Source organism: Hyla sarda, chromosome 11 (assembly GCF_029499605.1).
Source record: "Hyla sarda isolate aHylSar1 chromosome 11, aHylSar1.hap1, whole genome shotgun sequence".
NCBI classification, from domain to species: Eukaryota; Metazoa; Chordata; class Amphibia; order Anura; family Hylidae; genus Hyla; species Hyla sarda.
The window spans coordinates 6,500,341-6,644,519 of record NC_079199.1 but is presented as its reverse complement, the minus strand read 5'-3'; the positions used below and the strand labels follow the sequence as shown (position 1 = coordinate 6,644,519).

The 144,179-nt window shown below is 44.1% G+C and overlaps 3 protein-coding genes across 7 annotated transcripts; 1 reads left to right on the top strand and 2 right to left on the bottom strand.

The window, feature by feature from the left end:
* Positions 1 to 1,211: 1,211 nt before the first annotated feature.
* Positions 1,212 to 18,494, bottom strand: LOC130295722 (coiled-coil domain-containing protein 42 like-2-like). Its single transcript, XM_056546757.1, has 7 exons — positions 18,329 to 18,494; positions 14,450 to 14,495; positions 11,514 to 11,690; positions 11,284 to 11,441; positions 10,974 to 11,056; positions 9,086 to 9,258; positions 1,212 to 1,268 (listed from the first exon to the last, which is right to left on the bottom strand). The coding sequence occupies exons 1-7, from the start codon at positions 18,433 to 18,435 to the stop codon at positions 1,212 to 1,214; spliced, it is 801 nt and encodes a 266-aa protein (XP_056402732.1). The 5' UTR covers positions 18,436 to 18,494.
* A 25,581-nt stretch (positions 18,495 to 44,075) lies between these two features.
* ASB2 (ankyrin repeat and SOCS box containing 2) lies at positions 44,076 to 88,067 on the top strand. Of its 5 annotated transcripts, XM_056545367.1 has the most exons (10): positions 44,076 to 44,367; positions 51,976 to 52,204; positions 63,537 to 63,641; positions 76,841 to 77,007; positions 78,622 to 78,777; positions 79,885 to 80,130; positions 81,804 to 81,978; positions 83,922 to 84,483; positions 85,769 to 85,922; positions 86,952 to 88,066. In XM_056545367.1, the coding sequence occupies exons 2-10, from the start codon at positions 51,978 to 51,980 to the stop codon at positions 87,086 to 87,088; spliced, it is 1,929 nt and encodes a 642-aa protein (XP_056401342.1). In that variant the 5' UTR covers positions 44,076 to 44,367; positions 51,976 to 51,977; the 3' UTR covers positions 87,089 to 88,066. The 5 variants fall into 5 exon arrangements, with proteins under 5 accessions (XP_056401342.1, XP_056401346.1, XP_056401345.1 ...); XM_056545371.1 differs by lacking the exon at positions 79,885 to 80,130 and having other exon boundaries at positions 86,952 to 88,067; XM_056545370.1 differs by lacking the exon at positions 63,537 to 63,641 and having other exon boundaries at positions 86,952 to 88,065.
* Positions 88,068 to 94,700: 6,633 nt separating this feature from the next.
* Positions 94,701 to 130,073, bottom strand: FAM181A (family with sequence similarity 181 member A). The gene is given in 3 exon segments (XM_056546306.1): positions 94,701 to 96,420; positions 96,422 to 96,725; positions 129,961 to 130,073. Coding segments are annotated over 2 exon segments (828 nt in total). The 5' UTR covers positions 96,641 to 96,725; positions 129,961 to 130,073; the 3' UTR covers positions 94,701 to 95,811.
* Positions 130,074 to 144,179: the final 14,106 nt, after the last annotated feature.

Sequence of the window (144,179 nt, the reverse complement as noted above, 5' to 3'; positions counted from 1 at the left end):
CTTCTAGTGTGTAGATCTACAGTGTAGGCAAATGGCCACTAGATGGAGCTGTTCCAATATGAACACATAATAATACACTGAATACAAAGCATAATAAACCCACACATTATCATCAAGTAACACAACTGCTGGGGGCAAGACAAGGACGTTCTAAAATGTTACATGCATTGGATACTTCCTTCTAGGAAGTGTATCTAACATATACTTAGATACACAACTGAGGACATGTAACAGAGGTGAGACTCTATGTGCATAAGAATGGGGGTCAGGGGTAAAGCCAGGACTGTATATCACAACTCCCCAATAATAAGGGAGTGCTACAATGTTGGATACACCCTTCCAGAAGGTGCATCTAACACATACTTAGATACACAACTGAGGATTTGTTATTGAGTAGAGGGTCTATACGAATGGCTGTATGAGACAGAGAATACATACGCATAAGGAATGTGTATCACAGTCCTCCATTGATAAGGATGTTCTTCAAAGTCGGATACGCTCTACTAGAAAGTGTATCCAACATGTATCTAGACATAGAATTGAGAAACCTATCTGTGCACAAGGATATTCATACGACGTAAAAACGAGACTAGATCACTATAATAAAGGAATTTCTATGTGCGATACCCTTTTTCAGGAAGTGGATCTGACACAGGCTTAGATACACAATGGAGAGAACATAGTAGAGAAGTGGCTCTAAGGATGGAGGTGTGATAGGATGGTATATAGGACTGAATATAGGACTGTATATAGGACTGTATATAGGACTGTATCACAGGCTCTCAGCACTAAGCAAACAATGTTAGGTTGGATACACCCTGGTGTATCTAAGTAATAGTAATCAATATAACTGGAGTTGTATTTATAATTAATAATTCAACCATAACACTAACCCTGTCTAGTAAATGCTTCGAATCGGCGCCCCCTGCTATCGCAGGGGGCGCCAATTCAAAGCATTTACCGGACAGCTCGTTTTGCGTAATTTTGTCGTATCAGGTCTGCGTCGCAGGTTATTCCCGACATTTATATTGTTTACTTTGTTACTATGTTTCATAAATCGGTTATTTTAGTTCACAATCGTCTATTGTAGAGCGAGCGGCTGAGTGTGAGCGAGCGGCTTATAATCCTCTCATTATGGCCGCGATCGTATAAAACACAAGATTGCTCAATACTCCTGGCAGAAAGAGAGCGCAACACGAAACCAACAACATCTATTCTGTCACAGCAGGTGCTTGGCTGCGGAGCTTACAGTCTAATTCCTGACGTCTCTATTAAATGAGAAACCCCATTATATAGAATATGTGTCCCCTGTACTGATCCTGAGTTATATCCTGTAATATACTCCAGAGCTACACTCACTATTCTGCTGGTGAGGTCACTGTGTACATACATTACATTACTTATCCTGTACTGATCCTGAGTTATATCCTGTATTATATTCCAGAGCTGTACTCACTATTCTGCTGGTGAGGTCACTGTGTACATACATTACATTACTTATCCTGTACTGATCCTGAGTTATATCCTGTATTATATTCCAGAGCTGTACTCACTATTCTGCTGGTGAGGTCACTGTGTACATACGTTACATTACTTATCCCGTACTGATCCTGAGTTATATCCTGTATTATACCCCAGAGCTGTACTCACTATTCTGCTGGTGAGGTCACTGTGTATATACATTACATTACTTATCCTGTACTGATCCTGAGTTATATCCTGTATTATACTGCAGAGCTGTACTCACTATTCTGCTGGTGAGGTCACTGTGTACATACATTACATTACTTATCCTGTACTGATCCTGAGTTATATCCTGTATTATACCCCAGAGCTGTACTCACTATTCTGCTGGTGAGATCACTGTGTACATACATTACATAACTTATCCTGTACTGATCCTGAGTTATATCCTGTATTATATTCCAGAGCTGTACTCACTATTCTGCTGGTGAGGTCACTGTGTACATACGTTACATTACTTATCCCGTACTGATCCTGAGTTATATCCTGTATTATACCCCAGAGCTGTACTCACTATTCTGCTGGTGAGGTCACTGTGTACATACATTACATTACTTATCCTGTACTGATCCTGAGTTATATCCTGTATTGTACTCCAGAGCTGTACTCACTATTCTGCTGGTGAGGTCACTGTGTACATACATTACATTACTTATCCTGTACTGATCCTGAGTTATATCCTGTATAATACTCCAGAGCTGTACTCACTATTCTGCTGGTGGGGTCACTGTGTATATACATTACATTACTTATCCTGTACTGATCCTGAGTTATATCCTGTATAATACTCCAGAGCTGCACTCACTATTCTGCTGGTGAGATCACTGTGTACATACATTACATTACTTATCCTGTACTGATCCTGAATTATATCCTGTATTATACTCCAGAGCTGTACTCACTATTCTGCTGGTGGGGTCACTGTGTACATACATTACATTACTTATCCTGTACTGATCCTGAGTTATATCTGTCACGATGCCGGCTGGCAGGTAGTGGATCCTCTGTGCCAGAGAGGGATTGGCGTGGACCGTGCTAGTGGATCGGTTCTAAGTCACTACTGGTTTTCACCAGAGCCCGCCGCAAAGCGGGATGGTCTTGCTGCGGCGGTAGTGACCAGGTCGTATCCACTAGCAACGGCTCAACCTCTCTGACGGCTGAAGATAGGCGCGGTACAAGGGAGTAGACAGAAGCAAGGTCGGACGTAGCAGAAGGTCGGGGCAGGCAGCAAGGATCGTAGTCAGGGGCAACGGCAGGAGGTCTGGAACACAGGCTAGGAACACACAAGGAAACGCTTTCACTGGCACAATGGCAACAAGATCCGGCGAGGGAGTGCAGGGGAAGTGAGGTGATATAGGGAAGTGCACAGGTGAACACACTAATTGGAATCACTGCGCCAATCAGCGGCGCAGTGGCCCTTTAAATCGCAAAGACCCGGCGCGCGCGCCCTAGGGAGCGGGGCCGCGCGCGCCGGGACAGGACCGAGGGAGAGCGAGTCAGGTACGGGAGCCGGGGTGCGCATCGCGAGCGGGCGCTACCCGCATCGCGAATCGCATCCCGGCTGGAAGCGGAATCGCAGCGCCCCGGGTCAGTGGATCTGACCGGAGCGCTGCAGTGGGGAGAGTGTAGCGAGCGCTCCGGGGAGGAGCGGGGACCCGGAGCGCTCGGCGTAACAGTACCCCCCCCCTTGGGTCTCCCCCTCTTCTTAGAGCCTGAGAACCTGAGGAGCAGACTTTTGTCTAGGATGTTGTCCTCAGGTTCCCAGGATCTCTCTTCTGGACCACAACCCTCCCAATCCACTAAAAAAAAGGTTTTCCCTCTGACCTTTTTAGATGCTAGGATCTCTTTGACGGAGAAGATGTCCGAGGAGCCGGAAACAGGAGTGGGAGGAACAGATTTGGGAGAGAAACGGTTGATGATGAGTGGTTTAAGAAGAGAAACGTGAAAGGCATTAGGAATACGAAGAGAAGGAGGAAGAAGAAGTTTGTAAGAGACAGGATTAATCTGACACAAAATTTTGAAAGGACCAAGATAGCGTGGTCCCAATTTGTAGCTAGGGACACGGAAGCGGACATATTTAGCGGAGAGCCATACCTTGTCTCCAGGGGAAAAAATGGGAGGAGCTCTTCTTTTCTTATCCGCGAACTTCTTCATGCGTGATGAAGCCTGTAAGAGAGAATTTTGGGTCTCTCTCCATATGATGGAAAGGTCACGAGAAATTTCATCCACAGCGGGCAGACCAGAGGGCAAGGGGGTAGGGAGGGGGGGAAGAGGGTGACGGCCGTACACCACGAAAAATGGGGATTTGGAGGAAGATTCAGAGACTCTGAAGTTATACGAGAATTCGGCCCATGGAAGGAGATCTGCCCAGTCATCCTGGCGGGAGGAAACAAAATGTCGTAAATAATCACCCAAGACCTGGTTAATTCTTTCTACTTGTCCATTGGATTGGGGATGATATGCAGAAGAAAAATTTAATTTAATCTTGAGTTGTTTACAGAGAGCCCTCCAGAATTTAGACACGAATTGGACGCCTCTATCCGAGACGATCTGCGTAGGCAACCCGTGAAGACGAAAAATGTGTACAAAAAATTGTTTAGCCAACTGAGGCACTGAAGGAAGACCAGGAAGAGGGATGAAATGTGCCATTTTGGAGAATCGATCAACGACCACCCAAATAACAGTGTTGCCACGGGAAGAGGGTAAATCAGTAATAAAATCCATACCAATCAGAGACCAAGGCTGTTCGGGGACAGGCAGAGGATGAAGAAGACCAGCGGGCTTCTGGCGAGGAGTCTTATCCCGGGCACAGATAGTGCAGGCTCGCACAAAGTCCACAACATCCGTCTCCAGAGTCGGCCACCAATAGAAGCGGGAGATGAGTTGCACAGATTTCTTGATGCCCACATGACCTGCGAGATGGGAGGAGTGACCCCATTTGAGGATTCCGAGGCGTTGGCGTGGAGAAACAAAGGTCTTCCCTGGAGGAGTTTGCCTGATGGAGGCTGGAGAAGTGGAGATCAGGCAGTCAGGAGGAATGATGTGTTGCGGAGAGAGTTCAACTTCTGAGGCATCCGAGGAACGAGAGAGAGCATCGGCCCTAATGTTCTTATCGGCAGGCCGAAAGTGAATTTCAAAATTAAATCGGGCAAAGAACAGAGACCACCTGGCCTGGCGAGGATTCAGCCGTTGGGCAGACTGGAGGTAGGAGAGGTTCTTGTGATCGGTGTAAATAATAACTGGAAATCTTGATCCCTCCAGCAGATGCCTCCATTCCTCAAGTGCTAATTTGATGGCTAGAAGCTCTCGATCCCCGATGGAGTAGTTCCTCTCCGCCGGAGAGAAGGTCCTAGAAAAAAAACCACAAGTGACAGCATGCCCGGAAGAATTTTTTTGTAGAAGAACAGCTCCAGCTCCCACTGAGGAGGCATCAACCTCCAATAGGAAGGGTTTAGAAGGGTCAGGTCTGGAGAGCACGGGAGCCGAAGAAAAGGCAGACTTGAGTCGTTTAAAGGAGTTTTCCGCTTGAGGAGGCCAAGACTTGGGATCGGCATTTTTTTTGGTTAAAGCCACGATAGGAGCCACAACGGTAGAAAAATGTGGAATAAATTGCCTGTAATAATTGGCGAACCCCAAAAAGCGTTGGATAGCACGGAGTCCGGAGGGGCGTGGCCAATCTAAGACGGCAGAGAGTTTGTCTGGATCCATTTGTAGTCCCTGGCCAGAGACCAAGTATCCTAGAAAAGGAAGAGATTGGCATTCAAACAGACATTTCTCAATTTTGGCATAGAGTTGATTGTCACGAAGTCTCTGAAGAACCATACGGACATGCTGGCGGTGTTCTTCTAGATTGGCAGAAAAAATTAGGATATCGTCCAGATATACAACAACACAGGAGTATAAAAGATCACGAAAAATTTCATTAACAAAGTCTTGGAAGACGGCAGGGGCGTTGCACAGGCCAAAGGGCATGACCAGATACTCAAAGTGTCCATCTCTAGTGTTAAATGCCGTTTTCCATTCATCCCCCTCTCTTATGCGGATGAGATTATAAGCACCTCTTAAGTCCAGTTTGGTAAAGATGTGGGCACCTTGGAGGCGATCAAAGAGTTCAGAGATGAGGGGTAGGGGGTAGCGGTTCTTAACCGTGATTTTATTAAGACCGCGGTAGTCAATGCAAGGACGTAGGGAGCCATCTTTTTTGGACACAAAGAAAAATCCGGCTCCGGCAGGAGAGGAGGATTTACGGATAAAGCCCTTTTTTAAATTTTCCTGGACGTATTCAGACATGGCAAGAGTCTCTGGGGCGGACAGAGGATAAATTCTGCCCCGGGGTGGAGTAGTGCCCGGGAGGAGGTCGATAGGACAATCATAAGGCCTGTGAGGAGGTAGAGTCTCAGCTTGTTTTTTGCAGAAAACATCCGCAAAGTCCATATAGGCCTTAGGGAGACCGGTTACTGGAGGAACCACAGAGTCACGGCAAGGGTTACTGGGAACCGGTTTTAGACAGTCCTTGGAACAAGAGGGCCCCCAACTCTTGATCTCCCCAGTGGACCAATCCAGGGTTGGGGAATGAAGTTGAAGCCAGGGAAGTCCAAGGAGAATTTCAGAAGTGCAATTGGGGAGGACCAAAAGTTCAATCCTCTCGTGATGAGATCCGATGCTCATTAGAAGGGGCTCCGTGCGGAAACGTATGGTACAGTCCAATCTTTCATTGTTTACACAATTGATGTAAAGGGGTCTGGCGAGACTGGTCACTGGGATGTTGAACCTGTTGACGAGAGAGGCCAAAATAAAATTTCCTGCAGATCCAGAGTCCAAGAAGGCCATAGTAGAGAAGGAGAAGGCAGAGGCAGACATCCGCACAGGCACAGTAAGACGTGGAGAAGCAGAGTAGACATCAAGGACTGTCTCACCTTTGTGCGGAGTCAGCGTACGTCTTTCCAGGCGGGGAGTACGGATAGGACAATCCTTCAGGAAGTGTTCGGTACTAGCACAGTACAGGCAGAGATTCTCCATGCGGCGTCGTGTCCTCTCTTGAGGTGTCAGGCGAGACCGGTCGACCTGCATAGCCTCCACGGCGGGAGGCACAGGAACGGATTGCAGGGGACCAGAGGAGAGAGGAGCCGAGGAGAAGAAACGCCTCGTGCGAACAGAGTCCATATCTTGGCGGAGCTCCTGACGCCTTTCGGAAAAACGCATGTCAATGCGAGTGGCTAGGTGAATGAGTTCATGTAGATTAGCAGGGATTTCTCGTGCGGCCAGAACATCTTTAATGTTGCTGGATAGGCCTTTTTTAAAGGTCGCGCAGAGGGCCTCATTATTCCAGGATAATTCTGAAGCAAGAGTACGGAATTGTACGGCATACTCGCCAACGGAAGAATTACCCTGGACCAGGTTCAACAGGGCAGTCTCAGCAGAAGAGGCTCGGGCAGGTTCCTCAAAGACACTTCGGATTTCCGAGAAGAAGGAGTGTACAGAGGCAGTGACGGGGTCATTGCGGTCCCAGAGCGGTGTGGCCCAAGACAGGGCTTTTCCAGACAGAAGGCTGACTACGAAAGCCACCTTAGACCTTTCAGTGGGAAACTGGTCCGACATCATCTCCAGGTGCAGGGAACATTGGGAAAGAAAGCCACGGCAAAACTTAGAGTCCCCATCAAATTTATCCGGTAAGGATAGGCGTAGACCAGGAGCGGCCACTCGCTGCGGAGGAGGTGCAGGAGCTGGCGGAGGAGATGACTGCTGAAGCTGTGGTAGTAACTGCTGTAGCATAACGGTCAGTTGAGACAGCTGGTGGCCTTGTTGCGCTATCTGTTGTGACTGCTGGGCGACCACCGTGGTGAGGTCAGCGACAACTGGCAGAGGAACTTCAGCGGGATCCATGGCCGGATCTACTGTCACGATGCCGGCCGGCAGGTAGTGGATCCTCTGTGCCAGAGAGGGATTGGCGTGGACCGTGCTAGTGGATAGGTTCTAAGTCACTACTGGTTTTCACCAGAGCCCGCCGCAAAGCGGGATGGACTTGCTGCGGCGGTAGTGACCAGGTCGTATCCACTAGCAACGGCTCAACCTCTCTGACGGCTGAAGATAGGCGCGGTACAAGGGAGTAGACAGAAGCAAGGTCGGACGTAGCAGAAGGTCGGGGCAGGCAGCAAGGATCGTAGTCAGGGGCAACGGCAGGAGGTCTGGAACACAGGCTAGGAACACACAAGGAAACGCTTTCACTGGCACGATGGCAACAAGATCCGGCAAGGGAGTGCAGGGGAAGTGAGGTGATATAGGGAAGTGCACAGGTGAACACACTAATTGGAATCACTGCGCCAATCAGCGGCGCAGTGGCCCTTTAAATCGCAAAGACCCGGCGCGCGCGCGCCCTAGGGAGCGGGGCCGCGCGCGCCGGGACAGGACCGAGGGAGAGCGAGTCAGGTACGGGAGCCGGGGTGCGCATCGCGAGCGGGCGCTACCCGCATCGCGAATCGCATCCCGGCTGGAAGCGGAATCGCAGCGCCCCGGGTCAGTGGATCTGACCGGAGCGCTGCAGTGGGGAGAGTGTAGCGAGCGCTCCGGGGAGGAGCGGGGACCCGGAGCGCTCGGCGTAACAATATCCTGTATTATACCCCAGAGCTGTATTCACTATTCTGCTGGTGAGGTCACTGTGTACATATATTACATTACTTATCCTGTACTGATTCTGAGTTATATCCTGTACTCCAGAGCTGTACTCACTATTCTGCTGGTGAGGTCACTGTGTACATACATTACATTACTTATCCTGTACTGATCCTGAGTTATATCCTGTATTATACTCTAGAACTGTACTCACTATTCTGCTGGTGGGGTCACTGTGTACATACATTACATTACTTATCCTGTACTGATCCTGAGTTATATCCTGTATTAAATTCCAGAGCTGCACTCACTATTCTGCTGGTGAGGTCACTGTGTACATACATTACATTACTTATCCTGTACTGATCCTGAGTTATATCCTGTATTATACCCCAGAGCTGTACTCACTATTCTGCTGGTGAGGTCACTGTGTACATACATTACATTACTTATCCTGTACTGATCCTGAGTTATATCCTGTATTATACCCCAGAGCTGTACTCACTATTCTGCTGGTGAGGTCACTGTGTACATACATTACATTACTTATCCTGTACTGATCCTGAGTTATATCCTGTATTATACCCCAGAGCTGTACTCACTATTCTGCTGGTGAGATCACTGTGTACATACATTACATTACTTATCCTGTATTATACCCCAGAGCTGTACTCACTATTCTGCTGGTGAGGTCACTGTGTACATATATTACATTACTTATCCTGTACTGATCCTGAGTTATATCCTGTATTATACTCCAGAGCTGTACTCACTATTCTGCTGGTGAGGTCACTGTGTACATACATTACATTACTTATCCTGTACTGATCCTGAGTTATATCCTGTATTATACTCCAGAGCTGTACTCACTATTCTGCTGGTGAGGTCACTGTGTACATACATTACATTACTTATCCTGTACTGATCCTGAGTTATATCCTGTATTATTTACCAGCTTCCTGGTGTCGTATTGCCTCTTTAGCGCCTCCAGTCTGATCTGTGATCTCTCCTGTTCATCTGCCAGATCCGTCAGGTTATTCACCAAATTCTCATTGGTCAGAGAGAGGGTCTCGTGACGTCTGATAATGGCCTTTACCGGGGAATCCACACCGTATTCTAAATAATCTACGAACAGTAAGAGAAGCAGCTTGGATTACACTAGAATATGCATACAGTATATATATATAGTCGGTGTATATCGTGGGTAGAACCCTTAATGGTTGGTATATATTGGGTCTACAGTATATACACTTGACAAATCACTATATGTTTGTTTTGCACTAAACTGGTATATGTAGGATAAGCCATGTACAAAAGTGTATCCCTTGGGTGATGTACATTGTGGGGGGTCACTCTTGGATACATTGGGTGATGTACATTATAGGGGTCACTCTTGGTTACATTGGGTGATGTACATTGTAGGGGGACACTCTTGGATACATTGGGTGGGGGTCACTCTTGGATACATTGGGTGATGTCTATTGTAGGGGGTCACTCTTGGATACATTGGGTGATGTACATTGTTGGCGTCACTCTTGGATACATTGGGTGATGTACATTGTTGGGGTCACTCTTGGATACAATGGGTGATGTACATTATAGGGGGTCACTCTTGGATAGATTGGATGATGTACATTGTAGGAGGTCACTCTTGGATACATTGGGTGGGGGTGACTCTTGGATACATTGGGTGATATACATTGTTGGGGTCACTCTTGGATACATTGGGTGATGTACATTATAGGGGGTCACTCTTGGATACATTGGGTGATGTACATTATAGGGGGTCACTCTTGGATACATTGGGTGATGTACATTATAGGGGGTCACTCTTGGATACATTGGGTGATGTACATTATAGGGGTCACTCTTGGATACATTGGGTGATGTACATTATAGGGGTCACTCTTGGTTACATTGGGTGATGTACATTGTAGGGGGACACTCTTGGATACATTTTGTGGGGGTCACTCTTGGATACATTGGGTGATGTCTATTGTAGGGGGTCACTCTTGGATACATTGGGTGATGTACATTGTTGGCGTCACTCTTGGATACATTGGGTGATGTACATTGTTGGGGTCACTCTTGGATACAATGGGTGATGTACATTATAGGGGGTCACTCTTGGATAGATTGGATGATGTACATTGTAGGAGGTCACTCTTGGATACATTGGGTGGGGGTGACTCTTGGATACATTGGGTGATATACATTGTTGGGGTCACTCTTGGATACATTGGGTGATGTACATTATAGGGGGTCACTCTTGGATACATTGGGTGATGTACATTGTGGGGGGTCACTCTTGGATACATTGGGTGATGTACATTGTTGGGGTCACTCTTGGATACATTGGGTGATGTACATTGTAGGGGGTCACTCTTGGACACATTGGGTGATGTACATTGTAGGGGACACTCTTGGATACATTGGGTGGGGGTGACTCTTGGATACATTGGGTGATGTACATTGTAGGGGGTCACTCTTGGATACATTGGGTGATGTACATTGTAGGGGACACTCTTGGATACATTGGGTGGGGGTGACTCGGATACATTGGGTGATGTACATTGTAGGGGGTCACTCTTGGATACATTGGATGATGTACATTGTAGGGGACACTCTTGGATACATTGGGTGGGGGTGACTCGGATACATTGGGTGATGTACATTGTAGGGGGTCACTCTTGGATAGATTGGATGATGTACATTGTAGAGGGTCACTCTTGGATACATTGGGTACATCTACTCTAAGGTCACTATATATTGCAGAATCAGCCTCCAGAGATCCAACCAGTCCAATATGGTTCCCAGTACAGAAGACCCCATTTACTTACTATCCGGAACCTTCTCCACCATTTTCAGCAGGAAATCCTCGTAGACCTTATGCGTCTTGACCTTCTCATGCAGCTTAATCTGTCTGTGAATGGAAATGTTGGAAAGAGTCAGCAAAGTTTTTAATGATTTTGTCATTGTCTCCACCATGGAGCAGGTGCAGTACTACAACTCCTATCGGAAGAGGATACCAAAGCTACAAAAATGGTGAGAATGGCTGCGACCAGACAAGTCCCATGGACTCTAGTTAACATAGGGGGATGCAGGTCAACGGTCCAAGGGCATGGAGCAGACCCCATTGTAGCCCTTTACCTCCTCCTCTTGTCCTCCAGCTGTGCGGCCAGCTCCACAATCTCCATCTGCCGGAGCTCGTTTTGTCGCGACTCCGTCTGGAATTTTGCGATCGCCCGTCTTCTCTTGGCTTCACTGTCCTTCAGGAACCACTCAAACTTCTCAGCTTTCTCCGAGTACTGGGGACAATGGAGACAATGTATCAGTATCTGGAGGGAATACATGGGGGTCTCCTCCTCCGTCCTTCTCACCTCCTTCTGTCTCAGCGCATGCTCCTCCTTCCGCTCCTCCAGCAGGTGCATGCGTTCCCCATACTCCTCCCGCTTGAGAACCAGCTCCTGGCTGACGCGGTCATACTCCACCTCCTTCTTCAGCACCAATGTCTTCTGTAAAGTGTTCTTACTGGTGTCCAATATCTTACCGGCCGCCTGAAGATGAAGCAGAGACTCTGCGCTATATTTGAAATCTTTAAGCTGTGTTCACATTATCAGCGTGTCTAGGGGGAGACATCATCAGCGTGTCAAGGGAGACACATCATCAGCGTGTCTAGGGGGAGACATCATCAGCGTGTCTAGGGGGAGACATCATCAGCGTGTCTAGAGGGACACATCATCAGTGTGTCAAGGGAGAGATATCATCAGCGTGTCTAGGGGGAGACATCATCAGCGTGTCTAGGGGCAGACATCATCAGCGTGTCTAGGGGGAGACATCATCAGCGTGTCTAGGGGGAGACATCATCAGCGTGTCTAGGGGGAGACATCATCAGCGTGTCTAGGGGCAGACATTATCAGCATGTCTAGGGGCAGACATTATCAGCATGTCTAGGGGCAGACATTATCAGCGTGTCTAGGGGGAGACATTATCAGCGTGTCTAGGGGGAGACATCATCAGCGTGTCTAGGGGGAGACATCATCAGCGTGTCTAGGGGGAGACATCAGCGTGTCTAGGGGCAGACATTATCAGCGTGTCTAGGGGGAGACATCATCAGCGTGTCTAGGGGCAGACATTATCAGCGTGTCTAGGGGCAGACATTATCAGCGTGTCTAGGGGGAGACATCATCAGCGTGTCTAGGGGGAGACATCATCAGCGTGTCTAGGGGGAGACAGAATCAGCGTGTCTAGGGGGAGACAGAATCAGCGTGTCTAGGGGGAGACATCATCAGCGTGTCTAGGGGGAGACATCATCAGCGTGTCTAGGGGGAGACATCATCAGCGTGTCAAGGGGGACACATCATCAGCGTGTCTAGGGGGAGACATCATCAGCGTGTCTAGGGGGAGACATCATCAGCGTGTCTAGGGGGAGACATCATCGTGTCTAGGGGCAGACATTATCAGCGTGTCTAGGGGGAGACATCATCAGCGTGTCTAGGGGGAGACATCACCAGTGTGTCTAGGGGGAGACATTATCAGCGTGTCTAGGGGGAGACATCATCAGCGTGTCTAGGGGGAGGCATCATCAGCGTGTCTAGGGGGACACATCATCAGCGTGTCTAGGGGGAGACATCATCAGCGTGTCTAGGGGGGAGACATCATCAGCGTGTCTAGGGGGAGACATCATCAGCGTGTCTAGGGGGAGACAACATCAGCGTGTCTAGGGGGAGACATCACCAGCGTGTCTAGGGGGAGACATCATCAGCGTGTCTAGGGGGAGACATCATCAGCGTGTCTAGGGGGAGACATCACCAGCGTGTCTAGGGGGAGACATCATCAGCGTGTCTAGGGGGAGACATCATCAGCGTGTCTAGGGGGAGACATTATCAGCGTGTCTAGGGGAGACATTATCAGCGTGTCTAGGGGGAGACATTATCAGCGTGTCTAGGGGGAGACATTATCAGCGTGTCTAGGGGGAGACATCATCAGCGTGTCTAGGGGGACACATCATCAGCGTGTCTAGGGGGACACATCATCAGCGTGTCTAGGGGGAGACATCATCAGCGTGTCTAGGGGGAGACATCATCAGCGTGTCTAGGGGGAGACATTATCAGCGTGTCTAGGGGGAGACATCATCAGCGTGTCTAGGGGGAGACAACATCAGCGTGTCTAGGGGCAGACATCATCAGCGTGTCTAGGGGGAGACATTATCAGCGTGTCTAGGGGGACACATTATCAGCGTGTCTAGGGGGAGACATTATCAGCGTGTCTAGGGGCAGACATTATCGGCGTGTCTAGGGGGAGACATCATCGGCGTGTCTAGGGGGAGACATTATCGGCGTGTCTAGGGGGAGACATCATCAGCGTGTCTAGGGGGAGACATCATCAGCGTGTCTAGGGGGAGACATCATCAGCGTGTCTAGGGGGAGACATCATCAGCGTGTCTAGGGGGAGACATCATCAGCGTGTCTAGGGGGAGACATTATCAGTGTGTCTAGGGGCAGACATTATCAGCGTGTCTAGGGGGAGACATCATCAGCGTGTCTAGGGGGAGACATCATCAGCGTGTCTAGGGGGAGACATCATCAGCGTGTCTAGGGGGAGACATTATCAGCGTGTCCAGGGGGAGACATTATCAGTGTGTCTAGGGGCAGACATTATCAGCGTGTCTAGGGGGAGACATCATCAGCGTGTCTAGGGGGAGACATCATCAGCGTGTCTAGGGGGAGACATTATCAGCGTGTCTAGGGGGAGACATTATCAGTGTGTCTAGGGGCAGACATTATCAGCGTGTCTAGGGGGAGACATCATCAGCGTGTCTAGGGGGAGACATCACCAGCGTGTCTAGGGGGAGACATCACCAGCGTGTCTAGGGGGAGACATCATCAGCGTGTCTAGGGGGAGACATCATCAGCGTGTCTAGGGGGAGACATCACCAGCGTGTCTAGGGGGAGACATCACCAGCGTGTCTAGGGGGACACATCATCAGCGTGTCTAGGGACAGACATCACCAGCGTGTCTAGGGGGAGACATTATCAGCGTGTCTAGGGGGAGACATCACCAGCGTGTCTAGGGGGAGACATTATCAGCGTGTCTAGGGACAGATATTATCAGCGTGTCTAGGGACAGATATTATCAGCGTGTCTAGGGGCAGACATCATCAGCGTGTCTAGGGGGAGACATAATCAGCGTGTCTAGGGGGAGACATTATCAGCGTGTCTAGGGGGAGAGATTATCAGCGTGTCTAGGGGAGATGGTCTTCCCCAAACCACACCGGCCCTTAAATGCAGATACATGGACACTTCGCCGGCCTCACCTCCTTTATGACTGGGATCTGAGTGACATCTTCTTCCTCCTCATCCCTGGAAAACAAAGTTACAGCTTTATAGCAAAGAGGATTTACTGCCCCCCGAGATCTCACACTGGGGCATTACTGGTTTCTATTCTTCACACTGACAGGGCACAATGCCAACCGAGCCCATGAAAACAACTCAGAGTTATTTATGGCAAAGAGCAAACTCCTCCCGAACCATCTCCAACCCAGACAACCGCACAGATATATAACTTATACCAGCTGTACATATATATAGTATATACAGTATATACCAGGTTATACCAGCATGGTCCATATCACTATATACAGGAGATATATAACTTATACCAGCTGTACATATATATAGTATATACAGTATATACCAGGTTATACCAGCATGGTCCATATCACTATATACAAGAGATATATAACTTATACCAGCTGTACATATATATTATATACAGTATATACCAGGTTATACCAGCATGGTCCATATCACTATATACAGGAGATATATAACTTATACCAGCTGTACATATATATAGTATATACAGTATATACCAGGTTATACCAGCATGGTCCATATCACTATATACAGGAGATATATAACTTATACCAGCTGTACATATATATTATATACAGTATATACCAGGTTATACCAGCATGGTCCATATCACTATATACAGGAGATTTATAACTTATACCAGCTGTACATATATAATTCTATACAGTATATACCAGGTTATACATGGTCCATATCACTATATACAGGAGATATATAACTTATACCAGCTGTACATATATAATTATATACAGTATATACCAGGCTATAGCAGCATGGTCCATATTACTATATACAGGAGATATATAACTTATACCAGCTGTACATATATATTATATACAGTATATACCAGGTTATACCAGCATGGTCCATATCACTATATACAGGAGATATATAACTTATACCAGCTGTACATATATATTATATACAGTATATACCCAGGTTATACCAGCATGGTCCATATCACTATATACAGGAGATATATAACTTATATCAGCTGTACATATATATTATATACAGTATATACCAGGTTATACCAGCATGGTCAATATCACTATATACAGGAGATATATAACTTATACCAGCTGTACATATATATTATATACAGTATATACCCAGGTTATACCAGCATGGTCCATATCACTATATACAGGAGATATATAACTTATACCAGCTGTACATATATAATTATATACAGTATATACCAGGTTATACCAGCATGGTCCATATCACTATATACAGGAGATATATAACTTATACCAGCTGTACATATATATATTATATACAGTATATACCAGGTTATACCAGCATGGTCCATATCACTATATACAGGAGATATATAACTTATACCAGCTGTACATATATATTATATACAGTATATATAACTTATACCAGCTGTACATATATATTATATACAGTATATACCAGGTTATACCAGCATGGTCCATATCACTATATACAGGATATATATAACTTATACCAGCTGTACATATATATATTATATACAGTATATACCCAGGTTATACCAGCATGGTCCATATCACTATATACAGGAGATATATAACTTATACCAGCTGTACATATATATTATATACAGTATATACCCAGGTTATACCAGAATGGTCCATATCACTATATACAGGAGATATATAACTTATACCAGCTGTACATATATATTATATACAGTATATACCAGGTTATACCAGCATGGTCCATATCACTATATACAGGAGATATATATAACTTATACCAGCTGTACATATATAATTATATACAGTATAAAGTATATACCCAGGTTATACCAGCATGGTCCATATCACTATATACAGGATATATATAACTTATACCAGCTGTAGATATATATTATATACAGTATATACCCAGGTTATACCAGCATGGTCCATATCACTATATACAGGAGATATATAACTTATACCAGCTGTACATATATATTATATACAGTATATACCCCGGTTATACCAGCATGGTCCATATCACTATATACAGGATATATATAACTTATACCAGCTGTACATATATATTATATACAGTATATACCCAGGTTATACCAGTATGGTCCATATCACTATATACAGGTGATATATAACTTATACCAGCTGTACATATATATTATATACAGTATATACCCAGGTTATACCAGTATGGTCCATATCACTATATACAGGTGATATATAACTTATACCAGCTGTACATATATATTATATACAGTATATACCCAGGTTATACCAGTATGGTCCATATCACTATATACAGGTGATATATAACTTATACCAGCTGTACATATATATTATATACAGTATATACCAGGTTATACCAGTATGGTCCATATCACTATATACAGGTGATATATAACTTATACCAGCTGTACATATATATTATATACAGTATATACCCAGGTTATACAGCATGGTCCATATCACTATATACAGGAGATATATAACTTATACCAGCTGTACATATATAATTATATACAGTATATACCAGGTTATACCAGCATGGTCCATATCACTATATACAGGAGATATATAATTTATACCAGCTGTACATATATATTATATACAGTATATACCAGGTTATACCAGTATGGTCCATATCACTATATACAGGTGATATATAACTTATACCAGCTGTACATATATATTATATACAGTATATACCAGGTTATACCAGTATGGTCCATATCACTATATACAGGTGATATATAACTTATACCAGCTGTACATATATATTATATACAGTATATACCCAGGTTATACCAGCATGGTCCATATCACTATATACAGGAGATATATAACTTATACCAGCTGTACATATATAATTATATACAGTATATACCAGGTTATACCAGCATGGTCCATATCACTATATACAGGAGATATATAATTTATACCAGCTGTACATATATATTATATACAGTATATACCAGGTTATACCAGCATGGTCCATATCACTATATACAGGAGATATATAACTTATACCAGCTGTACATATATATATTATATACAGTATATACCAGGTTATACATGGTCCATATCACTATATACAGGAGATATATAACTTATACCAGCTGTGCATATATATTATATACAGTATATACCCGGTTATACCAGCATGGTCCATATCACTATATACAGGAGATAAATAACTTATACCAGCTGTACATATATATTATATACAGTATATACCAGGTTATACCAGCATAGTTCATATCACTATATACAGGAGATATATAACTTATACCAGCTGTACATATATATTATATACAGTATATACCCAGGTTATACCAGCATGGTTCATATCACTATATACAGGAGATATATAACTTATACCAGCTGTACATATATATTATATACAGTATATACCAGGTTATACCAGCGTGGTCCATATCACTATATACAGGAGATATATAACTTATACCAGCTGTACATATATATTATATACAGTATATACCAGGTTATACCAGCGTGGTCCATATCACTATATACAGGAGATATATAACTTATACCAGCTGTACATATATATTATATACAGTATATACCAGGTTATACATGGTCCAAATCACTATATACAGGAGATATATAACTTATACCAGCTGTGCATATATATTATATACAGTATATACCCAGGTTATACCAGCATGGTCCATATCACTATATACAGGAGATATATAACTTATACCAGCTGTGCATATATATTATATACAGTATATACCCGGTTATACCAGCATGGTCCATATCACTATATACATATATAATATGACTGGTCACGTGACTCCTCACACAGTAAGGGGTTAATCATACCTGCCCTCCTCCAGTTGGGTGACAAACACGTTCCTCTTCCTTATATCCAGGTTGAGCTGATACTTCGGGGGGTCCCCGGGGGGCTGCAGCTGCTCCCAGTCCGTCATTGTGGAGGATACAAGTTGCAGGAAGCTGAGAAGTTACATTGTATCCTGCGCGATCTGGGTCAGTGTTCTATCTCCATAGCAACCGCCTATCAATCTCCCAGGCCCCGCCCCCTCCTCTATGGTGTTTACTTACCTGGGAGGGGGGAACAGTTGTGTAGTAACCAGGAGCCTCGTACACAGAGAAGACCCCAGACTGCAGAATGGAGGGGCCCCTGACTGCAGAATGGAGGGGCCCCTGACTGCAGGAGTATGGAGGGGCCCCAGACTGCAGAATGGAGGGGCCCCTGACTGCAGGAGAATGGAGGGACCCCTGACTGCAGGAGAATGGAGGGGCCCCTGACTGCAGGAGAATGGAGGGGCCCCAGACTGCAGAATGGAGGGGCCCCTGACTGCAGGAGAATGGAGGGGCCCCTGACTGCAGGAGAATGGAGGGGCCCCTGACTGCGGGAGAATGGAGGGGCCCCAGACTGCAGGAGAATGGAGGGGCCCCTGACTGCAGAATGGAGGGGCCCCAGACTGCAGAATGGAGGGGCCCCAGACTGCGGGAGAATGGAGGGGCCCCAGACTGCGGGAGAATGGAGGGGCCCCAGACTGCAGGAGAATGGAGGGGCCCCTGACTGCAGGAGAATGGAGGGGCCCCAGACTGCAGGAGAATGGAGGGGCCCCTGACTGCAGGAGAATGGAGGGGCCCCAGACTGCAGGAGAATGGAGGGGCCCCAGACTGCAGGAGAATGGAGGGGCCCCTGACTGCAGGAGAATGGAGGGGCCCCTGACTGCAGAATGGAGGGGCCCCTGACTGCAGGAGAATGGAGGGGCCCCTGACTGCAGAATGGAGGGGCCCCTGACTGCAGGAGTATGGAGGGGCCCCAGACTGCAGAATGGAGGGGCCCCAGACTGCAGGAGAATGGAGGGGCCCCTGACTGCAGAATGGAGGGGCCCCTGACTGCAGGAGAATGGAGGGGCCCCAGACTGCAGGAGAATGGAGGGGCCCCTGACTGCAGGAGAATGGAGGGGCCCCTGACTACAGGAGAATGGAGGGGCCCCAGACTGCAGGAGAATGGAGGGGCCCCTGACTGCAGGAGAATGGAGGGGCCCCTGACTGCAGGAGAATGGAGGGGCCCCTGACTGCAGAATGGAGGGGCCCCTGACTGCAGAATGGAGGGGCCCCTGACTGCAGGAGAATGGAGGGGCCCCTGACTGCAGGAGAATGGAGGGGCCCCTGACTGCAGAATGGAGGGGCCCCAGACTGCAGGAGAATGGAGGGGCCCCTGACTGCAGGAGAATGGAGGGGCCCCTGACTGCAGGAGAATGGAGGGGCCCCAGACTGCAGGAGAATGGAGGGACCCCAGACTGCAGGAGAATGGAGGGGCCCCAGACTGCAGGAGAATGGAGGGACCCCAGACTGCAGGAGAATGGAGGGGCACCAGACTGCAGGAGAATGGAGGGGCCCCAGACTGCAGGAGAATGGAGGGGCCCCTGACTGCAGGAGACTGGAGGGGCCCCTGACTGCAGGAGAATGGAGGGGCCCCTGACTGCAGGAGAATGGAGGGGCCCCTGACTGCAGGAGAATGGAGGGGCCCCTAACTGCAGGAGAATGGAGGGGCCCCAGACTGCAGGAGAATGGAGGGACCCCAGACTGCAGGAGAATGGAGGGGCCCCAGACTGCAGGAGAATGGAGGGGCCCCAGACTGCAGGAGAATGGAGGGGCCCCAGACTGCAGGAGAATGGAGGGGCCCCTGAGTGCAGGAGAATGGAGGGGCCCCAGACTGCAGGAGAATGGAGGGGCCCCTAACTGCAGGAGAATGGAGGGGCCCCAGACTGCAGGAGAATGGAGGGGCCCCTGACTGCAGGAGAATGGAGGGGCCCCAGACTGCAGGAGAATGGAGGGGCCCCAGACTGCAGGAGAATGGAGGGGCCCCTGACTGCAGGAGAATGGAGGGGCCCCTGACTGCAGGAGAATGGAGGGGCCCCTGACTGCAGGAGAATGGAGGGGCCCCTGACTGCAGGAGACTGGAGGGGCCCCTGACTGCAGGAGAATGGAGGGGCCCCTGACTGCAGGAGAAAGGAGGGGCCCCTGACTGCAGGAGAACGGAGGGGCCCCTGACTGCAGGAGAACGGAGGGGCCCCTGACTGCAGGAGAACGGAGGGGCCCCTGACTGCAGGAGAACGGAGGGGCCCCAGAATGCAGGAGAATGGAGGGGCCCCTGAATGCATGAGAATGGAGGGGCCCCTGACTGCGGGAGAATGGAGGGGCCCCTCACTGCGGGAGAATGGAGGGGCCGCAGACTGCGGGAGAATGGAGGGGCCCCAGACTGCGGGAGAATGGAGGGGCCCCAGACTGCAGGAGAATGAAGGGGCCCCTGACTGCAGGAGAATGGAGGGGCCCCTGACTGCAGGAGAATGGAGGGGCCCCAGACTGCAGGAGAATGGAGGGGCCCCTGACTGCAGGAGAATGGAGGGGCCCCTGACTGCAGGAGAATGGAGGGGCCCCAGAATGCAGGAGAATGGAGGGTCCCCAGACTGCAGTAGAATGGAGGGGCCCCTGACTGCAGGAGAATGGAGGGGCCCCTGACTGCAGGAGAATGGAGGGGCCCCAGACTGCAGGAGAACGGAGGGGCCCCTGACTGCAGGAGAATGGAGGGGCCCCTGACTGCAGGAGAATGGAGGGGCCCCTGACTGCAGGAGAATGGAGGGGCCCCAGACTGCAGGAGAACGGAGGGACCCCTGACTGCAGGAGACTGGAGGGGCCCCTGACTGCAGGAGACTGGAGGGGCCCCTGACTGCAGGAGAATGGAGGGACCCCTGACTGGCAATATTGTTTTTTAAGTGTTAATAATAGTAGTCGTCATGGCAACTGATGTCTTCAAAACCTTCAGACCTCAGCTTCCCATATGCAGGAAATATATATATATATATATAGGGGGAGACAGTAGATTGTGACTTTGGGCCCTGTTCACATTTGTGCTGAAGATTACAAATGCCATAGTGAGGTGGTCTGCAAATTGTGGACCTGCAGCTGTTGCAAAACTACAACTCTCAGCATGCCCGTACAGCCAACGACTGTCCGGGCATGCTGGGAGTTGTAGTTTTGCAACAGCTGGAGGTCCACAGTTTGGAGACCACTGCCACAATGGAACCTCAGTGGACCCCAATAAAGTCAATAGAGAAGCCCTTATTAAATATCGTGTTTCTTTATTAAAAGTTGCCTAAGGATAGGGGATACGTTTTTCACCACTGGAGTACCCCTTTAACACCATATGAGCTTAGAACCCTATAAAAACTGTATGGAATTGTATACACAATAGGGGAGATTTTTCAAAACCTGTCCAGAGGAAAGGTTGCCCAGTTGCCCGTAGCAACCAATCAGATCGCTTCTTTCATTTTTCACAGGCCTTTTCAAAAATGAAAGAAGCCATCTGATTGGTTGCTATGCCCCCAAAGTGTTTAGTATGGTTACCGCAACTATGCCAAACCGTACAAGACCAGATTTATATTATCAGTAAGATTTCTATGGTCTATGGATACAGCAGTGCAACAGCTGGAGGCACCCTGGTTTGGAAACACTGACTTAAATGGGCACTGTCAGATACAAAAACTTTTGCTATGTATAACCAATAGGTTTTGCAATTGCTTTCTTTAGAAATATGTCAGTATTTCATACTGATAAATCCAGTCAAACAACTGCCCTCCTGCTTGGACACATACTAGTCCTGCTGTGTCCATGAGTCATCACCTATGTCATGGACACACTTCCTTGATTGACAGCTGTGAGCACAGGGCTCCTCCCACTGTCAGCTTGTGTCCCGCTACTGTCAGTGAGGACAAGCTGGGAGTTGTAGTTTTGCTAATGCTAGGGGAGATGTAAGCAGACAGCATACTGAGGGAGGGGGCGGAGACCTGTACAGTGAGGCCACGCCCCCTCCCTTTGAGAGGAATTCAGACTAGTGAGCTAAATTACAAGTGCAATAAAAAAATAAATAAAGGCGCTAGACACATAAAAATTAGATGTACATGGTCAGGATTAGGTACTGAGTGATGTATTAAAAAAGATGTTTTTTGTTGGATCTGATGGGTACACTTTAAGTTTCCAAACTGTGAACTTCCAGATGCTGTAAAACTACAACTCCCAGCATGCCCGGACAGCCGTTGGCTGTCCGGGCATGCTGGGAATTGTAGTTTTGTAACAGCTGGAGGCACCCTGGATAGGAAACACTACAATGGACCTTCGCATCGCTGCTGCCAACCACTAAAATCCAACACATATACAGTGCAACAAAACATGAATACATTAATATACAGTATACACATTTATATACAGTATACCTAGATACATATATATACATTAATATACAGTATACCTAGATACATATATACATATTAATATACAGTATACCTAGATACATATATACATATTAATATACAGTATACCTAGATACATATATATACATTAATATACAGTATACCTAGATACATATATACATATTAATATACAGTATACCTAGATACATATATACACATTTATATACAGTATACCTAGATACATATATACACATTAATATACAGTATACCTAGATACATATATACATATTAATATACAGTATACCTAGATACATATATATACATTAATATACAGTATACCTAGATACATATATACACATTAATATACAGTATACCTAGATACATATATATATATATACACATTAATATACAGTATACCTAGATACATATATATACATTAATATACAGTATACCTAGATACATATATATACATTAATATACAGTATACCTAGATACATATATACACATTAATATACAGTATACCTAGATACATATATATACATTAATATACAGTATACCTAGATACATATATACACATTAATATACAGTATACCTAGATACATATATACACATTAATATACAGTATACCTAGATACATATATACACATTAATATACAGTATACCTAGATACATATATACACATTAATATACAGTATACCTAGATACATATATACACATTAATATACAGTATACCTAGATACATATATATACATTAATATACAGTATACCTAGATACATATATACACATTAATATACAGTATACCTAGATACATATATATACATTAATATACAGTATACCTAGATACATATATACACATTAATATACAGTATACCTAGATACATATATACACATTAATATACAGTATACCTAGATACATATATATACATTAATATACAGTATACCTAGATACATATATACACATTAATATACAGTATACCTAGATACATATATACACATTAATATACAGTATACCTAGATACATATATACACATTAATATACAGTATACCTAGATACATATATATACATTAATATACAGTATACCTAGATACATATATACACATTAATATACAGTATACCTAGATACATATATATACATTAATATACAGTATACCTAGATACATATATACACATTAATATACAGTATACCTAGATACATATATATACATTAATATACAGTATACCTAGATACATATATACACATTAATATACAGTATACCTAGATACATATATACACATTAATATACAGTATACCTAGATACATATATATACATTAATATACAGTATACCTAGATACATATATACACATTAATATACAGTATACCTAGATACATATATATACATTAATATACATTATACCTAGATACATATATAAACATTAATATACATTATACCTAGATACATATATATACATTAATATACATTATACCTAGATACATATATATATACATTAATATACATTATACCTAGATACATATATATACATTAATATACAGTATACCTAGATACATATATATATATACATTAATATACAGTATACCTAGATACATATATATATATATACATTAATATACATTATACCTAGATACATATATATACATTAATATACAGTATACCTAGATACATATATATACATTAATATACATTATACCTAGATACATATATACACATTAATATACAGTATACCTAGATACATATATATATACATTAATATACATTATACCTAGATACATATATATACACATTAATATACAGTATACCTAGATACATATATATACAATAATATACAGTATACCTAGATACATATATATATACATTAATATACAGTATACCTAGATACATATATATATATATATATATATATATATATATGTATACACATTAATATACAGTATATCTAGATACATATATATACACATTAATATACAGTATATCTAGATACATATATATATACATTAATATACAGTATACCTAGATACATATATATATATATATATATATATATATATATATGTATACACATTAATATACAGTATATCTAGATACATATATATAGACATTAATATACAGTATACCTAGATACATATATATACATTAATATACAGTATACCCTGATACATATATATACATTAATATACAGTATACCCTGATACACATATATATATATATATATATATATATATATACACACATTAATATACAGTATACCTAGATACATATATATACATTAATATACAGTATACCTAGATACATATATATATATATATATATATACATTAATATACAGTATACCTAGATACATATATATACACACATTAATATACAGTATACCTAGATACATATATATACATTAATATACAGTATACCTAGATACATATATATACATTAATATACATTATACCTAGATACATATATATACATTAATATACATTATACCTAGATACATATATATACACTATTATACATTATATCTAGATACATATATATACATTAATATACATTATACCTAGATACATATATATATACATTAATATACAGTACACCTAGATACATATATATATATATATATATATATATATATATACATTAATATACAGTATACCTAGATACATATATATATATACATTAATATACAGTATACCTAGATACATATATACACATTAATATACAGTATACCTAGATACATATATACACATTAATATACAGTATACCTAGATACATATATACACATTAATATACAGTATACCTAGATACATATATACATATTAATATACAGTATACCTAGATACATATATATACATTAATATACATTATACCTAGATACATATATATACATTAATATACAGTATACCTAGATACATATATATATATATATATATACATTAATATACAGTATACCTAGATACATATATATATACATTAATATACTGTATACCTAGATACATATATACACATTAATATACAGTATACCTAGATACATATATACATATTAATATACAGTATACCTAGATACATATATATACATTAATATACAGTACAGTATACCTAGATACATATATATATATATACATTAATATACAGTATACCTAGATACATATATATATATATATATATATATACATTAATATACAGTATACCCTGATACATATATATATACATTAATATACAGTATACCCTGATACATACATATATATATATATATATATATACACATTAATATACAGTATACCTAGATACATATATATATATATATATATATATACATTAATATACAGTATACCTAGATACATATATATACATATTAATATACAGTATACCTAGATACATATATATATACATTAATATACAGTAAACCTAGATACATATATATACACATTAATATACAGTATACCCTGATACATATATATACATTAATATACAGTACAGTATACCTAGATACATATATATACATTAATATACAGTATACCTAGATACATATATATATATATATATATTAATATACATTATACCTAGATACATATATATATATATACATTAATATACAGTATACCCTGATACATATATATACATTAATATACAGTATACCTAGATACATATATATATATATACATTAATATACATTATACCTAGATACATATATATATATACATTAATATACAGTATACCTAGATACATATATATATCTACATTAATATACAGTATACCTAGATACATATATATATACATTAATATACAGTATACCCTGATACATATACATACATTATTATAAAGTATACCTAGATACATATATATACATTATTATACAGTATACCTAGATACATATATATATACACTATTATACATTATACCTAGATACATATTTATATATATATATATATATACATTAATATACAGTATACCTAGATACATATATATACATTAATATACAGTATACCTAGATACATATATATACATTAATATACAGTATTCCTCGATACAATATATATACATTAATATACAGTATACCTAGATACATATATATACATTATTATACAGTATACCTAGATACATATATATATATACACTATTTTACATTATACCTATATACATATTTATATATATATATATATATATATATATATACATTAATATACAGTATACCTAGATACGTATATACACATTAATATACAGTATACCTAGATACATATATATACATTAATATACAGTATACCTAGATACATATATATATACATTAATATACAGTATACCTCGATACAATATATATACACATTAAAATACAGCATACCTAGATACATATATATATATATATATATATATATATATACACACACACACACACATTAATATACAGTATACCTAGATACATATATATATACAGTGGTCCCTCAACATATGATATTAATTGGTTCCAGGAGAACCATCATATGTTGAAACCATCATATGTCGAGTACATATGTCTATGTAAAAATGGTAATTGGTTCTGGGGCCTCGGAACCATTGTATGTTGAATACATATCTCTATGGGAAACTGCTAATTGGTTCTGGGATGACCATTGTATGTGGAGTGTATGGGGAGTGTTTAACAAACCAGGGTGCCTCCAGCTGTTGCACAACTACAACTCCCAGCATGCATGTACAGCCATTGACTGTCTGGGCATGCTGGGAGTTATAGTTTTGCAACAGCAGGAGGCACACTGATAGGGAAACATTGATGTATGGGGTGTATAGTGTGCATATGTATTGTATGTGATGTGTGACATCGCATACAGTACTGTACAGTTCTTTAACCCCTTAACGACGCAGGACGTATATTTACGTCCTGCGCCGGCTCCCGCGATATGAAGCGGGATCGCGCCGCGATCCCGCATCATATCGCGTCGGTCCCGGCGCTAATCAACGGCCGGGACCCGCGGCTAATACCACACATCGCCGATCGCGGCGATGTGCGGTATTAACCCTTTAGAAGCGGCGGTCAAAGCTGACCGCCGCTTCTAAAGTGAAAGTGAAAGTGACCCGGCTGCTCAGTCGGGCTGTTCGGGACCGCCGCGGTGAAATCGCGGCGTCCCGAACAGCTGATCGGACACCGGGAGGGCTCTTACCTGCCTCCCCGGTGTCCGATCGACGAATGACTGCTCCGTGCCTAAGATCCAGGCAGGAGCAGTCAAGCGCCGATAATGCTGATCACAGGCGTGTTAATGCACGCCAGTGATCAGCATTAGAGATCAGTGTGTGCAGTGTTATAGGTCCCTATGGGACCTATAACACTGCAAAAAAAATGTAAAAAAAAAGTGTTAATAAAGGTCATTTAACCCCTTCCCTAATAAAAGTTTGAATCACCCCCCTTTTCCCATAAAAAAAATAAAACAGTGTAAAAAAAATAAAAAATAAACATATGTGGTATCACCGCGTGCGTAAATGTCCGAACTATAAAAATATATCATTAATTAAGCCGTACGGTCAATGGCGTACGCGCAAAAAAATTCCAAAGTACAAAAAAAGCGTATTTTGGTCACTTTTTATATCATTAAAAAATGAATAAAAAGTGATCAAAAAGTCCGATCAAAACAAAAATCATACCGATAAAAACTTCAGATCACGGCGCAAAAAATGAGTCCTCATACCACCCCATACGTGGAAAAATAAAAAAGTTATAGGGGTCGGAAGATGACATTTTTAAACGTATAAATTTTCCTGCATGTAGTTATGATTTTTTCCAGAAGTGCGACAAAATCAAACCTATATAAGTAGGGTATCATTTTAACCGTATTGACCTACAGAATAATGATAAGGTGTAATTTTTACCGAAATATGCACTGCATAGAAACGGAAGCCCCCAAAAGTTACAAAATGGCGTTTTTTTTTCGATTTTGTCGCACAATGATTTTTTTTTCCGTTTCGCCGTGCATTTTTGGGTAAAATGACTAATGTCACTGCAAAGTAGAATTGGTGACGCAAAAAATAAGCCATAATATGGATTTTTAGGTGGAAAATTGAAAGGGTTATGATTTTTAAAAGGTAAGGAGGAAAAAACGAAAGTGCAAAAACGGAAAAACCCTGAGTCCTTAAGGGGTTAAATACCTTCAGGGGGGACAGAATGTCCTCCATTACGATCCTGCCGACTACAGCTCTATAGGAAAGGAAAGGGAGAGCAGCTCATTGGATGCCTGCAGCAAGATGCTGCAGACTATTGGCTATGGCTGCACTGGGGGGGTGGGGCTTACATGGAGCTCACAGTGGAATCCTGTATGAGTTAGCAGGACAGCATGTGAGTAACAGGAGGCAGAACGGGGCACACGGGGCACATTAAACAACTATCTGTCTTGCTGAAGTTGTCAGCGCTGTCAGATAGCTGTTTGTACGATGGCCCCGACACACAGCAGCATCATATGTCGAGGCTGCCTTCAACATACGATGGGCTCTGAGAGGCCATCATATGTTGAAATGATCATATGTCGGGGCCATCGTAAGTCGAGGGGTCACTGTATATATATATATATATATATATATATACACACATTAATATACAGTATACCTAGATACATATATATATATATATATACATATACACACACATTAATATAAGGTATACCTAGATACATATATATATATATATATATATATATATATATATTAAACAAGTAACGCCCACACAGCAAGTGCAAAAATCAGGATTTAAAGTGACAGGCCACAAAAAAGGGTCCAGATGTCCCCCCGAGCCTTGTATCAATGTCATGAAGGTCAGATCCAAGGTCACGGCAGGTTGAAGGCTTCTGTTTCATATAATTTTTCTCCCAGACATAAGTTTGGCTCTGTGATATCTGACATTCCCTCAGCTAATCTTACAGGCGGCTGCTGACATGGAGGCATCTGAAATGTCAGGTCTGTGGAGCAGAGCCCTGGAGCTGGGCACCATACCCATCACCCTACCCATCACCATACCCATGACCCTACCCATCACAATACCGATCACAATACCCATCACCATACCCATCACCATACCCATCACAATACCGATCACAATACCCATCACCATACCCATCACCCTACCGATCACAATACCCATCATAATACCGATCACAATACCCATCACAATACCCATCACCATACCCATCACCATACCTATGACTTTACCCATCACTATACCCATCACCCTACCCATCACCATATCCATAACAATACCGATCACAATACCCATCACCATACCCATCACCATACCTATGACTTTACCCATCACCCTACCCATTACCATACCCATCACTTTACCTATCACCATACCCATCACCTTACCCATCACCATACCCATCACTTTACCTATCACCATACCCATAACTTTACACATCACCTTACCCATCACCATAAGCACTTTATCCATCACCATACCATCTCCATACCCACCACCATACCCACCACCATACCCATCACCATATCCATCACCATACCCATCACTATACCGATCACCATACCCATCACCATACCCATCACCATACCCATCACTATACTGATCACTTTATCCATCACCATACCCATCACTTCACCCATCACCATACCCATCACTTTAGCCATCACCATACCCATAACCATCACCATAACCATCACTTTATCCATACCCATCACCATACCCACCACCACACCCACCACCATACCCATCACTATACCGATCACTTTATCCATCACCATACCCATCACCATACCCATCACTATACCGATCACTTTATCCATCACCATACCCATCACCATACCCATCACTATACCGATCACTTTATCCATCACCATACCCATCATCATACTCATCACCATACCCATCACTTTACCCATCACCTTACCCATCACTTAACCCATGACCATACCCATGACCATACCCATCACCATACCCATCACCATCACCATACCCATCACTTTATCCATCACCATACCTGTTCCCATAACCATCACCATACCCATCACCATATCCATCACTATACCGATCACTTTAACCATCACCATACCTATCACCATACCCATCACTATACCGATCACTTTATCCATCACCATACCCATCATCGTACTCATCACCATACCCATCACTATACCTATGACCATACCCATCATTTTACCCATCACCATACCCATCACCATACCCATCACTATACCCATCACCATACCCATCACCATACCCATCACCATACCCATCACTTTACCCATCACCATACCCATCACCATACCAATCAGGTCAACATTGTAACGGAAAAAGGGAAACAAAAAGCAGGTGGACGGATGAGACGGTCTATGTATGTAGGTGGTCCTGCCTCAGGGGTCAGTGACTCTGAACAATGTCTCCTCTGATGGATGTACTAAGTGTCCGTGGAGTTTGGCGCGGGTGTTGGCAACGCCTGACAAAGTCTCCTTCTCACCGTCACTATTCTAGGGATCATGTAAACCTGACATTATGTATCTTGGTCACCAAACGTACTGTCGGAGGTCACATAGTGGAGCCAGCACCCGAAAATCTGCTTATAGAGCAGAGAAAATGTGGGTGTCCCCCTGGCCTATTACCCCATCCTATATTGGCTCATGCATTCCTGCTCCCCATTCTTCATACATATTCTACATACATATATATATATATATACATATCTATAGACACACACATATATACACACACACATATATATACACATATTTTACATGCTTTGTAACACCCTATACCTCTAACCAGGTCCTACAGTTACCAAATAACAAATATATCAAAGGAGAAAATATTATTACCGTACATATTACCGCCATATTGTTACTGACCAAATCCAGTCTAGAAAAGATCAATAATACCAATTTAGAAGGACCCCTCTATGTCCCTGTATAGTGTTAGGCCCCTCTGTGCCTCCATATAGTGTACCCCCTGTGCCCCCATATACTGTTAGGGCCCTCTGTGACCCTTATACTATTAGGCCCCTTTGTACCCCTATATAGTGATTGGCTCCCCTGTGCCCCCATATACTGTTAGGCCCCTCTGAACCCCTATATAGTGATTGGCTCCCCTGTGCCCCCATATACTGTTAGGCCCCTCTGTGACCCATATACTATCAGGCCCCTCTGTACCCCTATATAGTGGTTGGCTCCCCTATGCTCCCATATACTGTTAGGCCTCTCTGTACCCCTATATAGGGATTGGCTCCCCTGTGCCCCCATATACTGTTAGGCCCCTCTGTGACCCATATACTATCAGGCCCCGCTGAACCCCTATATAGTGGTTGGCTCCCCTGTGCCCCCATATACTGTTAGGTCCCTCTGTACCCCTATATAGTGATTGGCTCCCCTGTGCCCCCATATACTGTTAGGCCCCTATGTGACCCATATACTATCAGGCCCCTCTGTACCCCTATATAGTGGTTGGCTCCCCTGTGCCCCCATATACTGTTAGGCCTCTCTGTACCCCTATATAGTGATTGGCTCCCCTGTGCCCCCATATACTGTTAGGTCCCTCTGAACCCCTATATAGTGGTTGGCTCCCCTGTGTCCCCATATACTGTTAGGCCCCTCTGTGACCCATATACTATCAGGCCCCTCTGTACCCCTATATAGTGATTGGCTCCCCTGTGCCCCCATATACTGTTAGGCCCCTCTGTGACCCATATACTATCAGGCCCCTCTGTACCCCTATATAGTGGTTGGCTCCCCTGTGCCCCCATATACTGTTAGGTCCCTCTGAACCCCTATATAGTGATTGGCTCCCCTGTGCCCCCATATACTGTTAGGTCCCTCTGAACCCCTATATAGTGATTGGCTCCCCTGTGCCCCCATATACTGTTAGGCCCCTCTGTGACCCATATACTATCAGGCCCCTCTGTACCCCTATATAGTGGTTGGCTCCCCTGTGCCCCCATATACTGTTACCGATCCCCGCAGGAGGCAGCATGGTACAGAGACACCGTCTGCACCAGAAGTCACCTGCAGTTTCTGTTCCACGTAGCATCAACTGTGTGTGCGTCTTAGAGATGCAGACACAATTATAAAGCTACACCTGCCCAGTAGTCCAGGACAGATTAATTGCTATCCTAATTATCTTCTAGGGGACCAGCCTGGGGCACATATGCCCCCCTGCCCCTCAGACCAGCCCACCCTGGATATCAGCAGGTGAGTTGTCTATTCTACAGGTAAAACCAGTCTTATATGTCATGCAATTCTCCCTGGGAATAAAAAGTGTGCAATGTAGCTCTCCTCCAGCAGGGAAAGAGCTTGTCCAAATACAGAAGTAGACTAGTACGACCCTGCAATGGGTCAGCGGGGTTAGGGATGACCTACCCTCTGTTCTCCATGGGATCCATTGGCATGGGCTGGATCATGGTCTGTATTTCCCAACCAGTGTGCCTCCAGCTGTTGCCAAACTACAACTCCCAGCATGCCCGGACAGCCATTGGCAACAGCTGGAGGTGCCCTGGTTGGAAAGCACTGATCTAGGATGACTGCTGAATGTAGGACAGTGTTTCCCAACCAGTGCACCTCCTGCTGTTGCAAAACTGCTGTTTCCCAACCAGTGCACCTCCTGCTGTTGCAAAACTGCTGGGAGTTGTAGTTTGGCAAGAGCTGGAGGTGCCCTGGTTGGAAAGCACTGATTTAGGACGACTGCTGAATGTAGGACAGTGTTTCCCAACCAGTGCACCTCCTGCTGTTGCCAAATGCACCCTGATTGGGAAAAACTGCTGCAATCCTTTGAGCAACCCATAACACAATGCAACCACAATGGGTGCTGTGGGGTTAAAGGGGTTATCCAGGAAAAAACTTTTTTATATATATCAACTGGCTCCAGAAAGTTAAACAGATTTGTAAATTACTTCTATTAAAAAAATCTTAATCCTTTCAGTACTTATGAGCTGCTGAAGTTGAGTTGTTCTTTTCTGTCTAAGTGCCCTCTGATGACATCTGTCTCGGGAACTGTCCAGAGTAGAAGCAAATCCCCATAGCAAACCTCTTCTACTCTGTGCAGTTCACGAGACAGACAGAGAAGTCAGCAGAGAGCACTGTTGCCAGACAGAAAAGAACAACTCAACTTCAGCGGCTGATAATTATTGGAAGGATTAAGATTTTTTAATAGAAGTAATTTACAAATCTGTTTAACTTTCTGGAGCCAGTTGATAGAAAAAAATAAAATAAATAAAAAAAAAAGCTTTTTCCTGGAATACCCCTTTAAGTACGGTATAGGTCTGTGCTTCCCATCCAGTGTACCTCCAGCTGTTGCAAAACTATAACTCCCAGCATGCCCAGAAAGGCAACAGCTGTCCGGGCATGCTGGCAGGGCTGGCTATGCCTATAGGCAAAATAGGCAGCCACCTAGGGCGCCCTCTTTAGGGAGACGCTGCGCTGCCCGCTTAAAGAAACGCAGCCAGCCAGCATCTGAACCACCCGTGCACAGCCAGCACCACTCCCACCGAGCCGACATCCTGACAGCGTGCACCCAATACACCCCCCACCCCTGTACCATAATAATTAGCATGTTTCTGTCTGCAAGAGAAGTGCAGCACCACTGCATGCAGCGCTCCTCTCTGATGTCTGTCCAGCATCCTGACAGCGCTTGCGTCTCATAACATCCGTCTCTCCGACACCCCCCCCCCCCCCCCCAGTGTGTCACCTCAATAGTAGGGAGATGTTACATAAGTAGGAGGTTTGTTACAATGTGTCACACCAATAGTAGGGTGATTACATGAGGAAGAGGTTTGTTACAATGTATCACCCTAAGAGTAAAGAGATTACATTGAGAGGGGGTTTGTGACAGTGGGACGTCAATGGACGGGGTTAAAGGGGTACTCTAGTGGATAACCTTTTTTATTATCAACTGGTGCCAGAAAGTTAAACAGATTTGTAAATGATACAATGAAAAAGAGGTAGCGTGCACTCACCGCGGGTAAACAGCTGCAGGCCCAAGGTCCGGGATCACCACGGCATAGACGGAGACGGTAAGGGGCGCTCAGAGGCTACGCCGGCTGTTTCGGACGTAGGAACGTCCTTCTTCCGGCCTCCAGCGGTATCGTATATCTGCATGTTCAGCTACACGGTGTGCTCTCTCCTCCTCCAGTGGTTTTAGATTTGTAAATGACTTCTATTAAAAATTCCTAATTGTTCCAGTACTTATTAGCGGCTGTATACTACATAGGAAATACTTTTCTTTTGGGATTTCTTTTCTGCTCTCTGCTGACACCTCTGTCCATTTTAGGAACTGCCCAGAGCAGGATAGGTTTGCTATGGGGATTTGCTCCTGCCCTGGACAGTTCCTGACATGGACAGAGGTGTCAGCAGAGAGCATTGTGGTTGTGACAGAAAAGAATTTCCTCTGTAGTATACAGCCGCTAATAAGTACTGGAAGGATTAAGATTTTTTAATAGAAGTCATTTACAAATCTGTTTCACTTTCTGGCATCAGTTGATTAAAAAAAAATAAAAAGTTTTCCACCGGAGAACCCCTTTAAGGGGACGGCAAAATAAGCTTTTGCCCTGGGTGGCAAAAATCCTTGCCCTGCATGCTGGGAGTTGTAGTTTTGCACCAGCTGGAGGCGCACTGGTTGGGAAACCCTGGCATAGGTGCTATGAGCTTAGTATAACACTTTACAACAAATCTATTCATATATACCCTGCCCAGGCTCTGTGGGGCGCTGTAGCTGTTGGGGGTGTCATCTATTCACATTCTCCTTGATACATTCACTTACTCTCAAATAATCTGATCCAGGCATCTGCTCCAGAGCCGCTTTAGGCCTTGTTCACACGGCAGAAATTCTGCTATTCCACTAAAATGCCATCCTGCAAAGCTTGCTGCAGAATTTTTGCAGTTTTCCAAAATTTGAGTGGAATTTCTGTGCGCTCAAAACACAGAATCCTGCCGAAATTCCAAGCCCCATTGAGTTCAATGGGATTCCGCACGGAATTCTGCAAAATGTAAAGACACGTTCAATGTTCTTGCAGAATCCGGAAAGCAGAATTTTGCAGCGGAATTTTGTGAATGGGACCGCAGAATCCCCATTCTATCCAATTTTGCAGAATTTCCTAGCTGAATTTTCTGGCGGAATTCCCAAAGCCATGTTCCCACGTTGGAATGTCCGCCCCAAAAATTTACACTCGGACATTTCACAGACTGTGGGACTTGTAGTAGTGTCAAGTATATAGACCATGATGTACAGTATATAGATATAGGTATATAGTATATAGATAATCCATCATGTGGCTATAAGGGTCCGTATACCTCAGGGTATGCTGGGATTTGTATCACATCTGAACAGCTTCATATTGAAGACAATTGCACCAGATAACCATAACCTTCACCACAAGGACACTGGGTCCCACCATTCCAGACCCCTCCACTCCCAGTCACTTCTCTTTTATATTTGGTTACATGGAGACAATGTGCGGTGTTTCCGGCATCAGCTCTTTGTGTCTGGGAGCAGCTGCCGAAGGATCATCTGTCTGCAGGGGAATCAGGTTCCTCAAACAATTGATATGATCGCCGGTCCTCAATGACTTTCAGCAGCCAAAATCCATTCACATAGTAACAAACCCAAGGTTTAATTAACATGTAACAATTCTGAATGATGTCATAGAGACAGAGAACAATCGTATAATACTGCCACTATGTACAAGAATGTATCTACTATAATACTGCCACTATGTACAAGAATGTATCTACTATAATACTGCCACTATGTACAAGAATGTATCTTCTATAATACTGCCACTATGTACAAGAATGTATCTTCTATAATACTGCCACTATGTACAAGAATGTATCTACTATAATACTGCCACTATGTACAAGAATGTATCTACTATAATACTGCCACTATGTACAAGAATGTATCTACTATAATACTGCTCCGATATACAAGAATATAACTACTATAATACTGCTCCTATATACAAGAATATAACTACTATAATACTGCTCCTATATACAAGAATATAACTACTATAATACTGCTCCTATATACAAGAATATAACTACTATAATACTGCCTCCTATATACAAGAATGTATCTACTATAATACTGCTCCTATATACAAGAATATAACTACTATAATACTGCCCCTATATACAAGAATATAACTACTATAATACTGCTCCAATATACAAGAATATAACTACTATAATACTGCTCCTATATACAAGAATATAACTACTATAATTCTGCCCCTATATACAAGAATATAACTACTATAATTCTGCCCCTGTTACGCCGAGCGCTCCGGGTCCCCGCTCCTCCCCGGAGCGCTCGCTACACTTCCCTCACTGCAGCGCCCCGGTCGGTTCCACGGACCCGGGGCGCTGCGTTACCACCTCCGGCCGGGATGCGATTCGCGATGCGGGTAGCGCCCGCTCGCGATGCGCACCCCGGCTCCCGTACCTTACTCGCTCCCCGTCAGTTCTGTCCCGGCGCGCGCGGCCCCGCTCCCTAGGGCGCGCGCGCGCCGGGTCTTTGCGATTTAAAGGGCCACTGCACCGCTGATTGGTGCAGTGGTTCCAATTAGTGTTTACACCTGTGCACTTCCCTATATCACCTCACTTCCCCTTCACTCCCTCGCCGGATCTTGTTGCCCTAGTGCCAGAGAAAGCGTTCCTTGTGTGTTCCTTGCCTGTGATTCCAGACCTTCTGCCGTTGCCCCTGACTACGATCCTTGCTGCCTGCCCCGACCTTCTGCTACGTCCGACCTTGCTTCTGTCTACTCCCTTGTACCGCGCCTATCTTCAGCAGCCAGAGAGGTTGAGCCGTTGCTAGGGGATACGACCTGGTCACTACCGCCGCAGCAAGACCATCCCGCTTTGCGGCGGGCTCTGGTGAAAACCAGTAGTGACTTAGAACCGATCCTCTAGCACGGTCCACGCCAATCCCTCTCTGGCACAGAGGATCCACTACCTGCCAGCCGGCATCGTGACAGTAGATCCGGCCATGGATCCCGCTGAAGTTCCTCTGCCAGTTGTCGCTGACCTCACCACGGTGGTCGCCCAGCAGTCACAACAGATTGCGCAACAAGGCCAACAGCTGTCTCAACTGACTGTTATGCTACAACAGTTACTACCACAGCTCCAGCAATCATCTCCTCCGCCAGCTCCTGTACCTCCTCCGCAGCGAGTGGCCGCTTCTGGAATACGACTATCCTTGCCGGATAAATTTGATGGGGACTCTAAGTTTTGCCGTGGCTTTCTTTCCCAATGTTCATTACACTTGGAGATGATGTCGGACCAGTTCCCCACTGAAAGGTCTAAGGTGGCTTTCGTAGTCAGCCTGCTGTCTGGAAAAGCCCTGGCTTGGGCCACACCGCTCTGGGACCGCAATGACCCCGTCACTGCCTCTGTACACTCCTTCTTCTCGGAAATTCGAAGTGTCTTTGAGGAACCTGCCCGAGCCTCTTCTGCTGAGACTGCCCTGTTGAACCTGGTCCAGGGTAATTCTTCCGTTGGCGAGTATGCCGTACAGTTCCGTACCCTTGCTTCAGAATTATCCTGGAATAATGAGGCACTCTGCGCGACCTTTAAAAAAGGCCTATCCAGCAACATTAAAGATGTTCTGGCCGCACGAGAAATCCCTGCTAACCTACATGAGCTCATCCATCTTGCCACTCGCATTGACATGCGTTTTTCCGAACGGCGTCAGGAGCTCCGCCAGGATATGGACTCTGTTCGCACGAGGCGTTTCTTCTCCCCGGCTCCTCTCTCCTCTGGTCCCCTGCAATCTGTTCCTGTGCCTCCCGCCGTGGAGGCTATGCAGGTCGACCGGTCTCGCCTGACACCCCAAGAGAGGACACGACGCCGCATGGAGAATCTCTGCCTGTACTGTGCTAGTACCGAACACTTCCTGAAGGATTGTCCTATCCGTCCTCCCCGCCTGGAAAGACGTCCGCTGACTCCGCACAAAGGTGAGACAGTCCTTGATGTCTACTCTGCTTCTCCACGTCTTACTGTGCCTGTGCGGATGTCTGCCTCTGCCTTCTCCTTCTCTGCTGTGGCCTTCTTGGACTCTGGATCTGCAGGAAATTTCATCTTAGCCTCTCTCGTCAACAAGTTCAACATCCCGGTGACCAGTCTCGCCAGACCCCTCTACATCAATTGTGTAAACAATGAAAGATTGGACTGTACTATACGTTTTCGCACGGAGCCCCTTCTAATGTGCATCGGATCTCATCACGAGAGGATTGAACTGTTGGTCCTCCCCAATTGCACTTCTGAAATCCTTCTTGGACTTCCCTGGCTTCAACTCCATTCCCCAATCCTGGATTGGTCCACTGGGGAGATCAAGAGTTGGGGGCCCTCTTGTTCCAAGGACTGCTTAAAACCGGTTCCCAGTAAACCTTGCCGTGTCCCTGTGCTTCCTCATGTAACCGGTCTCCCTAAGGCCTATATGGACTTTGCGGACGTTTTTTGCAAAAAACAAGCTGAGACTCTACCTCCTCACAGGCCTTATGATTGTCCCATTGACCTCCTCCCGGGCACTACTCCACCCCGGGGCAGAATCTATCCTCTGTCCGTCCCAGAGACTCTTGCCATGTCTGAATACGTCCAAGAAAATTTAAAAAAGGGCTTTATCCGTAAATCCTCCTCTCCTGCCGGAGCCGGATTTTTCTTTGTGTCCAAAAAAGATGGCTCTCTACGTCCTTGCATTGACTACCGCGGTCTTAATAAAATCACGGTTAAGAACCGCTACCCCCTACCCCTCATCTCTGAACTCTTTGTTCGTCTCCAAGGTGCCCATATTTTTACCAAACTGGACTTAAGAGGTGCTTATAATCTCATCCGCATCAGAGAGGGGGATGAATGGAAAACGGCATTTAACACCAGAGATGGACACTTTGAGTATCTGGTCATGCCCTTTGGTCTATGCAACGCCCCTGCCGTCTTCCAAGACTTTGTTAATGAAATTTTTCGTGATCTACTATACTCCTGTGTTGTTGTATATCTGGACGATATCCTGATTTTTTCTGCCAATCTAGAAGAACACCGCCAGCATGTCCGTATGGTTCTTCAGAGACTTCGTGATAATCAACTCTATGCCAAAATAGAGAAATGTCTGTTTGAATGCCAATCTCTTCCTTTTCTAGGATACTTGGTCTCTGGCCAGGGACTACAAATGGACCCAGATAAACTCTCTGCCGTCTTGGATTGGCCACGCCCCTCCGGACTCCGTGCCATCCAACGTTTTTTGGGGTTCGCCAATTATTACAGGCAATTTATTCCACATTTTTCTACCATTGTGGCTCCTATTGTGGCTTTAACAAAAAAAAATGCCGATCCCAAGTCCTGGCCTCCTCAAGCGGAAGACGCCTTTAAACGACTCAAGTCTGCCTTTTCTTCGGCTCCCGTGCTCTCCAGACCTGACCCATCTAAACCCTTCCTATTGGAGGTTGATGCCTCCTCGGTGGGAGCTGGAGCTGTCCTTCTACAAAAAAACTCTTCCGGGCATGCTGTTACTTGTGGTTTTTTTTCCAGGACCTTCTCTCCGGCGGAGAGGAACTACTCCATCGGGGATCGAGAGCTTCTAGCCATTAAATTAGCACTTGAGGAATGGAGGCATCTGCTGGAGGGATCAAGATTTCCAGTTATTATTTACACCGATCACAAGAACCTCTCCTACCTCCAGTCTGCCCAACGGCTGAATCCTCGTCAGGCCAGGTGGTCTCTGTTCTTTGCCCGATTTAATTTTGAAATTCACTTTCGGCCTGCTGATAAAAACATTAGGGCCGATGCTCTCTCTCGTTCCTCAGATGCCTCTGAAATTGAACTCTCTCCTCAACACATCATTCCTCCTGACTGCCTGATCTCCACTTCTCCAGCCTCCATCAGGCAAACTCCTCCAGGAAAGACCTTTGTTTCTCCACGCCAACGCCTTGGGATCCTCAAATGGGGTCACTCCTCCCATCTCGCAGGTCATGCGGGCATCAAGAAATCTGTGCAACTCATCTCTCGCTTCTATTGGTGGCCGACTCTAGAGACTGATGTGGTGGACTTTGTGCGAGCCTGCACTATCTGTGCCCGGGATAAGACTCCTCGCCAGAAGCCCGCTGGTTTTCTTCATCCTCTACCTGTCCCCGAACAACCTTGGTCTCTGATTGGTATGGATTTTATTACTGACTTACCCCCATCCCATGGCAACACTGTTATTTGGGTGGTCGTTGATCGATTCTCCAAAATGGCACATTTCATCCCTCTTCCTGGCCTTCCTTCAGCGCCTCAGTTGGCTAAACAATTTTTTGTACACATTTTTCGTCTTCACGGGTTGCCTACACAGATCGTCTCGGATAGAGGCGTCCAATTTGTGTCTAAATTCTGGAGGGCTCTCTGTAAACAACTCAAGATTAAATTAAATTTTTCTTCTGCATACCATCCTCAATCCAATGGACAAGTAGAGAGAATTAACCAGATCTTGGGTGACTATTTACGACATTTTGTTTCCTCCCGCCAGGATGACTGGGCAGATCTTCTACCTTGGGCCGAATTCTCGTATAATTTCAGAATCTCTGAATCTTCCTCCAAATCTCCGTTTTTCGTGGTGTACGGCCGTCACCCTCTTCCCCCCCTCCCTACCCCCTTGCCCTCTGGTCTGCCCGCTGTGGATGAAATTTCTCGTGATCTTTCCACCATATGGAAAGAGACCCAAAATTCTCTCTTACAGGCTTCTTCTCGCATGAAGAGATTCGCAGATAAGAAAAGAAGAGCTCCTCCCATTTTTTCCCCTGGAGACAAGGTATGGCTCTCCGCTAAATATGTCCGTTTCCGTGTCCCGAGCTATAAGTTGGGACCACGCTATCTTGGTCCTTTTAAAGTTTTGTGTCAAATTAATCCTGTCTCTTACAAACTTCTTCTTCCTCCTTCTCTTCGTATCCCTAATGCCTTTCACGTCTCTCTTCTTAAACCTCTCATCCTCAACCGTTTTTCTCCTAAATCTGTTCCTCCCACTCCTGTTTCCGGCTCCTCGGACATCTTCTCTGTCAAAGAGATTTTGGCCTCTAAAAAGGTCAGGGGAAGAACTTTTTTTTTAGTGGATTGGGAGGGTTGTGGTCCAGAAGAGAGGTCCTGGGAACCTGAGGACAATATCCTGGACAAAAGTCTGATCCTCAGGTTCTCAGGCCCCAAGAAGAGGGGGAGACCCAAGGGGGGGGGGTACTGTTACGCCGAGCGCTCCGGGTCCCCGCTCCTCCCCGGAGCGCTCGCTACACTTCCCTCACTGCAGCGCCCCGGTCGGTTCCACGGACCCGGGGCGCTGCGTTACCACCTCCGGCCGGGATGCGATTCGCGATGCGGGTAGCGCCCGCTCGCGATGCGCACCCCGGCTCCCGTACCTTACTCGCTCCCCGTCAGTTCTGTCCCGGCGCGCGCGGCCCCGCTCCCTAGGGCGCGCGCGCGCCGGGTCTTTGCGATTTAAAGGGCCACTGCACCGCTGATTGGTGCAGTGGTTCCAATTAGTGTTTACACCTGTGCACTTCCCTATATCACCTCACTTCCCCTTCACTCCCTCGCCGGATCTTGTTGCCCTAGTGCCAGAGAAAGCGTTCCTTGTGTGTTCCTTGCCTGTGATTCCAGACCTTCTGCCGTTGCCCCTGACTACGATCCTTGCTGCCTGCCCCGACCTTCTGCTACGTCCGACCTTGCTTCTGTCTACTCCCTTGTACCGCGCCTATCTTCAGCAGCCAGAGAGGTTGAGCCGTTGCTAGGGGATACGACCTGGTCACTACCGCCGCAGCAAGACCATCCCGCTTTGCGGCGGGCTCTGGTGAAAACCAGTAGTGACTTAGAACCGATCCTCTAGCACGGTCCACGCCAATCCCTCTCTGGCACAGAGGATCCACTACCTGCCAGCCGGCATCGTGACAGCCCCTATATACAAGAATATAACTACTATAATACTGCCTCCTATATACAAGAATATAACTACTATAATACTGCTCCTATATACAAGAATATAACTACTATAATTCTGCCCCTATATACAAGAATATAACTACTATCATACTGCCCCTATATACAAGAATATAATTACTATAATACTGCTCCTATATACAAGAATATAACTACTATAATACTGCTCCTATATACAAGAATATAACTACTATAATACTGCTCCTATATACAAGAATATAACTACTATAATACTGCCCCTATATACAAGAATATAACTACTATAATTCTGCCCCTATATACAAGAATATAACTACTATAATTCTGCCCCTATATACAAGAATATAACTACTATAATACTGCCTCCTATATACAAGAATATAACTACTATAATACTGCTCCTATATACAAGAATATAACTACTATAATACTGCTCCTATATACAAGAATATAACTACTATAATTCTGCCCCTATATACAAGAATATAACTACTATCATACTGCCCCTATATACAAGAATATAACTACTATAATACTGCTCCTATATACAAGAATATAACTACTATAATACTGCTCCTATGTACAAGAATATAACTACTATAATACTGCCACTATGTACAAGAATGTATCTATTATAATACTGCTCCTATATACAAGAATAATACTACTATAATACTGCCTCCTATATACAAGAATATAACTACTATAATACTGCTCCTATATACAAGAATATAACTACTATAATACTGCTCCTATATACAAGAATATAATTACTATAATACTGCTCCTATATACAGGAATATAACTACTATAATACTGCTCCTATATACAAGAATATAACTACTATAATACTGCCTCCTATATACAAGAATATAACTACTATTATACTGCTCCTATATACAAGAATATAACTACTATAATACTGCTCCTATATACAAGAATATAACTACTATAATACTGCTCCTATATACAAGAATATAACTACTATAATACTGCTCCTATATACAAGAATATAACTACTATTATACTGCTCCTATATACAAGAATATAATTACTATGATACTGCTCCTATATACAAGAATATATCTACTATAATACTGCTCCTATATACAAGAATATAACTACTATTATACTGCTCCTATGTACAAGAATATAACTACTATAATACTGCTCCTATATACAAGAATATAATTACTAATATACTGCCACTATAGAGAGGACTGTTTTATAGGACCTGGTGACGTTTCTCAGATTTGGGTTCTTGTTGATGACGTCACTATACAGGGATCTGGGATCTCGGGGGGGGGGGGGGGGGGGGGGGGGGGGGGAGATGTCATCAACAAAAACCCAAATCTGAGCACAGACTTGTGGGTTCTTCTTCTTTCCCAGTAACTTCTCCATATAAGGCTCCTGCTCGGGGATTATAAACACTGATGCAATGTCAGGTCTGGTCCCTGTGCCAGTCCCTGGATCTGCCTGCCCTGGGGGTCCCCGCTCCGCAGACTGATGTTATGGGGGGAGATGTGTCCTGTAATCTCCATTCTGGAAATCTGAGCTATGTTGCTGAGCAGCCCTTTTGGATGTCACTTCTGATCATGTGCTGCTCCAGAAATACACTGACACTACCAGGCACAGGTTTCTGGGAGCAGCACAGAGGACCTCCTGCTGCAGAGGGACCTGGAGGGACCACCACAGGGAAAGTTTGTGAACCCCAGAACCAGGGCTCCTCCTTGTAGATTTGTGAAAGATTGAGGTAATGTATGGATGATGGTGCAACATTGTAACAGTATAGAAGATGTTTACATAACAAGGCAGTTATTTACTGATACAATGTAACAATACTGTAACCTATAAGAATGCTGGGAGTGGGTCCATGGTAATGAGTCCTGGTTAATTTGCATATATTCCTGATACTAGTAACTATAGTCAGGTCTGTATTTGCACGTGTGAGCCTGTTAAATATAATTAAATAAATATAATAAATAAATAAAAATAAATAAATAAATATATTTGCTGCGTGTTTGCATATTGGTGATAGATTGTAAAAGTAAAAAAAAATTGGAGGTTTGTGGAGTTACCCTAATAGGGTTTATTCGGCACGAGCAGTGAATACGCCCCCCCCCCCCCCCCTTATATTTTCATGCTCTGCAACAATCTCCTGTTTAGGAAGGACCTACAGCTGTGTTAGCCAACCAGTGTGCCTCCTAGGGCTGTCCAGGCATGCTGGGAGTTGTAGTTCTGCAACAGCTGGAGGCACGCTGATTGGAAAACACTGCTCTAATGCCTATGTTTTTAAACTGTGGACCTCCAGCTGTTACAAAACTACAAGTCCCAGCATGCCCGGACAGCCAACGGCTGTCCGGGCATGCTGGGAGTTGTAGTTTAGCAAGACTTTGGCTGTCTGTGCATGCTGGGAGTTGTAGTTTTGCAAGACTTTGGCTGTCCGTGCATGCTGGAAGTTGTAGTTTTGCAAGACTTTGGCTGTCTGAGCATGCTGGGAGTTGTAGTTTTGCAAGACTTTGGCTGTCTGAGCATGCTGGGAGTTGTAGTTTTGCAAGACTTTGGCTGTCCGTGCATGCTGGGAGTTGTAGTTTTGCAAGACTTTGGCTGTCTGTGCATGCTGGGAGTTGTAGGTTTGCAAGACTTTGGCTGTCCGTGCATGCTGGGAGTTGTAGTTTTGCAAGACTTTGGCTGTCTGAGCTTGCTGGGAGTTGTAGTTTTGCAAGACTGGCTGCCCGTGCATGCTGGGAGGTGTAGTTTTGCAACAACTGGAGGTTGTCCATAGTATAAAAACTTATGCCCTAAAGCATTGTTTTCCAGGGTGCCTCCAGCTGTTGCAAAAGTACAACTCCCGGCATGCTTGGACAGCCTTTTGCACTGAGACCCTGCTGATTTAAACTTTTGACATGTCTCTACGACGTTGTTTCCCAACCAGGGTGCCTCCAGCTGTTGCAAAACTACAACTCCCAGCATGCCCAGACAGCTTTTGGCACTGAGACCCCGACCGATCAAAACTTTTGATATATCTCTAGGACAACCTTTTCCCAAACAGGGTGCCTCCATTTGTTGCAATACTACAACTCCCAGCATGCCCGGAAAGTCTTTAAAACTGAGACCCTGACGGATCAAAATCTTTAAAAAAAATAAAAATAAAAAAGGTCCCTAGGGCAGTGCTTCCTAACCAGGTCGTCTTCAGCTGTTGCAATAACTACAACTCCCAGCATGCCCGGACAGCCAACGGCTGTCCGGGCATGTTGGGAGTTGTAGTTTTGCAACAGCTGGAGGCACCGTGGTTGGGAAACACTGTTATAATGCTCTGTTTACGATTCCTCTAGAAGGAGTTGTGCAAAACATAAGCACATGCCAGGGTTGTATGATGGGCATGGCCAGGTCAGGACCAGGAGGCGATGCCAATGTGTATCAGTGAGTTGATATGTGACAAGTGTTTCCCCCATGTGACCGGCTGAGACATGATGGGTCGGGCGCCCGGTGGGACAGATGGGGTATTCTGTGTATGGGGGGAGGGGGTGATGTGGAAAGATCCAGATTCTGTAAGATTGGAAACCATGATGCTGGGTATAAAATTATCTGACCTTTGAGCGGTGCCAGGGCTAACCTGATAATGTCTGGGTGTGGGCACTCCGCATCCTTGGGCCTGTGAGGTGGTAAGTCGCCAGGATTGTCTGGTGGAGGGTGAAATAGCAGAGCTGAACCGGTGCATTAACTGCGCCTTATAACCAGAGTGTCCTAATATATAGTGCAGACTAGAGTGTCCTAATATATAGTGCAGACTAGAGTGTCCTAATATATATAGTGCAGACTAGAGTGTCCTAATATATAGTGCAGACTAGAGTGTCCTAATATATAGTGCAGACTAGAATGTCCTAATATATAGTGCAGACTAGAGTGTCCTAATATATAGTGCAGACTAGAGTGTCCTAATATATAGTGCAGACTAGAGTGTCCTAATATATAGTGCAGACTAGAGTGTCCTAATATATAGTGCAGACTAGAGTGCCCTAATATATATAGTGCAGACTAGAGTGTCCTAATATATAGTGCAGACTAGAGTGTCCTAATATATAGTGCAGACTAGAGTGCCCTAATATATATAGTGCAGACTAGAGTGTCCTAATATATAGTGCAGACTAGAGTGTCCTAATATATATAGTGCAGACTAGAGTGTCCTAATATATAGTGCAGACTAGAGTGTCCTAATATATATAGTGCAGACTAGAGTGTCCTAATATATAGTGCAGACTAGAGTGTCCTAATATATAGTGCAGACTAGAGTGTCCTAATATATATAGTGCAGACTAGAGTGTCCTAATATATAGTGCAGACTAGAGTGTCCTAATATATAGTGCAGACTAGAGTGTCCTAATATATAGTGCAGACTAGAGTGTCCTAATATATAGTGCAGACTAGAGTGTCCTAATATATAGTGCAGACTAGAGTGTCCTAATATATATAGTGCAGACTAGAGTGTCCTAATATATAGTGCAGACTAGAGTGTCCTAATATATAGTGCAGACTAGAATGTCCTAATATATAGTGCAGACTAGAGTGTCCTAATATATAGTGCAGACTAGAGTGTCCTAATATATAGTGCAGACTAGAGTGTCCTAATATATAGTGCAGACTAGAGTGTCCTAATATATAGTGCAGACTAGAGTGTCCTAATATATATAGTGCAGACTAGAGTGTCCTAATATATAGTGCAGACTAGAGTGTCCTAATATATAGTGCAGACTAGAGTGTCCTAATATATAGTGCAGACTAGAGTGTCCTAATATATAGTGCAGACTAGAGTGTCCTAATATATAGTGCAGACTAGAGTGCCCTAATATATATAGTGCAGACTAGAGTGTCCTAATATATAGTGCAGACTAGAGTGTCCTAATATATAGTGCAGACTAGAGTGTCCTAATATATAGTGCAGACTAGAGTGTCCTAATATATAGTGCAGACTAGAGTGTCCTAATATATAGTGCAGACTAGAGTGTCCTAATATATAGTGCAGACTAGAGTGTCCTAATATATAGTGCAGACTAGAGTGTCCTAATATATAGTGCAGACTAGAGTGTCCTAATATATAGTGCAGACTAGAGTGTCCTAATATATAGTGCAGACTAGAGTGTCCTAATATATAGTGCAGACTAGAGTGTCCTAATATATAGTGCAGACTAGAGTGTCCTAATATATAGTGCAGACTAGAGTGTCCTAATATATAGTGCAGACTAGAGTGTCCTAATATATAGTGCAGACTAGAGTGTCCTAATATATATAGTGCAGACTAGAGTGTCCTAATATATATAGTGCAGACTAGAGTGTCCTAATATATAGTGCAGACTAGAGTGTCCTAATATATATTGCAGACTAGAGTGTCCTAATATATAGTGCAGACTAGAGTGTCCTAATATATAGTGCAGACTAGAGTGTCCTAATATATATAGTGCAGACTAGAATGTCCTAATATATAGTGCAGACTAGAGTGTCCTAATATATATTGCAGACTAGAGTGTCCTAATATATATTGCAGACTAGAGTGTCCTAATATATAGTGCAGACTAGAGTGTCCTAATATATAGTGCAGACTAGAGTGTCCTAATATATAGTGCAGACTAGAGTGTCCTAATATATAGTGCAGACTAGAGTGTCCTAATATATATAGTGCAGACTAGAGTGTCCTAATATATAGTGCAGACTAGAGTGTCCTAATATATAGTGCAGACTAGAGTGTCCTAATATTGGTGTTAGCTAGAGTTCACCATGAATAGTGGCAGCTAGAGTGCCTCCATATAAAAAGCACAATATATAGTACAAGCTGGTGCAAGCGAGTGATCCTATAGGTCCTATACATCCATCCCTAGGGCTTCCTCCTCCTCCTCCCATACTCCAAAAATATACCAGGAGGCCATTGGCTTCCTAAAAAAATTGACCCCGATGTGTGACCCGGACTGAGCGTCACCGTACAGCTGCATTTTTGCCTACGTGTACATTTAGGAATATGTCACCGCTATATAAGTAACATGGATGAAGAAGTAAATGTTATATAGTGTATACAGATCCTATACAGGATGATGTCATCGACGCCATGTGACATCACCCAGAGGTATGCCATCATTATCCCAATCCATTTGGCTGTGTTTCCCAGCCAGGGAGCCTCCAGCTGTTGCAAAACGACAACTCCCAGCATGCCCGGACAGCCAAAGGCTGTCCGGGCATGCTGGGAGTTGTCGTTTTGCAACAGCTGGAGGCACCCTGGTTGGGAAACACTGCCCTGTGTTTTTTCTACTGTTAAAATGTCATGCAGCGCCCCCTGGTGATTGGTCTGTCACTATACATCAGGGTTCCTCCAACTGTCATAGGCTGTCCGGGCACACTGGGAGTTATAGTTTTGCAACAGCTGGAGGCACCCTGGCTGGGAAACACAGCCCTGTGTTTTTTCTACTGTTAGAATGTCATACAGCGCCCCCTGGTGACTGGCCTGCTACATTACATCAGGGTTCCTCCAACTGTCATAGGCTGTCCGGGCACACTGGGAGTTATAGCTTTGCAACAGCTGAAGGCACCCTGTTTGGGAAACACAGCCCTGTGTTTTTTCTACTGTTAGAATGTCATGCAGCGCCCCCTGGTGACTGGCCTGTTACTTTATATCAGGGATCCTTAACCTGTCTGGGCATGCTGGGAGTTATAGTTTTGCAACAGCTTCAGGCACCCTGGGTAGGAAACACTGCCGTGTGTTTTTTCTACTGTTAAAATGTCATGTAGTGCCCCCTGGTGACTGGCCTGTTACATTACATCAGACATCCTCAACCTGTCGTAGGCTGTCCGGGCATGCTGGGAGTTATAGTTTTGCAACAGCTGGAGGCACTCTGTTTGGGAAACACAGCCCTGCAGTTTTTCTACTGTTAAAATGTCATGCAGCGCCCCCTGGTGACTGGCCTGTTACTTTACATCAGGGATCCTTAACCTGTCATAGGCTGTCTGGGCATGCTGGGAGTTATAGTTTTGCAACAGCTGGAGGCACCCTGTTTGGGAAACACAGCCCTGCAGTTTTTCCAATGTTAAAATGTCATGTGGCGCCCCCTGGTGACTGGTCTCTCACTATGCATCAGGGTACCTTAACCTGTTAAGGGCTGTCCAGGCATGCTGGGAGTTGTAGTTTTGCAACAGCTGGAGGCATCCTGTTTGGGAAACACAGCCCTGCAGTTTTTCTACTGTTAAAATGTCATACAGCGCCCCCTGGTGACTGGCCTGTTACTATACATCAGGGATCCTCCACCTGTCATAGGCTGTCAGGGCATGCTGGGAGTTGTAGTTCTGCTACAGCTGGAGGCACCCTGGATGGGAAACACTGGCCTCTGGCTTCTTTACTGTTGACATGTCATGCATCGCCCCCTGGTGACTAGCCTATCACTTTACACCAGGGATCCTCAACCTGTCATAGGCATGCTGGGAGTTGTAGTTCTGCCATATGTTAAGTCAATAGGTCCTGACAGCTGTATGTGGATGAGTAACCTCCTGCCATGTGACATCACTTAGGATCGGGTCCTCCGGGGCGCGGGCGCCTAATATCGCTGTTTACAGTATTATAATTCTCCACATTCCACTGACTGCATGGAAAGTCTGATCCTCGCCGTCAGATCCGCGGCGTGCGCGCCTAATGTCAACAATAACAGTAACATAAGCCGGAGGGTCCGATCCCACCCGCTCACCGCTGATTACTATGACTACATCATCACACCACATCTCCTGACAAAGCTCCTCCCACTAGAAAACGTAAATCATCATATTTGCGCAATTTATTTTTGCTGTGTTTTGAGTGAATTTGCGACGTGCAAGGCCGCGAGCCTTATTTATGATTGTTTTTGCGCAAATTTTGTTCAAATGCAATTTTAACATTAAAAAATGTTTGCACTTGGAGGGGGTGTGGCTTAGTGTGAACAGATTCATTGAATTTATCTTTTGCGCAAAAATAACGTACATACTCCACTCCCTAGGTGACGCAGGCTGGGGGGAAGGTCACTATTGGGCATCTTTTCCTCCCATTGCGCATCGCTTTAAAAATCCACACAATTAATTATGCATGCGCGTTTCAGAGGTCGGTTGGGGGGGGGGATTTGTCATTGGCGCAGATTTTTGCGCAATAGGAAACCTGCTGCCCAAGTGCGTGTTTTTTCCCAGTTTTTGCGCAAAAAATATTATGAGAAGCTATGAGTACATAATCATTTTTTGCGCAATTTTTGAGCACAATAAAATAAATGACGAAGGCAAAGTCAACATTTAAAAGCACAAAATTGCGCCAAAATAAAAAATACGCTGCAGGCGCAATGTCGTAGGTGTGCGCTACTTGATAAATTCCCTCCAGAAAAAACTGCCAGAAAAATTTATTAATAGAAAAGGTGCGCAAATTTCCCCACAAATTTTAAATATGTAAACACCCCAACTCCCCCGTCTGTAACTTCCCAGCATGCTGTTCTTCTGAAATCCTCTAAGCAGCTGTGGCACTCTTTAGCCCACACTGGATACATCACTGTTTCCCAACCAGGGTGCCTCCAGTTGTTGTAAAACTACAACTCCCAGCATGCCCGGACAGCCGTTGGCTGTCCGGGCATGCTGGGAGTTGTAGTTTTGCAACAGCTGAAGACACCCTGGTTAGGAAACGCTGCCCTAGAGACATGTCATTAGATTTTTTTCTGTCAGGGACCCAGTGCCAAAGGCTGTCCAGGCATGCTGGGAGTTGTAGTTTTGCAACAGCTGGAGGCACTCTGGTTTGGAAAAGGTTTGCCTAGAGATATACCAAAAGTTTTGATCAATCAGGGTCTCATCTGGGCATGCTGGGAGTTGTAGTTTTGCCAAAAGCTGTCTGGGCATGCTGGGAGTTGTAGTTTTGCCAAAGGCTGTCTGGGCATGCTGGGAGTTGTATTTTTGAAACAGCTGGAGGCACTCTGGTTTGGAAAAGGTTTGCCTAGAGAGATATCAAAAGTTTTGATCGGTCAGGATCTCAGTGCCAAAGGCTGTCTGGGCATGCTGGGAGTTGTAGTTTTGCTAAAGGCTGTCTGGGCATGCTGGGAGTTGTAGTTTTGCCAAAGGCTGTCTGGGCATGCTGGGAGTTGTAGTTTTGCTAAAGGCTGTCTGGGCATGCTGGGAGTTGTAGTTTTGGCAAAGGCTGTCTGGGCATGCTGGGAGTTGTAGTTTTGGCAAAGGCTGTCTGGGCATGCTGGGAGTTGTAGTTTTGGAACATCTGGAAGCACCCTGGTTGGGAAACACTGGGATACGTTGTATATATATATATATATATATATATATATATATATATATTCAATCATTATGTTTCCGTTTTCTCTCCCCTCAGACATGGCGGCCACGCAGGTTTCCACGTCGCGGCCCCCGCAGCCCACTTTAGGCTCGGAGGAGTACAGCCTGTACAGCAGCATGAGCGAAGAAGAACTCATCCAGATGGCCATAGAGCAGAGCCTGTCGGACAGCACTGATAGTCAGCTGACCGCCCACCAGAAGCAACGACAGCGCAGCAACGCTGAGCCCCCCAGACCCTCCCACCGGCCCCCGCAGCCCATCAACAGGTGAGCGACAACACCCCCAGAGGTGCTATTAAAGGGCCGGTGCAGTCACTGGACATCACATCCCTATGAAGAGCATTCTGCTGAGCTCAGTGTCGCCCCCTGCTGAGTGACACCCCGGGGAACTACTACTCCCATCATGGAACAGTGTTTTCCATAATGGGAGTAGTAGTACTACCTAAAAAAATTAAGAAAAAAAAGTTAAAAACACACACACACTACATTTTTATTATTGTTGGCTACATTTTTAGTGCCTTTTTAAAAATTTATAAAAATTTGGTTATAAAAAATATTAATTCCGTCAAATATTTTTTTTCCATCACTACTGCATCCTTTGCTTTTTTTTTTTTTGTTTTTTTTCTTGGTAAAAAGGCCGCGTTTTTTTACACGACTGACTAAAATATAGATACAGCAGGAGATCTATCAAACCTTGGGTAGTGGAGCAGTTGCCCATAGCAACCAATCAGATTCCAGCTTTAAAAATGAAAGCAGGATTCTGGTTGCTATGGGCAACAACTCCACTAATCTAAAGTGTAATAGTGAGGCCGGACCCCGCTCTGTCCCCCCGGAGCTCAGCCGGCGGAGGGTCTCGCCATGTCCTGCCTGCTTTGTCCCCCCTCCCCCGCACTATTATAAGTAGACGGCTTATTACTTATGCACTCAGAACGTACAGACCCCCTCCCCCATCTATCACCTCCGTCCTGATAACAGCGTCTGCTGCGCCATTCCAGGCGGTGGACAATGGACCCATCGCTCTTTGTCCCCCACATCTTCCCAGTGACGTCCTCGGTTACAGACATGGACAGAATTATGGGATAATATCACATTATTATATTATATAATATTATAATAATACAGCTGGTGTATCTAAGCCTATCATGTGTGATAATAACTGGTGTATCTAAGCCTATCATGTGTGATAATAACTGATGTATCTAACAATATCATGTGTGATAATAACAAGTGTATCTAAGAATATCATGTGTGATAATAACTGATGTATCTAACAATATCATGTGTGATAATAACAAGTGTATCTAAGAATATCATGTGTGATAATAACAAGTGTATCTAAGAATATCATGTGTGATAATAACTGGTGTATCTAAGAATATCATGTGTGATAATAACTGATGTATCTAAGCCTATCATGTGTGATAATAACTGGTGTATCTAAGCCTATCATGTGTGATAATAACAAGTGTATCTAAACATATCATGTGCGATAATAACTGATGTATCTAAGAATATCATGTGTGATAATAACTGATGTATCTAAGAATATCAAGTGTGATAATAACTGGTGTATCTAAGCCTATCATGTGTGATAATAACAAGTGTATCTAAGAATATCATGTGTGATAATAACTGGTGTATCTAAGCCTATCATGTGTGATAATAACAAGTGTATCTAAACATATCATGTGTGATAATAACTGATGTATCTAAGCCTATCATGTGTGATAATAAGTGTATCTAAACATATCATGTGTGATAATAACTGGTTTATCTGAAGGCCACACTTTAGATCAATGTTTACCAGCCAGGGTGCCTCCAGCTGTTGAAAAACTACAAATCCACAGCAGTCCGGGCATGCTAGGAGTTGTAGTTTTGCAACAGCTGGAGGCCCCCTGGTTGGTAAACACTGCATAGTGGCCGGTCATAGAAATGTAAAGAATGGAGGTTGTCATTCTGCCGTGTAACCTCACACCTGGGACCTCGTATATGTGTAAATCATATAGGGATATATATATATATATATATATATATATATATATATATACATGAGGGGAGAGTTATCAAAACCTGTCCAGAGGAAAAGATGCCGAGTTGCCCATAGCAACCAATCAGATCGCTCCTTTCGTTTTTGAAAAGGCCTCCGCAAAATGAAAGAAGTGATCTGATTGGTTGCTATGGGCAACTCAGCATCTTTTCCTCTGGACGGGTTTTGATAAATCTCCCCCAATATCCTCAGAAACAAAACCTCCATTCTTTACACTGCAGGCGGAATCCCGAGAACTGGAAAATGCTGCAAAACAATAAGTTTATAAAAGGCTGAGGATACACACAGACATTGACCGTCACGTGACTCCATGTATATGGACTGAGACTGTCACATGACTCTATGTATATGGACTGAGACTGTCACATGACTATGTATATGGACTGAGACTGTCACATGACTATGTATATGGACTGAGACTGTCACATGACTGTATACGGACTGAGACTGTCACATGACTCTATGTATATGGACTGAGACTGTCACGTGACTATGTATATGGACTGAGATTGTCACATGACTCCATGTATATGGATTGAGACTGTCACATGATTCAATGGGGGGAATTATTTAAATGACGTGCACTTGCAAAACTGCCTGCGCATTGTGTTTATATTTTGTGCATTGACACTAAATGATTATGTAATTTTGCACTATTTTTCTGCTGTCTGCGCTGGTGTTGTCATTGTTCTTGTTTTGCGCTTCCAGGGGGCGTGACTAGCAGATGCATCGGCTGGTGCGCCGAATTTATCACCTATATTGACCTCCTGGCGTAAGAATGTGTGTGCGGCTTTTCACCGTGTTTTGCACTATCCAGGGGCTTCCTGTAATTTGCGCAAATTTATGAAGTGACGTTCGCAAAATAATAAATATTGTGATCGTCATTTATCACATGACATGCACCTGCAAAACTGCATTCGCAGTGTCTTTTTATTTTGCGTGTTGAATGTAAAATTTTGCGCCATTCTTATGTTGTCTGCTGCGCTGGCTTCTTCTTTTCGCGTGGTTAGCAGATGCGCTGGTTGGGGCGCTGAATTTAATACTTGCGCAAAAATAATTTCCAAAGTGTAGGAATGTGTGTGCGGCTTTTCCCCCTTTTCTTGCACTATCCCGGGCCTTCCTGTCATTTGCGCAAAAATATGAAAATAAAAGTGAATAATAAATTCTACAAAAGAATAATAAATTCTACAACCGTCACATGACTCAAGGTGGGGAATTTATGAACATTTCTTTCGCTGTGTGTTTTTTATTTTGCGCATTGACTTTAAATTGAAATTATTCTTTCACTTTACGCTATTTCGATGCTGTCTGCTCTGGCTTCAACGTAATTCTTACTAGCACTTTTAGGGGGGGGGGGCTTCCTGTCATTTGCGCAAATTTATCAAAGTGACATGCCAGACATAATACATTTTGCCACGTGACTCACTGTATATGGACTGCGACCGTCACGTGACTCACTGTATATGGACTGCGACCGTCACGTGACTCACTGTATATGGACTGCGACTGTCACATGACTCACTGTATATGGACTGCAACCGTCACAGGACTCACTGTATATGGACTGCGACCGTCACGTGACTCACTGTATATGGACTGCGACCGTCACAGGACTCACTGTATATGGACTGCGACCGTCACAGGACTCACTGTATATGGACTGCGACCGTCACAGGACTCACTGTATATGGACTGCGACCGTCACAGGACTCACTGTATATGGACTGCGACTGTCACATGACTCACTGTATATGGACTGCAACCGTCACGTGACTCACTGTATATGGACTGCAACCGTCACGTGACTCACTGTATATGGACTGCGACCGTCACGGGACTCACTGTATATGGACTGCGACCGTCACGGGACTCACTGTATATGGACTGCGACCGTCACGGGACTCACTGTATATGGACTGCGACCGTCACAGGACTCACTGTATATGGACTGCGACCGTCACAGGACTCACTGTATATGGACTGCGACTGTCACATGACTCACTGTATATGGACTGCAACCGTCACGTGACTCACTGTATATGGACTGCAACCGTCACGTGACTCACTATATATGGACTGCGACCGTCACGTGACTCACTGTATATGGACTGCGACCGTCACGTGACTCACTGTATATGGACTGCGACCGTCACGTGACTCACTATATATGGACTGCGACCGTCACGTGACTCACTGTATATGGACTGCGACCGTCACGTGACTCACTGTATATGGACTGCGACTGTCACATGACTCACTGTATATGGACTGCAACCGTCACAGGACTCACTGTATATGGACTGCGACCGTCACGTGACTCACTGTATATGGACTGCGACCGTCACAGGACTCACTGTATATGGACTGCGACCGTCACAGGACTCACTGTATATGGACTGCGACCGTCACAGGACTCACTGTATATGGACTGCGACTGTCACATGACTCACTGTATATGGACTGCAACCGTCACGTGACTCACTGTATATGGACTGCAACCGTCACGTGACTCACTGTATATGGACTGCGACCGTCACGGGACTCACTGTATATGGACTGCGACCGTCACGGGACTCACTGTATATGGACTGCGACCGTCACGGGACTCACTGTATATGGACTGCGACCGTCACAGGACTCACTGTATATGGACTGCGACCGTCACAGGACTCACTGTATATGGACTGCGACTGTCACATGACTCACTGTATATGGACTGCAACCGTCACGTGACTCACTGTATATGGACTGCAACCGTCACGTGACTCACTGTATATGGACTGCAACCGTCACGGGACTCACTGTATATGGACTCCGACTGTCACGTGACTCACTGTATATGGACTGCGACTGTCACGTGACTCACTGTATATGGACTGCGACTGTCACGTCACTCACTGTATATGGACTGCGACCGTCACGTGACTCACTGTATATGGACTGCGACTGTCACGTGACTCACTATATATGGACTGCGACCGTCACGTGACTCACTGTATATGGACTGCGACTGTCACGTGACTCACTGTATATGGACTGCGACCGTCACGTGACTCACTGTATATGGACTGCGACTGTCACGTGACTCACTATATATGGACTGCGACCGTCACGTGACTCACTGTATATGAACTGCGACTGTCACGTGACTCACTGTATATGGACTGCGACTGTCACGGGACTCACTGTATATGGACTGCGACTGTCACGTGACTCACTGTATATGGACTGCGACTGTCACGTGACTCACTGTATATGGACTGCGACCGTCACGTGACTCACTGTATATGGACTGCGACCGTCACGTGACTCACTGTATATGGACTGCGACTGTCACGTGACTCACTGTATATGGACTGCGACCGTCACGTGACTCACTGTATATGGACTGCGACTGTCACGTGACTCACTGTATATGGACTGCGACTGTCACGTGACTCACTGTATATGGACTGCGACCGTCACGTGACTCACTGTATATGGACTGCGACCGCCACGGGACTCACTATATATGGACTGCGACCGTCACGTGACTCACTGTATATGGACTGCGACCGTCACGGGACTCACTGTATATGGACTGCGACCGTCACGTGACTCTCTATATATGGACTGCGACTGTCACGTGACTCACTGTATATGGACTGCGACCGTCACATGACTCACTATATATGGACTGCGACCGTCACGGGACTCACTATATATGGACTGCGACCGTCACTGGACTCACTGTATATGGACTGCGACCGTCACGGGACTCACTGTATATGGACTGCGACCGTCACAGGACTCACTGTATATGGACTGCGACCGTCACGGGACTCACTGTATATGGACTGCGACCGTCACGGGACTCACTGTATATGGACTGCGACCGTCACGGGACTCAAAGTTGCATGTTCGGTGAGTTGTGCCGACATTATGGTCTAATTTTTGTGTTATTTCTATGCTGTCTGCGCCGGCTTGGTCATAATTCTTCTTATGCGCTTTAAGGGAGGGTGTTTTCCGTCATTTGCGCAAATTTATCACAGTGACATGACAAAATTTTGGGACCCATAGGTGACTTAACATATATGAACGGCGAACAACGCTTTTTATGCCTAACTGGAAACTCATAAAATGCCCCTGATTTACTAACGCTGGGCAGAGTTATGATGGAATTGGCGCCGTTTTGTCTGATTTTATTTAAAGGGGTACTCCAGTGGAAAACAATTTTTTTCTAATCAACTGGTGCCAGAAAGTTAAACAGATTTGTAAATGACTTCTATATAAAAATCTTAACCCTTCCAGTACTTATCCGCTGCTGTATTCTCCACAGGAAGTTATTTTCTTTTTGAATTTCCTTTCTGTCTTGAACACAGTGCTCTCTGCTGATACCTCTGTCCATGTCAGGAACTGTCCAGAGCAGGAGAGGTTTGCTATGGGGATTTGCTCCTACTATGGACAGTTCCTGATATGGACGGAGGTGTTAGCAGAGAGCACTGTGGTCAGACTGGAAAGAACTACACAACTTCCTGTGGAGCATACAGCAGCTGATAAGTACTGGATGGATAAAGATTTTTATATAGAAGTAATTTACAAATTTGTTTAACTTTCTGCCACCAGTTAATAAAAAAATAAATAAAATAAAAAATTCCCCCCTGGAGTACCCCTTTAAGGACAGTAATAATAAATGGTTTACTCCATTGTATATACCAGTGGTCTCCAACCTGTGGACCTCCAGATGTTGCAGAACTACAACTCCCAGCATGCCCGGACAGCCTTTGGCTGTCCGGGCATGCTGGGAGTTGTAGTTTTGCAACATCTGGAGGTCCGCAGGTTGAAGACCACTGGTCTATACAGTGACGGTCAGGGTGTACCCCTTTAAGGACAGTAATAATAAATTGTATATACGGTGACGTCAGTGTGTACCCCTTTAAGGACAGTAATAATAAATTGTATATACGGTGACGTCAGTGTGTACCCCTTTAAGGACAGTAATAATAAATGGTATATACGGTGACGGTCAGTGTGTATCCCTTTAAGGACAGTAATAATAAATTGTATATATGGTGACGCCAGTGTGTACCCCTTTAAGGACAGTAATAATAAATTGTATATACGGTGACGGTCAGTGTGTACCCCTTTAAGGACAATAATAATAAATTGTATATACAGTGGCGGTCAGTGTGTACCCCTTTAAGGACAGTAATAATAAATTGTATATACGGTGACGTCAGTGTGTACCCCTTTAAGGACAGTAATAATAAATGGTATATACGGTGACGGTCAGTGTGTACCCCTTTAAGGACAGTAATAATAAATTGTATATACTGTGACGGTCAGTGTGTACCCCTTTAAGGACAGTAATAATAAATGGTATATACGGTGACGGTCAGTGTGTACCCCTTTAAGGACAGTAATAATAAATTGTATATACGGTGACGGTCAGTGTGTATCCCTTTAAGGACAGTAATAATAAATTGTATATATGGTGACGCCAGTGTGTACCCCTTTAAGGACAGTAATAATAAATGGTATATACGGTGACGGTCAGTGTGTACCCCTTTAAGGACAGTAATAATAAATTGTATATACGGTGACGGTCAGTGTGTACCCCTTTAAGGACAATAATAATAAATTGTATATACAGTGGCGGTCAGTGTGTACCCCTTTAAGGACAGTAATAATAAATTGTATATACGGTGACGTCAGTGTGTACCCCTTTAAGGACAGTAATAATAAATGGTATATACGGTGACGGTCAGTGTGTACCCCTTTAAGGACAGTAATAATAAATTGTATATACTGTGACGGTCAGTGTGTACCCCTTTAAGGACAGTAATAATAAATTGTATATACGGTGATGTCAGTGTGTACCCCTTTAAGGACAGTAATAATAAATGGTATATACGGTGACGGTCAGTGTGTACCCCTTTAAGAACAATAATAATAAATGGTATATACGGTGACGGTCAGTGTGTACCCCTTTAAGGACAGTAATAATAAATTGTATATACGGTGACGGTCAGTGTGTACCCCTTTAAGGACAGTAATAATAAATGGTTTATAGGGTGACGGTCAGTGTGTACCCCTTTAAGGACAGTAATAATATATGGTATATACAGTGATGGTCAGTGTGTACCCCTTTAAGGACAGTAATAATAAATTGTATATACAGTGACGGTCAGTGTGTACCCCTTTAAGGACAGTAATAATAAATTGTATATAGGGTGACGGTCAGTGTGTACCCCTTTAAGGACAGTAATAATAAATGGTATATACGGTGACGGTCAGTGTGTACCCCTTTAAGGACAGTAATAATAAATTGTATATAGGGTGACGGTCAGTGTGTACCCCTTTAAGGACAGTAATAATAAATGGTATATACGGTGACGGTCAGTGTGTACCCCTTTAAGGACAGTAATAATAAATGGTATATACAGTGACGGTCAGTGTGTACCCCTTTAAGGACAGTAATAATAAATGGTATATACAGTGACGGTCAGTGTGTACCCCTTTAAGGACAGTAATAATAAATGGTATATACGGTGACGGTCAGTGTGTACCCCTTTAAGGACAGTAATAATAAATGGTATATACGTTGACGGTCAGTGTGTACCCCTTTAAGGACAGTAATAATAAATTGTATATACGGTGACGATCAGTGTGTACCCCTTTAAGGACAGTAATAATAAATTGTATATACGTTGACGGTCAGTGTGTACCCCTTTAAGGACAATAATAATAAATGGTATATACAGTGACGTTCAGTGTGTACCCCTTTAAGGACAGTAATAATAAACTGTATATACGGTGACGGTCAGTGTGTACCCCTTTAAGGACAGTAATAATAAATGGTATATACGGTGATGGTCAGTGTGTACCCCTTTAAGGACAGTAATAATAAATGGTATATACGGTGACGTCAGTGTGTATCCCTTTAAGGACAGTAATAATAAATTGTATATACGGTGACGTCAGTGTGTACCCCTTTAAGGACAGTAATAATAAATGGTATATACGGTGACGGTCAGTGTGTACCCCTTTAAGGACAGTAATAATAAATTGTATATACGGTGACGGTCAGTGTGTACCCCTTTAAGGACAGTAATAATAAACTGTATATACGGTGACGGTCAGTGTGTACCCCTTTAAGGACAGTAATAATAAATGGTATATACGGTGACGGTCAGTGTGTATCCCTTTAAGGACAGTAATAATAAACTGTATATACGGTGACGGTCAGTGTGTACCCCTTTAAGGACAGTAATAATAAATGGTATATACGGTGACGGTCAGTGTGTACCCCTTTAAGGACAGTAATAATAAATTGTATATACGGTGACGGTCAGTGTGTACCCCTTTAAGGACAGTAATAATAAACTGTATATACGGTGACGGTCAGTGTGTACCCCTTTAAGGACAATAATAATAAATGGTATATACAGTGACGGTCAGTGTGTACCCCTTTAAGGACAGTAATAATAAATGGTATATACGTTGACGGTCAGTGTGTACCCCTTTAAGGACAGAAATAATAAATTGTATATAGGGTGACGGTCAGTGTGTACCCCTTTAAGGACAGTAATAATAAATGGTATATACAGTGACGGTCAGTGTGTACCCCTTTAAGGACAGTAATAATAAACTGTATATACAGTGACGGTCAGTGTGTACCCCTTTAAGGACAGTAATAATAAATTGTATATACGATGATGATCAGTGTGTACCCCTTTAAGGACAGTAATAATAAATGGTATATACGTTGACGGTCAGTGTGTACCCCTTTAAGGACAGTAATAATAAATTGTATATACGGTGACGGTCAGTGTGTACCCCTTTAAGGACAGTAATAATAAATGGTATATACGGTGACGGTCAGTGTGTACCCCTTTAAGGACAGTAATAATAAATGGTATATACGGTGACGGTCAGTGTGTACCCCTTTAAGGACAGTAATAATAAACTGTATATACGTTGACGGTCAGTGTGTACCCCTTTAAGGACAGTAATAATAAATTGTATATACAGTGACGGTCAGTGTGTATCCCTTTAAGGACAGTAATAATAAATGGTATATACAGTGACGGTCAGTGTGTACCCCTTTAAGGACAGTAATAATAAATTGTATATACGGTGACGATCAGTGTGTACCCCTTTAAGGACAGTAATAATAAATTGTATATACGGTGACGGTCAGTGTGTACCCCTTTAAGGACAGAAATAATAAATTGTATATAGGGTGACGGTCAGTGTGTACCCCTTTAAGGACAGTAATAATAAATGGTATATACAGTGATGGTCAGTGTGTACCCCTTTAAGGACAGTAATAATAAATTGTATATACGGTGACGATCAGTGTGTACCCCTTTAAGGACAGTAATAATAAATGGTATATACGGTGACGGTCAGTGTGTACCCCTTTAAGGACAGTAATAATAAATGGTATATAAGGTGACGGTCAGTGTGTATCCCTTTAAGGACAGTAATAATAAATGGTATATACGGTGACGGTCAGTGTGTATCCCTTTAAGGACAGTAATAATAAATGGTATATAGGGTGACGGTCAGTGTGTACCCCTTTAAGGACAGTAATAATAAACTGTATATAGGGTGACGGTCAGTGTGTACCCCTTTAAGGACAGTAATAATAAATGGTATATACGGTGACGGTCAGTGTGTACCCCTTTAAGGACAGTAATAATAAATGGTATATACGGTGACGGTCAGTATGTACCCCTTTAAGGACAGTAATAATAAATTGTATATAGGGTGACGGTCAGTGTGTACCCCTTTAAGGACAGTAATAATAAAATGTATATAGGGTGACGGTCAGTATGTACCCCTTTAAGGACAGTAATAATAAACTGTATATACGATGACGATCAGTGTGTACCCCTTTAAGGACAGTAATAATAAATGGTATATACAGTGACGGTCAGTGTGTACCCCTTTAAGGACAGTAATAATAAATGGTATATACCAGTGGTCTTCAACCTGCGGACCTTCAGATGTTGCAAAACTACAACTCCCAGCATGCCCGGACAGCCGTTGGCTGTCCGGGCATGCTGGGAGTTGTAGTTTTGCAACATCTGGAGGTCCGCAGGTTGAAGACCACTGGTATATACGGTGACAGTCAGTGTGTACTCTCAGCCGCATAGTAGAAAATCCGATTTTGCACGTTTTGCACCTGGTGCGAGGGGCGAGCAGGATCACGACTACTTCTTTGGCAGGGGGAGGGGTAGATCCTAGAGGTCGCCCGGTGCCCCATGTGCTGGAGCAGAGCCCCGGCCCTTGGACCTACAGATCCTAAGAGGGTGAGTGCTGTTTTTTATCCCATTGTTGTCTTATATGGTCATTCAAATCCCTCGACGTTTCCTCCCAGGGCCAAAAATAATCAAGAGCTGTGAGCAGCTGATTCCAGGGCCGGCTCCATCTGCTTCCATTCAGCCTGCAGGAGGTCCTATATGTCGGAGCCGCCGCTCGCTGCTCACAAGGTGCGCTGGATATGATCTGCTTCTCCTACTCCGAGTATTTCTCATTGTTTCACACATGTCGCCACAAATCCAGGTCCCTCCAGGTCACCGCCGGAGCGCAGACCCCCAACCCTGACCACGGCTTCGGGGTCCTGAGGAAGAGATACGATGGGAGTTATTGTCGCACCGCCCAGGCTGCGTAAGTGACGTCTATTGTCTGTGATGGAGGGGATTTCTCTAGTACGCGCAAAACTGCTTGAATGGCAATTACGAAGGCTGTCGGGGAATGCTGGGAGTTGTAGTTTGGCAACAGCTGAAGGCACACTGGTTGGGAAACAATGGCCAAAAGGCTGTTCAGGCATGCTGGGAGTTGTAGTTTTGCAACAGCTGGAGGCACCCTTGTTGGGAAACTCGACAATAGATTGTCATTGGATCCCGTTGGCTTGCACTTTCCGTTCACAAGCTCTGCTGGGAGTTGTAGTTTTGTTCCAATCAATCTTTATTGCAGTGTATCCCAACCTGGGTGCCTCCAGCTGTTGCTGTTGGCTGTCCAGGCATGCTGGGAGTTGTAGTTTTGCAACAGCTGAGGGCATGCTGGCTCGGAAACAATGGCCTTTGACTGTCCGGGCATGCTGGGAGTTGTAGTTTTACAACAGCTGGAGGCACCCTGGCTGGGAAAGAAGGGCAAAAAGGCTGTCCAGGCATGCTGGGAGTTGTAGTTTTGCAACAGCTGGAGGCACTCTTGTTGGGAAACTGGACAATAGATTCAGTGGATCCTGTTTGTAGTTTTGTTCCAATCAGCCTTTATTGCAGTGTATCCCAACCAGGGGGCCTCCAGCTGTTGCAAAACTACAACTCCCAGCATGCCCGGATAGCCAATGGCCTTTGGCTGTCCGGGCATTCTGGGAGTTGTAGTTTTGCAACAGCTGGAGGCACACTGGTTGGGAAACAATTGCCGAAAGCTGTCCAGGCATGCTGGGAGTTGTAGTTTTTCAACAGCTGGAGGCACCCTTAATGGGAACCACTAAAATAAAATAGTGTCAGAAGATATAATGTGTTTAGAACATGCTCCAGCTCTGAAGTTTTGTTCCAATCAGCCCTTATTGCAGTGTATACAAACCAGTGTGCCTCCAGCTGTTGCCAAAAGCTGTCCAGGCATGCTGGGAGTTGTAGTTTTGCAACAGCTGAAGGCATGCTGGCTGGGAAACAATGGCCTTTGGCTGTACAGGCATGCTGGGAGTTGTAGTTTTGCAACAGCTGGATGCACCCTGGTTGGGAAACAAGGGCTAAAGGCTGTCCAGGCATGCTGGGAGTTGCAGTTATGCAACAGCTGGAGGCACTCTGGTTGGGATCCACTGCTTTCTGGTGTCCAGCACAGGTTATAGATGTGTCAGTCTTCACTGTACTTCTAGCTTTAGGTTCATAAATCACTTTGTAGCGATGCCCCTGGGACGCCCCTATTGCAGATTTACCATCTGTGCCCCCTGTGAGTGCTGCACAGCAGAGGCAGCTGATATCCCCTCCGCAGTGCAGCGCCACCAGTGTCCAACCTATGTTTCTACACACACACACATCTGAACTTTACCGCTCGTTTGGCTCTAAAAGCTTTGATTGGTTGTAAACCATCTCAGTAGCCAATGAGAAGTGTCCGGTGACGAATTCTGCCACATGGTTGGTCACTGGGAAGATCAACACGTCTCTGCTATCCGCACGCTGTGTCTGACACTGTTACGATACCGTAAAACTCCCCGTAGCGTCTAATCTTCAAATGCCATCAGCTCTCCATGTACCAAGTTCCTGTGAACAAGCAGAGCTGCAGTGTGAAGCACAGAGGAGGGAAAGAGGAGCGGCCAGAATTCGGGCTACCGCAGAACGTAATAGACAGTTTATCTAAGCTGGAGTCAATGATCATTGCTATGCTTTAAGGCGGTGTTTCACAACTAGTGTGCCTTCAGCTGTTGCAAAACTACAACTCCCAGCATGCCCGGACAGCCTTTGGCTGTCCGGGCATGCTGGGAGTTGTAGTTTTGCAATAGCGGAAGTCACATTGGTTGGGATGCACTGTCTTAGGCTGCATGCACACCACGTTTTTGCTATACAGTTCCCGTACACGGTTTTAAGTTAAAAAACGCACGGAACTGTATAGAAAACCGTATGCATTGACTTAACATTGTAAACCGCATGCCAAACGCATCATCCAGTTTAGTCAGTTTTGCGTCTCATACGGCTTTGTCCATTTTTTTTTTACCCGTACCCAAAACCTTAGTCTACCACGTTTTACCACATGGGAGTCAATGGGAACCGTATGTGCGTACGGTTCCATACGGTTTTCACCATACAGTTTTTGACTTTGCACCGTTTTTTTTTCTTGGAATTTCAATCAAACAAGTGAAACTTTATTCAAAATGGAGTGAAAAGTTTAAAACGTATTAGTCTTTTTCTTAAAGAAGGATGCAACCGGACATCGTTTTTCAAATTGTATATGGTTTTTAACCGTATATGGGTTGAAATTTGTACACACGTTTTGATACAGTTTAGTCCGGTTTTGAGGAATCCGTTTTTCATCAAAAACCTGACACTGGAAACTGTATAGCAAAAATGTGGTATGAATCCAGCCTTATGATCATATTTACGGAATTTACGCTGCGGAAAATCCGCCGCAAGCCCCATTGAAGTCAGTAGGTACTGAAGTGGATTTTCCGCAGCGTAAATTCCGCAGCAAATTTACGCCGCGAAAACTGCCTGTGTGAACATACCCTAATGGAGCAGAGCTGCAGTGTAGAGCACGGAGGAAGGACAGAGCAGCAGAATAGAGTCCGCAGAGTCCATTGGGCAATGCAGATAAGTTGGCGTCACTGTGTTCTAACAGCCATGAAGGTATTATCCAGTGGGCCCAGAACTGGACATCACATTTAAAGGGCCTCACAATAAGACCCGCTCCTATTAAAGGGGCTCTCCAGTATAGAAAACCTAGTATAAGGGAATCCTGAGTTAATAAAGGGGGATCTGTTGTTCAGGATCCTCATCCTATCACAAGAGGACCTGTCCTGTATGATGCAGACAACCCATTGAGATGAATGGACGCTGTGTAATGCTTCATTTCCCCTGTGGTGGCGCTGCAGGGTAACTGACATCTCGTTATTAAGAGATGCTTCTAACAAGTAGGGATTGTACAAGGGGTCCTCCCCTATCCGCAGCAGGAGGCCCAGGGCTGGTGCAAGGATTTTTGCCACCCTAGGCAAAACCTAATTTTGCTGCCCCCTTGACTCCGTCCTTTGACACACCCCACCTTACTACTGGGGTGACACACTGTAACAAACCTCCTCTTCATGTAATCTCCTTACTACTGTGGTGACACTGTAACAAACCTCCTCCTCATGTAATCTCCTTACTACTGGGGGGACACACTGTAACAAACCTCCTTCTCATGTAATGTTCTTACTACTGGGGTGACACACTGTAATAAACCTCCTCCTCATGTAATCTCCGTAATACTGGGGTGACACACTGTAACAAACCTCCTCCTCATGTAATCTCCTTACTACTGGGGTGACACACTGTAACAAACCTCCTCCTCATGTAATCTCCTTACTACTGGGGTGACACACTGTAATAAACCTCCTCCTCATGTAATCTCCGTAATACTGGGGTGACACACTGTAACAAACCTCCTCCTCATGTAATCTCCTTACTACTGGGGTGACACACTGTAACAAACCTCCTCCTCATGTAATCTCCTTACTACTGGGGTGACACACTGTAATAAACCTCCTCCTCATGTAATCCCCTTACTACTGGGGTGACACACTGTAACAAACCTCCTCCTCATGTAATCTCCTTACTACTGGGGTGACACACTGTAATAAACCTCCTCCTCATGTAATCCCCTTACTACTGGGGTGACACACTGTAACAAACCTCCTCCTCATGTAATCTCCTTACTACTGGGGTGACACACTGTAACAAACCCCCTCCTCATGTAATCTCCTTACTACTGGGGTGACACACTGTAACAAACCTCCTCCTCATGTAATCTCCTTACTACTGGGGTGACACACTGTAATAAACCTCCTCCTCATGTAATCTCCTTACTACTGGGGTGACACACTGTAACAAACCCCCTCCTCATGTAATCTCCTTACTACTGGGGTGAGACACTGTAACAAACCTCCTCCTCATGTAATCTCCTTACTACTGGGGTGACACACTGTAATAAACCTCCTCCTCATGTAATCACCTTACTACTGGGGTGACACACTGTAACAAACCTCCTCCTCATGTAATCTCCTTCCTACTGGGGTGACACACTGTAACAAACCTCCTCCTCATGTAATCTCCTTACTACTAGGGTGACACACTGTAACAAACCTCCTCCTCATGCTGTTGACTGAGCGAATGGTTCGGATGCTGGTTGTCTAACTTTTTTGCAGCAGGCAGAGCGCCGCTCCCCATCAAGAGGGCGCTCTAGGCGGCCGCCTATTTTGCCTATAAGCAGAGCGGGCCCTGCGGAGTGCGGAGGCCCAGACTCCAGGTGGTCAGGACTCTGCGCTGGGAAGTTTATTTCCCATGGAAAAAGTCTCAGTATGTGGATGCGCTCCCTGAGGTCAGAGGTCAGCATCTCCAGAGCGAGCGGCTTCTATACGTCCGATCTCACATGTGTGATGTGCATTATATACATCATAACACGTTCATGTCAGGTCCTCATTGAACTTTCCCATCGTACACTTAGAATGGAGATTTGCGCCATTGTGCATGGGACAAATCCTGTTGTTTGTATAGAGCTGTCATGTCCGCCAGAAGCCCCCCCTGCAGGTCACCCCACGAATAACAGGTTCCCTATAGCAGTGTTTTCCAACCAGGGTGCCTTCGGCTGTCCTGGCAAGCTGGGAATTGTAGTTTTACAACATCTGGAGGCACACTAGTTGGGAAGCACTGCCATAGGGAGTGTATTGTGGTGTCGGTTTATGCATGCTCAATAGCAGTGAGCGTGCATCGATTACATTTCTGGGTTGGCGCTTTGGTTTTGCTACAATTAGGAACGGGAACTATAAGGATATCTTTATTGGTTGTCACCCAGCTTTCCCACAGATAGATATAAAGGGGCACTCGGGTGGAAAACTTATTTATTTATTTATTTATTTGTTATCAACTCGTGCCAAAAAGTTAAACAGATTTGTAAATTACTTCTATAAAAAAATCGTAATCTTTCCAGTACTTATTAGCTGCTGTATGCTACAGAGGAAATTATTTTCTTTTTGGAACACAGAGCTCTCTGCTGACATCATGACCACAGTGCTCTCTGCTGACATCTCTGTCCATTTTAAGAACTGTCCAGAGTAGGAGAAAATCCCCATAGCAAACATACGCTGCTCTGGACAGTTCCTAAAATGGACAGAGATGTCAGCAGAGAGCACTGTGTTCATGATGTCAGCAGAGAGCTCTGTGTTCCAAAAAGAAAAGAATTTCCTCTGTAGTATTCAGCAGCTAATAAGTACTGGAAGGATTAAGATTTTTTAATAGAAGTAATTTACAAATCTGTATAACTTTCTGGAGCCAGTTGATTTTAAAAAAATAAAATAAAAATTACGTTTTCCACCGGAGTACCCCTTTAAAGGGGTGTTTCGGTGAAAAATCATTTTTTTTTATCAACTGGCTCCAGAAAGTTAAACAGGTTTGTAAATGACTTCCATAAAAAAAATCTTAATCCTACCAGTACTTATCAGCTGCTGAAGTTGAGTTATTTCCTGTCTGACCACAGTGCTCTCGGCTGACACCTCTGTCCATGTCAGGAACTGTCAAGATTAGCATTTAACCATAGCAAACCTCTCCTGCTCTGGACAGTTCCAGAGGTGTCAGCAGAGAGCGCTGTGGTCAGACATAAAAGAACAACTCAACTTCAGCAGCTGAAAAGTACTGGTAGGATTAATATTTTTTAATAGAAGTAATTTACAAATCTGTTTAACTTTCTGGAGCCAGTTTATATGAGAAAAACAACGTTTTTCACTGGAGTACCCCTTTAAGGGTGTATTCACATGACACACTTGGATCTTCTGAAAATACAGCAAAATATTTCCTATTTTTTTGGGCAAATTCTAAGCAGAAATGAGGCCACCGTGACATATGGATGACTAAATAGAATTTCATGCAGCTTGACAGCAGGTAATGCTTCTTAGGGGGTTCAGGGAAAGTGATTATGTAAGGTATTGCGCATACTGTCCTGAATGGCGCCCGTGCTGCGCCCCCCATAATTCGGTCCAGCTGGGTAATAAGCCCCATAAGCCGATACTGATCGCACATCACACAGGACGGGCCACACGGCAGGTAGATGGAGCCCGGCTTTGATCTTAAGTGTAAACATGTGATCTTCTTCGGGTACGAGAAGATATAATGTACACGGTAAATGATGGCTATTATATTATATAACGTTACAGACAATCCATCACAGGGCAAGAGATAAATGATGTCATCACAGGCCAGGGACGCCCTTGGGTGAAACATGATGAGGGGCCCCTGAGGAGAGCACAGGGAGAAACAGGCCGGAGCTTCATTGTGCTAATGGAATTGAGAAAATGGTAATAGTATACATAGTATAAATAATACGGCCCTATAAAACAGAACCAGCTGTGTACAACTGATACCATATAGGGTATAAATAATGCCGCCATATAGTACAGACTCAGCAGTGGTCAAATGATGCCATACATAGTATAATACTGCCATATAGTACAGACCCAGCAGTGCTCAAATGATGCCATACATAGTATAAATAATACTGTCATATAACACAGAACCAGCTGTGTACAACTGATACCATGTAGGGTATAAATAATACCGCCATAAAGAACAGACCCAGCAGTGCTCAAATGATGCCATACATAGTATAAATAATACTGTCATATAACACAGAACCAGCTGTGTACAACTGATACCATGTAGGGTATAAATAATACCGCCATAAAGAACAGACACAGCAGTGCTCAAATGATGCCATACATAGTATAAATAATACTGCCATACAGTACAGACCCAGCAGTGCTCAAATGATACCATATAGAGTATAAATAATACTGCCATACAGTACAGACAGAGCAGTGCTCAAATGATACCATATAGAGTATAAATAATACTGCCATACAGTACAGACCCTGCAGTGCTCAAATGATACCATATAGAGTATAAATAATACTGCCATACAGTACAGACCCAGCAGTGCTCAAATTATACCATATAAAGTATAAATAATACTACCATATAGTACAGACACAGCAGTGCTCAAATGATGCCATACAGAGTATAAATAATACTGCCATACAGTACAGACACAGCAGTGCTCAAATGATACCATATAAAGTATAAATAATACTACCATACAGTACAGACCCAGCAGTGCTCAAATGATACCATATAAAGTATAAATAATACTACCATATAGTACAGACACAGCAGTGCTCAAATGATGCCATACAGAGTATAAATAATACTACCATATAGTACAGACACACCAGTGCTCAAATGATGCCATACAGAGTATAAATAATACTGCCATATAAAACAGAACCAGCTGTGTACAACTGATACCATATAGGGCAGTGGTCTCCTACCTGCGGACCTCCAGATGTTGCAAAACTACAACTCCCAGCATGCCCGGACAGCCGTTGGCTGTTCGGGCATGCTGGGAGTTGTAGTTTGGCAACATCTGGAGGTCCACAGGTTGAAGACCACTGATATAGTGTATAAATAATACCGCCATATAGAACAGACACAGCAGTGCTCAAATGATACCATATATAGTATAAATAATACTGCCATATAAAACAGAACCAGCTGTGTACAACTGATACCCTATAGGGTATAAATAATACCACCATATAGAACAGTACCAGCTGTGCTCAACTGATGCCATATAGTGTTCAAATAATACTGCCATATAGAACAGTACCAGCTGTACTCAAATGATACCATATAAAGGGAAAATAATACTGCCATATAGAACAGACAGGCTGCGCCCACATAATACCATATAGACAACAGATACATCTTACAGTAAACAATACCACCATGGGATGAACGAATACAACCATATAGGACAAAACCATTCAGGGTCTGAATAAAACTGCCATATAGTTCTCCAAACAAAGTGCCCTAATAATACCTACACATAGCACTCAAATAACAGTGCCATACAGCACCCAAAACGGCGAGCGCCCTAATACCGTCATATAATGCTCAAATGATAATGTTATGGAACCAAATAATATCATCACACATTACTAAAATGATGCAGTGCCCGAATAATGCCGCCATACAGTACACAAATAAGATAGTGCCCTAATACCATCATATAATGCTCAAGTGATGGTGTTATATTGTACCCAAATAACTGCACACACACTTAAAGGGGCAGCCACATATTTATCCATGACACCCCTCCCCCCTTGTGTTCTCTACAGCTGTCAGTGACAGTCACGTGGCGGAGGACATTGTAGCAGACCCTCAGTTCTTAAACAAAAACGTAAACAGCCGTGCAGGGCGTGTGACGTGGGGGCGCACATTACAGGGTCATTACATGGACACACTTGCGCCTCTGTCTCTGGGGGTCTCCTGGGCCCCCCTGCAGCTGCCATGACAGCTAAACCTGTCTCCATTCATGCGGGAGAACACTTGCTGTCAGTCAGCTGTTCCGGGAAGTGCCGCCCAATGGGATCCCTCCGTGTAATTAACGTGTTACATATGTGATCCGCCGGTGAGATTAACACATTGTGACGTGTGAACCTGCGCGTGGAGTTCAGGGGTCCGCCCGGGGTCTGGTGACATTCTGCAGAAATACGCAGAGCGTTACATGACGTAAGGGAATCCTCTAATCCGGCGTAGAAATTATTCTACATTACAATGCAACTCGCCCCCAAATTCCGGATTATCGGATGGAAGATTTACCGTTCACGCGCAGCAGAGAAAGTTCTGTAGTAAATCCGCATGAAAATCCCTGCAGATTTTGGTTTGGGTTATTAAAGAGGTTGTGGATTTGGTGCAGATTTTACCTTCCCCGTTCATATCAAACTTAACCTGAGTGTTTCCCAACAAGTGTGCCTCCAGCTGTTGCAACACTACAACTCCCAGAATGCCTGGGCAGCCTACGACTGTCCGGACATCCTGGGAGTTGTAGTGTTACAACATCTGGAGGCTCACTGGTTGGGAAACACTGCCTTAGATTCTAATTCTCTGTATGTTGTATCTTTCGCGGGAAAGTGGCGCAACAATCAATACGACCGTTATTATCTTTATTTCCCTATAAATATTGTAGATACATGTACGATTCAGGACCCTGGGTGAGCTGGGTGATGCTGCTATTGGGGACTCCTATGTGGTGGTCATTTTAGGTTTTGCATTCCTGAGCATAGGCCAGTGTTTCCCAACCAGGGTGCCTCCAGCTGTTGCAAAACTACCACTCCCAGATGGCTCTGCAACTGGTAAATTGTTATGGCGGCTCTGCGGTTGGTATTGTTATGGCGGCTCTGCGGTTGGTATTGTTGTGGCGGCTCTGCGGCTGGTATTGTTATGGCGGCTCTGCGGCTGGTATTGTTATGGCGGCTCTGCGGCTGGTATTGTTATGGCGGCTCTGCGGCTGGTATTGTTATGGCGGCTCTGCGGCTGGTATTGTTATGGCGGCTCTGCGGTTGGCATTGTTATGGCGGCTCTGCGGCTGGTATTGTTATGGCGGCTCTGCGGCTGGTATTGTTATGGCGGCTCTGCGGCTGGTATTGTTATGGCGGCTCTGCGGCTGGTATTGTTATGGCGGCTCTGCGGCTGGTATTGTTATGGCGGCTCTGCGGCTGGTATTGTTATTGCGGCTCTGCGGCTGGTATTGTTATGGCGGCTCTGCGGCTGGTATTGTTATGGCGGCTCTGCGGTTGGTATTGTTATGGCGGCTCTGCGGTTGGTATTGTTGTGGCGGCTCTGCGGCTGGTATTGTTATGGCGGCTCTGCGGCTGGTATTGTTATGGCGGCTCTGCGGCTGGTATTGTTATGGCGGCTCTGCGGCTGGTATTGTTATGGCGGCTCTGCGGCTGGTATTGTTATGGCGGCTCTGCGGCTGGTATTGTTATGGCGGCTCTGCGGCTGGTATTGTTATGGCGGCTCTGCGGCTGGTATTGTTATGGCGGCTCTGCGGCTGGTATTGTTTTGGCGGCTCTGCGGCTGGTATTGTTATGGCGGCTCTGCGGCTGGTATTGTTATGGCGGCTCTGCGGCTGGTATTGTTATGGCGGCTCTGCGGTTGGTATTGTTATGGGGGCTCTGCGGTTGGTATTGTTATGGGGGCTCTGCGGTTGGCATTGTTATGGGGGCTCTGCGGTTGGTATTGTTATGGCGGCTCTGCGGTTGGTATTGTTATGGCGGCTCTGCGGCTGGTATTGTTATGGCGGCTCTGCGGCTGGTATTGTTATGGCGGCTCTGCGGCTGGTATTGTTATGGCGGCTCTGCGGCTGGTATTGTTATGGCGGCTCTGCGGCTGGTATTGTTATGGCGGCTCTGCGGCTGGTATTGTTATGGCGGCTCTGCGGCTGGTATTGTTATGGCGGCTCTGCGGCTGGTATTGTTATGGCGGCTCTGCGGCTGGTATTGTTATGGCGGCTCTGCGGTTGGTATTGTTATGGCGGCTCTGCGGCTGGTATTGTTATGGCGGCTCTGCGGCTGGTATTGTTATGGCGGCTCTGCGGCTGGTATTGTTATGGGGGCTCTGCGGTTGGCATTGTTATGGGGGCTCTGCGGTTGGCATTGTTATGGGAGCTCTGCGGTTGGCATTGTTATGGCGGCTCTGCGGTTGGTATTGTTATGGCGGCTCTGCGGTTGGTATTGTTATGGCGGCTCTGCGGCTGGTATTGTTATGGGGGCTCTGCGGTTGGCATTGTTATGGGGGCTCTGCGGTTGGCATTGTTATGGGGGCTCTGCGGTTGGCATTGTTATGGCGGCTCTGCGGTTGGTATTGTTATGGCGGCTCTGCGGTTGGCATTGTTATGGCGGCTCTGCGGTTGGCATTGTTATGGCGGCTCTGCGGTTGGTATTGTTATGGCGGCTCTGCGGTTGGTATTGTTATGGCGGCTCTGCGGCTGGTATTGTTATGGCGGCTCTGCGGCTGGTTTTGTTATGGGGACATCTGTATGTTGTTCTGTTATAAAATATTTGGGTGACACATATGGGGCGCCATGTAACTCATGTCGTGTTTCCGGCGCCCCCTAGAAGTGCGAGCAGTAGATGTGATCTGACACATTATAGATATGGCCGCAGACTATTCCACTCCCGGCCAATATGATGATTTCAGCATCTGTGCGGTTTTAGCGCGGATGTTTGTCTTGGCGCTGACTTTACTCTGAGGATAATTATCGGAGAACACGAAATAATTCCTCGCGGTCTGTTCATCCCGAGGCTCTGGCTCCGATAATTACTCCTTATTAACTCATCAGGAAACCAAATGACGACCCCATGATATGTGAGCGAGGAGGAAGAGCGCGATGTGCTGCGGCAGCTCCCCTCCTGTCACACTCTGGTCTCACGTATAGCGCAGATTTAGGGGAGAATTAGCAAAACTAACGCAAAGAGAAATGCGTTGCCCATAGCAACCAATTAGGTCACTGCGCTCGTTATCCTATGGTCTCCTAGAATCAAGGACTGGAATCTGATTGGCTGCCATGAGGAACATCTTCACTTCTCCTTTGTATTTGTCCATAGCAACAAGACAGTCTGGTTGCTATGGGTGACTCCATTAATTTTTTCATCTTAACAACTAGTACCCAGCTTTCCTAGAGGCCTCAATGTCACATCTGTATGTAATGAAACAGAAAAGAGCAAAACATGGGCTGGAGAAGGTTATTGGGTCATTACATGGGGCTGGGGCAGATATCGGGGACTAGATGGGTGATTGGGTCATTACATGGGGCGGGGGCAGATATCGGGGACTAGATGGGTGATTGGGTCATTACATGGGGTGGGGGCAGATGTTGGGGACTAGATGGGTTATTGGGTCATTACATGGTGCTGGTGCAGATATTGGGGACTAGATGGGTTATTGGGTCATTACATGGTGCTGGTGCAGATGTTGGGGACTAGATGGGTTATTGGGTCATTACATGGGGTGGGGGCAGATATTGGGGACTAGATGGGTTATTGGGTCATTACATGGGGCGGGGGCAGATGTTGGGGACTAGATGGGTGATTGGGTCATTACATGGGGTGGGGGCAGATATTGGGGACTAGATGGGTTATTGGGTCATTACATGGGGCGGGGGCAGATGTTGAGGACTAGATGGGTGATTGGGTCATTACATGGTGCTGGTGCAGATGTTGGGGACTAGATGGGTTATTGGGTCATTACATGGTGCTGGTGCAGATGTTGGGGACTAGATGGGTTATTGGGTCATTACATGGGGCGGGGGCAGATGTTGAGGACTAGATGGGTGATTGGGTCATTACATGGTGCTGGTGCAAATGTTGGGGACTAGATGGGTTATTGGGTCATTACATGGTGCTGGTGCAGATGTTGGGGACTAGATGGGTTATTGGGTCATTACATGGGGCGGGGGCAGATGTTGAGGACTAGATGGGTTATTGGGTCATTACAAGGTGCTGGTGCAGATGTTGGGGACTAGATGGGTTATTGGGTCATTACAAGGTGCTGGTGCAGATGTTGGGGACTAGATGGGTGATTGGGTCATTACATGGGGCGGGGGCAGATGTTGGGGACTAGATGGGTGATTGGGTCATTACATGGGGCGGGGGCAGATGTTGGGGACTAGATGGGTGATCGGGTCAATACATGGGGCGGGGGCAGATGTTGGGGACTAGATGGGTGATTGGGTCATTACATGGGGCGGGGGCAGATGTTGGGGACTAGATGGGTGATCGGGTCAATACATGGGGCGGGGGCAGATGTTGAGGACTAGATGGGTGATTGGGTCATTACATGGGGCGGGGGCAGATATTGGGGACTAGATGGGTTATTGGGTCATTACATGGGGCGGGGGCAGATATTGGGGACTAGATGGGTTATTGTGTCATTACATGGTGCTGGTGCAGATATTGGGGACTAGATGGGTTATTGGGTCATTACATGGGGCGGGGGCAGATGTTGGGGACTAGATGGGTTATTGGGTCATTACATGGGGTGGGAGCAGATATTGGGGACTAGATGGGTTATTGGGTCATTACATGGGGCGGGGACAGATGTTGGGGACTAGATGGGTTATTGGGTCATTACATGGGGCGGGGGCAGATGTTGGGGACTAGATGGGTTATTGGGTCATTACATGGGGTGGGAGCAGATATTGGGGACTAGATGGGTGATTGGGTCATTACATGGGGCGGGGGCAGATGTTGAGGGCTGATCTAGTCATTTTTCCTCTCACAGAGAACAGAACCCCATTGAGGAGATGATCAAGAAGGAAGACGTGGAGGGGCTGAATAACCTCATGAAATCTGGGAAGAGACTGTCTGAGCCCAACAAAGATGGCTGGCTGCCGATGCACGAGGCGGCCTACTACGGCTCCCTCCGATGTCTGAAGCTTTTACTGCAAGGTATGGAGCTTGAATTTTAATCTTTAATAAATAGCTGCCTGTCAATGTATGGCTACCTGTCACTGAATAGCTGCCTGTCACTAAATAGTTGCCTATTTCTATGACTTTATAGGCGGTCATCTTATCTTTGCATGCCTGCCTTTCACTCTGTGGCTGCCTGTCACTGTATAGAAGTCTGTCACTTTATGGACCCCACCTGTCGCTACATAGCTGCCTGTCAGTGTATGGCTGCCTGTCAGTGTATGGCTGCCTGGCACTGCATAGTTATTAATACTATGGGGGGGCTATCCCTTTATAGATCACCATCTTTTGTTGTGTTCGGCTCCCTCTATAGCTGCCTGTCAGTGTATGGATGTCTGTCACCACATAGCTGCCTGTCACTGTATGGCTGCCTGTCAGTGTATGGATGTCCATCACCACATAGCTGCCTGTCAGTGTATGGATGTGTGGTAACGGGGTGTGATGAGGGCAGATGTTGTTGTTACCCTAGGGGCAGATGGCATTAACCCCCTGTATTCGTGATGCCAGGGCGTGGTTTATCCTCGATACCACCTGAAGGTATACCGCTGGATCCTGGGCTAGGCACGGGGGCAATAAAGACTCTAACATCAAGTTACGGACAGCGGTAGCTTTACTGAGGGTAGACAGATGGTAAAGTCTATACAGTTCAGCCATGGCCCACGGAGGTGACCAGTGACTCAGAGACCTTAAAGGCTTGCTGGGACTTGTAGTAGGACTGGGCAATTTCATGCAGACCATGCTGACTTGACAGATAACAGGGACTGACTTGACCTGACTGATGACTGACAATACTGAGACTGTGGTTACTTGTAGCCTCTTGTGGCTGCAGACTGGACTTGAGACTCCTAGGACTCTGGACTCTCTAGGACTCGACCTCATCGAAGACTTGTAAGGAAAGAGAGAAAAGCTCCACCCAGGGCTTATATGGGGGGAGACTAGAAGGGAGCCCATAGGTCACCCCGGGGATCACCTGGTCACTGATACCTCCTGGGTAACAATCACATGGTAAACAGTCTTAAAGTGACAACGCTTCCTGAACACATTACATGGTATAATACATTAGAAACATATTTACATGGGGGACAGATGCAAGGGGTCCCAGGGGACACTGTAGGGAGGCTGCCTGACAGGACAGCAAGGGTACGGGGTAACACCTCCTGTACTGGGCCTCCACAGATGCCTGTCAGTGTATGGCTGCCTGTCAGTGTATGGCTGCCTGTCAGTGTATGGTTGGTTGACACTATATAGCAATGGTCTTCAACCTGCGGACCTCCAGATGTTGCAAAACTACAACTCCCAGCATGCCCGGACAGCCGTTGGCTGTCCGGGCATGCTGGGAGTTGTAGTATTGCAACATTTGGAGATCTGCAGGTTGGAGACCACTACTATATAGTTATCAATACTATGGGGGGGCTATCACTTTATAGACCACCATCTTTTGTTGTGTTCGGCTCCCTCCTATGGCGGCCTGTCACTATATGTGCCCCTGTTACTAATATTGTAGTAAAAATGTTATTAACACAAATACCTAAAAGGAGTCAGAAATTCCAAAACTAAGACGTATTTGTACTGAACCGGAGTTCCTATTTGCAGCGTATCCTCCATTGATCGACCAGCGGACTCTGCAGGAGGAGACGGCGCTGTACTTGGCCACAGTAAAGGGGCACCTGGACTGTGTACGGTTTCTGCTGGAATCTGGAGCCGAGCCGGATATTGTGAACAAGGCCCGAGAAACCCCCCTGTATAAAGGTAAAACCAGCTAAAATACAGCACACAGCGTGGGCTCAGATACACCAGCCTGGAGGGTGGTATCACACAGAATAAGCTTAGATACATAAACTCTGCTAGACTGTCACACATGATAAACTAAGATGCATCAGCCCATTACGCTATGTCACGTGTAGACCTAGATACAACATCTCATTAGACTGTATCCCACATGACGGGATTAGATACACCGACTTGTCTTAAAGGGGTACTACCGTGGAAAACTTTTTTTTTTTTTTTTTTTTTTTTTTAAATCAACTGGTGCCAGAAAGTTAAACAGATTTGTAAATCACTTCTATTAAAAAATCTTAATCCTTCCAGTACTTTTTAGGGGCTGTATACTAAAGAGAAATCCAAAAAAGAAATGCATTTCCTGTGATGTCCTGACCACAGTGCTCTCTGCTGACCTCTGTTGTCCATTTTAGGAACTGGAGAAAATTCCCATAGCAAACATCTGCTTCTCTGGACAGTTCCTAAAATGGACAGCAGAGGTCAGCAGAGAGCACTGTGGTCAGGATATCACAGGAAATGCATTTCTTTTGGGATTTCTTTTTAGTATACAGCCCCTAAAAAGTACTGGAAGGATTAAGATTTTTTAATAGAAGTGATTTACAAATCTGTTTAACTTTCTGGCACCAGTTGATTTAAAAAAAAAAAAAAAAAGTTTTCCACAGTAGTACCCCTTTAAATAGTGTTGAGCATGAATATTCGTAATGCCAATTTTTATCGCGAATATCGGCACTACACGATTTCGTGAATATTTTCAATATAGTGCTATATATTCGTAATGATGAATATTATTATTTTTTTTCACATGCGATTTTTCCATGCGAATAGGGGCCTATCACATGGGTCTGTTTATGTTTGTTTGTTTTCACATGCAAATTTTTATGCAGATTTTTATGCCAATTTTCCATGCAAATTTTCGCATGGGGAAAAAAAGTGAACATAGCGAATATGCGAATTTCGCGAACATAGGACGATTAATCATTAATATATTCGTGAGATATCGCAAATTTGAATATGGCGCCTGATGCTCATCACTCGCCTTAAATTATAACCTACCCTATAATAATTCGCCTCTTGCAGCGTGCGAGCGGAAGAACTGCGATGCCGTGAAGATGCTGGTGGAGCACAGGGCGGACGTCAACCACCGGTGTAACCAGGGCTGGACCGCACTGCACGAGGCCGTGGCGAGGAACGATATGGAAATCATCGACATCCTGATAAAGGGAGGAGCGAAGATCGAAGCCAAGAACTGTTACGGCCTCACCCCCTTATTCTTAGCGGCGCAGGGCGGACAGCTGGAGGCGTTGCGGTACATCGTCAAATGCGGTGAGCGCCCGACCTACAGTGACAAGAAAACCTCGAAACTTGATGCAAACAAATTCCATTCAGCCTTCGCTTATATCTGTTACAGGGAAAGCTGGGTTATACCGGATTGTCTCCAAGATATCCCAGGCCCCTGAATGTTAAAGAGGTTATCCAGGAAAAAACTTTTTTTTTTTTATAGATATCAACTGACTCCAGAAAATAAAACAGATTTGTAAATTACTTCTATTAAAAAAAATCTTAATCCTTTCTGTACTTATGAGCTTCTGAAGTTGAAGTTGTTCTTTTCTGACTAAGTGCTCTCTGATGACACCTGTCTCGGGAACCGCCCAGTTTAAAAGCAAATCCCCATAGCAAACCTCTTCTAAACTGGGCGTTTCCGAGACAAGCAGAGATGTCAGCAGAGAGCACTGTTGCCAGACAGAAAAGAACAACTCAACTTCAGCAGCTGATAAATATTGAAAGGATTAAGATTTTTTAATAGAAGTAATTTACTAAAATGTTTAACTTTCTGGCACCAGTTGATATATAAGTTTTTTCCCTGGAATACCCCTTTAACTCTTTTAAACTGTAATACATGGCCGAATAACATAGCAGATTTATCATACTGGGTCCTCGGAAAGATGGGGCGCAAGCCATGTGGGAGCAGTTATAGCCGCCATCTTGGTTGTCACCAAGGTTGTCAAGGAGCTCCTCCCTTGCAACCAAGATGTCTCTGATTACCTACATCTTCAGACCAAACTACTAGAAAGGGGCAATGAGTCACGGCGGCATTATATCCCTTACAGCAGTGGTCTCCAAACTGTGAACCTCAAGCTGTTGCAAAACTACAACTCCCAGCATGCCCGGACAGCCAACGGCTGTCCGGGCATGCTGGGAGGTGTAGTTTTGCAACAGCTGGAGGGCAACCTGGTTGGGAAATACTGACCTAATGCATGAAACCAACTGCCCCGACGCAGGTTTCACCAGGTTGCTTCTTCCAGGGGATGGTGGTTACAATAGAGACCCTCTGGCCATGGTGGGAGTTGTAGTTTTACAAAAGCTGCTGGCACACTGGTTCAACTCCCAACATGCCAACGGCTGTCTGGGCATGCTGGGAGTTGTAGTTTTGCAACAGGTGAAGACATCCTGGTTGGGAAACACTGACCTAAGTTTCCAAACTGTAGACTTCCAGATATTGCAAAACTACAACTCCCAGCATGCCCACACAGTTATTTGCATGGCCTAATGCAGTGGTCTCCAAACTTTGAACCCCCAGCTGCTGCAAAACTACAAATCCCAGCATGCCCGGACAGCCTTGGGCATGGTCTAATGCAGTGATCTCCAAATTGTGGACCTCCAGCTGTTGCAAAACAACAACTCCCAGCATGCCCGGACAGTCTGACAGGTGGAGGACTCCTGATGTATAGGGACAGACCAGTCACAAGGGGGCACTGCATGACATTTTAACTGTAGAAAAACCGCAGGGCAGTGTTTCCCAACCTGGGTTCCTCCAGCTGTTGCAAAACTACAACAGTTATAGTTTTGCAACAGCTGGAGGCACTCTGGTTGGGAAACAATTCCAAATGGATTGGGATAACCTGTTGCAAAACTACAACTCCCAGCATGCCCAAACAGCCATTGTGATCAAATTAGATGGACAATTCCTTTAAATTCTTCTCATTTCTTGTCACCAGGCGCCGACATAAACACCCAGGCCAACGACAGCGCCACCGCCATCTACGAAGCCTGCAAAAACGGCCATGACGACATCGTAGAGTTCCTCCTGTCGCAAGGAGCCGATGCCAACAAACAAAACAAAGACGGGTTTTTGCCCATTCACGTCGCAGCCAAGAAACGGGACAATGACAAGTAAGTGAACCCCCCCCCCCCCCCAGCACCCATGAACTCTGACCCTTAAATAAGATTTTGCGTGCTTCCAACATGAGGAAAGCGAGATTACACCGACAGGTCCTGCGCACGCTGACTAATACATCTGGCAGTGGTCACCCTGACAGCGCTGCTGCCGCGTACGCGGTGGGGTCTGATGTCACCGCTCAGGAATCCGAAACATTGTTGCTTACACATGTACGGGCGTCCATATCATGTCTCGAGAAGGTACGCCAGATTATGTCATTAGACATTACGTGGGGCTGCAAGGGGGGGGGGGGGCCCGATTCCGTCTTTTCGGGTGTTTTTTCTTCTACATTTCGGTTTTCTGGTCACAGGTTTTAAAGGGGTGAAACATGGCCTTAAAGGGGTACTCCTGTGGAAAAAAAAATTTTTTAAATCAACTGCTGCCAGAAAGTTAAACAGATTTGTAAATTACTTCTATTAAAAAAATCTTAATCCTTCCAGTACTTTTTAGGGGCTGTATGAGAAATCCAAAAAAGAAATGCATTTCCTCTGATGTCATGACCACAGTGCTCTCTGCTGTCCATTTTAGGAACTGTCCAGAGCTGGAGAAAATCCCCATATCAAACATATTCTGCTCTGGACAGTTCCTAAAATGGACAGTAGAGGTCAGAAGAGAGCACTGTGGTCATGACAGCAGAGGAAATGCATTTCTTTTTTGGATTTCTCTTTAGTATACAGCCCCTAAAAAGTAGTGGACGAATTACGTTTTTTTTTATAGAAGTAATTTACAAATCTGTTTAACTTTCTGGCAGCAGTTGATTTAAAAAAAAATATTTTTCCACAGGAGTACCCCTTTAAGGCCATGTTCACACGGTAGAAATTCTGCTATTCCGCTCAAATTCCGTTCTGCAGATTTTTTGCATTTCTTGCGGAATGTGAGCGACATTTCGGCGGAATTTCTGTTTGCTGAAAACACGGAATTCTACCGAAATTCGAAGCCCCATTGAGTTTAATAGGATTCCGCATTGGAATTCTGCAAAACCTAAAGGGGTACTCCTGTGGAAATTTTTTATTTTTTTATTTTTTTTTTTTTTAATCAACTGGTGCCAGAAAGTTAAACAGATTTGTAAATTACTTCTATTAAAAAATCTTAATCCTTCCAGTACTTATTAGCTGCTGAATACTACAGAGGAAATTCTTCTTACCTCAGAGCTATGTCCTATTACTGACTTATTACCTCAGAGCTATGTCCTGCTGTTACTGACTTATTACCTCAGAGCTATGTCCTGTTACTGACTTATTACCTCAGAGCTATGTCTTATTACTGACTTATTACCTCAGAGCTATGTCCTGTTACTGACTTATTACCTCAGAGCTATGTCTTATTACTGACTTATTACCTCAGAGCTATGTCCTGTTACTGACTTATTACCTCAGCTATGTCTTATTGCTGACTTATTACTGTCCTATTACTGACTTATTACCTCAGAGCTATGTCCTGTTACTGACTTATTACCTCAGCTATGTCTTATTGCTGACTTATTACTGTCCTATTACTGACTTATTACCTCAGAGCTATGTCCTATTACTGACTTATTACTGTCCTATTACTGACTTATTACTGTCCTATTACTGACTTATTACCTCAGAGCTATGTCCTATTACTGACTTATTACTGTCCTATTACTGACTTATTACCTCAGATCTATATTTTATATTGTTGATTTGCGATTTCCTATATTTTATATTGTTGATTTATTACCTCAGATCTGTATTTTATATTGTTAATTTATTACCTCAGATCTGTATTTTATATTGTTGATTTATTACCTCAGATCTATATTTTATATTGTTGATTTATTACCTCAGATCTGTATTTTATATTGTTGATTTATTACCTCAGATCTGTATTTCCTGATGCTGAACGTCATATCTCATATATATACTGTATATTTTAGCATAGTCTCTATGCTGATCCCTGTGACCAGTCGCGTGCGGGTGAAGAGGAGCGGGATCAGCCCCTTGCACATAGCGGCAGAACGCAACAATGACGACATCTTGGAGGAGCTTGTCAATGCCGGCTACGATGTCAACTTTACCTTATCGTTTGACCGCGCCCGGCTGTACGAGGACCGGCGCAGCACCGTGCTTTACTTTTCTGTCATAAACAACAATATTTATGCGACTAAACTGCTGCTGGAGGCCGGAGCCAACCCCAATGTGGATCTTATCAATCCACTGCTGATCTCCATACGACACGGCTGCCTGACCACCATGAAGTTGCTCCTGGAACACGGGGCAAATATAAACGTTTATGTGGCCACTCACCCCACCTCCTTCCCGGCCACCGTCATGTTCTCCATGAAGTATCTGAGCTTGCTGAAGTACATTATGGATCAGGGCTGTGATGCCGAGTCCTGCTTTACATGTGAATATGGAAATAACCCTCATCCTCCAATCGAGGATCGTAGGCGACAGGAGGAGACCCCGCAAGATCGTAAGCACCCAAAGATTATCCAGGTACAACCCCTTCAGTTAACTAATACAATACTGCTCCTATATACAAGAATATAACTACTATAATACTGCTCATATATACAAGAATATAACTACTATAATACTGCTCCTATATACAAGAATATAACTGCTATAATACTGCTCATATATACAAGAATATAACTACTATAATACTGCTCCTATATACAAGAATATAACTACTATAATACTGCTCCTATATACAAGAATATAACTACTATAATACTGCTCCTATATACAAGAATATAACTACTATAATACTGCCCCTATATACAAGAATATATCTACTATAATACTGCCTCCTATATACAAGAATATAACTACTATAATACTGCTCATATATACAAGAATATAACTACTACAATACTGCTCCTATATACAAGAATATAACTCCTATAATACTGCTCCTATATACAAGAATATAACTCCTATAATACTGCTCCTATATACAAGAATATAACTGCTATAATACTGCTCCTATATACAAGAATATAACTACTATAATACTGCTCCTATATACAAGAATATAACTACTATAATACTGCCCCCTATATACAAGAATATAACTACTATAATACTGCCCCTATAAACAAGAATATAACTACTATCATACTGCTCCTATATACAAGAATATAACTACTATAACACTGCTCCTATATACAAGAATATAACTGCTATAATGCCTCCTATATACAAGAATATAACTACTATAATACTGCCTCCTATATACAAGAATATAACTACTATAATACTGCTCCTATATACAAGAATATAACTACTATAATACTGCCTCCTATATACAAGAATATAACTACCACAATACTGCCTCCTATATACAAGAATATAACTACCACAATACTGCCTCCTATATACAAGAATATAACTACCACAATACTGCCTCCTATATACAAGAATATAACTACTATAATACTGCTCCTATATACAAGAATATAACTACTATAATACTGCTCCTATATACAAGAATATAACTACTATAATACTGCTCATATATACAAGAATATAACTACTATAATACTGCTCCTATATACAAGAATATAACTACTATAATACTGCTCCTATATACAAGAATATAACTACTATAATACTGCTCCTATATACAAGAATATAACTACTATAATACTGCTCCTATATACAAGAGTATAACTACTATAATACTGCCTCCTATATACAAGAATATAACTACTATAATACTGCCCCCTATATACAAGAATATAACTACTATAATACTTGTTTGTTCTCCTTCCTCCAGTTCTGTGAGATGGTTTCCACCCCGGAGATGAGTCGCTGGGCCGGTCCCATTATTGACGTCCTCCTGGATTATGTGGGGAACGTTCGCCTCTGTTCCCGATTACAGGAGCATCTGGACAGCTATGCCGATTGGGAGGGTATAAAGAAGAAAGCTGGTAAGGTATATTCTATCTACTGTACATCAGGAGAGCAGCGTCCCACTATTGCAGTGGTCTCCAAATTGTTGCAAATCTACAACTCCCAGCATGCCCAGACAGCCATGGGGCACAGATGTTCCATATCGGCTATAGCCCTTTTACTTTGTAAGCTGTGATGTCACGTCCCACAGGCTCTGAATGCCGAGCTCCTGTCCCTCCCCCTTCTCCCCTCCTGTCAGCACGGGCTGAGACCAATTATGTTGAGAGGGAAGCTGGTATTGCTGCTCATTTGATTTACAACTCATTAGATAAGGCAGCAGGAAGCCCATTCCAAGTCACAGTAGTTTCCTTCAGAATGGGCTCCCTGCTCCCTTATCTAATGTGCAGGTGGGGGGTAAAAAATTATCCGTGTATGGGGTCAAAAAGTATAAATAGAAACTTAATATAATGTTATTAACCATAGTGAAAAGATCTCTTTATATCAGCCCCCCCTTGTAGACCGTGACATAATGTCACAGACTCTGAATGCAGAAAGCTTCCTCCCCTCATAACCCCCCCCCCCCCCACAACCAACACCACCACTCTCCATACAATACGGGACCAGACTAGTGATGTGAAGGGGGGAGCTGGTATTACTGCTCATTAGATTTAGGACACATTAATTAGGCAGCAGGAAACCTGGAAACTACTCTGACTGAGAACAGGGTTTCTGCTGCCTTATCTTATGAGTTACTAATCAAATGAGTTCAACCCTTCACATCACTAGTCTGGTCCCGTGCTGACTAGAGGGAAGGAAGTTGTCTGTATTCAGAGCCTGTGACGTGACCTCACGGCTTACAAGGTAGGGCACAGCCGATATAGAGAGATCTTTTCACTATGGCTAATAACATTTCTTTTAATATGTTGCTTTATTATACTTTTTGACTCCATACATTATATATATATATATATATATATATATATATATATATATATAAAAAATGTTATATATATATATTTTTTTACATAAAACATTGACCAATTTCCTACACTTTGTCCCTCTTCCAGAACCCCCGAGATCTCTTGCACACTTGTGCCGCATAAAGGTGCGGAGCGTGCTGGAACAAAATCGCCTGAAACTGTTGGACACGTTGCCCCTGCCGGCCAGACTCATCCGATACTTGAGTCATGATTACACTAGTTGAGTGCGAGCTGTGGGACCAGGCTCAGTACTGACCCCTTGTGGACGTGAGGAGGCAAGTGATTAGAGACCAGGCTGTGGAGTCGGCAGCATTCCTGGCCCATACGGACATGTGCCTTCATATGATGCGGTGTTTTAGCAGCACGGCGCTCCTCGGGGGCGGGGTCAAGAAGCAACACGAAAGTGACAAAAAGACAACGGAAACGTAAGGTTACTGAACACATGACAGGCAGTGATGTCTCTTAAAGTGGACCCGGTCTCTTATTTTTCTAAATAAAAAGGATTCGCTTTGGCGCAACAATGGAGCCAGCCCTCGAAAACTGCTGCAACGTGTGAGCAAGGATGCGCGCGCTCCACTCTGCTGTGCCGGTTATTGTCACATTGTATCGTATTGGAATTCACTCTGCTGGTGAACGCTTCAATTGTTGACAATTTTAGGTTCTTAAATTGACAAAGAATGAAATTAACTCTCTAGTTGCTGTGCAGCGGGATGCTGTCTGTCGCTCTCTGTTATCAGCCGGTTTAGTCAGGGGAGCGGCTCATCCATGGGATGAAACTCTCTGCCCTCCCCCCATGATCACAAATTGATGTCACGCAGGTGTGTGTGGATTTTTCTTTTTTAAGTTTTTTTTTTTTTTTTAGCAGCGTGCTGGCCCTTTAAATGCGGATGTGTGATTATTAGAAAGTTACAATAACATTTATTGTATTCAGAGGATTGTTACATTGTTGCATGTAAATATGAAGCAGAAGGAATAGTTTATTATTTGACGTATTACTGCCCCCCTAATGGTGACCTGAGCATGCTGGGAGTTGTAGTTTTGCAAGGAGAGTTAACTCAATATTCACCACTCTGTTTCGCAACCAAGGTGCCTCCAGCTGTTGCAAAACTACAACTCCCAGCATGCCCGGACAGCCAACAGCTGTCCGGGCATGCTGGGAGTTGTAGTTTTGTAAGTAGAGTTAACTCAATATTCATCACTCTTTATGTTTCCCAACCAGGGTGCCTCCAGCTGTTGCAAAACTACAACTCCCAGCATGCCCGGACAGCCTTTGGCTGTCCGAGCATGCTGGGAGTTGTAGTTTTGCAACAGCTGGAGGTCCACAGTTTGCATAGACTATGTATGCATGTACATGGACCCATAGGAGTTATATCTTAAATGATGTAGCAGGGACAGGGCCTCCTATCTATTTGACTGGACCCCCTGCATCTGTATACATATGCAGGCTGGATTAGGGGGGGGGGGGCAATACATGCCTTGCCCTGAGTGCCTACAACCCATTTCATGCCACCAGGCCCTGTAATATGAAGGGTTGCCTATGCCTATGCCCTAGAAGGGCACTGATACAGGCTGGAATCCATCATGGCTGCTACGGGGGATGTCTGGGGGCCCCACAGCTTACCAGTGGTGCCGGATCAGCTATGATGTCTATGGTGGGGTTAAAAAAACAGAGCTGATTTTTTTTTTTTCCAGAAACAGCACCACCCCTGTCATCAGGTTGCGTGTGGTATTGCAGTTCAGTTGTAATAAAGTGAATGGAGCAAAGTTGTAATACCGCACACGACCTGAGGACAGGGGTGGTGCTGTTTGTACTCATGCTCTGAACCCTAAAGAGCGATGTGCATTCTGCTGAGACGTGTCGTGGTGGTCGGCCATTTGGGGCTGAAGTCTTTTCATTGCAGATTTACCCTCTGACTTTCCCTAAAATTATTTTAAATTTTCCTGAATTAAAGGTTATCCTGGACTAGAAAAAAAAACATGGCTGCTTTCTTTCAAAAAATAGCGCCACCCTTGCTTATCCTCAGGTTGTGTGGGGTATTGCAGCTCCGTTCCATCGAAGTGAATGGAGCCAAGTTGTAATACCGCACACAACCTGAGGATAGGGGTGGCGCTTTTTATTTATTTTTCTTTATGAAAATTAGCCCTGTTTCTTTATTTTTTTTTTTTAATTGCTGGAAAATCTCCAGGAAATATAATGAGAGCGGTGTGGACTGGTGCCCGAGTTATATGGATATGGCGATATTCAGTAATTAAAGGGGTACTCCCGTGGAAAAAAATAATAATTTCAACTGGTGCCAGAAAGTTAAAATAGATTTGTATATTACTTCTATCAAAAAATCGTAATCCTTCCAGTACTTTTTAGGGGCTGTATACTACAGAGGAAATGTTTTTCTTTTTGGATTTCTGTTATGTTACAACCACAGTGCTCTCTGCTGACATCTCTGTCCATTTTTTGGAACTGTCCAGAACAGCATATGTTTGCTATGGGGATTTTCTCCCAAAAAGAAAAACATGCAATATATAGCCCCTAAAAAGTACTGGAAGGATTAAGATTTTTCAATAGAAGTAATTTACAAATCTGTGTTCACTTTCTAGCACCAGTTGATTAAAAAAAAAAAAAAAATTTCCACGGGAGTACCCCTTTAAATAGCAAATATTTAATTATTTAAATTTTTTTTTACTAGTTGTCAATTTCCCCCGACTAATATAGTCTCCAGTGTTCTCTGTTGTGAAAGTGCTTAATCTATGGCAGTGTTTCCCAACTAGGGTGCCTCCAGCTGTTGCAAAACTACAACTCCCAGCATGCCCGGACAGCCAACGGCTGTCCGGGCATGCTGGGATTTGTAGTTTTGCAACAGCTGGAGGCACCCTAGTTGGGAAACACTGTTCTTTGGTATCAACATTAAATAAATAGCAAACTGCTGCCATCCTGTGTCAGTGTTGAGATATTGCACCATATCGCCACAGATAGATAGATATAGATTATATTAATATTTTATATATATATATATATATATATATATATATATATATATATATATATATATATATATATAAATAGATTCTGGTTATATTATCGCAGCTGGCACCATTATGGGCAGGCGTTTTTTTTTTGTTTTTTTTTAATAACATACATTTTACACTTCCTATTTCCGAAGTGATTGTGTTTTTTATTTTATTTTTGAAGTTTACCTTTTGCATGTTCGTGTGTTGTTTCTCCTGCAGAGCGATTCTAAAATTGGCCGGGATTGAATGAGTTAAAATATTTCTAATCTAAAAATGTGCAATCCGCTTGTTTCTTTCACATGCACTTTTTTCCCCTCCTCCCCCCCCCCCCCCCCCCCCCCCCCCCGGTGTGAGATGATTTCGGGTTTGTATTTTATGTTTTTTACCAGTTTTTTTGTTTTTGTATTTTTATTTCGTGTTTGTTTACAGATTGTGATTTGGAATAAATGTTTATAATGTAACCAGAGTCGCGCAGATTTGTCACATGACCGGGGTCGCCCCTTTCCTGCGGGAAAAAGCAAAAAATCAGTGCAGCGCTATCGGGGGGAAAAATATGTGAAGTGTAAACGGCGAAGCATCAAAGAGGGAGAAAGTTTCCGATCTGTTCTGCGTTTATTTGCCGCCTCCTTAGTCCACCCGTAGAGACCCCGAGGGAGCAGGTTCATGGGCCTATACAGATGGCTCCGCCCCTATCCCTAAAATACAGGATTTTGGGTCTAACTGGGTCAGGTCTGAACAATTTCAGCTCCCATGATCCTCTCTGTTCTGTTCCTAAGGAGACCTGGGAAACCAAGGAACAAACACTCTAGGGAATTCTCTGTCCATGCTTTATGTTTCCTGTGGGGGCGCTGCAGAGACATTTTATACTCTTAAAGGGGTACTCCACTGGAAAACATTATTATTATTATTATTTTAAATCAACTGGGGCCAGAAAGTTAAACAGATTTGTAAATAACTTCTATTAAAAAATCTTAATCCTTCCAGTACTTATCAGCTGCAGTATGATCCACAGGAAGTTCTTTTCTTTTTGAATTTCCTTTCTGCCTGACCACAGTGCTCTCTGCTGACACCTCTGTCCATTTTAGGAACTGTCCAGAGTAGGAGCAAATCCCCATAGAAAACCTCTCCTGCTCTGGACAGTTCCTAAAATGGGCAGAGGTGTCAGCAGAGAGCACTGTGGTCAGACAGAAAGGAAAAAAAAAAAAAAAAAAGAACTTCCTGTACATCATACAGCAGCTGATAAGTACTGGAAGATTTTTTTAATAGAAGTAATTTACAAATCTGCTTAACTTTCTGGCACCAGTTGCTAAAAAAAAAAAAAAAAAAAATTAATAAATTGTCCAGTGGAGTGCCCCTTTAAGTCCAATGCACACAACAGAATGTGGATATTCCATGAGCAACAGGCACCATCATAATGAATCTCCGTTATGAGCGACAAAAGAAAAGCACTCCGATGTGGAATTCCCCCAAAAGAATTTACTTTAAATCGTACCTGTCATATCACAGAAAAAAAGTGTTTCTATATGTTCCTCTTTAGCTCATACAGATGCTTTACATGCCTTTATGTGTCTAGCTTCTTTTTTTTGGGCTCACAAATCCCCTCTGTTCTGCTGCTCACTCATTCTGACATCCACTGCTCAGGAAGGGGCTTGTCTGAGGCAAGCACTGAGCCCGCCCTCACACAACATGCATTCACTTCCTCCCTGAGTCTGCTGTGCTGGGTCGCCGCAGGCTACTTTGTAACCCCCTCCTCTCTGTTTTCATGCTGCAGTCTGATAGGACAGGAGTGAGCACAGAGGAGGCTAGTCCTGCCCCACACACACACACACCCACCCACACACCCACACACACCCCAACACCACCACCACCACCACACATACCATCCAGTGCTTAATCCTGTCCGCCTGCAGCATCATTTTTGCTGAAGCAAAGCATATATATGCTGTGCTTCAGCTTTGACAAATATGATGCTGCAGCTATATATATATATATATATATATATATATATATATATATATATATATATATATACTGCGTGTGTGTGTGTGTGTATATATAAACTTAATTTTTAAGCCATGATTTCTATAAAATGTTTGTTATGAAGTATTTTAGAAAGTACAACATATATATAGTTTTTGATTTAAAAAAAAAAAAAAGGTTTCATCTTTCAGCGGAATTCCATTGCGCTAAACAACAATAATCGCTTTATGCTGTGGAAATTCCCTCGTGTGTGTATATGGGCCCTGAGGGAATGGCCAAGAAGTTTTCTTTGCAGAAATCCTATTATGGCAAGGTTAAAACAGGATCTTTTAAAATAAATAAAAAATATATATATATGTAAAAAATAAATAACAAAATTATGTAAAAAAGAAAAAAATTATAAAAATAATTAAATGAAGAATAAATATCAAAAATATATAATTAAAATAATTAAAAAATCTATAAATAATAGTAAAACAAAATTATAAATAATAAAGTGTTAATGTTGTAGCAGAGCTTGGTTTGTCATCTGAAGCAGCTGATTATTATTAAGATTTTTTAATAGAAGTAATTTTACAAATCTGTTTAACTTTCTGGAGTCAGTTGATATTAAAAAAAAAAAAAAAGTTTTTTCCTGGAATACCCCTTTAAATAGCAAACTGCTGCCACCCTGTGTCAGAGTCGAGGTATTGCACCATATCTCTGAACAGAGACAAAAGGGGCAGAGCCACGAGGAGTTAAATCCCAATCTCCGCTCTGCATCACTATAGTAGTGTGTGCACCATTGTGCGCTGTCTAGGCCAGTATTTCCCAACCAGGATGCCAACAGCTATTGCAAAACTACAACTCCCAGCATGCCCGAACAGTGTTAGAAAGAAGAAAAAGAGGCTGTGGTAAACTAGGCTATTTTACAGCAACTGCGCAATTCACTGTCAAATACATCAGAATTGTGGGACTCGTAGTTTTGAAACAGGAGAGCTACAGGTTGGGGGCTCTAATATATAACAAGGCTAATTTTCCATTCAGGACCCCAGGAAAGATGGGTAACAACCCCTTGATATTGGTGGCCATATTGGCAGTGACCCAGCTTATCCTGAAACCCAAAGACCAAACAAATCACAGCATTGAATTCCAGGGGATCTTAAAGGGGCACTCCGGTGAAAAACTTTTTTTTTATTTTTATCAACTGGTGCCAGAAAGCTGCTGGGAGTTGTAGTTTTGCAACAGCTGGAGGTCCACAGTTTGCATAGACTATGTATGCATGTACATGGACCCATAGGAGCTATATCTTAAAGGGGTACTCCGGTGGAAAACTTTATTAATTTTATTTTTTTTAATCAACTGGTGCCAGAAAGTTAAACAGATTTGTAAATTACTTCTATTAAAAAATCTTAATTTCCACTGTAGTATTCAGCAGCTAATAAGTACAGGAAGGATTATTTTCCGTTTGAAACACAGAGCTCTCTGCTGACATCTCTGTCCATTTTTAGGAACTGTCCAGGGTAAAAGGAAATCCCCATAGCAAACATATGCTGCTCTGAACAGTTCATAAAATGGACAGAGATGTCAGCAGAGAGCACTGTGCTCGTGATGTCAGCAGAGAGCTCTGTGTTTCAAACGGAAAAGAATTTCCAATGTAGTATTCAGCAGCTAATAAGTACAGGAAGGATTAAGATTTTTTAATAGACGTAATTTACAAATCTGTTTAACTTTCTGGCACCAGTTGACTTAAAAAAAAAAAAAAAAAAGTTTTTCACCGGAGTACCCCTTTAAGATTTTTAGGCATCGTCTCAGCCATCCTAATGTCACCGACACCCTACAATACAGACCCGGACCTATACGGATAACCACAGAAATATCCAAAACCAAACTAAAGAAATTCCTAAAAAAAATAAATAAATAAATAAATAAATAAAAATAAAAAAATGCAAATGAAAAATGAGAATCCGATACAAATGTATGTAACATTTATTACAATATTTACAATGTGACACATTCCAGATCGATAAAATGTTTCTAGGATTCCGACCGATATTGAAGATTTACACACAAAAAAAATTCTAAATAAATAAAATTTAAAAAAAAGCAAAAAAAAAAACAAAACATTTTTATCCTCCGCTTTCTCCGGCTAAATTGTACATGACTTAAAGGAGTTGTCCAGGATTAGAAAAGTGCTGCTTCTTGTTTTGTAAGAACAGCGCTACTCCTGTCCACAGGTCGTGTGAAGTACTGCAGCTCAGCCCTATTGACTTCAATGGAGCAAAGCTGCAATACCAGACACAACCTGTGCACAGGGATGGTGCTGTTTGAGAAGAAAGAAGCAGCATTGTTTTTTTTTTTTTTTAAATCCTAGACAACCTCTTTAAGTTACCTATATTTCACCCGACAGAGCAGACAAATTGGTGGGGAAATTTATTTTACTTTAACCCTCAAAAATCCAAGTTGGAGGATAGTAAATGGTTTCATGAATGAGCAAAGCTTAAAGGGGTACTCCGGAGGAACTAAAAATGTTTTCAAATAAACTGGTGTCAGAAAGTTCAACATATTTGTAAATTACTTCTATATGAAAATCTTAATCCTTCCAGTAATTATCAGCTGTTGTATACTACAGAGGAAGTTGTGTAGTTCTTTCCTGTCTGACCACAGTGCTCTCTGCTGACACCTCTGTCTGTGTCAGGAACTGTCCAGAGCAGGAGCAAATCCCCATAGCAAACCTCTCCTGCTCTGGACAGTTCCTGACATGGACAGAGGTGTCAGCAGAGAGCACTGTGGTCAGACAGGAAAGAACTACACAACTTCCTGTGGAGCATACAGCAGCTGATAAGTACTGGAAGGATTAAGATTTTTAAATAGAAGTCTTTTACAAATTGCTTTAACTTTCTGGCACCAGAAAAAAAATATTCCAGCGGAGTACCCCTTTAATGGTCACCGGCCGCTCATTGGACTATGACCCCAAGAAATCAAAAAGTCAAAGTCACCATCAAAAGTCCCTCTAAGCCAGTGGTCTCAAACTGTGGCCCTCCAGATGTCACAAAACCTTAACTCCCAGCATGCCCGGACAGCTGGAAGCCTGTCTGCCTTCTCCAGATGATCCACACTGTCCCATAAAGGTAAATCAAGGCTTCCTTCTCATCCCCTTGTGCAGTGGTCTTCAAACTGCAGTCCTCCAGATGTTGCAAAACGTCAACTTCCAGCCCGCCCAGACAGCCAAAAGCCTGACTGCCTTCTCCAGAGGATCCACACTGTCATTAAAAGGTAAATCAAGGCTTCCTTCTCATCTCATCCCTTTGTGCAGTGGTCTACAAACTGCAATCCTCCAGATGTTGCAAAACTTCAACTCCCAGCATGCCGGGAGTTGAAGTTTTGCAACATCTGGAGGGCCACAGTTTGAGACCACTGTGCCAACTACATAAGAATTGGCTAAAATGTGGCCTTATTTAAACCTTAAAGGGGTACTCCGCCCCTAGACATCTTATCCCCTATCCAAAGGATAGGGAATAAGATGTCTGATCACGGGGGTCCCGCCGCTGGGGACCCCCGCGATCTCCGTGCTGTACCCGGTGTTTGTGTAGAGCGTTGGGTTCAGTGACGGAGGCTCGTGATGTCACTTACATTGAGGGGGCGTGACCGTGACATCACGAGCCTCCGCATCGCCAGTCATCCAGCCAAGATCCTGGGGGTCCCCAGCGGCAGGACCCCCGATGATCAGACATCTTATGCCCTGTCCTTTTGGATAGGGGATAAGATTCTAGGGGCGGAGTACCCCTTTAAGGTTCTTCAAGAACCAGGACTACATTTGGGAGGGTCACCTTGACCAACGCTAAGATGTCTAGGGGCGGAGTACCCCTTTAAGGTTCTTCAAGAACCAGAACTACATTTGGGAGGGTCACCTTGAATAACTCTTCTCATCTCCTTCCCACGGGTCATAAGAATCCCCAATAAATAGTCATAGGGTCCAAAGTCAGATATATCCAAAAACGTTAAAAATGGAGGGCAGCACGGTGGGTTTGGTGGGTATGGGCTTGAGGACCACGTGTCTGTAGAGTCTCTGCCCAGAGTCCTTACACAAGTGCTGGATCTCCACGGTGGGCACGGCGGTATTTTTACTCCATAGTGCCAGGGTGGTGAAGGGGTTGGGGTGGTGGTGGACCCCATGGCTGTGCTGGTACAGGACCTGCTGTCCGTGGTACTGAAGAGGGCAGCAGCTGCAGGGACTGAAGGAGGTTACAGGTGGCACCTTCCCGGTCTCCTTATCTCCCGCGGGGTGGGCACAGAGGACGTGGGATTTGTCGGGGACATTTTTGACTTTTTTACTTTCATAGACAGGAAGGGAGGTCTCGGTCCTGTCCTTATATATGATGTCCAGTCTGGAGGGACAAGGCAGGTCCAGGAGGTTGGCGGACGATCTGGGCTCCTCCCAGAAGGATGCCGGCAGTTGTCTTTTCCTCATGGGCACTTGACCCTGCTGGCCAATGTCCGCCCTGTTCTCCACGTCCCCCATAACGCCCTCCTCCATGGCCCCCACCACCTTGTCATTCAGCCCTTTACCAGGAGTGGTGGGCCCCAGTTTTGTCCACCAGCCCCTTCCTCAGGTCCACGGTTCTGCCGGCGGGGTGGCACCTGGGTAACCGGGCATACTTCTGGGAGAACCTTTTCAGCTGTTTCTGCAGATACTTCCTGTGATCCACTGATCTCCTGCACGGAGCCGACTTGTCCAGAGCCGCCTTGATGTCACACGACGCCAAGTTGACGAAATTCAGCAACGTTTTGACCTCATTGTCTGATGCCATGGTTTACCCAGCGCAAAATTTCCATTAAAATGGTAAAAAAATGTAAATAAAAAAGAATCTATTGTGGAAATCAAAATCCGAAGATCTGGGAAAAAAAGGAAAAAAGGGTAAAAAATGGGACCGGAGCCAAATAAGGAAAATGCAATGAATGGATCTAAATACAATAATCATTAGAGCTAAAGATGGTGAAGGGGGCGGCAATGGTGGTGGTGGTGATGGATGTGGTGGTGATGGTGATGATGGAGGTGGTAGTGATGGTGATGATGATGGAGGTGGTAGTGGTAGTGATGGTGAATGATGGAGGTGGTAGTGATGGTGAATGATGGAGGTGGTAGTGATGGTGAATGATGGAGGTGGTGGTAGTGGTAGTGATGGTGATGGAGGTGGTAGTGGTAGTGATGATGGTGGTAGTGATGGTGATGGAGGTGATAGTGGTGGTGATGGTGATGGAGGTGATAGTGGTGGTGATGATGATGGAGGTGGTGGTGGTGATGGAGGTGGTAGTGATGGAGGTGGTGGTGATGGTGATGATGGAGGTGGTAGTGATGGTGATGATGATGGAGGTGGTAGTGGTAGTGATGGTGAATGATGGAGGTGGTAGTGATGGTGAATGATGGAGGTGGTGGTAGTGGTAGTGATGGTGATGATGATGGAGGTGGTAGTGATGGTGAATGATGGAGGTGGTAGTGGTAGTGATGGTGATGATGATGGAGGTGGTGGTAGTGGTAGTGATGGTGATGATGATGGAGGTGGTAGTGGTAGTGATGATGGTGGTAGTGATGGTGATGATGATGGAGGTGGTGGTAGTGGTAGTGATGGTGATGATGATGGAGGTGGTAGTGGTAGTGATGATGGTGGTAGTGATGGTGATGGAGGTGATAGTGGTGGTGATGATGATGGAGGTGGTAGTGATGGTGATGATGATGGAGGTGGTGGTGATGATGAAGAAGATGGAGGTGGTGGTGATGGAGGTGGTGGTGATGATGGAGGTGGTGGTGATGGTGATGGAGGTGGTGATGATTATGATGATGATGGTGGTGATGATGGTGATGATGATGATGGAGGTAATAGTGGTGATGAAGGGACAATGGGTTGTGGATTTAGGTGATCATGATTATTAGAGGATTTTATTTAGATGTGATGATGATGGTGATGATAGTGGAGGCAGTAGTATTGATGGTGAAGGTGATGATGATGGTAGTAGTAGTGATGTTGAGGTAGGGGGGTGATGATGATGATTATGATGATGGTAGTAGTAGTGATGTTGAGGATGGAGGAGGTGTGGGGGTGATGATTATGATGGTGGAGGCAGTAGTATTGATGGTGAAGGTGGTGATGATGATAATGATGGGAGTAGTAGTGATGTTGAGGATGGAGGAGGTAGGGGGTGATGATTATGATGATGGTAGTAGTAGTGATGTTGAGGATGGAGGAGGTAGGGGGGGTGATGATGATGATGGTAGTAGTAGTGATGTTGAGGTAGGGGGGTGATGATGATGATTATGATGATGGTAGTAGTAGTGATGTTGAGGATGAAGGAGGTGTGGGGGTGATGATGATGGTGGAGGCAGTAGTATTGATGGTGAAGGTGGTGATGATGATGATGGTAGTAGTAGTGATGTTGAGGTGTGGGGGGGGTGATGATGATGATGATGATGGTAGTAGTAGTGATGTTGAGGTAGGGGGGTGATGATGATGATTATGATGATGGTAGTAGTAGTGATGTTGAGGATGAAGGAAGTGTGGGGGTGATGATGATGATGATGGTGGAGGCAGTAGTATTGATGGTGAAGGTGATGATGGTAGTAGTAGTGATGTTGAGGTGTGGGGGGGGGGGTGATGATGATGAGTGATGATGGTAGTAGTAGTGATGTTGAGGTGTGGGGGGGGGGGGTGATGATGATGATGGTGATGATGGTAGTAGTAGTGATGTTGAGGTGTGGGGGGGGGGGGTGATGATGATGATGGTGAAGGTGATGATGGTAGTAGTAGTGATGTTGAGGTGTGGGGGGGGTGATGATGATGATGGTGAAGGTGATGATGGTAGTAGTAGTGATGTTGAGGTGTGGGGGGGGTGATGATGATGATGGTGAAGGTGATGATGGTAGTAGTAGTGATGTTGAGGATGAAGGAGGTGTGGGGGGGGGGGGTGATGATGATGATGGTGGAGATCAGGATTAGTCAGTTCTTTGCTTTTACCATCTTCCTTCCACACATGTTAAGAATTTTTCAACAAAAGAAAAAACAATAAAACTTTTGTGATGAGCAACAACTTCCCCACAGTCTCTTCTCCTCCCACAGACACCGAGTCATTTATCCCAAGAAATCCTCACAAACAACGTATTCATTTATATATGTCTATGTGTCTGATCCTGACTGATACCTACAGAACTCGGATACAATGTGATACCTACAGAACTCGGATACAATGCGATACGTACAGAACTCGGATACAATGGGATACGTACAGAACTCGGATACAATGCGATACGTACAGAACTCTGATACAATGTGACCCCTACAGAACTCGGATACAAATACAATGTGATACGTACAGAACTCGGATACAATGTGATACCTACAGAACTCGGATACAATGTGACACCTACAGAACTCGGATACAATGTGACACGTACAGAACTCAGATACAATGTGATACCTACAGAACTCGGATACAATGTGACACGTACAGAACTCGGATACAATGTGACACCTACAGAACTCGGATACAATGTGACAAGTACAGAACTCGGATACAATGTGACACCTACAGAACTCAGATACAATGTGATACGTACAGAACTCGGATACAATGTGACACCTACAGAACTCGGATACAATGTGACACGTACAGAACTCGGATACAATGGGATACGTACAGAACTCGGATACAATGTGACACCTACAGAACTCGGATACAATGTGACACCTACAGAACTCGGATACAATGTGACACGTACAGAACTCGGATACAATGGGATACGTACAGAACTCGGATACAATGTGACACCTACAGAACTCGGATACAATGTGACACCTACAGAGCTCGGATACAATGTGACACATACAGAACTCTGATACAATGTGATACCTACAGAACTCAGATACAATGTGACACGTACAGAACTCGGATACAATGTGACACCTACAGAACTCGGATACAATGTGACAAGTACAGAACTCGGATACAATGTGACACCTACAGAACTCAGATACAATGTGATACGTACAGAACTCTGATACAATGTGACCCCTACAGAACTCGGATACAAATACAATGTGATACGTACAGAACTCGGATACAATGTGATACCTACAGAACTCGGATACAATGTGACACCTACAGAACTCGGATACAATGTGACACGTACAGAACTCAGATACAATGTGATACCTACAGAACTCGGATACAATGTGACACGTACAGAACTCGGATACAATGTGACACCTACAGAACTCGGATACAATGTGACAAGTACAGAACTCGGATACAATGTGACACCTACAGAACTCAGATACAATGTGATACGTACAGAACTCGGATACAATGTGACACCTACAGAACTCGGATACAATGTGACACGTACAGAACTCGGATACAATGGGATACGTACAGAACTCGGATACAATGTGACACCTACAGAACTCGGATACAATGTGACACCTACAGAACTCGGATACAATGTGACACGTACAGAACTCGGATACAATGGGATACGTACAGAACTCGGATACAATGTGACACCTACAGAACTCGGATACAATGTGACACCTACAGAACTCGGATACAATGTGACACATACAGAACTCTGATACAATGTGATACCTACAGAACTCGGATACAATGGGATACGTACAGAACTCGGATACAATGGGATACGTACAGAACTCGGATACAATGGGATACGTACAGAACTCGGATACAATGTGACACCTACAGAACTCGGATACAATGTGACACCTACAGAACTCGGATACAATGTGACACGTACAGAACTCGGATACAATGGGATACGTACAGAACTCGGATACAATGTGACACCTACAGAACTCGGATACAATGTGACACCTACAGAACTAGGATACAATGTGATACGTACAGAACTCGGATACAATGTGACACATACAGAACTCTGATACAATGTGACACCTACAGAACTCTGATACAATGTGATACGTACAGAACTCGGATACAATGTGACACCTACAGAACTCGGATACAATGTGACACCTACAGAACTCGGATACAATGTGACACCTACAGAACTCGGATACAATGTGACACCTACAGAACTCGGATACAATGTGATACCTACAGAACTTGGATACAATGTGACACCTACAGAACTCGGATACAATGTGACACCTACAGAACTTGGATACAATGTGACACCTACAGAACTCGGATACAATGTGATACCTACAGAACTTGGATACAATGTGACACCTACAGAACTCGGATACAATGTGATACCTACAGAACTTGGATACAATGTGACACCTACAGAACTCGGATACAATGTGATACCTACAGAACTCGGATACAATGTGACACCTACAGAACTCGGATACAATGTGACACCTACAGAACTCGGATACAATGTGATACCTACAGAACTTGGATACAATGTGACACCTACAGAACTCGGATACAATGTGATACCTACAGAACTTGGATACAATGTGACACCTACAGAACTCGGATACAATGTGATACCTACAGAACTTGGATACAATGTGACACCTACAGAACTCGGATACAATGTGATACCTACAGAACTTGGATACAATGTGACACCTACAGAACTCTGATAGTTACCCAGACTTTCCCCAATACTGATGAAAGCAGAGAACAGTCCCACAGTTACTGTAGACTGGACATGCTGGGAGTTGTAGTTTTGTAACAGCTGGAGGCACCCTGGTTGGGAAATGCTGCCATTGGGGACCATCAGAGTCCATTAAGCTGGTTTGATTCCTCAATGATCCATTCATGGACCCCCCCTCCCCCCCAGCCCTGCACCCACTTACTGTAGACCCCAATCCTCAGACGCCCCACGCGGGGGGATAATCTGGCTACAAACCTGTCCTCTCCTCGGTGTGAATGATGCCAACGCCGAACTCGGGGAGGAAAGTGAATGAATCCTCGTAGTTAGGGGGAGACTCCGTCCACCAATCACGTCCCACCGACCAAATACAAAGCCCTTCAATTAGGCATTCGTCTGCCCTTTCCCACATTTTTCCCCATCTCAAATTGTCGCCATGGGGACAGCCACAAAAAAAAAAAAGGGCCACAAATAAATACCAGGAGTCCTGGGCGGCTTCTCGCGGAGTCCTCCTCACAATACATGGGGAGGCTGATGGCTGACACCCGGACACCTCTCGCCGCCCCCCTCAAACTTTTTCTTTTTTTTTTCTCTCTAAACTTTTTTTTTTTCTCCAAACTTTCCCCCCCCCCCCCCCCCCCCCAAAAAAAAATAAAAAATAAGTGAATCGGTCTGGGAGGCTGGAGGCGACCATAGCTGAATGACACAGGACAATGGCAGAATTACTGAGAAGCTGAGCCGCCCCTCCGCTGACCAGGGGTCTTCTCTGCCCCCTTTTTTTGTGTTTTTTCTTTTTTTTGGATGAAGGGTGATGTCAGCAAGGTAAGAATGAAGCAAATCCCTAAAGAGATGCGCGCATAGCCATGGAAAGGAGGTTTAGGAGCTGAAGAATCTTGTCTTTATGTTTGCCCCCACAATTGAGCGGCACAAAGGCTGAATTACCCATTCAGAGCGGCCGCACAAAGGCCCCTAAGCTGGAAAGCGTTCTTACATTTGTCCTCAAACAGAAGAGACTTAAATCGAGTCGTCATGATGGAGAATGACGGGAGACAAAGCCCATAGAATTACCATCAGCAAACATTTTCCTCTGTCATATTCCCGTGTCGCCATAGCACCCCGAAGGCCTCCGCACAATACCCACAAGTTTGCGCACTCGAGTCCTGTCACCCGGCCAACCGCGGCGCTGACCGAAGACGGGACGATCTGCTTTAACCCTGGAAATGCCGGCGCGTCCGATCACGCTGCGGAGTGGCGGGCCGGACGCGGCGACGGATGGGGAAAGGGTTATTGGAGTGACAGCGAAGTGTGGGGAGAAGAGAGGCGCTGGGTGGACGAGGGCGCGGAGCGTGGAGGTGGGAAGTCTCCGCCGCCACAATGCTTCTCTACTTGGCCTCTTGATTTTTTAGGCAAACAAAAATCGTGTCTGAGATCGGGGCGGACAAATGCCATTCAGGGGCAAAGATAGGAAAGATATAGGGAAGAGATAAAACCGGATAGAAAGAAGATACAATGTGTCCTAGAGAGGACAAACCGGAAAGAAAGAAGATACAACGTGTCCTAGAGAGGACAGAGATAGGAAAGATATAGAGAAGAGATAAAACCGGATAGAAAGAAGATACAATGTATCCTAGATAGGACAGAGATAGGAAAGATATAGAGAAGCGATAAAACCGGAAAGAAAGAAGATACAACGTATCCTAGAGAGGACAGAGATAGAAAATATATAGGGAAGAGATAAAACCGGATAGAAAGAAGATACAATGTATCATAGAGAGGAGAGAGATAGGAAAGATATAGAGAAGAGATAAAACCGGATAGAAAGAAGATACAATGTATCATAGAGAGGAGAGAGATAGGAAAGATAGAGGGAAGAGATAAAACCGGATAGAAAGAAGATACAATGTGTCCTAGAGAGGACAGAGATAGGAAAGATATAGGGAAGAGATAAAACCGGAAAGAAAGAAGATACAACGTATCCTAGAGAGGACAGAGATAGGAAAGATATAGAGAAGAGATAAAACCGGATAGAAAGAAGATACAATGTATCATAGAGAGGACAGAGATAGGAAAGATATAGGGAAGAGATAAAACCGGATAGAAAGAAGATGCAATGTGTCCAAGAGAGGAGAGAGATAGGAAAGATATAGGGAAGAGATAAAACCGGAAAGAAAGAAGATACAACGTGTCCTAGAGAGGACAGAGATAGGAAAGATATAGGGAAGAGATAAAACCGGATAGAAAGAAGATACAACGTGTCCTAGAGATGAGAGAGATAGGAAAGATATAGGGAAGAGATAAAACCGGATAGAAAGAAGATACAACGTGTCCTAGAGAGGACAGAGATAGAAAAGATATAGAGAAGAGATAAAACCGGATAGAAAGAAGATACAACGTGTCCTAGAGAGGACAGAGATAGGAAAGATATAGAGAAGAGATAAAACCAGATAGAAAGACGATACAACGTATCCTAGAGAGGACAGAGATAGGAAAGATATAGAGAAGAGATAAAACCAGATAGAAAGAAGATACAACGTATCCTAGAGAGGACAGAGATAGGAAAGACAAAGAGAGAAGGAAACAGAATAGAGAAAACAAAGATAGAAAAGATCTGATACGAGAGAGAAGGAAATATATAGAGAGAAGATACATTGTATCCTGGGGGGGGGGGAGAAAGGGGAATATATCAGGGGGTTATTAGGGGAAAATACACGAATCAGACCAAAAGTAAAAAAAAAAAAAAAAAAGTTTGTTGGATTTTTGGGGAAAAAATATGTAACAAAAATTTTATTAAATATTTTTAAGAGTCTGATTAGTTATCAAACATAAATAAATAAATATAAAATAAAAATCAAAGATTCAGGAAAAAAATGCATAAAGTATTCGATTTCTTACGATCAGATGAACAAAATAAAATATTCTATCTATCTCTCATCTCTATATCTATCTCATCTCATCTCTATCTATTTATCTATCTATCTATATCTCTCGCATATCTATCTCTCATATCTATCTCACTATCTCATATCTATCTATCTATCTCATATCTATCTATCTCATATCTATCTATCTCATATCTATCTATCTATCCCATATCTATCTATCTATCTCATATCTATCTCACTATCTCATATCTATCTATCTATCTCATATCTATCTATCTATCTATCTCATATCTATCTATCTATCTCTCATATCTATCTATCTATCTATCTATCTCATATCTATCTATCTATCTCTCATATCTATCTATCTATCTATCTATCTCATATCTATCTATCTCAATCTATCTATCTATCTCATATCTATCTATCTCAATCTATCTCATATCTATCTCTCTCATATCTATCTCATATCTATCTATCTATCTATCTATCTATCTCATATCTATCTATCTCATATCTATCTCATATCTATCTCTCTCATATCTATCTATCTATCTCATATCTATCTATCTCACATCTATCTCACATCTATCTATCTATCTATCTCATATCTATCTATCTCATATCTATCTCATATCTATCTCTCTCATATCTATCTATCTATCTCATATCTATCTATCTATCTCATATCTATCTATCTCATATCTATCCCATATCTATCTCTCTGTATATGAGAGGTGCGGGGCTGTATACATTTCGGCTCCTCATACAGAACTTCTTCCCATCAGGGTCAGGGACAGAACAAGTCTTGTGAGGAGCCGTGAGATCTTATTGTTCCTCCTCACTCAGACCATGTTCCTTCTGATGGAAATGTGAATGGGACAATTAACAAAAGCCCCTGACCCCCCCCCCTCCCCATCTATAGGGGGGGCTGAGGACAGTGCAGGGGTCCGCGCTCTCCTAGGATCTCACATCCTGAATTGTCTCTGCAGATTCTGGGGAAAACCATCATTTTACTAATATAAGGAAATTCAGGAACATTACGTGATGGGCGATGTAACCCCTAACGTGATAGATTAGATACATCAGATCAGCAGGATAGATTAGATACATCAGATCAGCAGGATAGATTAGATACATCAGATCAGCAGGATAGATTAGATACATCAGATCAGCAGAATAGATTAGATACATCAGATCAGCAGGATAGATTAGATACATCAGATCAGCAGGCAGTATCACACAGGATAGATTAGATACAGCATCTCGGCAGACAGTATCACACAGAATAGATTAGATACAACATCTCAGCAGACAGTATCACACAGGATAGATTAGATACAACATCTCAACAGACAGTATCACACAGGATAGATTAGATACAACATCTCAGCAGACAGTATCACACAGGATAGATTACATACATCAGATCAGCAGGCAGTATCACACAGGATAGATTAGATACATCAGATCAGCAGGCAGTATCACACAGGATAGATAGATACGTCAGATCAGCAGGCAGTATCACACAGGATAGATTAGATACATCAGATCAGCAGGCAGTATCACACAGGATAGGATTAGATACATCAGATCAGCAGGCAGTATCACAGATGATAGATTAGATACATCAGATCAGCAGGCAGTATCACATATGATAGATTAGATACATCAGATCAGCAGGCAGTATCACACAGGATAGGTTAGATACAGCAGCTCAGCAGACAGTATCACACACGATAAGGTTGGATACTAAAGCTCAGCAGACAGTATCACACATGATAAGGTTGGATACTAAAGCTCAGCAGACAGTATCACACATGATAAGGTTGGATACTAAAGCTAAGCAGACAGTATCACAGGAGAGGATTAGATACAATGGCTCAGCAGGCAGTATCATACAATATGCTTAGATACAGTGGCTCAGTAGGCTTCTTTACACAGGATAGGCTTAGTTAGATACAGCAAGTCAGAGGTCCATAGCACGTTAGGCTTAGATACAGCAGCTCCACAGGACAAGATTAGATACACTGGCTCACTACCCAGTCTAGGCTTAGATACATCGGCTGGCAGTAAGGTTATAGGGTCCAGCAGATAACTGGTTAATCTCGTCTGGTCCTCTGGGTATTTGGAGAGGAGCCGCCATTCACACAGATGGCAGAATCGGCTCCTGAATAGACGTTGTCGGCCTCATAGAGGGGAGCGAACAATCGGGGCCGCCGCCTGGTGTCATTGTCATTCTATGGCCGGCCGGCTGCACAATAACGCTGCCGCCTCTTTAACCGCTCACACGCTGGGCCCCGACACACAAAGCTCCGGCCATTAGGGGTCACACTACCAAAACCTGTTACCTATGGGGCACGACGGGTAACCAAACCTATACCGGACCGGGAGCCGAGGCCGCACAAGAGTCACCGGAATATACATCCACATCCAGTGACAGGGGCCGAAGAGGTAACCATGGGGCCCCAACATACTACAACGGGGCCCCAGATCAAGAGTGCAGGGATAATACACAGTGATGTCACAGTACAGGGATAATACACAGTGATGTCACAGTACAGGGATAATACACAGTGATGTCACAGTACAGGGATAATATACAAAGTGATGTCACAGTACAGAGATAATACACACAGTGACGTCACAGTACAGGAATAATACACACAGTGACGTCACAGTACAGAGATAATACACAGTGACGTCACAGTACAGAGATAATACACAGTGACGTCACAGTACAGAGATAATACACACAGTGACGTCACAGTACAGGGATAATACACACAGTGACGTCACAGTACAGGGATAATACACACAGTGACGTCACAGTACAGGGATAATACACACAGTGACGTCACAGTACAGGGATAATACACACAGTGACGTCACAGTACAGGGATAATACACACAGTGACGTCACAGTACAGGGATAATACACACAGTGACGTCACAGTACAGGGATAATACACACAGTGACGTCACAGTACAGGGATAATACACACAGTGACGTCACAGTACAGGGATAATACACACAGTGACGTCACAGTACAGGGATAATACACACAGTGACGTCACAGTACAGGGATAATACACACAGTGATGTCACAGTACAGGGATAATACACACAGTGATGTCACAGTACAGGGATAATACACACAGTGACGTCACAGTACAGGGATAATACACAGTGATGTCACAGTACAGAGATAATACACACAGTGATGTCACAGTACAGGGATAATACACAGTGATGTCACAGTACAGGGATAATACACACAGTGACGTCACAGTACAGGGATAATACACACAGTGACGTCACAGTACAGGGATAATACATAGTGATGTCACAGTACAGGGATAATACACACTGTGATGTCACAGTACAGGGATAATACACACAGTGATGTCACAGTACAGAGATAATGCACACAGTGATGGCACAGTACAGGGGTAATACACACAGTGATGTCACAGTACAGGGATAATACACAGTGATGTCACAGTACAGGGATAATACACAGTGATTTCACAGTACAGGGATAATACACAGTGATGTCACAGTACAGGGATAATACACACAGTGATGTCACAGTACAGGGATAATACACAGTGATGTCACAGTACAGGGATAACACACACAGTGATATCACAGTACAGAGATAATACACACAGTGATGTCACAGTACAGAGATAATACACAGTGATGTCACAGTACAGGGATAATACACAGTGATGTCACAGTACAGGGATAATACACAGTGATGTCACAGTACAGGAATAATACATAGTGATGTCACAGTACAGGAATAATACACACAGTTGTCAGGGACCGATCAGGGGACAGGGAGAGTGAGCCCTAAACTGACCCTAAAACATCTTTCCCTGCCTACTTGCCCATCCACCCTAAACGGTGGATCGACAACTGGGTGCCAGTCCCTCCCTGAACTAAAGTGCAGTGGCCTTAAAAACACATACTAATAATTAGTCGGTCACAAGCCAGAAACATAACAGGAACATGGAACTTTATAATAACTTTAATTTAGAGGAAACAGATCAGTGAGCTGCACAGAGGACACTAGAGACCAATGGTAAAGCACAGAGGAAAACACCAGCCAAGTGATCAATCACTCTATGATCAGTGCATGCACAAAAACTCCAAAGATCCAAAAAAAGAACCAATAAACATATAGAGTTCAAAACACCAGACAAGGAAACGGAGGAGTCTAAACAGACAGGAATATAGCATAATCCCCCAGAAAACCTCTGGTAGACCCAGGAATAACAATACCCCCACACAAAAGGTAAAACGGGATCCATCGCTAAACTGAATTAATCACATTCCCTAAACCTCCAGTAGACACAGGAATGAATCTCCCAGAGTCCCCATGGACTGGTAACAGGGATACCTAGTTACAACTCAGAAAAACGGATACAACAGGATATAATTATAGAACACTGTTCACACTGCACCCAAAACAAAAACTGATTATAGAACACTGTTAACACTGAACACAAGACAGGAAAATGGATGAGTCTGAATAGACTCCAGGAACAAACCCAATCCCGTAGAAAACCTCCAGTAGACACAGTCATGACAATACCCTCTGAGTCCCCCACACAAAGGTAAAATGGGATCTATCGCTAAAACAAAATAATCACAATCCCTAAACCTCCAGTAGACACAGGAATGAATCTCCCAGAGTCCACATGGACCGGTAACAGGGATACCTAGTTACAACTCAGAAAAACGGATACAACAGGATATAATTATAGAACATTGTTCACACTGAACACAAGACAGGAATAATCGCAATCCCTCAGAAAACCTCCAGTAGACACAGGATCAATCTCCCAGAGTCCCCATGTACAGGTAACAGGGATACCTAGTTATAAAAACACAGAAAATGGATACAAGAGAAAATACAGTGTGAACAGATACATAGCAGAAAGGACATACAAATCCTACAACCCACTATACAAACACGAATTAAAATCTACTATGAGCATTCCATCTAACCATGGGTAAAATCCCAGAACATATCAAAGATAAATGCAAGGTGGATGCTAAAACAGAGATAGTAGATTAAAAGCTATAACAAGGAGTGTTTCACCAAAAGCTCCATAGCAGCATGTTAGCAGCAAGACAGGATGTCAGGAAGTCAATATTTAATCTGTAATCACCAGCCCAGAAGCTGGACTAAGCACACCTTATGTAGACACACCTTAAGAGCTATTGGACAGAAAGCCAAAGGCTTTAACTATTCCCTGATCGGGGAACATAAAACTGTTCAAACACAACCAAATCAAATAGCTGTGTGTTAACACAGACCAAGACAGACATGACACAGTGATGTCACAGTACAGGGATAATACACACAGTGATGTCACAGTATAGGGATAACACACACAGTGATGTCACAGTACAGGGATAACACACACAGTGATGTCACAGTACAGGGATAACACACAGTGATGTCACAGTACAGGGATAATATACATAGTGATGTCACAGTACAGGGATAATATACACAGTGATGTCACAGAACAGGGATAATACACACAGTGATGTCACAGTACAGGGATCGGAGGGGCAAGCTGTGCATAACTAGCTTGCCCCCTGACTGGTGAGCAGTTAAGGGGTTAAGAAATGTACAGGCAAGGTTTTTTAGCCCCCTCCCCCGCCTGTAAAACTTGTGGGTAAATATAGTGGTATGTCCCAGGGGTGGGGGGGGGGGAAGGAGTGCACCAATCAGGGGCTTAATAGTTTCCCGGGCTTTCAGGGGCCCTCCCCTGGGTATTTATATCTGTGGTGCCTCCCTTCCCCCCCTCAATCTGCCCAGGACCCGGAGTTTTGCCCTCCCTCCCTTTTTTGTATGTCTGTTTATTGTAAGTCACAGCTTGGCGGTAAGAAGACGGTGAAAGCGGGGTCAACCCAGGGTAGACCTCCACACAGGACAGTGTGGCAGCACCTCTCGGGTTGGCAAGAAGCCAATCGGTGTCTTTGTTACAGTTAAATTGTTATTTATATAAGTAATTTTATAAATAAAGCTGTGGCCGATCCCCACCCACGGAAAGTTGAATTGTTGTTGTGTCAGTTATTATTTAATTAATTGTAATAAGGGGGAGGGGTAGTTATAGCCTGCTAGGAGCTAATTGGGTCTCAACAGTCAATACACACAGTGATGTCACAGTACAGGTATAATGCACAGTAATGTCACAGTACAGGTATAATACACACAGTGATGTCACAGTACAGGGATAATACACACAGTGATGTCACAGTACAGGGATAATACACACAGTGATGTCACAGTACAGGGATAATACACAGTGATGTCACAGTACAGGGATAATACACACAGTGATGTCACAGTACAGAGATAATACACAGTGATGTCACAGTACAGGGATAATACACAGTGATGTCACAGTACAGGGATAATACACACAGTGATGTCACAGTACAGGGATAATACACACAGTGATGTCACAGTACAGGGATAATACACACAGTGATGTCACAGTACAGGGATAATACACAGTGATGTCACAGTACAGGGATAATACACACAGTGATGTCACAGTACAGAGATAATACACAGTGATGTCACAGTACAGGGATAATACACAGTGATGTCACAGTACAGGGATAATACACACAGTGATGTCACAGTACAGAGATAATACACAGTGATGTCACAGTACAGGGATAATACACAGTGATGTCACAGTACAGGGATAATACACACAGTGATGTCACAGTACAGGGATAATACACAGTGATGTCACAGTACAGGGATAATACACTCAGTGATGTCACAGTACAAGGATAATACACAGTGATGTCACAGTACAGGGATAATACACACAGTGATGTGACAGTACAGGGATAATGCACAGTGATGTGACAGTACAGGGATAATACACAGTGATGTCACAATACAAGGATAATACACAGTGATGTCACAGTACAGAGATAATACACAGTGATGTCACAGTACAGGGATAATACACAGTGATGTCACAATACAAGGATAATACACAGTGATGTCACAGTACAGAGATAATACACAGTGATGTCACAGTATAGGGATAATACACACAGTGATGTCACAGTACAAGGATAATACACACAGTGATGTCCCAGTACAGAGAATACACACAGTGATGTCACAGTACAGGGAATACACACAATGATGTCACAGTACAGGGATAATACACACAGTGATGTCACAGTACAGGGATAATACACACAGTGATGTCACAGTACAGGGATAATACATACAGTGATGTCCCAGTACAGGGATAATACACAGTGATGTCACAGTACAAGGATAATACACACAGTGATGTCACAGTACAGGGATAATACACAGTGACGTCACAGTACAGGGAAAATACACAGTGATGTCACAGTACAGGGATAATACACACAGTGATGTCACAGTACAGGGATAATACACACAGTGGTGTCACAGTACAGGGATAATACACACAGTGATGTCACAGTACAAGGATAATACACACAGTGATGTCACAGTACAGGGATATTACACCAAGTGATGTCACAGTACAGGGATAATACACAGTGATGTCACAGTACAGGGATAATACACAGTGATGTCACAGTACAGGGATAATACACACAGTGATGTCACAGTACAGGGATAATACACAGTGATGTCACAGTACAGAGATAATACACACAGTGATGTCACAGTACAGGGATAATACACAGTGATGTCACAGTACAGGGATAATACACACAGTGACGTCACAGTACAGGGATAATACACACAGTGACGTCACAGTACAGGGATAATACATAGTGATGTCACAGTACAGGGATAATACACACTGTGATGTCACAGTACAGGGATAATACACACAGTGATGTCACAGTACAGAGATAATGCACACAGTGATGGCACAGTACAGGGGTAATACACACAGTGATGTCCCAGTACAGAGAATACACACAGTGATGTCACAGTACAGGGAATACACACAGTGATGTCACAGTACAGGGATAATACACACAGTGATGTCACAGTACAGGGATAATACACACAGTGATGTCACAGTACAGGGATAATACACACAGTGATGTCCCAGTACAGGGATAATACACAGTGATGTCACAGTACAAGGATAATACACACAGTGATGTCCCAGTACAGAGAATACACACAGTGATGTCACAGTACAGGGAATACACACAGTGATGTCACAGTACAGGGATAATACACACAGTGATGTCACAGTACAGGGATAATACACACAGTGATGTCACAGTACAGGGATAATACACACAGTGATGTCCCAGTACAGGGATAATACACAGTGATGTCACAGTACAAGGATAATACACACAGTGATGTCACAGTACAGGGATAATACACAGTGACGTCACAGTACAGGGAAAATACACAGTGATGTCACAGTACAGGGATAATACACACAGTGATGTCACAGTACAGGGATAATACACACAGTGGTGTCACAGTACAGGGATAATACACACAGTGATGTCACAGTACAAGGATAATACACACAGTGATGTCACAGTACAGGGATATTACACACAGTGATGTCACAGTACAGGGATAATACACAGTGATGTCACAGTACAGGGATAATACACAGTGATGTCACAGTACAGGGATAATACACACAGTGATGTCACAGTACAGGGATAATACACAGTGATGTCACAGTACAGAGATAATACACACAGTGATGTCACAGTACAGGGATAATATACACAGTGATGTCACAGCAATGTTCTGCAGAAGAGTAGGCCAAATTCAGGAACTAGAGCATAGAAGACTGCACTCCATCTATGGGAGTCCCCGGAGGAGGGTATGTGCTCCGGATGTAGTCTGTGCTCCCCTATGAGAGTCCCCGGAGGAGGGTATGTGCTCCGCATGTAATCTGTGCTCCCCTATATGAGTCCCCTGAGGAGGGTATGGGCTCCGGATTTAATCTGTGCTGCTCTATGAGAGTCCTCGGAGGAGGGTATGTGCTCAAGATGTAATCTGTGCTCCTCTATGAGCGTCCCCTGAGGAGGGTATGGGCTCCGGATTTAATCTGTGCTCCTCCATGAGAGTCCCCGGAGGAGGGTATGGGCTCCCGATTTAATCTGTGCTCCTCCATGAGAGTCCCCGGAGGAGGGTATGTGCTCCGGATGTAATCGGTGCTCCTCTATGAGAGTCCCCGGAGGAGGGTATGGGCTCTGGATTTAATCTGTGCTCCTCCATGAGAGTCCCCGGAGGAGGGTATGTGCTTCGGATGTAATCGGTGCTCCTCTATGACCTTGTTAGGCATTTCTATGTTTTGCTACATTCCTTGCACTTTGTGGTTGAATCCAGGTAATGGGTCACCTTCAATTACACCTAGTATATAGCCTTGTTAGTGTTAACACCGCCATCTAGTGGTGAAAGTTATTACTGTTTATTCTATGAAATTATGCTAGCTCATAGACTATAATGTAGAACCCAGACAGGGATGTAGAGGTAGCAGTCGCAATGGGACCCTGGTACCTAAGGGGGCCCCAAAGCACATCTGCCCCATAAGAGACCAGTAATATAATTGGCAAATGGGGCCCAGAAGCTACGCCTCTGCCCCCTGATAAAATGCCCCAGGCCGGTAAATCAAGTACAGTCACTGTGACATCTATCCTGCACACCTATCATTATACCCCATCTCTTCATTACACTCTCTGTCTCTTCATTACACTCCCTGTCTCTTCATTACACACCCGTCTCTTCATTTCACTCCCCCATCACTTTATTCCAGTCCCCCATCCCTTCATTGCACTCTGTCGTCTTTTCATTACACCCCCTGTCTCTTCATTACACTCTACCCTCTCTTCATTACACCACCGTCATCTCATTACACCCCCGTCATCTCGTTACACCCCCCCCGTCATCTCATTACACCCACTCCCGTCTCCTCATTATACTCCCGTCTCTTCATTACATCCCGTCTCTTCATTGCACTCTGTTGTCTTTTCATTACACCCCCTGTCTCTTCATTACACTCTACCGTCTCTTCACTCATTACACCCCCGTCATCTCATTACACCCCCGCCATCTCATTAACCCCCCCCCGTCTCCTCATTACACCCACTCCCGTCTCCTCATTACACCCCCATCTCTTCATTACACCCCAGTCTCTTCATTACACCCCCGTCTTTTCATTACACCCCCTGTCTCTTCATTACACCCCCCTGTCTCTTCATTACACCCCCCTGTCTCTTCATTACACCCCACTGTCTCTTCATTACACCCCACTGTCTCTTCATTACACCCCACTGTCTCTTCATTACACTCCACTGTCTCTTCATTACACACCCCTGTCTCTTCATTACACACCCCGGTCTCTTCATTACACACCCCTGTCTCTTCATTACACACCCCTGTCTCTTCATTACACACCCCTGTCTCTTCATTACACACCCCTGTCTCTTCATTACACCCCCTGTCTCTTCATTACACCCCCCTGTCTCTTCATTACACCCCCCTGTCTCTTCATTACACACCCCTGTCTCTTCATTACACTCCACTGTCTCTTGCTCGGTCATTACACTCCCTCATTTCTTTATCACACTCCCCTCTGTCTCTTCATCTTGCCCAGGGAATGATAAGGACTTCTCCCGGCCAAGGTTTGTCCCCCACAGAATCTGACAAACATTTTACACTGTCCCCATAAAGTAGTAAGGCTCTTCTGTTTCCACATATACTAGTTAAGACCCCCCCCCACACTGCCCTCATATGGGGGAAGATTTATCAGAATCTGTCCAGAGGAAAAGTTGCTGAGTTGCCCATAGCAACCAATCAGATCACTCCTTTAATTTTTTTTTCTAAAAGGGCCTCTGAAAAATGAAAGAAGCAATCTGATTGGTTGCTATGGGCAACACAGCAACTTTTCCTCCAGACAGATTTTGATAAATCTCCCCCATAGTAGTTAAGACCCCCAACACTGCCCTCATATAGTGATTAAGACCCCCCCCCCACTGCCCTCATACACTGATTAAGACCCCCAACACTGCCCTCATATAGTGATTAAGTCCCCCAGCACCGCCCTCATATAGTGATTAAGTCCCCCAGCACTGCCCTCATATAGTGATTAAGACCCCCAACACTGCCCTCATATAGTGACTAAGACCCCCAACACTGCCCTCATATAGTGATTAAGACCCCCAACACTGCCCTCATATAGTGATTAAGACCCCCACACTGCCCTCATATAGTAACTAAGACCCCCAACACTGCCCTCACATAGTGATTCAGACCCCCACACTGCCCTCATATAGTGATTAAGACCCCCAACACTGCCCTCATATAGTGATTCAGACCCCCACACTGCCATCATATAGTGATTAAGACCCCCAACACTGCCCTCATATAGTGATTAAGTCCCCCAGAACTGCTCTCATATAGTGATTAAGTCCCCCAGCACTGACCTCATATAGTGATCAAGACCCCCAGCACTGCCCTCATATAGTGATTAAGTCCCCCAGCACTGCCCTCATATAGTGATTAAGTCCCCCAACACTGCCCTCATATAGTGATTAAGACCCTCCCCCCCACTGCCCTCATATAGTGATTAAGACCCCCACACTGCCCTCATATAGTGATTAAGACCCCCAACACTGCCCTCATATAGTGACTAAGACCCCCAACACTGCCCTCATATAGTGATTAAGACCCCCAACACTGCCCTCATATAGTGATTCAGACCCCCACACTGCCCTCATATAGTGATTAAGACCCCCAACACTGCCCTCATATAGTGATTCAGACCCCCACACTGCCCTCATATAGTGGTTAAGACCCCCAACACTGCCCTCATAAATGGCAACATGAAAAAACAAAACACCCAGTATTTGTGTCATACCTGTGACCTGTGACTTCCCTCCACATCCTCCGGACTCTACCGTTCTCACCTTTGACCTCCAGAAGTGGCAGCGTGGGAGAGAAATGCGGCCTGGAAGTGCCTGTGTCCTTCAGGGTCATCGTTTTACTGTGAGGGCATCCTATAGACTAAACTCAGTTAGGAGCTGCGCTCACCTGGGGACCCAGGACGTGTCCCAGAAGGACCTTTGCACAGGTCACTGAGCATACCCAGATGTCTCCCCCATTCATATCAATAGGACTGCTCCTGTCTGTTGTGGCCTATATCCACGGGGTTTGCAGTAAAGCATTTCTCTAAATGCTGTTAAGAACAGCTCAGGAAAGATGGCCACCTCAATAATAATATACAACATTTAAAAATAAAATTACAATCATAAAGTAGAAAAAGATTTAAAAAAAGCAAGTTTTACTATATGGGTCTAAAAAATACTAGGCGATACATTCCCATTGTAATAGATGTTCTTTCTGCTGTGTGACTATAATACCAGCAGATGGCACCAAAGATTCATATACAACTGACAGTGTAATGCAAAAGCATCGCAACACAATCTGAGCTGGAGATACGTTCTCAGTAATTTACCTGCAAACATAGAAATAATCAAATTAGTTATTTTAATTAACAATACTGCCCCCTATGTACAAGAATATAACTACTATAATACTGCTCCTATATACAAGAATATAACTACTATAATACTGCTCCTATATACAGGAATATAAATACTATAATACTGCTCCTCTATACAAGAATATAACTACTATAATACTGCTCCTATATACAAGAATATAACTACTATAATACTGCCTCCTATATACAAGAATATAACTCCTATAATACTGCTCCTATATACAAGAATATAACTCCTATAATACTGCTCCTATATACAAGAATATATCTACTATAATACTGCTCCTATATACAAGAATATAACTACTATAATACTGCTCCTATATACAAGAATATAACTCCTATAATACTGCTCCTCTATACAAGAATATATCTACTATAATACTGCCTCCTATATACAAGAATATAACTACTATAATACTGCCTCCTATATACAAGAATATAACTCCTATAATACTGCTCCTATATACAAGAATATAACTCCTATAATACTGCTCCTATATACAAGAATATATCTACTATAATACTGCTCCTATATACAAGAATATAACTACTATAATACTGCCTCCTATATACAAGAATATAACTACTATAATACTGCCCCTATATACAAGAATATAACTACTATAATACTGCTCCTATATACAAGAATATAACTCCTATAATACTGCTCCTATATACAAGAATATAACTACTATAATACTACTCCTATATACAAGAATATAACTACTATAATACTGCTCCTATATACAAGAATATAACTACTATAATACTGCTCCTATATACAAGAATATAACTACTATAATGCTGCTCCTATATACAAGAATATAACTACTATAATACTGTCTCCTATATACAAGAATATAACTACTATGATACTGCTTCTATATACAAGAATATAACTACTATAATACTGCTCATATATACAAGAATATAACTACTATAATACTGACTCCTACATACAAGAATATAACTACTATAATAATGCTCCTATATACAAGAATATACCTACTATAATACTGCTCCTATATACAAGAATATAACTACTATAATACTGCCTCCTAGCTGTGAGGTTGTGTGTCTGTGGTTCTCCTCATGTCTGGAGCAAGCCCAGGGCGGGGCCACCCTGGGCGGGGAAGCTCCCCAAGCAAGGCCCAGGCTTCTCGGCCTACACTGGGGGAAAACTCCCAGGCTTCTTCTAATGTGGATGTAAATCCTAAAGTCATTGCAGTACAGAAGAATACTGAGCATGTAAGTCCAGCCATTGCAAAGAAGGAAAATACAGCGATGGATGTATGTAAAGAAAAGAAAGCAGCAGCAGCAGCAAGTATGTGTAAGGAATGTGATGTGGAACAGTCTGCCAGCCATGGTGTACAGAGTGATGGTAACATGACTGAATTCAAGACAGAATCCATTGTGGGAACTCCAAAGTCTGCAAACAGAGGCCATGGAGGTGCACAGGAGCTGGGGCAGAGTGGATCACAGGCAGCAGGTGTGCAGCTCCACTCTCCAGCACAGAGGCAGAGGAGGACATCACTGGAGAGACAAACACTACAGGAGAACCTGCAGCAGCAAGAGGTGGTCTCCAGCATGACCCGCTCAGGCCGCACAAGATCCCAGGCTGGAGGTAAGAGCCAAAATACTGACAAGTCCATGGAGGTGACACCTGGGAAATCTGTGGAGAAATATGAAAGTGTTTGCAAAACTGTTCCTGCCCCAGACCCTAATGTATGTGACCGGGCCTCAGGAGATACAAGCAGCCAAGGCTCCTCTGTGTTCACCCAGCCTGAGAGACTGTCCAGACCCCTCCAGCAGGGCAAAGAGACCACCCGGGCACCAGAGCTACAGCTGGCGGAGGAGATCCCTGCACTGGTGAGGAGGATGGAGGAGCTGAAGCACCAAAAACAAATGCTGCAAATGCAGATTGACTGTATATACAAACTAAGGACTGTGAACCCACAGTACAAGTCCATGCATGATGATAAACTGTATGCACTGAGCACAGAACTGGCCACCATAGTGAGCGAGATGGACTCTATACTGGAGAGGATGGGACCCTTAGCGGAATCCTATAGGAACAAGGAACGCTTTTCCCAGTACCAGCTGAGTTTTGGTGCAGAGCCTAGATCCGATGTGGAAGCAGACATCACCCCAGATGAGCCCCAGCAGGTGACAAGACCCCTTATAAAACCCCCAAGTTTCACCTTCAAGGATCGGCATGTTCATAAGCCCGAGGAGCAGCAACCTCAGAGACCTGCAGCTGTTCTGGAGTCTGCAACTCACTTACCTGCAGAGGCACTACAAGTCCCAGAAGTCCCAGTGCATCAGGAGGACAGTGGACATTTGCCGGTGTATGAAGGTGATGGGGTGATGGAACAGAGCTCTAATGTTGGGGCACGGACTGGGGGTGAGGACTGTGATGATGTTGGGGCACAGACTGGGGGTGCGGACTGTGATGTTCTTGAGGGGTCGGTGGCTGGAGGGGGTGCACAATCTGTGTGGGGTGTTGTGTCTGATAATGATATAGAGGTGGATGGGACAGGTGATGTGGTACACAATACTGTGCAGGATTTCCCCCCTTTACCCACAAGTACAGCAGCTGTGGCAGGGCCCCCTAGAGTAGACCCCGACCCTGTAAGACAGGACACAGTTACCCGCCAGGTTCCTCCTAGAAATGCCTGGAGCCGTGGTGCTCCATCGTTCACCTCCAGCCCCAATTACACTGGCCAGGCATTTAAAAGGAGGAACGTGGTGAGATTTCGGCACAGAGGTGCCAAGGAGGACCTTCCGGATAGGAGGTTTGTGGTGAGGGAGCTCCTGTGCCACCAGATGGGGTTTGTGCCAGCGGACATCTTGGCGGTAATAAACCTACCAGATAGACAGGGCTATGATGTCAGCTTTAAGCTAATGTCTAATCTGGATAGGTTCTGGTCCAACTTCCCTAGGTTCAGAGACGCAGAGGGATGGAGTAAATTCAGTTTTATTCCCATATCCAAGCCAGATACCGTCATCATCAATATCATCTTCTGGAATGAAGCTGTTCCCCCCCAGGACATTGTGGTGTGGCTCCGCAGACATTGTGACCTGGTGTCTGATCTCACCAAGAACAGAGATGATGACGGTATCTGGACTGGAGGGTGGAAGGTCCTGGTGAAGCTGCGCCAACATGGGAACATCACCCAACATCTGCCAAATTCCTTCTTTATTGGTAGAGAGAAGGGCGTTTGTTTCTACCCTGGTCAGCCCAGAAAGTGCTTTAAATGTGGTAAACCTGGGCATCTGGCAAACACCTGTACCGTGGTAAAGTGTAACCTGTGTGGTGAGACTGGTCATGTAAGTGCCGACTGTCACAACATCAGATGTAATCTATGTGGTGAGATCGGTCACCCTCACCGGGACTGTCCCAATGCCTGGCACAACATCTGCCGGGAGCTTCCTGATGAGGACCTTGTGGCGGGGGCAGAGGCTGTAGAGGAGGAGGCTTTGTTATCAGACCCTATACTGACCAGACAGGAGGTCCAGACAGATGTGAGTAACACTGCACCAACACCTCAGCAGTCAGAGAGCACACAGGGGGACATATGGGTTGTGCCACAAGACCAGCAGCAGCCGGGGGTGTCCACTTCTGTGTCTGAGGGGAATAGGATGCAGCAAAATAAAAGGAGGAAAAAAGACAAGTCCTCCCGCAGGCCTGAGGGGGAGAACAGCATCGTTCAAAGTGTGAAAAAAAGGGCTGACAACAGGGCAGGAGTGATGGTTGTGTCCAACAGGTACGAGGTCCTGTCAGAGTCTGAGGGAGATCTGGACACTGAATTGAAAAGAATAGAGGATGACTGTGACGTTGACACAAGGGACCAACCCCCAATAAAAAAGAAACCCCCAAGTGTAAAACCTCAGGTAGAGTCAGATATGGAGACAGGTGGTGGACAGCGGGACTCAGATTCTGACTTGTGATAATGGGGATCGGGTCTCTGCTCTTCTTTCTTATCATGGCTGGGTTTACTATAAGGGTAACTTCTAGTAATGTGAACAGTATTAAAGTGAGGAGGACACGGCACGTAGTCTATGACCATCTTAGGGATCTAGACACAGATATCATCTTTATGCAGGAGACGCGCCTGACTTCTTCGGGGTATTTACGTGAGGCTGAGAGGGAATGGACGTCTGGTCCTTCTTTCTGGTCACTGGCTGTGGAGCCTTATGCCGGGGTGGCCATACTGTTTACCACCAGGGATGTGACTGTACATAGGATGACAGAGGTCGTCATGGGAAGGTGTCTGATCCTGGAGGTCACCATCCAAGGTAGAAGACTCCGGCTCATAAATATCTATGGCCCACAGACAGTGGCAGAAAGGGTCCAGCTATTTAATGAGGTAAAACCATATCTATTCACATCTGTTCCTGTAATCATGGCCGGGGATTTTAATGTCACTAGGACATCGGGTGACAGGTCCTCAGGTAGAGCGGTGGCCAGGGACTCCAGGGTCCTAAATAACATCATATTGCAGGCCGGTCTGAGTGATGTCTTCACACAGGGTGGAAGGAAACCGAAACTAACATACACATGTTCTGACAGGAGCAGTAGAATAGATATGGCGTTTGTGGGACCTGAAGAATTTATTAGTGATAGGACTGAGAGAACTGTCCCTTATTCGGATCACATGGCCTTAGCTTTCTGCCTTGGTGTCAGTAAGCGCCCAGATATTGGAAGGGGGCTCTGGAAGCTTAATTCCAGTATCTTGGAGGATGTCTATGTCCAGAAATGTGTTTATTCCTTCATGCAGAGCCAGCTAGAGCGGGTGGACTTCTATGATGATATGGCCGCCTGGTGGGAGGATGTCAAGGATGAGATCAGAACCCTCTTAAAGAGACTGTCCTTTAAAAAGGGGAGGAGTAAGTATGGCCAGTATCTCAAGCTGCGCAAAGAATTGGAGTCATTATATTCGGCGGGTGGGGACCAACAAAGGATAGACCGGCTGAAATCTGAGATAAGACAGTATCAGTACAGCAGGTATACCTCCCTGGTTCTTGAACGGGATTATGGGTCCTTAGGGTCTCCTGATCCCTTTGAGAATTGCCGGGAGCGGGTGGCAAATAAATCTGTCACCGGTCTCACTGACTCCCAGGGTGTTTTGCAGGAATCTCGGGAGGGTATCCTGGGGGTGGTGAGATCGTACTATGCTGACTTGTTTCAGAGGAAGGTTTTGGATAGAGACAAGATGACCCAATTCTTGGAGACAACTCCGCTCCCTGATACTAATGATTTGGACTTTTCTCCTTTGACAGCAGAATTGACGGTGGCGGAGGTCAAAGAGGCCATTGATAAGTTACATCTGAAGAAGGCACCAGGTCCGGATGGGATAACAGCAGAATTCTATAAGACATTCAGAGACCTCTTGGCTCCAATCCTCGTGGATGTTTACACAAATTGTCTAGAAAGTCACCTGATGCCTCCATCCATGAGAGTGTCCTCGCTGATTCTGCTGTCTAAAGGTAAAGAGCCGAGTGACATCAAGAACTGGAGGCCAATTGCCCTCTTGAATGTCGACAGGAAGATTCTGGCAAAAATCCTGTTTTCTAGGTTAGTTTGTCTGTCCCCGGCACTGTTGGCAGGCTGTCAGTATGGCACAGTAAAAGGGCGGAACATCTCTGGGGCAGTGATCTCCATAAGGGAGATGTTTGAGAGATGTAAAGCCCTGAGGTGTGGGAGATATGTTGTGAGTCTTGACCAGGCTAAAGCCTTTGACAGAGTAGATCATGAGTATCTATGGGCCACTTTGTCAAAGTACGGTATTCCGGGACAATTCATCGATTGGCTGAAGACTTTGTATTGTGAGGCCGAGAGCTTTCCTCTGATCAATGGTTGGCAGGGTGACACGTTCAGGGTTGAGGCGGGGGTGAGACAAGGTTGCCCACTGAGTCCGCTGCTGTATGTATTTGCCTTAGACCCATTTCTGAGGTCACTGGAGGAGTGTGGTTTTCAGGGGGTGCCGGTCCCCCACTGCCTGCCCCTGAGTGTTGTTGCCTATGCGGATGATGTGACTGTAGCGATATCTGAGCCTCGTGAGGTGGAGATGTTGTCTGCGGCCATCAGAAGTTACTCAGGGGCCTCAGGGTCTCTGGTCAACCTAGAGAAGAGTCAAGCTCTCTGGGTATCAGATACTGATCCAGACTTTGATCTTCCCCTATTTGTGAGAGCCTCCACCTATATTAAAATCCTAGGGGTCAAATTCGGGAGGGACGATAACGCCAGACTAAATTGGGAAGAGAAGTTGGAAGCCGGAAATGCAAAGGTTCAGCGATGGAAGAACTGGAGGCTGACCTATAGAGAAAGGGTTAAAATGTTGAAGACTTACCTGGTCCCCGTCTTCTTGTATGTCTCTGTCGTTTTTCCTTTGCCAGAATGTTTCTCCGCTCGGCTCTTTAGCCTGTTCTTCCAAATGTTTTGGGGGAACAGGTTGAACCCAATAAAAAGAGGGATCACCTACCTACAGAGGAGAGAGGGTGGGTTGGATATGCTGAATCCAAGGGTGTTCTTTGACTCCATGTTTCTAAAAGTCAATTTTGGTTGCCTGGACTCAAACAACAGCTCTCTGTGGGCGAATAGTATCAGGGACTGGATATTGCCTTTTGCAGAGTCTTGGGTGCGAGGCGGCAGTCTCAAGAGGGGGAGATGGACGCGTGACTACCTCCCCCCGTACCTGGAATACGGGCTCAGATGTCTGAAGAGATGGCGCATTGAGAAGTCCTATATTGAGAGTAAGACCCGTAAGGACCTATATGTCAGGGTGTGCAGTACATTCTTCTGTTTACAGCCAGCACTAAGGGACTGTACATCTGCCATCTTACGGGACAGTCTGAGGCTTCTTAACAGTGTGAGGCTACCGAAAAAATTCCATGATATTGCCTGGCTGTCCTTACACGGGAAACTGTTCGTAAGAGGGAATTTAAAATACCTGAGTGTGTCTGATCGGAAGTGTCCCCTAGGGTGTCAGGAGGAGGAGACCATGACACATTTTATATCGGAGTGCTGGGGAGGGCGACACATATGGCAGACGATATCCAACAAGCTAAGAATCCCGAGACTACAGACCCTAAAATACTCAGAAATAATTTACGGTGTAACATCTAGTATAAGTGACATTGACCGGGAGACCTTATATATCATCATATCTGTGATAAAATACTATCATTGGCACACCAGGACCCGAGTCTCTATGTATAATGAACCCTTCCATGATAGGAGAGCAGTAGACCTGATCATGTCAGAGCTGAGGTGGATCAAGTGTTTGGAGGTCAGGGGGAATAGGAAGAACCAATCATTGTGGAGGAACGTGTATATAGAATGATATTTACCTTCATGATGCTTTTGTGTTGTTCATTTATTTACTTTTCTTCTCATATAAAAGCAATGGGCTTTTTCTAAGTTAACATTATTGTTTCTTTTGTAATGGAAGTGTATGATATTTAATATTTGATATTGTTTTGATAATTTTTGGTCGAGTGTACTGTAATATTTCTGTTTGTTTTTTACTAATAAAAATTGCCTCCTATATACAAGAATATAACTACTATAATACTGCCTCCTATATACAAGAATATAACTACTATAATACTGACTCCTATATACAAGAATATAACTACTATAATACTGCTCCTATCTACAAGAATATAACTACTATAATACTGCTCCTATATACAAGAATATAATTACTATAATACTGCTCCTATATACAAGAATATAACTACTATAATACTGCTCCTATATACAAGAATATAACTCCTATAATACTGCTCCTATATACAAGAATATAACTCCTATAATACTGCTCCTATATACAAGAATATAACTCCTATAATACTGCTCCTATATACAAGAATATAACTCCTATAATACTGCTCCTATATACAAGAATATAACTACTATAATACTGCTCCTATATACAAGAATGTATCTACTATAATACTGTTCCTATATACAAGAATATAACTACTATAATACTGCGGTCGGGGAGCCATGTGTGGTAATATGATGCACAGTAACTTCCTAATGGTTCCCCTGTATTACTTGCACATAATGATGTTGTTGGAGTCTTCCCTTAGATCATTACACCCGCAGTTTCGGTGGCGGGGTCACTGATGTTCCTCTGATGATTTGCGGATGTCGTCGTGATTGAAATCATTCGGGTTAATGCGCCGTCCGCACTGTTTGGGGCTGCCGTGGGGGGAGGGGCGGCGGCGGGCCGCGCTCATTGCGCTAATTATCAGCAGTGACGATAAGCAGAGGCAGAGTAATTTAGCGTGAATACAGGCGGCTGGGAAGTGTCAGATCGCGGGGGGAGGCGGCTGCGGATACATAACACTCTGGTTATGGGATTAATATACACATAATCACATTATCCCGCTCATTAAGGCGGCAGATACCATCCGGTGCTGCTCCGGGAGATACAGCGTATTCCTTCATTACCCGCCCGCACGTCTTATATATACACAGGGGGAGATTTATCAAAACCCGTCCAGAGGAAAAGTTGCCCAGTTGCCCATAGCAACCAATCAGATCGCTTCTTTCATTTTTGAAAAGACCTCTGCAAAATGAAAGTAACGATCTGATTGGTTGCTGTGGGCAACTCAGCAACTATTCCTCTGGACGGGTTTTGATAAATTTCCCTCACGGTTATGATGTCCTATAACTACTGATGACATCACCATATCTGATACGATGACATCACTAAAAAAATCCCCCCCGTCTCCTTTACACTGTGGACATCCCGCCGGCTGAATGTCCGCCCGCACCGACCTGCACCATCTCATAGACCAGTGGTCTCCAACCTGCGGACCTCCGGATGTTGCAAAACTACAACTCCCAGCATGCCCGGACAGCCAACGGCTGTCCGGGCATGCTGGGAGTTGTAGTTTTGCAACATACGGAGGTCCACAGGTTGGAGACCACTGTCATAGACAGTGTGATGGCCAGGGGTCAAGTCCTGGAAGAAAAGGTGTGGGAACTCACCCAAGATTTCCACTCAAGGACTGGTCCTGCAGAAAAAGTGCAGGAATTCCGTTCCCACAAGAGCCCTGGTGGTGGCCCAGTATAGCAGACTCCATGCTGTGACCCCTGGTCTCCCCTTCACCTGTCTCCTATGTACATTCCCCTAAGTAATGCATTGTACATAAAATGTTATATATCTTTAAGAACTGTTGTCATGTGATTGCATCTGGGTACTAATAACCTGCGGCGTCGTATGTCTTAGGGGGGATTAAACTGGCAGAGTCACTGGTAGAGAAGGATCTGGGTGACTTGTAGATCACAGACTACAGAATAGCACAATGTCAGGCTGCTGCTTCCAAAGCCGGCAGGATATTGTCATGTATCAAAAGAGGCATGGACTCAAGGGACAGGGACATAATACTCCCTCTTTATAAAGCATTGGTACAGTCTATAGTGTATAATACTCCCCCTTTATAAAGCATTGGTACAGTCTATAGTGTATAATACTCCCCCTTTATAAAGCATTGGTACGGCCTCACCTGGAATAAGCTGTTCAGTTTTGGGCACCTGTCCATAAAAGGGACACTGCGGAGTTGGAAAGGGTGCAGAGACGCGCGACCAAACTAATATGGGGCATGGAACATCTTAGCTATGAGGAGCGATTAAAGGAGTTACAATTGTTTAGTCTTGAGAAGAGACGTTTAAGGGGGGATATGATAAACGTATATAAGTATATTAATGGCCCATACAAAAAATATGGAGAAAAACTGTTCCAGGTTAAACCCCCCCCAAAGGACGCGGGGGCACTCCCTCCGTCTGGAGAAGAAAAGGTTTAGTCTAAAGGGGCGGCACGCCTTCTTTACCGTGAGGACTGTGAATTTATGGAACGGTCTACCTCAGGAACTGGTCACAGCAGGAACAATTAACAGCTTTAAAACAGGATTAGATACATTCCTGGAACAAAATAACATTAATGCTTATGAAGAAATATAAAATCTCATCCCTTCCCCAATATCGCGCCACACCCCTACCCCTTAATTCCCTGGTTGAACTTGATGGACATATGTCTTTTTTCGACCGTACTAACTATGTAACTATGTAAGGTACCAGTGACCATGTGACCTACAGGGGGACCTATGGGACCCCTCAGAGTCTCCCCCATGTAAGCCCTGGGTGGAGTGCTCTCTCTCGCTCTCTCTCTTATGCTTAGTTCCTGTTAGCTTCGTTGCAGAGAGGTCAAGTCCTAGGGTTGTGTCTTGGGTCCAGAGGAGGCCAAAATCTACCACGCAGCCACGGATCCACGAGTCCACTACCCCCCAGGTCCAAGTCAAAGCCTGGTAAGCTACAAACGGGGTAAAGTCTGTCATAGTCACTCAGTCAAGTCAGTCCAAGTCAAGTCTGTCTCAAGTCAGCGTGGTCTGCATCCAAATTGTCCAAGTCCACTATAAGTCCCGACAAGCCCTGTGGTCTCTGAAGTCGCTGGTCACCTCAAGCTGTATAGACCGTTACATTAGTCTGACTCAGTAAAGCTGCCGTTCCGTAACTTGGCGTCGGAGTCATTATTTTCCCCCCGAGCCTAGCCCAGGATCCAGCGGTCTACCTTCGGGTGGTGAAGCAGTTAAACCACGCCCTGGCGTCACGAACACAAGGGTATAATGCCATCTACCCCTAGGGTAATTCCATTTGCCCTCATCACGCCCTCACCACAACAGCAATGCAGTCTGACGAAATTCAGCAGAAAGAATGAACATCTTGATTCTTTAGGTGAATATCTGTTCCGCCGGCGGAATGTCTGCAGTGTGAACGAGCCCAAAAGCTTCTGCGGTGCCCAGTGCTCATTATGGTGCAGTATGTTCCCAATAAATGTATAAATATATAGGGTGTGTGCGAACACCCGCTCACAACCATTTCGGGCACCCCTCACGACCACACCCCTCATGATGTCATGCCACGCCCCCTCCATTCATGTCTATTGGAGGGGGCGTGGCAGCTGTGTTCGGCAGTCATCTGGCACTGCACAGAGTTCGCTCCGTGAACCAGATGACTGGGGTGCCGCGGCAGAGATCGAAGGAGTTTTTGGCATTTTTTTGGGCATTTTACTTCTGAATCTTTTGACTTTGAGGCTATATTCACACGGCGCAATGTCCGCACGGACTTTCCGCTGCAGCAGAGTCCTATTTCAACGATTTCAATGGGATTCTGCTGCACTGTCTGCCCGATTCCTCCCGGTTTTTGTGACAAAAACCATTGCTGTCTACGAGACGGCGAATTTCCAAGCAGACCTGGCGTCCCCAGATTATTCAAATCTGCGGAATGTCCGCCCGTGTTTTCCGCACACTTTCAGCCGTGAGAATCCGGTCTGATGCTATGTTGACACGGCAGATTTTTTTGCAGAATAAAAATTTTCAACAGACATAAAGCAGAAGGCGGGCGCCGGCAGAACATTCCGGCGCTAAGACCGCCCAGGAATGCGCCATCTCCATAGACAACAATACATTTCCAAGAAAGAATGGACATGTCCATTCTTTCTGCGAGACCGGGTCAGAATTTCCGCAGCAGATGTTTCCTCTGTGTGCACGATGCAGCAGAATCCCACTGAAACTAGGCCTAAGACAGTCCAAATTGCGCCAAATTCTAGGAAAAAGCGGACGCCTTTTAATAAGTTTTGCGCAGTTTACTCCAGCAATCAGGGTCTTCATAAATCTGACCCGTTGCATTTCATTTCGCCGCCATATTTAAAAATTTTCTGATGTCAGTGAATGGGAACAGTGGCGTTTCCCAACCAGTGTGCCTCCAGCTGTTGCAAAACTACAACTCCCAGCATGCCCGGACAGCCAACGGCTGTCCGGGCATGATGGGAGTTGTAGTTTTGCAACAGCTGGAGGTACACCGGTAGGGAAACCCTGGTCTAGAGGCCGGACTGTTTAGCTCACAGAGAATTGCTTACACTAGATACAACTGTAGCAAACCTTCAGCTGTGAAAAGCCGAGTAACATGTAAATATGCACAACGCTGGTGGAATATCGTGCAGCTGCCCTGACGCGGAGACAATACAGACGGAGCAATAAATCGCAGCGTTTACGCCTCCGCCCAGAAGCCTCCATTCCCAATTTTCACTTTTCTATCTGCGCCCTCAACCCGACCATTTTCACGTCTTTCAACCATCGACCCGGTGACAAACGACTGTCAGCAGCTGCGCCCGTTCAGCAAGTGCGTGATTGATATGAGACAACCCCCCCCTCATAGGCGATCAATAAATCAGGTGGCAATTAGATGGAGCGACTGCAAGGGGGGGGGGGGGGACCAGGAGCAAATGGAAATGAATAGGTAAAAGGAGAGAATAAATCACCGCCGCGCAAATGTGAGAGCGGAGCGGCTGCAGTCATTTATAAATGGAACCAGAACACCCCCTTGACGTTAACCCCTTACAGACCCAAAAAGAAGGACCCTGCATTTATCACTCCCATTCGTGAATCCTCCGGAAAAAGCTGGGTGACAACCAAAATGGCTGCCAGGATGATTTACTCAGCTTGCCCCAGACCTCCGAATGGCAAATATGTCCCGGTAATAGAAAAACAGGATCGGGGGGCTGTCTGTTTTTGGGGACACTGGGCGCCGACGTAGATACCAATATCTCTTGATTTAAAAAAAATTATCTTAAAAGGGAACTTCTCGGACCCCACGATTCTAAAACTATAGGGGGTCACAGCGCTGATTTGGCGCAGGGGCGCTGCAGTGTGGCCCCATTCAAGTGGTAGGGCCACAGCTGAGTGGCCAGTATCAGCGGTGTGCAGGGAATACTAAGAAGAGGTACAACAACCTCCATCATCCTCTGCTGCAATGATCAGGGCCCCCATTACGGTACCTACAGTGCAGCCCAATACCCCATATAAAGGTGGTCTCCAAATTGTGGTCCTCCAGATGTTGCGAAACTACAACTCTCAACATGCCCGGACAGCCAACTGCTGGGAGTTGTAGTTTCGCAACATCTGGAAGTCCACTGCCATATAATACTATCCTGTGAAAATAATACAAGATGGCAGGCCCCATGACGAACAAGACGACCCCAGATCCCACGTCAGTCTCTCTCAATGGCTGGTAACAGAGAACAACAGATAATGGCGGAGATTGATGGCGCTGTCTTATGGTGAGAATCTCCTTGTTGCCCCTAGCAACCAATTACAGCTCAGCAGAAAGCAACCAATTACAGTTCAGCTTTCACTTTTCCTATGAGGTAAAATGAAAGTAAAGCTGTGACTGGTTGCTATGGGCAACAAGGAGAATCTTACTATAAGACCGTGTTCGCGCACAGTAAAATTGTCGCGTTTTGAGCCTGAGGCTAAGATCGCATCACAGCTCCATCGCGGAGTCCGCTCATGCCCCACTAAACGAATACGGCGAACAGAGGCCCGATACGTGTGAACTTGGCCTAAGAGAGCACGATAAATCTCCCCCCAATATTTATATGTCCTAAACTCAGTCTCTCTCCAGTCTGACAGGGTTGATAACAGGGAGTAAGGCGCGGTTCACACTGCGTTAGGGCTTCCGTCAGGCGTAGCCGTCTGTTTCCCGCCAAAAATGTAATACTGACCTATACTGTAACGGAGAGCAACAGTTGCCATTCTTTTCACTGACCGGAGGGGAGGGAGTCACCTAGCGACTGTGTTAGGGCCGTATGCGCTTTTTTAACCAGAGTCAAAAGCACGGTCTGCCGCATTATCCAATCTGCTGAAAATAGCGCATACGGCTTAAACATTGACTCCGTTTGGGCGACTGACATGAATGAGGCCCCCTGCTCTCCTCTAAAATATATGGCGCTAGCCCATTTTTGTCGCTGTTTTGTTCTTGTCGCTCATAGCAACCAATCACAGAAAAGCTTGACTGACACAGCGTTTTTGTGAAAACTATTTTTTTATTTTCTTTTTTAATAGATGAAGAATCGCACCAAAAAAGCGTTAACGCATGGCCTTTTTAAATTTTTTTTTTGGGGGGGGGGAAGAAATTGTGCCTTTTTTTTTTTTCCTCAATAAAACTGAGCTGCAATACCACACACAACCTGAGGACAGATGTGGCGCTGTTCTTTTAAACAAATCAGCTCTGCTTTTGTCATCTTGGATAAACCCAAGGCTAGGGGGTACATGGCGACTGTGGTGGCGCAATTTCGGAGTATTGTACCTAATGTCTGCAAATGGTGTTGCATGGATTTATGATGGGTTTTCGGTCACAATTCGGAAGTCACATGTGACTGCGACCTGTTCGCGACTTCTAATAAAAGTCATGTAACATGTTGCCCAACTATTTCCGTATGCCGCAGTATATGTCGGCGCCCCCGTATGACGGGTCGCTGACGTATTTGTCTATCATTGTCGATAATTGTCAGAAATAGAACGTAAACAGGGGAATTCCCAAGACTTTAATACGTAAAAGCCCCATTTCTCCGCTCCACATGTTAGGTTACGGTCGGCAGAGCGCAGGTTCTGGAAGAATCCAAAAATATCGCACCTCACGTCCGTACGAGCTCCCAGGGCACCCTCCTGAGGCGATGGGAGGCGGCGCAGTATAAAATCTAGAGCGCGGCGCCGGTATTTTAAGAAAGTTTCCAGTTACTTACAGGTCAGGATTCTGAAATAGAAATATCTGGAAGCCATTTATATCTACGACTATAAAATATTCATTCAATGTTTCCAATTATACACAACGCGGGTCCAAAATAGACGACCGCCAGTGAGGCGCGATACCAGGGGGATGAAAACTGCGCAGGTGGAATTCATTCCGCCCTTCAGCACAATCCTAAAGGAATCATCGCACATCATTCACTTAAAAGTGCGCGGGATCCATCCAAGGTGAGGAGCAGAATAAGGCGAAGACGAACTTAAAGGGCCGGAGCAGTGTTTACATAAGATTCGCTTCAGCAATGAAAAGTTCCGCAACATCCCAATAAAAAGTCCTTTCATCTTCACTTCAAAGTTCTCTGCTTGTTGTCAGTGAATGAGAACCTTCATAACTTATAGCAGCTGTACATATATATTATATACAGTATATACCCAGGTTATAACAGCATGGTCCATATCACTATATACACGAGATATATAACTTATACCAGCTGTACATATATATTATATACAGTATATACCCAGGTTATACCAGCATGGTCCATATCACTATATACTGGAGATATATAACTTATAGCAGCTGTACATATCTATTATATACAGTATATACCAGGTTATACCAGCATGGTCCATATCACTATATACAGGAGATATATAACTTATACCAGCTGTACATATATATTATATACAGTATATACCCAGGTTATACCAGCATGGTCCATATCACTATATACAGGAGATATATAACTTATACCAGCTGTACATATATATATTATATACAGTATATACCAGGTTATACCAGCATGGTCCATATCACTATATACAGGAGATATATAACTTATACCAGCTGTACATATATATATATTATATACAGTATATACCAGGTTATACCAGCATGGTCCATATCATTATATACAGGAGATATATAACTTATACCATCTGTACATATATATTATATACAGTATATACCCAAGTTATACCAGCATGGTCCATATCACTATATACAGGAGATATATAACTTATACCAGCTGTGCATATATATTATATACAGTATATACCAGGTTATACCAGCATGGTCCATATCACTATACTGTATACAGGAGATATATAACTTATACCAGCTGTACATATATATATTATATACAGTATATACCAGGTTATACCAGCATGGTCCATATCATTATATACAGGAGATATATAACTTATACCAGCTGTACATATATATTTTATACAGTATATACCAGGTTATACCAGCATGGTCCATATCACTATATACAGGAGATATATAACTTATACCAGCTGTACATATATATATTATATACAGTATATACCAGGTTATACCAGCATGGTCCATATCACTATATACAGGAGACATAACTTATACCAGCTGTACATATATATTATATACAGTATATACCCAGGTTATACCAGCATGGTCCATATCATTATATACAGGAGATATATAACTTATATCAGCTGTACATATATATTATATACAGTATATACCAGGTTATACCAGCATGGTCCATATCACTATATACAGGAGATATATAACTTATACCAGCTGTACATATATATTATATACAGTATATACCCAGGTTATACCAGAATGGTCCATATCACTATATACAGGAGATATATAACTTATACCAGCTGTACATTATATATAACTTATATCAGCTGTACATATATATTATATACAGTATATACCAGGTTATACCAGCATGGTCCATATCACTATATACACGAGATATATAACTTATACCAGCTGTACATATATATTATATACAGTATATACCAGGTTATACCAGCATGGTCCATATCACTATATACAGGAGATATATAACTTATACCAGCTGTACATATATAATTATATACAGTATATACCAGGTTATACCAGCATGGTCCATATCACTATATACAGGAGATATATAACTTATACCAGCTGTACATATATATTATATACAGTATATACCAGGTTATACCAGCATGGTCCATATCACTATATACAGGAGATATATAACTTATACCAGCTGTACATATATATTATATACAGTATATACCAGGTTATAACAGCATGGTCCATATCACTATATACAGGAGATATATAACTTATACCAGCTGTGTATATATATATTATATACAGTATATACCCAGGTTATACCAGCATGGTCCATATCACTATATACAGGAGATATATAACTTATACCAGCTGTACATATATATATTATATACAGTATATACCAGGTTATACCAGCATGGTCCATATCACTATATACAGGAGATATATAACTTATACCAGCTGTACATATATATTATATACAGTATATACCCAGGTTATACCAGCATGGGCCATATCACTATATACAGGAGATTATATAACTTATACCAGCTGTACATATATATTATATACAGTATATACCAGGTTATACCAGCATGGTCCATATCACTATATACAGGAGATATATAACTTATACCAGCTGTACATATATATTATATACAGTATATACCAGGTTATACATGGTCCATATCACTATATACAGGAGATATATAACTTATACCAGCTGTACATATATATTATATACAGTATATACCCAGGTTATACCAGCATGGTCCATATCACTATATACAGGAGATATATAACTTATACCAGCTGTACATATATATTATATACAGTATATACCAGGTTATACATGGTCCATATCTCTATATACAGGAGATATATAACTTATACCAGCTGTGTATATCTTTGTTACATTGTATTATTTATCACACATTAAGCCCCTGTGAATGTTGTGGATCTGGCTTCTATCTCTGACCTATAAAGTATGTGAACATCTTGTGATATACTGGTGATAAATATTGGGATATAAGTATGTGCCCCCCACACACCGTATTCTACTGCTCACCCGGTAACTGGTAAACTTTAGCCTATGACGTCTTTTCTCTCGGTCACCATGGCAGCCATTAAGGTGACCTTTAGGGTTATCACCCAACTTTCTACAGACCCTACAGATAATATTTTGTCACCTTCTTCATCCTCCTACGTATGTTGTACATCTGTTATTTTATACATGAACCAGAGAGCTCAGGATGAACATTCATAGGGACAGAAATTACAAGTTGAATTGATTTGCAATTATTCCTTTCGTACATAATGAAATCTGATCATTATTCATTTCTAATAGGAAGGGGACATGGGACCCCATTTCTTATCAGTGGGGGCTTCGGTGGACAGATCCCCACCTATCAGACACCTATCATCTATCCTGTGGATAGGTTGTGAGCATCTCTTTAAAGGGGTACTCCGCTGCTAGACATCTTGTCTCCTATCCAAAGGAAAGGGTATAAGATGCCTTGGGTTCTCCTGCGATCTACTGCGACACTTGGTGTTCCTGCAGCAGTGGTCGTGATGTCACACCACGCCCCCTCGTGCTGTTAAGCCCCACCCCTTCTATTCATGTCTATGGGAGGGGGCATGTTGACAACACGCCCCCTCCCATAGACATGAATAGAGGAGGCGAGGTGTGATGTCACAAGGGGGCGTGGCCAGTACGTCAGTATCACGGCCCCTTACTCCGAGTGTTCTGAACAAAATGTCCAGAATGCTGGAGCACCGAAGGACCCCTTTAAATCAATGTGGAGGCAGTGCGCTGCTGAGTTGGTGTATCTAAGCCTCTTATGTGTGATACTGTGGAGAGCTGGGGTTAATGCCGTGTGTGTAGACTTATGAGTGTTATGACTATGATAAGAGTTCATGACGTTAGGATAAGCGGCTGCCCATGCCAAGCACCGGGTAAGGAATACCACAAATGCCAGGTAAGGAATACCACAAATACCAGGTAAGGAATACCACAAATGGCAGGTAAGGAATACCACAAATGCCAGGTAAGGGAAACCACTTGTAAACTTTACTTCAGGAACTGCAGCAGGATGATACACACAGGACAGTTCACTTTTAGTGCAATTCTAGTTCCTGTATAGGCACTCTGGGACTTGTAGTCCTTTCTGACTAGATTGTGACTTGACTTGTCTGAACTTGACTTGGACAGACTTGACTGAGCTAGCCTTTATGTGACTAGACTGACTGACTGGGACTTGACTAGACTTGGGAGCTGGCTATCACTCACTCTTGCAACTTCACTGAGTGAAATCCAATGTGAGTGCTTACCGCCAGGGTGGACTTATATGGACAGGAGTGGCCAGAGCATCTTCACTCACTTTATCCTTTGCTTTAGCTATGGGGCCCATCGGCTCTCTTGGTACTTGTCCCAAAAGCTGACGACCTGGTCAATGGGATCTGGTGATGTACAGGTCACACAGCAGAGGTTTGGACCCCCACTCAATTACCCCTCCCCATTCAGACAGACCTGAGGGGAGCTGATTGGCCAAAGTGCACGTGATGCCCCATGGATCCTCCTACAAAGATACAGTTCACTCTTGACAGAGAAAATACAAGTGCATTAAACAATAGAAATCACATTAAATAAAATCATAAAATATATGACATTTACAGCTGGAGCTGGGGCCAGAACAGATACTAGAAAGAGACATCCACCTCACAAGGCAGGTGGACAAGTGTATTCCGCACCGGGACACCACAATGCTATCTGCTTTACCTGTGTATCTAAGCTTCTTATGTGTGAAACTGTCCTCTAAGCCATTGTATTTAAGTCTGTTAAAGTGTACTGCCTGCTTAGTCGCAGTATCTGTGGCTGTTATATTGTCTGCTGAGGCCTGTATCTAAGCCTTTCGTGTGAGATGCTGTTTTCTGAGTGCTGTATCTAAGCCTATAATGTGTGATACTATCTGCTTAGTCCTGTATATAAATCTATCTTTCGTGATACTGTCTGCTAAGTTCTGTATCTAAGCCTTTCGTTTGTGATACAATCTGCTGAGGCCTGTATCTAAGCCTTTCGTGTGAGATACTGTTTGCTGAGTGCTGTATCTAAGCCTATCATGTGTGATACTATCTGCTTATTCCTGTATATAAGTCTATTGTTCGTGATACTGTCTGCTAAGTTCTGTATCTAAGCCTATCATGTGTGATACTATCTGCTGAGTACTGTATCTAAGCCTTTCATGTTGGATACTGTCTGCTGAGTTCTGTATCTAAGCCTATCATGTGTGATACTGTTAGTCCTGTATATAATTCTGTCATTCATGATACTGTCTGCTGAGTCCTGCCTGTATCTAAGTCCATCATGTGTGATACTCCGTAGAACTATTTTTCCTGTCCTGTATAGAATTCCGTCAACAGGAGTCAATTACCACTAGGTGGCGCACCAGATCAGTTAAAATAAATCTATAGCTGTATGAATGTAATTATCTATATCAGTGTTCCTAAACCAGGGTGCCTCCAGTTGTTGCAGAACTACAACTCCCAGCATGCCCGGACAGCCAACGGCTGTCCGTGCATGCTGGGAGTTGTAGTTCTGCAACAGCTGGAGGCACTCTGGTAGGAAAACGCTAATCTATACAAAAATTATATTACAGCAGGCGTTTAGAGCAGCGGCCTGCAGCCTGTGACTCAACAGTAATAAAACTACAAATCCCAGCATGCCCAACATTGTGGGGGGTCAGGACTATATAATGTTATGACTGCAAAGCAACAACTATTTATTTTCTCTCCAGTTCTTGGGAATTTATGTCTAATTGACTATTGGCGCAGCATGAGATTGGCGCAGCCCCGAAATACAACGTACAAAGGAAAACATCTGTGTGTACTAAAAGGAGCAGCCAAACCCCCATAATAAGAGCTGCCAGGGGATAATTCATTACTGATATGAGATACACAGTGACCAAGTCAGGGCCAAAATACATAAATATACTCACAACTAGCTAGACTAGATTAACTGGGCCTAGTGTAACTACTATAATACAGTATCCTATATACAAGAATATAACTACTATAATACTGCCTCCTATATACAAGAATATAACTACTATAATACTGCTCCTATATACAAGAATATAACTACTATAATACTGTCTCCTATATCTACTATAATACTGCTCCTATATACAAGAATATAACTACTATAATACTGCTCCTATATACAAGAATATAACTACTATAATACAGCTCCTATATACAAGAATATATCTACTATAATACTGCTCCTATATACAAGAATATAACTACTATAATACTGCCCCCTATAAACAAGAATATAACTACTATAATACTGCTCCTACATACATGAATATAACTACTATAATACTGCCTCCTATATACAAGAATATAACTACTATAATACTGCTCATATACACAAGAATATAACTACTATAATACTGCCTCCTATATACAAGAATATAACTACTATAATACTGCCTCCTATATACAAGAATATAACTATTATAATACTGCCCCTATATACAAGAATATAACTACTATAATACTGCCTCCTATATACAAGACTATAACTACTATAATACTGCTCCTATATACAAGAATATAACTACTATAATACTGCTCCTATATACAAGAATATAACTACTATAATACTGCCTCCTATATACAAGAATATAACTACTATAATACTGCTCCTATATACAAGAATATAACTACTATAATACTGCCCCCTATATACAAGAATATAACTACTATAATACCGCCTCCTATATACAAGAATATAACTACTATAATACCGCCTCCTATATACAAGAATATAACTACTATAATACTGCTCCTATATACAAGAATATAACTACTATACTACTGCTCCTATATACAAGAATATAACTACTATAATACTGCTCATATACACAAGAATATAACTACTATAATACTGCCTCCTATATACAAGAATATAACTACTATAATACTGCTCCTATATACAAGAATATAACTACTATAATACTGCCCCTATATACAAGAATATAACTACTATAATACTGCCTCCAATATACAAGACTATAACTACTATAATACTGCTCCTATATACAAGAATATAACTACTATAATACTGCTCTCTATATACAAGAATATAACTACTATAATACTGCTCCTATATACAAGAATATAACTACTATAATACTGCTCCTATATACAAGAATATAACTACTATAATACTGCCCCTATATACAAGAATATAACTACTATAATACTGCCTCCAATATACAAGACTATAACTACTATAATACTGCTCCTATATACAAGAATATAACTACTATAATACTGCTCCTATATACAAGAATATAACTACTATAATACTGCTCCTATATACAAGAATATAACTACTATAATACTGCTCTCTATATACAAGAATATAACTACTATAATACTGCTCCTATATACAAGAATATAACTACTATAATACTGCTCATATACACAAGAATATAACTTCTTTATTGTCCTCTTAGAATAGTCTTTGACGTAATTCAGGCTAAAAGCACCAATACAGGGAATATTTAGCGGTAGAGAAGATGCGGTGTATATAGATATATATATAGATTTACACTTTCTCTCCCCTGACCCACAATGCTCCTCCATCTAATTGCTCTGCTGACGTATAGGGCCACAGTTGCTTATGACAATGTATGGAGTGAGGAGCCATATGTGACGTACATCAGATATATATAACTCCTTGTTGTGATGGGACTGATTGTAATTCTTCATATGAATGACCTGACGGGCCAAGGTCACCGTCCCCACGGACATCCTATATAACAGACATTAGCGCAGTGTGCAGCACATGGCGGGGAGGAATCCTCCGGTCTGCTCCGCTCTAGTTACTTCCCAGTGATGAGCTGAGACCCCTGATGTGCAGGAGAACAGCAGCCGGATTAATAAATGCCAGGGCTGGGATTAAGGGAAGGAGGATGGTGGAAGAGAAGAACATGGGATAAGGAAATGTCCGGATCAGTGATAGGAAGTGTTTGGATCAGGGATAGGAAGTGTCCGGATCAGGGATAGGAAGTGTCCGGATCAGGGATAGGAAGTGTCCGGATCAGGGATAGGAAGTGTCCGGATAAGGTATAAGAAGTGTCCATCATAGAGAATCCCTGCACCATGTGTCCGGATCAGGGATAGGAAGTGTCCGGATCAGGGATAGGAAGTGTCCAGATCAGTGATAGGAAGTGTCCAGATCAGTGATAGGAAGTGTCCAGATCAGTGATAGGAAGTGTCCGGATCAGGGATAGGAAGTGTCCGGATCAGTGATAGGAAGTGTCCGGATCAGGGATAGGAAGTGTCCGGATCAAGGATAGGAAGTGTCCGGATCAGGGATAGGAAGTGTCCGGATCAGTGATAGGAAATGTCCGGATCAGGGATAGGAAGTGTCCGGATCAGGGATAGGAAGTGTTCGGATCAGGGATAGGAAGTGTCCGGATCAGGGATAGGAAGTGTCTGGATCAGGGATAGGAAGTGTCCGGATCAGTGATAGGAAGTATCCAGATCAGGGATAGGAAGTGTCCATCATAGAGAATCCCTGCACCATGTGTCCGGATCAGGGATAGGAAGTGTCCGGATCAGGGATAGGAAGTGTCCGGATCAGGGATAGGAAGTGTCCGGATCAGGGATAGGAAGTGTCCGGATCAGGGATAGGAAGTATCCAGATCAGGGATAGGAAGTGTCCATCATAGAGAATCCCTGCACCATGTGTCCGGATCAGGGATAGGAAGTGTCCGGATCAGGGATAGGAAGTGTCCGGATCAGGGATAGGAAGTGTCCGGATCAGGGATAGGAAGTGTCCGGATCAGGGATGGGAAGTGTCCATCAGAGAATCCCGGCACCATGTGTCCGGATCAGGGGATGCCCGGGCACCTCTAATGATGATTTATGCCAACCAGCTGCAGGAGTGGAGAATTCTGCGTCCTGTACATTGATTTCTGTTGAGAGCGGCTGATGGATGTTCTGTTACTGAGAACATACAGAAACCAGAGCGAGCGGAGACGAGCGCACAAGTCATCACTCAAAGTCAACTCATACTTGGCCTTGGGTGACGGCACTTCGTTATAGTGAGGGTTTATAAAGGCTGATCTGATCAGTGATAGATTCTGCCTTCAAAGAATGAGGGCACCAGAGCAAATGTTAAAATGGGCCCCTATAATGGTGTCTAATGTTGCCCGTTTTCCATGACCCATTAGTCTATGCAGTTCCCTAGAGAGAGGAGTTCTGCAGTTTCTTACCAATAGGAAAAGTAATGGGACAAACTAGGACAGGGACCACTATGTTATGTGACGTGGTAATATTTTCATTAACCCCCAAATTGTCTATGCGCTGACATACATTCACCAGGAAGGCTTCATTCAAAGCAAAATAGACACAGCTACATTTTGTGCGGTAGGGAATCTCCTCTCCCTGAGTCTCCAAGAACCTTTATTCCAATAGTCACATAACTTCTATATGGGGGCTGTAGAGGGCCCTAGCTACTATATGGGGCTATATGAGGGCCTAACTACTATATGGGGGCTGTAGAGGGCCCTTACTACTATATGGGGGCTATATGAGGGCATAACTACTATAAGGGGGCTGTATGATGGGCCTAACTACTATATGGGGGCTGTAGAGGGGTCTTACTACTATATAGGGGCTGTAAGAGGGGCCTTACTACTATATGGGGGCTGTATGAGGGCCTAACTACTATATAGGGGCTGTAGAGGGGCCTAACTACTATAAGGGGGTTGTATGAGGGGCCTAACTACTATAAGGGGGCTGTATGAGGGGCCTAACTACTATAAGGGGGTTGTATGAGGGGCCTAACTACTATAAGGGAGCTGTATGAGGGGCCTAACTACTATATGGGGGCTATATGAGGGGCCTAAATACTATATGGGGGCTGTATGAGGGGCCTAACTACTATATGGGGGCTGTATGAGGGGCCTAACTACTATAAGGGGGCTGTATGAGGGGCCTAACTACTATATGGGGGCTATATGAGGGGCCTAACTACTATATGGGGGCTGTATGAGGGGTCTAACTACTATATGGGGGCTGTATGAGGGGCCTAACTACTATAAGGGGGCTGTATGAGGGGCCTAACTACTATAAGGGGGCTGTATGAGGGGCCTAACTACTATAAGGGGGCTGTATGAGGGGCCTAACTACTATAAGGGGGCTGTATGAGGGGCCTAACTACTATATGGGGCTGTATGAGGGGTCTAACTACTATATGGGGGCTGTATGAGGGGCCTAACTACTATAAGGGGGCTGTATGAGGGGCCTAACTACTATAAGGGGGCTGTATGAGGGGCCTAACTACTATAAGGGGGCTGTATGAGGGGTCTAACTACTATAAGGGGCTGTAAGAGGGGCCTTACTACTATAAGGGGACTGTATGAGGGGTCTAACTACTATAAGGGGGCTGTATGAGGGGCCTAACTACTATAAGGGGGCTGTATGAGGGGCCCAACTACTATACAGGGGCTGTATGAGGGGCCTAACTACTATAAGGGGGCTGTATGAGGGGCCTAACTACTATAAGGGGGCTGTATGAGGGGCCCAACTACTATATGGGGGTTGTATGAGGGGCCTAACTACTATATGGGGGCTGTATGAGGGGTCTAACTACTATATGGGGGTTGTATGAGGGGCCACTCTACTATATGGGAGCTGTTTTTTCATATGAGCCCCCTTAATATGTCCGTGCACTTCCCTAACTCCCTATACGGTAACCTCTTCACTATGTAGCCTGAAACACTTTCTCTTAGGAAACTGCTATTTTGTAAATATTTACCCTCTTATTGCAACAATGTATCAACTCAGACAGAGGACCCCAGAACAATAGATGTAAATGGGTCTTATCAATATGGTGCCAGGTTTTTCCACCCAGAACAGAAAGCTCAGAGTTTGTTCTACCCTCTAAGAAAGCTCGTTCCCACCCAGGGTGCCTCCAGCTGTTGAAAAACTACAACTCCCAGCATGCCCTGAACCCAAATCTTCTGGAAAGAAAAGTTGGACATGATGGAAGTTGTAGTTTTGCCACAAGATGAGGAGCGCAGCTCTGGGGGATGCACTTATTATGTGACATATTAGACAGAAGCGACGTTCACATTTGGCGTATTCCCTGCGGACCCCCGGATTGTTCCCCTTCATTAATCCTCATATATATAAGACCAGAGACACGTCCTGAAGGTTCTGACCCCAATTATCGCTTCCTATCATAAATTCATTAGGAAAGTCGTCCAGGACGCCGTCTATTAATCCGCCGCGGTAATGACTTCTATTCATTATTGAAAGGTTTTCGTCAATTATTCAGCAGTTTCCTGCATGATCCGAAAATCCTCGGAGGCGATCGGGGGGGTTGGTTGTCTGGGGGGATCGTTTGCAATGCTCTGTGATACATCCAGCCCTCAGTGCCTTATACAAAGCTCTGGTTCAAATGGAGATACTGTATATACCATTAGGGTGACTCCTGTGATGTCCCAGTACGGGTTATGCTCCTACAGTCCTGTCAGGTTGAGTCCCTGCACGTCCCCAGGGCTCACCTGCATTGTACCCCTATAATCTGTATAATTGTATATTATGCCATGGATTTCAAGGAGAAGATTCAGAGTTTGTTTGTCTTTTACTCTCTCCCTCCTGATCAACAGGTGCAGCTGCTCACAGGACAACTACAAGGACCAACGCTAGAGGAAGTCTGCACCTGGCCCGCCTCCAAGAAGGCGACAGTAGAGCAGATCTTTGATGGGTTGTACCAGGTATTTGAGTCACATTATCCATTAGAGGTACGCCTCCGATTGTACGAGAGACGGCAGAAGCCAGGGGAGACTCTGAGAGCTTATGCCGTAGCCCTACAGAATGCCCTAGAAACTGTTCAAAAACTAGATGGTATAACTACCGAGCAGGGTAACAAAATATTGATGGACAGGTTTATTGATGGGGCTCATAATAAGTGGGACAAAGTTCAGTTGAGGATGTTAGCAGTGCAAAACCCCAGTCTATCCTTCCCTGCTTTTAAGAGGCTGGCTATTCAGATCATAGAGTCTGGGACTGAGTCAGAAGAAAATTGTGCCCCTGTCCCAGTGCCCCTGGGAGCGGTAGCCGGCCCCCTGTCAAAACCACCGACTCCCGCCCCAGTGTCCAATACCCTACCAGTTGCTACGGCCTCAGAATTTCAGAGTGTTAAACAGGACATTGACCAATTGACTCAGGCTGTGAAGGAGCTTGCCAGTCGTGAACTGCCCCTCCATAGGAAACCTGTCTCTGCTCCCCGCCATGTTAACTCCCCCAATAATCTGCTCAATAGGCCCCCAGGGACCCAAAGACCTTTCTGTACCTACTGCAACAAATATGGACATTGGAAAGTACAATGTTGGGATTTAAACGTATTTCCCCTGAGGTCACGGACAGGCTCTCAGGAAAAAAGACATCAGGTCCAAACCCAGAACAATCTAAGTTGGGACTCTCACTTTATGTCGCTCCCTGCCCCTATGTAAAAGTCATTGTAGAAGGTGTACAGTTTGAGGCGTTAATAGATACAGGATCACAAGTGTCTACTATATCCAAAGATGTTTTTTATAAGTACTGGAATGCTAATTTGTTGTGTGAACCTGACAATGTGGATTTCCAGGTAGTGTCAGGAAACGGGAAACCAATACCCAGGCATGGATATTGGGAGCCCACCATGCAGTTGGGGAAACACGTACTCAGGGGACAGGGAGTGATTGTAACTGATGTGTCTGATAAAGGGTCTGCAGAGTTCATATTGGGGATGAATATCATGAAACATTGTTTTACTG

Coding starts and splice junctions, on each gene's coding strand:
- LOC130295722 (XM_056546757.1), bottom strand. CDS start 18,435: ATGACGGACTGGGAGCAGCTGCAGCCCCCCGGGGACCCCCCGAAGTAT. Junction 9,259..10,973: donor GGTGGAGAAGGTTCCGGATA/GTAAGTAAATGG, acceptor TACTGTTCGTAG/ATTATTTAGAATACGGTGTG. Junction 1,269..9,085: donor AATACGACACCAGGAAGCTG/GTAAATAATACA, acceptor CTCATTTAATAG/AGACGTCAGGAATTAGACTG.
- ASB2 (XM_056545367.1), top strand. CDS start 51,978: ATGGCGGCCACGCAGGTTTCCACGTCGCGGCCCCCGCAGCCCACTTTA. Junction 52,205..63,536: donor CCCCCGCAGCCCATCAACAG/GTGAGCGACAAC, acceptor CCACAAATCCAG/GTCCCTCCAGGTCACCGCCG. Junction 80,131..81,803: donor GCGGTACATCGTCAAATGCG/GTGAGCGCCCGA, acceptor TCTTGTCACCAG/GCGCCGACATAAACACCCAG.